The 142,488-nt window shown below is 47.5% G+C and overlaps 1 protein-coding gene across 1 annotated transcript; it reads left to right on the top strand.

Moving 5' to 3' along the window:
• Nucleotides 1-26,431: 26,431 nt before the first annotated feature.
• On the top strand, nt 26,432-73,778 carry LOC115333358 (RING1 and YY1 binding protein). Its single transcript, XM_029996237.1, has 5 exons — nt 26,432-26,678; nt 27,664-27,789; nt 65,133-65,309; nt 65,424-65,522; nt 69,685-73,778. The coding sequence occupies exons 1-5, from the start codon at nt 26,647-26,649 to the stop codon at nt 69,935-69,937; spliced, it is 687 nt and encodes a 228-aa protein (XP_029852097.1). The 5' UTR covers nt 26,432-26,646; the 3' UTR covers nt 69,938-73,778.
• The last annotated feature ends 68,710 nt before the right edge of the window (nt 73,779-142,488 follow it).

The following is a 142,488-nucleotide window of genomic DNA, read 5'->3' as shown; positions in this document are numbered from 1 at the left end:
GCATCACGACTTAACTTCTCCTACAGCACCGCTGAATAGCTGGCATCACACAGTGCTCTGCAGAAACGGGGAGGTATGTGCAAGCATGGCTGTGACACAGAGATGTGTTTATGAATGTAAAATAGTTATTTAGCAAACCGCCAGAACTGGAGGCTAACTGATGTTAAATGGAGCAGCTGTTGGCTTCTATTTTCCTCCAGCAGCTTATCAGAGATCATCTCTTCAATCAAAGGCACTTAAAAAATCTCTGACAATCAATTCATATTCTACTCTGTGCCGGGGAGAGAAGAAATACTAATAAAAGACCTCCCATGATTGCCTCTGTAATTTCCTTTGTACAAGATAAGTTTAGGTCCCAGTTCGTAAAGTACAACACGTAGGACATTAAGTTGTTGTTTTATTCAGAAAAATGCTGCCAGCCCCTAAAGAATTCAATTTTGTGATTCATTAAACCTTTACTCCACGTCTGTATATCACACTCTTTGAATACATAATCCCAGACAGACTTGATTGGTAAAAAGATAATCCTATTTTTAGCTTGGAAAAACAGCTATACAACAGCAAGGAAAACTTTCATAGCAGAGCAAGGAAAAGATATAAGATCCTGCGACGTTAGGGTAACAACAAAACGCTCATTAAAACTGACGGCTTTATAGAAGCTAACTGGAGCCAGGGAAAAGACCGTACATAAATACACGAATGGTACTTTGTTGTGTCCTTATCCTGTATTATTCATGTCCTTGAAGTATCTCCTGCAGAAAAAAAAGTGCGTGTTGGGATCCCACGGAGGTGAGCGAGACTCGTGCTGCCGATGCAGCGGGAGCGGGCTCCGGCCGGGAGGATGGCTTGAACGTCTGGCTGGGCTACGGGAGGAGAGGTGATGGTCTGCCACTCGCCCAGGGGTGCAAGGCAGCTCTTCTGCCCAAAGAAGATTGTAGGGAGGACATCCCGAGGGGTTTCAAGGTTAAGATGTGACTCCGCACTGCTGTGGCTCGTTTTTAGCCTTTGCGCCACAGTGAAACAGGTTTGCAGTCTTTCCGCTGCTCGGATCTGAGCTTTTCTCTTGAAGAATGAACCAGGGTCTGTAGTTTTATTGCCTTTTCATCTCGATTAAGGTCTTGACAAGAAGGCTGGCTTGTAGCTGACTGCCCCAGAGAGCTGGCAGGATGCTTTGGAAAGCAACTCCCCTCCGCTGGTGAAACAAACCTATTAGGAAAATGCAAATTCACCAAAGAGCAGGTATCAGGTGAGAGATATTCTCTCTGTCCAGGTGTTTGTGCTTAGGATACAGTCATTTGGATGTGCTGGCTTGGATTTTGCTCTTTCTCCTAATTCTAAGTAATGGGAAAGCAGATGTTTAGGGCCCCATTCAGGAAGGTGCTTAGGTATCTAACTGCCGCTGCAGGGTTTGCAAGCCCCGAACGCACATCTTCAACTCCCTTCCTCCAAAATCTCTACATGGAGCACGGTTTGTTTTTTTTTTTTTTTTCACGTGATGCTCTTTTATCAATTAGAGATCAAACGGACGAGCAGGGAGCCAGGTGCTGGCAAAACTGTGCCTGCAACGCTCCTGCTGCAGGCAGGTTGCTGCCAGCCTCCGTCCCGGCCGCCCCCGGACCTGGCTCCCCAAACCTCCCTGGCTCCTCGGGGCAGGTTTGGGTTTTTACTCTGTGCTTTACATTTTTGAACCAGGCACTGTTGGGCACACGGGTACAAGCTCCAGGACCTCCCAGCCTGGGAGTTGCCGGGCTTGTCGACGCTTCTTCAGATTAAATGAGAGTGGCTTAACCGAGACCGGTGGCAGCCCGGCAGCTGGGACACCACAGCCACAGCCGTCGCCTCCGCCTCGTCCCTTCCCAGGCGCCGAGAGAGGCTTGATGGGTAATAAGGGAGTTGCTACCACATCCCCGGCATTGCAGTGCTTTACACTGCGGGGGCACGGGGGCCGGGGGGTGCCAAGGTGCCTAGGTCTCCCACCCTGGCCAGGACCCCCCCATAAATCCCCAGGATCCCTGTGCACCCATTTCTGCCTCGCTTTCTGCCAGTCCTGCTGGGAACAGAGCTGTTTGTGTCTCCTGATTGATGGCGGGCATAAAACCCTCCTGCTGAGACGAGCGTGGTTTATTGCTCTGTAATTCATCCCCTGGGGGAAGCGGCTGCCCTGCGCCCCGACCGTGATACCCGGCTGCGGTGATATACGGCTCGAAGGCCACCGTGTGCCCTGCAGTCCCCAGCCGTGCCCCACGGTGGGACGGGGCTGGCGGCGGGGGGAGAAACCCCCGGGGCTGCAAAAGTGGTTTGATTCAGGCTGCTCAGTCTGGAGCTCCGCCATGCACAGTGCCAGGGTGTGTATGTCTCTCTCTATATATACACATATGCATCTGAAGACCCTCTCCCCAGCATCCCGCTAGAGGTGGGGAGGTCTAAAATCTCCCAATTAACTGAAAATTAGCCTCTGGGCCATGCAAGGAGCAGCAGCCTGTGGGCATCTGCAGTTGTCTCAGGGCAACAGGTAGCAGAGCCTGCCTCTGCGCAGCGAGCATCGCATCGCATCGCCCGCCTCATGCCTGACCTTTATCTGCCTGAGGAAGGAGAGCGATAACTCACCGGCAGCATTGCCACCACCGACTTAATTGGTCTCATCTCACGAGCAAAGATAAAGGTCGCTTCATAGCTGAGTTCAGCCAATATGTTCTCCATATGGACAAGAAATGTTGCTGTTGTGTTAGCCATGTGCTGAAGTAGGGCTTTTTTTTTTTCCATGGGGTTTTAAACTTCAGTGTAGCTAAGCACCAGCCATTAAAAAATAGCTCCAGCTATGAGAAGAAGTTATGGTATTTATAGGCAGTTAAAAGAAATCGCTGCTTCCCATTTAATGCTCCAGTTCAGCAAATCACTTAAGTGCACGGTTAAATTGCAGCGTGTGATGAATCCTCCCCACGTTTGGCATAGTGTCGCATCACGTGCGCACCTTCCCTTGCTATCGGAGGGACTTAAGCATGCTCTTAAGGAGGGAAAAGCAATATTTATGGCCTTTACTCGGGGCTGGGCTGAATTGAGGCCATTTTATTAGCAGAAAATGTAGAGATATTACATCAAAGCAAATGTTATTTATAAAGAGCCACACTCCTTTTCTGACGACAAGACAATTGTGGGAAGTGATCAAAGAAGGTTTGAAAGTTAAGGCGAAGGCGTTACTTGCACGGCACATGGGAGTGGACGTCCTCACCTGCTCCAGCTTATCTGCTTGCTGCTGCTCACAAGCTAATATTGACATGGGCTCCCAAACACCATGCTTAAGGGCACCGCTTGTTTAAGTAGTGGTATTTAACATAACAAACACGGTAATCATTGTATCAACACTCGTGGCTGGGAGATCTTGCATATCTGAGGAGGGTTTCAGCCCCCCGGAGCTGGCTGCAGGGAAGCCCACTGGTTTTGCCAGGGCAGTGCTTCATCACAGGCGAAGCGGGTGGCAGGGACGGGGGGGACACCGTCCTCTCCTGACCCTGCTCTTGCAAATCTCCATCCTCCACCACGCTTCTTCAGCAAGCCCTGGCCGAGCGGCTGCAAGAGGTATCGAGGGGGACACGGGGTTTGGGAGCTGGTGGCCGACCCCTGCCTGACGCCGGGCACCGGCAGCACCCTGCCCACCTGAGGGGCATCTCTCCTCCGAGCTGGTCCCGGCGGGAGGGACTGGGGGGGTCCCGTCATGCTCATGCCCAGTGCAAGCAGCTGTGGGCCATCTCTCCAGACCCTGCTGCCTCTGGGCAAAGCTGAAGCCTGGATGAAAAAGCTGAAGTGTGAATTCGAAAGCCAGTCCTGGAGCAAGGAGGCAGGGGACAGGGTGAGGCGTGGAGGTGGCATGGGGAGGGGGGGTCCCAGAGCCCCCCATGGCAGGTACGTTGCCCGGGGAGCCCCCACCACATGGGACGAGCCCCCAGGCCCAGGCAAGGGGCTCATTTGCCTCCCAGGAGGAGGAGAATGCTGGTTAAGCGCTCTCTAAAGGCTGTGCATTAATAGGGCTTGCTCTGCTATTACCGGTCAGGGTGCCAGAGCCTGGTGGGACAGCAGATGGGAAGGGGTGGGAGAAGGTGAGGAGGGGAGCCAGCGTGTCCCTGCGCTGAGGAGCTGCCCTTCAACGTCCCTGCCTGTGCACGTAGGGGTGGCAGAGCACGTTTTTGAAGGCTGAGTGTTGCAAGCCCACCCTGTCTGACTTTGCCAATCCTTTGCAGCAGGGACGACAAAAAAAGGAGCGTTTCCTCTGCAAGGTAACTCCCGGCGAGTGCCGGCTCTCATCAAAACGTAAATGCCTGAATAATCTCAGCTGATCTTTTTTCACTCCCCTCTCGGGACTGAGGTGTGGATGATCAAATTCATCTCCCTCCTTCCTGGAAACACAGCTTATCCAAAGAATTCCCCTTGTTATCCGAAGGAATCTCATTGTTCTCTAAAGAAATGGTGTCCGCGGGAACTCGGCACTAGCGACCAGAGCCGGTGTCCATCCCAGCCAGCCCGGAGAGGTGAGAGCACGGCAGATGCCCGGCACACACCACCTTCCCGGCACGGCGGGCAGTCTGCGGGGACGGCCACCGGCACCGGCCTCGGATTCACCGGGGTTGAGGTGAAATTTGATTGCTTCCTTTGCAGATGGCGGTAAGGCTGTGACCCAAAGGCTCGGGAATATCTCCGGTTCCTGAATTTGCTTCCCTTCGAATGCTCGATGCCAAAAAAAAAAAAAAAAAAAAAAAGTAGCAGCAAGATCCCAAGACATTTTGATTTTGCTGCGCTGGTGTCACTGCTGCCTGAGAGCTCGTAACCATTTATGTTGGAGGTGGTGGGGGCAGCCCCAAAATGGATGGCTCGTTGGGCAGATCCGCTTCGGGCTGCTTGGGAGGGGATGTCTGCATCCAGGACCACTCCTGCTTCAGATACCTGTTAAGGCTTTGAGCCCTTCAAATCCATTATTAAAAACTCTCTCTGACTTCAGCAGGAGCGGGATTTCATCTTTAGGCTGGGTTTTGAGCAGGGAAGGGATTTCAGCTTGGGGAAGCTGGGCTGGATTAGTCTTTTCTGTATGGGCTTCAAACATCTTTCACATTCACTTTAGCTTTACCTGTGTTGAACCAGGAAATAAATAATGTATATGGGAAGTAGGGTAATGCATTGTGGCACTGAAACCCTGGAGATGGCTGAATAATAAATAAAAGCCTCTCTCCTTTTATCAGTGGCTTATGTCCTTGCTGGCTGAGTATCAAGCTGGGCAGCCAGAAGAACAGTGTAAGGGTGAAGGGAGAGGAAAGGCAGCAGGAGCACAACAGCTCTGCGGAAAAGCCCCCGGGACCTCCCAAGAGCAGCAGTGGGCTGCCAGCGGCACTGCTGGCCCAGATCGGTCCCTTGGGAGCCACAGTTAGCAGCCACCCTCTTCCCCAAACCCTCCTGCCCAGCACCATTTTGGGATGCACCCAGAGAAAGCAGTCCCTTACCCGCGTGGTGTTTTTGTATAAGGGTTGCTTGTCATTTTACGCGGCTGTATCATATGCAGGCTTGGTGCATACATCAGTTCTGGCGAGGACGGGATTTTGTCCTACAAAGTAGTGTCCCCCTCTCAGGGGGCTGTGACCTGTTCACAGGCAAGCACTGAGACAGGGTTTGGGGAGTTTTGCTCATTGCCTGGCTGGGGGGTCCCACCGAGCCATGCCAGGGGATCATCATCACCTCCAAAATTTAGAAGGGAATTCAGTTCAGAGTGACCAATTTAGAGAAAAGTATTAAATCCTGACCTCCATCAAGCATGGAGTCATGAATTGCAGGAAACGCTGGGAGTGACCGTGGGGAAGGAGAGGGCGGAGGGGAGAGCGAGCCCAAGCTGAACCCCAGGAGGAGAACGTGCGTGTAAAGACCCCCGGACCAAGACCCATTTCCATGAAAAGCAGGACCCAGCCTGTGGTCCCGGACCGTGGCCGCAGGAGCTGTGCGGGCATCCCAGCAGCCGCTCAGCCGCTTCAAACAGGAGAGCTTTGGAGCTGAAATGAAGCGTTGGCAGCTACAGGCACGGATTGCTTCTCTCTCTGCGCACCTGCCTCCAAACTTTGTAACTGCATTGTTCATATTTAGGTTGCAGCAAAGGAATGCGTTTTCTACTTAATGTTTGTCTCCTCCGAGGAGTGATCCCGGGGGGGCTGCCAGGTTTCTGGGTCCTCTTGCCCCCGTGTCTGCTCCTGGAGGATTTGGCCTCGGACATCTGAGAGATGGAGCGAACGGCGGCTCACCCCTCGGGGAAGGAGGCACAGGGGGATGCCGAACCGCCTCCCTACGGAGAGAAACACGTGGAGGAGTTCGTCTCCGTGAGACCTGCTGCAACCCAGATCATTTCTGCAAGTCTTTGTGGCCGCTGGAGTTAATCGATGCAGTTTGTTTGCCTTTGGGGCAGAGGGTATCGATCCACTTTGTCTCCCTCCCTCCTTGTGTGGTGCCAGGTGCCTGAAACGTGTCCAAGTTGTGCCGGTGCCAGGCCAAGTGGCAGCTGAATTATCACCTGGGTCACCCGGTTGCTGTTGGAAATGCACAATAAGCTCCCAGCTAAGAGAGAGAAGGGAAAAAAAAAAAAAGCCAAACAAAACTCCCCAGCAGCTGCTCAGCAGCCTGGGCAGGCAAGCCCTCTCTGTGCACGCCGGTCAACAAAAAGCTCGGCTTTTGTCGGGAACAAGACCCGTGTGCTGCCCACTGCTCAGAGGGGGTGTCCCCGTTCGTTTGGCATGGGGACCCCCGCCTCCACGAGGGCCGTTTGCAGGGTCTGGCCCCGTGTGGGTGCTGCACCCGTGGGAAGTGGCCGTGGCTCCCGGCTGCCTCTGGGGCGGCTCTCCCTGCTCGGCGGGTGGCGGTGGCTGCGGCACGGCTCTCCTCCTCCCGGCAGCTCCGCTCTCGTCGTTAAACAGCTTAATGCAATTCCCCTTCCAGCCTGGCTCTGCAACAGGTACCAGCTCTAAGGAGGATAACTCGAGGGGCCACGTGCCGTGGCTTGTGAGCTGGCTGAGCCTTCGCGTTCGGCCGGCTCCCGGCGTGACAGCTTCCCCGGCAAGGTTTGTGCAGGGACCGGCTTTGCCGCTGGCAGGAGAAGGGGTCCGTGACCCACCTTGTACACACGTATTGTCGTCAGTGGATTTCCACCATGTGCAGCCAGAGAGGGGAGCAGGATGAGGCCATGGGTGCTGGCTCCGTTTGTGTGGGTGCTCCGAGTGCCTGACTGCGATCTGTGTGGCCAGCAATGTACCTATGTGTGTGTGTGTATATATGTATATATGTACTGTATATGCATACGCTGTGCATGTGCCTGCTGGGGGCACGGAGCTGCAGCAGCCTCCCCTCTCTCAGGCTGTCGGATCCAGCATGGTATATTTTCCTCTAACAGTTAGGACTGTGCCAAGTGCTTAAAAACATATAGTGGGTGCTAGAAACAGTGATCTAAGAATTGGGATTCTAAAATAGGAATTATTTGCTGCTTCATTTCTTTTGCGCTGTGGTCATCGAGGCTGTGCGTGAACCGGGCTTTTTGGGGGAATTTGGAGAAGCAAGAGAGGACTCTATATGTGACAGTGACAGTCACATGACTGCTGGAGATGGAGGTTTTGTACAAGTTGATTATCATTGATTTCCCCATCAGCTAACGAGAGATAGTGTTGCTAGTGCCCTTTCAACGCTAGCAGCGTTAGTAAGAGCCGGGTCTGGTGGTCGCTCTGATGCCAGCCAAGCCTGAGTGACCAGAAGAGCTCGGTCCACATAACTACAGCTGGAGTTTCCCTCCTGTTTGAGCGCAGGGATGATTTGGCAGCATCCCAAAGCACCCAGCCTTTGGATGCTGTGCGCCTCTCAAAACCGGCTAAGGCACCCACAAAATGCTCGGAAACCCATCCCTGGAACAGACCAGATTCAGTGAGAGTTGCTTGTACACCTCCAGGAGCACAAACGAGCACTGAAGTAGCAAAGCTTGTTGTTCTAGCACAGCCGAAACCATCAGGAGTGCCCCTGCTAAGGCTGGAGAGACGGGTTTAATGGCTCTTTTGATACACAGCAGAAGCTTTCATAGAAAGCAAGGACCATTTATCAAACACCTGAAGCACACGCCTCTGCGTGGCTGATGGGAGCCAGCTGCAAATGTTTATACTCCTGCCCTTGCTGGGGGGAGCAGAGAGGGGTTTTCTCTGTTGCAAGGAAGTGCTGTGTAAGCTGCAAGTAAGTGTGTTTGGACTGGGGCTGCTGGGCTCTGGTCTGTGTCACTCGGGCTGCGTGGTGTAATGGGGCATTACAGGGAGTCGGTGCTGGACCACGAATAAGTGGCCAAAGGAAGCTCAGCGCAGGCCGGTTCCCGAGCCCCGGCGGGCAGAGAGCAGCTCTCCGCAGGCATTACACCAGGCTGGCTCCGTCAGTCGGGGTAGCAAGGGAAATCCCAAACCCAGAATGAATTTTCTCTGTAGCAGCTGGGCTGTTTGGGCACATCGCTGTACCCAGCACTCACATGCCTTGATCGCTCCTTTTCGTTTTCCTGCGGGAAATAGCAGAAAAAGGCCTCCTCCTGTGCCACGTGTCACCGGGGAGCTTACAATTTCCCTGTGCAGCTGGGAAGATCTCTTAGCGGTGCCAGGCATCTCACCCCCACAGCGCGGTCCTCGGGTACCCGTGCTGCGGCAGACGGGAGATGCGCGGCCCTCGGGAGATGCGCGGCCCTCGGGAGCAGCCTCTCGCAGATGTAGCGATGCCGGCCTGATGTGCGCTGCTGGCTGCATCGTCTCCCCAGGTGCCTTCGCTGGAAGAGGGTTGGGGGGGACAAGTGCCACAGCACCAGCAGTACCCACGAGAACTGGGGCCGGTCACCAGGTTTGTCTTCTTGCTCCTCGGCCAGGCGTCGAGTTCCACAGCCACTCTCTAGATGTGATTTAAAATCCTGTGCGCACGTTATTGCCGCTCGCCAAAAGGTATTTTGACAGGGCTCTGTGATACACTAATTAGAAACAGTCGCTTAAAATCCACATCTGAAATGCATTGTGGAATTGAGGTTCAAGGACTGCAGGTTTGCTACAGACACTGGATTCCTAAAGAACAATTTCCCACACCTAAATAATGATGTTTTCCATCATGTTACATCCATTAGCTATAGCTTGGCAGTTGCATCCATCATAATATGCTATTTCGGGGAAATAAATGAGTGTATTTTTCTCTGTGAGAACCAAGGCAAAAATATCTCGCTGCTGAAATATTGAGCAGGTTTATAAAGCTAGACCAAGCGCAGATTATTGCTCTAATACGTTGATTCAGCCATTAACATACAGCATAGACCAGTCTGCTTTCTTATAATCCTGTAACTTCAGAACTAACATTTTCATAGTTACTACTTAATAAGTTTGCTTTTAAACTATGCAATTAGCCTTCCAGCAATGTTATTAAATGATATCATGACTCCGCCAGAACCAGCTTGCCTGTATTTATAGCTGTTCCCAATAGCCAAGGCACTTCTTAGTCTCCTTGTCTTGGGAGGGTGTCTGCTTTCCCTTTGCTTTTTAAAAGCATTTCAATTGAATTTCCCAAGTTCTTCCCCACCATACGTGTGTGCCAGCAGGTCCCTGATTTTCTAGTTCCAGAACAGGGGCTCGGGTAGTGCATTTCAGAAAGAAGAGTGACACAGCTCCAGACACATATGCTTTCCCTGGTCTCCGTGTGCCATTGATGGGAAGAGCATTGACATTCCCGTCGTACTCCGTCAGCATCATTTCTGCTTTGTGTCGGAGCGGGGTGTGCTGCTCCGGTGGGATGAGCCAAGGAGGAGGAGCAGAGGAGCGTTTCGCTGTGCCCTGAGCAGCACCCCTCACGTGTGGTCCTCGGGTGTCCCTGGGTGCCCGTTCTCTCTCATTTTTCCACCTGTAAACTGGAAATGAATGCAGCTCAGCGTCCATGTTGTGAGGATTAACAAGTAGTTTGCAGGGCACGCAGCACGCAGGACACCAGGTAAAAGCCAGTCTGAGGAGCCTTACCTGGCACCTCTGAGGTTGGTGGGACTTGAAGCAGATTTACCATCCCCTGGAAGAAGAAGATGTCCCATCTGGAGTTGATTTAAAATCGGCCCAGGCTGCAGTTTAACTGCATCCATGAGGCTGCTGATGTGAAACCACTCCTTGCCTGGGAGGAGGAAGAGAGACAGAAGAAACGGCGGCTGCCAGATGCTCCCCGCGTCCCTGCGGGCGCTGCCCGGCCCCTCCGAGCTCCCCCGGCGCTCCGAGAAATGCTGCATCATCTGCCGGGGTGCAACCGAATCGTGGGTTAGGTGGACAACACTGAATGGGAACAAGCAATCAAACATACCACTTCTTTGTATCAGGAACAGTGTGGCCAGTAGGACTAGGGCAGTGATCGTACCCCGTACTGGGCACTGGTGAGGCTGCACCTCGAATGCTTTGTTCAGTTTTGGGCCCTTCACTGCAAAAAAGACATGGAGGTGCTGGAGCGTGTCCAGAGAAGAGTGACAAAGCTGGTGAGGGGTCTGAGCACAAGTCTTATGAGGAGCAGCTGAGGGAACTGGGGTTGTTTAGCCTGGAGAAAAGGAGGCTGAGGGGAGACCTTATCGCTCTCTGCAGCTACCTGAAAGGAGGGTGTAGTGAGGTGGGTGCTGGTCTCTTCTATCAATTAACTAGTGATAGGATGAGAGAAAGTGGCCTCAAGTTGTGTCGGGGAGGTTTAGATTGGATATTAGGAAAAATGTCTTTACTGAAAGGGTTGTCAGGCATTGGAACAGGCTGCCCAGGGAAGTGGTGGAGTCACCATCCCTGGAGGTATTTAAAAGACATGCAGATGTGGTGCTTAGGGACATGGTTTAGTGGTGGACTTGGCAGTGCTAGGTTAATGGTTGGACTCGATGATCTTAAAGGTCTTTTCCAGCCTAAATGATTCTATGCTCTGGCCACAATGTTTGCCACCTGGGAGTCCATTCCCTAATCAACAGTGGGGAAAATAATACATTGGGGGTTGTAGCGGGGTGTCACTCTGCCTTGCTTTGGGACTGACACCCAGGCGATGTTGTAGAGAAATGGGTGTGTTGGGGGGTGGAGAAGCCTGGGCTGGTTGGTAAACATCACACAAACAGCAGAGAGTTTGGAAAATGTGCCAGTTAGAGATTTTCAGTGATATAATCACAGGATATTTAAAAAGCTTGATTCTCAATGAGTCTAATCAAAGTGAAGTTCCTGAACCTCAGTTACAAAGTGAGACCCCATACTGCAACAACACAAGCGCTAATCTCAGGAGCTTCAATAGACTACAAGAACCAAAAGTGCTCCTGGGACAGCAACAGCAGACACCGCACGGAGGAGCGAGCAGCAGAGAGAAGCAGGCTCTGCAGTCAGCACCTTCCTCTTGCACTCCGGGTGCTGTTACAGGAGATGAGAAATGCCAACAGGATCTTCTGCTCCCAACAGTGCTGCTCCCATTGATTTCTAAGGCAATAAAATTGGCCTTTAGTCAACAACTGCAAAGTTGCATAAAGCATATTTGATGGATTACCTATCAAAACTTTTAGCAAGAGGAACAGGTACAATTAACTGGCTGCGTACAGGATCTTCCCTGCAATTTTTTCCTTGACATCATCAGTAATTACCTGCACTAAACATGCTGCTGCTGCGCATGGGCTTGTCAATCAAGAGGCAGCTCAGACCTGGAACATCGTAAATTCACTGTCATAAACTTTGCCGCAAGATTGAGGGAGAAGCGCTGTCAGAAGGGTATGTAGCATCCTCAGGGCTTTGCGTCCCTCCCTGTGCCCTTGCGGCTGAGGATGGGGGAAGGAAATTACCACGGAGCTGTGCCACACGCACCGGCTGAAAATGCCGGTGCTTCCAGCTCTCCAGAAGAGCCATCCACAATTACCTTATGTGAGCCTGGCAGTTCCCTCCGCTGGAGAGATACAAGGTTATTAAGCAAATATGATTAATGAATAAAAGAACCTCTGGCACGCTGGAACGAGGCTCCAAGGCCCGCCGGGCTCCGGGAGGATTCATCAGCTTGCGCTTTGGGAACTGCGTCAGGTTTCTGCAGTAATATGATTAACACGCTGTGTAATGGGCTAAATCCATCCCAAGTGTCCCTCTGGTTAAGCCTCTGCGTGGACACCTGGGATGAATTTGGCCCTTTTACAGTGGATGCACTTGACAGAGCCGTACTGCTAAGCTGGAAGAAAGGAAGGTACCCAGTTACTGCTACAGCTGGGCAGGGGGTGGCAAGAAGGATGGCGAGGAGGGATGGATCTAGGAGGGATCCAGACCAGCCCCTGCCCTCGCCACCCTCCTGGAGCGCGGGGAGGGCTGCGGGGTGGGAGCAGATGTGTGCTGAGCCCGCGTGCCTGCTCTGCCGTGCCTGCCATCCCCATGGCTGGCTGCCACACCGCGGCACCTCCGGGCTAAAGCCGTGGGACTTGGCCACGCGCTCGTCTGCCGTGCGGTGCTGCTGTCCCCAGCTCCAGAAAACGCGGAGCTGCCAGACCTCGCCGGCTGGAGGAACGGGAAGGATGGGGAGCGCTGCCTTCCTTATCTGCGGGGCCAGATTGTGAGCAGCTGTGGGCAGATAAAGAGCGATGGAGATCGGCTGGAGAAAGGCGTTCGCTTCCCCTGCAAAGCCAACTCTCGCTCCCTTTTCCCAGCGTACTCTGGCAACAGCCGGGCTGCCTTCTGGGCAGGGAATCTTCTCTACCACAGCGGTAAAAGCAAGAGGATGGATGATGTAAGAGCAGGAACTTGAGTGACCGATTTCAGTTTATTTGCAGACTTCTGCTTTATCTCACCCTGTCGGGGCTGCCGTTGCTTCCTACCTCCCCCTGCCCAGGACGGGTGTCCCCCGCCGAACAGCAGCGTGGCCGGGAGCAGCCCAGCACAAGCTGCACTGCATCGGCCAGGCTCGGCCGTGGGTTTTGCTTCGGTGTTGCGATTCTCTTTCATAGGTAGCCCCCATCCTGCTGTAGAGTCCTGTACAGCATTAATTGCAATACAATATTTCTTACCCATTCTAATATTCCTTCCATGTTGGGTCAGTTCCATGTTTTTGTGCTGTTTTAATAATTCCCAGCAAGTACGTTTGTCTTCCAGCTTTGGATAGTTTCACGCGCATGTCCATTGTGGTCCCTTACAGTCTGCTTTAGTCTCGTAATTACTGAGTGATCGCAAGGAATCGAGTCGCTTAGAGGAACTGCCTAGAAAGGGATTAATCGCAAGCAGACCTCGTTAAAATCCCGTTGCCACACCAATTCCCCACACTTACAGAACCTGACCACAGTGTGAAAATTGATATTTATGCTGAGGAGTGTCAATGTGCTGCCTGTGCACCGTTCCCTGATTTACTGTCCTCTGGGGTTTGAACTCTGGGGCTGCAATGAGATGCACTGCTTGATTTCCAAGCCCCCAAAATGAAATAACTGCCCACTCAGGCCCTTTGGCACCAAATGTGATCAGCACATTAATGCTGCTAGATTCTGTGGATGATCAGCCTCCAGCTTTAAGTCGCCTGATTTCTTGCAGCCCTATTCCTGCAAACTTGTTGAACCAGATGAAAATAGTAGCAGAACAGCTAGAGTTTGCGATAGGGGTTAGAAGTCTGCTGCTGGGCATGATTTAAATTCATTCCTCTCGGCCTGTGCTCTCCCTCCATCCTGCCGGCTAATGGGAGACAGCCTTGGCACACTGGTGACAGATTTCCAAGGAGACCAAAACCGTTGGGGGAAGTTTTTCTGGAGGCGAGGAGACTCTCCGGGCTTGCTGGGGACCAGTCTCCTCCTCCCTGGGCAGTGCATCCTGCGGCTGGTTGGAGAGAGCTCCCTCCCTAAGGCCTGGGACGGGTTTCAGAGTTTGTTGAAAAGGGTAAAAATCTCTCTTAGTTACCAGTATTATGACACAACAAAATAGAAGTTTTTGTGATATTCTCTACAGTGGAAAAACTCTGCAAAAAAGTGTCTGTTGGCTTTGAAAGTCGCTTGCTCCAATACTCTTAACAGATGGACGGCTGCTTGCAGCGATGTGGCTGGTCTGTGCTTGCAACCCTTTAGCTCCCATGGAGACATAAATGTTTTGTTACGAAAGAGCAAGTTCTCCCTGAGATCATGGCTGTGGCCTCTGGGGCATGGGGGTGAAGGCAGGAGAGTGGGAGCCCAATGCCCCACACCTGGCAGGGCACAGCCTGCCCAGCCCCACACGGTACCTGCGGCACCGGCGTGACATTTATACTCTGCAGCTCTTCCAGGGGATGCTGCTAAGGCCTGGGTGGAGCATCTTGCTGAAAAGGATGCCAAGGCACACTCACCGGAGCAGGGGCAAAGGGTGCTAGGAATTTTAATGATTCTGGTTTGACCAATAATGGATCTTTTAACGTAGTCTCTGCAACTAGGAAAGACAGGTTTATTTCTGTACCTCCCAGGAGACAGGCTGAAGCTATTATAAAGTTATTAAGCTATTATTATACACAGGTTTAAGGCTGAACGAAGAAGTCAAGTGTTATGAGGGCGTATGAAAGAGAAACCTCAGAGGTGCACAGGAGAAGTTAGGGGAAGCGATGGTGAGGCATCTGTAGTGGGAAAGGGCTGGGTTAGGTGTGGGACCAACCAAAGCTAGAGAAGATAAAGCGTAAGTCACCTTTGAGCTCTTGACAAGGTGTATAAACCATTTTCTTCTGCCATATGGTTGATTTGTGAGGATTCCTGCAGAGAGGTGAGCAAAAGAGCCGGTCCCGTGCCAAGGACATCCTACTCACCAGACCTCTAAATGCCATTGTGCTCTGCGGCGTGACCAGAGACCAGCCGAGCTCCGAAACTCAGGGAAGAGCCCACCTGGGATTGCACTTCTTATGGGCCTTTGCAAAATTCATGTTGTAGTCTGCAAAGATTGTGTATTCGGTGTGAGAGAGTGTGCAAAGCCTGTAAGGTCTGAGTTCAATCGGCCGGCTGGAGGAGGGAAGCTCGGTGAGAAGGGAGGATGCTAGGTGGAGCTGGCACGTGGAGTGGATGTCTCAAAACCCAGTGTGGGTAGCATCTTGGATCCTCTCAGAGCTTAGAAGCTCTAAAAACAGTGGGATACAGCAGCTGGATCTTTTTCCGGCAATCTAAGCATCCACCACAGGGAGCAAAGCCAGGGCTGTGACACATGAGCGCAAAACGTTAGTCAGAAAGGACAAATGGAATGTGAAAAACCACCAGAAACTCCCAAAGTGGGTCAAATTCCTTGATGCAGCTAACAATAGATGTAGGATGGGAAAGGCAGGGTCGATGTGGCTGTATACCCTCCTGCGCTGCTTGAAATCTGGGCTCCACTGTGGGCCTGACTTCATCGTGGTGAAATTCAAAGCAGGTGGCTGAAATCATGGAAGCCGGAGGCTCCGGCTGTGCCTCCTCCACCCGGGCCTGGCATAACATTAGCTTCACGCCTGAGCGAGGAGGACTTAGCTTATTAAACTTGCAAACCTGCCTTGCGCTAGCCCTTGGGTATTTAGGACTGCCGGGTCTCCGGGGCAGGATGCTCTAATGCTACTTTTACGCCACGTCTACTGCAATGAGGCCTCCTTAATTGGCTTGTGGTTCCCACCAGCGCTGCAAGCAAAGAACAAGCGATGGAGAAAAATCTGCCAGCACCACAGCTACCATTCGGTGTTGGTGCATCATTAGGTCACATGTCATCACTCTCCCCAAAGCCAAACAAGCTGGGTAGCTAAAAAGGTCTGCGGGGAGGATGTGCAGCAAAATCCAAGCACAAGAAGTGGGGGGACACAGGTGGTCCTTGTCCGCAAAGCATCCCCCTGCCCAGTCTGGTTTCTCCCCTCCACCGAGTCCTGAATTTTCAGTAGCACAGGAGCAACTTGCACTGAAATTTTCCTTTTTTATTTTTAAAAAAACAGCCCCCCTTCTTCCCTGCTTTAATCACTTTAAAACTGTCCTGGAGGAGCGAGACTAGGGTAAATAAATGTGGGAACCAGGGGAGTTCTTGAACTGTTAAAAAAATCAATATAAATCACAGAGTAACCTTGCCCTGATATCTTCCTTATCACCTCTGAGGCTCTACCTGCCTTTGTCTAACAACAATCTCAGTTAATTAGATAATTAATCTAATTATCTAATTAGGTGGAATTGCTAATAGCTATTCCACCTAATTAGGCCAGTGGCTGTATCTCAGCAGCAGCAGTTCTCTCTTTCTGGCTAACCCTCCACCTTCTGCCATGCCTGAAACCAGGCTCTGACACAATTCACAGCTCTTTGTTTGCTTTAACCAAAACCACCTGGAAACAGCTTTACATTTTTACTTGGGCTTTCCTTGAATGAAAGCAAGGTGGCCAGTTGGAAAGTAGAAAAGGAAGCTCTCTGCAGAAGATTAATATTTAGCAATGAATGTAGGAAGCTCTTCGTTTTTTTAATTCATTCTACTAGTGTAAGATTAATTTTAGCTCTAAATACAGCAACCTGTTCTGAATTGATCCTAGGGAAACATGTTGCTCTGAGGCTGGGGAAACAACGTAAGTAGTTTTTTGGTTTTTTTTTCCCCCCCTTTATTTGGACAAGTTTAGTGAACTCATGGCTGCGGTCCTAAACACGGTCTCTTCCCCTGCAGGAACGCGGGTTGTTCTCTCACTGCAGCTTTCCCAATCCATCCTATGTGTGACGGCGCGAGGGAGCTGGCCAGAATTAAAACCAGCCTAAGGCTGTCGGTCACCCTGGCAGCAGAGTCCCACCGCTTGTCTCTGCAGGGATGCTGTAGCTGGCAGCACCACGACACTAGTTTTGGACCGGTGACAGCAGCGCTGCTGTCCCCTCAGGAGTTGTGGACACCTTTGGGGCTGCAAAGCTACCATACGGCACTCGGGTTTTTTTTTTTTTTCATTAATGCCTAAATTGGATTTAAGGGCATTTTTGTACATTCCAAAACAAATCAGCAGCTGTCTGCAAAACAGGCAGCCAGACTTGGCCCTGAGAAAAGATCGATGTGCTCACGCTTCGCACCCAGAGCTCTGCTGTCTCGGGATTCCACTTTACGCAGCAGCCTAAGCACAAGAAAAGCCATTCAACATCTGAGCAGTCAAGAATTTAGACTCTTCCAGTCCCAGGAGTGTTTGATGGCTCACACCGTCGCTATCCATTGCTGGAGAACCTTGCTGGAGCCCCTCTGATGCCAACAGCCATGGCGGGCACCACTCGGTGAGGTGCTTGGGGAAGAAGGCGCTGGGCTCAGAAATCGGTGCGGGGTGTCACGGGAACCCTGGCTGGCATCTGGACAGGTAAAATGCCCAGGTAGGTTCTGCAAGAGGATTTCTGTGGTAGACCACTTCTCTCTCCTGGAAACGCTTCCTTGCCGTAGTGCTCCCAGGTTAATCTGCTGCAATAGCATCCAGACCTGTGATGTGGTTCTGGGGAGAGAGTCCTTCTCCTGCTTACATCCTCCTGCACAACTGGGATGATGGGCAACAGATGAATCCATGGCTTTTCATTTTGCTTTCTCTGTGTCTTGGTTGGTTTTTTTTTTATATATATATATATATATATATATGAGGCACTATAAAATGGCTCCTTGGGGTACTTTGATTTTTCTTTAGGAAAAAAAAAAGTTATATATTATATATATATTTCTGAACTGCTTGGAGCAAAGTTATCTCCGCATTCTCATTTTGAAACCCCCGAATTGAGGTGTTTATTACAGCACTGTGAAAATTCACATTTAGTTGAAACTTGGCAAAAGTGTTTTGGCTTGAAGCAAGTTTTCTTTTGAAGGAGTTTACTATTAAGTGTTTAAGGGGTTTTTTTTCCTTTCTCTCTATTTTGCTTTTCAAAAAGCAACACCTTCCAGAACTGGGTTCAGAAGCAGTAGGCCAGCTCTGCAGCAAGTGTGAAAGCTGCGAGTCAAGCACAGAGCTGCAGCCATTCATGCTTTTTTCTGACATCTGTTAAGGGAATGGGAGGAAGGGAATTCAGCTGTACTCTATGAGAAAAGAGGCTTTTTTGTTGTTGTTCTTTTGGTGAGTCCTGAGTAGCTGCACTCCCACCAGATGCCGGTGATCCTAATGCCAGCTGCACAGCGCACAGCATCTCTGATTGCCTGGAGCTGGTCCCTTCACATGCCCCAGAGCAAGCCAGATTTGTTGTACCTGTAAGAAAATCGAGTGTGCGGCAGGCTTGTTGCTGTTCTATGACTTAGATGTGTATTGAATAATGACACCCCTGGCAGGGGCTGGGATCATGTTGTTATGGTTCCACTGGAGTAAATGCAGTTATTGCTGATCTGGTCTGTGCTATGGCCTCAATATCGATGACACAGTCTATACTTTGCTTTATACTCACGTGCTTTTCTTCTTTTTCAGGTGTGCAGACCCATCTTTTTCAATGTGAGGACGTGCGGGTAGATAACCAGATTTATATAACCTGTGCTAGCAAGCTGCATGTCCCACAGAGCCAGGACCAGGAGTCACCTACGTGGTGGTCCTCTGCTGGGTAGCAAACATTGCTTCATCCCTGCCCTGCATGGAGGACTCGCTACGAGGCGGCAGGAGTGTGCGCACAGAGCTCTTGCGGGGAGGCTCTTCCACATCCCGCGTTTGTGTGTGCCGGCGTGGGTGTGCGAGGAACAGCGTGGGAACCGGTGTCTGGCACTGGTGGGAAATGTCTGTTGTTGACTAGTGTTGGGTGCCTGGCTGCCCAGGCGAGCCCAGCAGCACTGCCAACCTCCTCTGCCCCTCTTCAGCCTGCAAGCTGTGAGATGGGTGAGGATGAGGACGGATAGAGCAGACAGCCAGGTCTCAGGCAGTGCATCAGTAGGGCCAGCCTTAATGGCCTTGTGTCTCCATATGGAGGCGGGCAAACATCTCCAGAGAGAGCCAGGACCTCCCTGCTGCCTGAGATGGTTCCTAACCCTGAACCCAAATGGGATGTCTTCTGAGATTCTGAAATATTGTAGACAGGATTGGATTTGGGTTTTTTTCCTCTTCCCGTTTCTAACAGCAGTCACAAGTGGAAGTACCAAAGTCTCAAGAGTGAGCCTGCTTTCTCTGGCTCTATCTTGAAAACTCAGGAAGTTTGAAGAGGACTGATAATCACCCTTACCCTTGCTTATTTATCAGCTTAGTCTCCACCCAAGGGGGTTCCCAGTGCCCCACCTGAGATGGCTCTGCTCGCATGACCGTTCTGGCTGGCTGCCACAGCAGTGCTCACTAGAATAGGAAAAAATAGCATTGGTACTTTTGGTCCAGTCCTTCTGGTGCTTCTTCTACTTTTGCTCTCCTGTTGAAGCTGCCACAAGAGAGTTGTGCTTGTGCTGTGAAGATACCAACCTATTGCCACCATCTTGTATCGCAGCTATGACAATTTCACTGCGATATTTAAGATACCTTGCTGGAATACCTGCGGTCAGACAAGTGTGAATTTGGCTTTATCTGTACTGGGGTTTTTCACCCCCTTTCACAACAGATAATTTACTTAGGTGATTGAATTGCAATGTTGACTTCCTCTTCCCCCCCCCCCCCGCCCTGCTTCATGTTATTCATGTTATCCTAATTTTTTTTATTATTTTATTAGATACTACTTTTTGATACTGTGCTCCCATGTATCGTTGCTATGCAGATGTTACACGATCTATCTACCATTTTCCACTTGCCCTGTTTCATTAGTGTATTCAGCAACTTTGTGTCTTTCCTCGTCTTTCTACAAACCGCATGGAGCTAGAAGATCAAGGTGCTTTTTCTTGGTTGCCGGCATCTAGCACAAAGTGGGAGGCAGATTTGGAGACGTTGCTTGTTTCTATGGATAATAATCAATAAGACCCATTAGGGAGACAACTACATACATCACTAAACTTTGACCTCTGCTCTCCAGGGCAGTCCCAAGATGCCTATTCATATGCTGGTGACATCCAGATTGCACTATTGCAAAAGCCTCTTTGCTTGGGAAGGGATTACAGATTTAAATTGCACAGCCTTTGCTATCTGTAGAATACAGCATGCAGGATGCTTAGCTAGAGCCTCTAGTTTTTGTTGGCTTTCTTTTCTACTCAGCCGAGTTTTATATTTAATGCTGTTGCATGCAGAGTTTTTTATGCCTCTCTACCTTTTCAGGCTGTTTTCTACTCCCCTCTGTCTGGCATTTTAAGGGTTTGCAGACCCTGGAGATTCTTGGCGCTGGCTGTTGCTTGCATATTGCTCCTCATCTTTCAGATCCTTTTTCTACTATGTTGTTCTTCGGCAGGCTGTTTCTGATAGAAAGTTTTTGGCTTGCTGTTTGAAGTTCCTGATAGTCGGCATTTGATCACTTGCTAATTCAGTTCTAAAACTATTTTCCAAAGAACCCATGAAAGACTATCTATAAATAGATTATATTAAAAGAAAAAAGAAAGAAAACTTTAAGAATACCCTTATTTTGCTGAATAGAGGAAGTTTTAAGTTTTCTGGGAGGAAAAAAACACATACCAAATTTAGAAGCAAATCAGAAATCCCTGGGTGTTTGAGAAATCCATTTCTAGGCACAAAAGCTGGATGAAGAGTTTTCTTCTCCCTGTGCCTTTCCCCTTCCATTGAGAGAGCATCCACTGAAAACTGTTGGCTGGAAACAAGTCAGATGAGATTATTTGGCATGGATGGGTGAGGAAGGAGAGACAAGACCCGGATGACAGCAGCAGGGTCTGACCTCAGCGCGATCACAGGGGCAGGAGGGACCGCGTGAACTGCTCCGCTATGCGATTCCTTCTGTAAGCGATCAAGGTCCATCTTTACATTGAGTGCCTTTTGTCCTCCCATCGCAAAGCTGTTTCTGTTCTTTGCTCCTCTGAAGGTTAGAAACAGATGTCTAGTTTCCAGCCTACATGTCCGGCATAGATCAGTTGTGCTCTTCATTCTTGTCTACTAGCTTTTTATTGCTGCAATATGACCACTCCTTAAAACACACTGGCGAAGGAGGCAGCACATCTCCTCCCAGCCTTTGTTTCCACAGGCTAATAAGTTGAGTTTGTAGAGACTTCTTTCATAAAATAGGCTTTCCATTCCTCTGGCCATCCTAGTAACTCTTCTCCATGCTTGTCCCAGCTTGCATGCATTTTCTTTCTTCAACTGGAGAATTGTCTGGAGAATGGTAATTCCAACAAGATCTCGCCTCTGCACCGTACATTGCCATTATACATTTCCCTGTCTCTATTTGTTGGTACTACTTCTGATATCCTCTGCTTGACATTGGCCTTTTCGGGAGCTAAGTCACACCAGCGGCACACAAACACCTCAGACGGGTCTTCTCCCTCCTGTGTGCCAAACCAACGAGCTTCTGCTCTAAGTCAGAAAGTTTTATTACAAGCACCCAGCTGCCTAAGTCAGTAACACTCTATTTCATCCCATTTTCCTCTCTCTCGAAGTTATTGTCTTCTTCCAGTGTGACATTCTGCTTCTCATCTGCAGCTTATTAGCACAATCCCTCCTTTTCCTAATGGGGTCACTGAGGAAAATATCAAGTAATGTTCATTCCAAGGCAGTTTTTTGGAGGAGCTCTCCCAAAGGTCTTCCTCCAGACCTGTGGTTCTCCTTGCTTCATCCCTTCCCTACTTTTGCCACGCTTGTGCTCCCAGTGCAGCTAAAAATATCCCATCTGACCATGCATCCGAGTCTTTACTGAAGTCTGGAAAATGGCACACTCTGTGGTAACCCTTACCATTTGTTTCTCTCCCGCAATTATCAGTAAAGTCTCTTAGTGTCCCTGTATTAATCCGGGATGCTTGTTAATTCAGTACGTTTTGCTGGAGCATGCGTAGATCTCTGTGGTGCACCAGGACCATCCATCAGCCAGTTCTGTGTTTACACAATCCCTAGCATAATGCTTTTCCCCAAAAGCTTACGAACTCAGCCTGAGCCACATTTTCGCAGACACTGTCAAGTGCTAAGTGAGACTTCCAAGAGTAGTTCCCTCCGGACTTCTCGCTGGCATCGGCACCTGAAGCCAATGGCAGTTAATGTTGTGCTTTGAAAGCAAGAGAGGGTGCGGTTAGTCGGCCACCAGTGTCTCTGGCCAACGCATGCTTTCTGGTTAGGTATTTTGTTTTGTGGTGAAGACTTCCAGGCTCCTGAATGTAGGCTCCTGCTTCCCTTGCCAAGGATGCTCTTATGGTATGGCAAACATCACGCGACTGTGTGTGAAGTCTGCCGCCTTTCACACAGTCTCTTTTTCTTCCACCCCTTGATATCTTCTCCTCATCCTGGAAACCTGGGGAGGCCAAACACATTTAATCCCCTTCAGCAGGACGCAGTGAAATGAATGCTGGCTGTTAAGGTGCTCTAGTGTAGCTGGTTCACCATTTCGACCCTCAATTGCTAATTTCCCTTTCCACCCACTTCTACTAAAAGGTGCTAATCGTGTGGTGATACGCAACTTCCCTGCCCCAGAGAGCAGCAGCTTCAGTTCTGATCCTTCTAGCTCTGGCTAAACTAATAGAGACCTGTGTCCTGATCCTGATTCCAACTCATGTGTAACAAATTCCTTATTAAATCCACAGAAAAGTCATTTACTAGTGGTTAGACTTTGGGCTGTTCAGGACAGCAGTCACTTCTGAGAAGTTACGCACATCTGATGCAAAATTACAAAAATGCATATTTACCACCGTGAGCAACGGGGCTGAGAAGCTCAAGTTAATATTTATATCTGGCATTGAACGCTATGCGCAAATACTGACTTTGGCTGCACGCGTAGCGTCCCGGTTTGTTTTTAAATCTGTTTATACCGATGGTCCAGGTACAGGGAATTATCCCTGCGCTCTTGGCACCCCAGGTTTTGGAGGTCTCGCTGCACTGAAGAGGCTATTAACAGGGTGCTTAGCTCGAGGGTTTGCCTTCGAGCATCCCTGGCCAGCTGCTCTGTGGAGGGTACGGACCGTCGGTTTGGACTGTCACCTGTTTTCAGGGCTGAAGCAAGGAAGCACGAGCAGCTGTGATGCTGCTGGGGTGAGGGATGGTTCGGGCGAGGGGGATGAGGATGGGGATGCCGAGCCAGTGCAGAGAGGTAATGATGCTCCATCTGTCTCATCCCAACATCTCCGTACCTGACGTGAAGGATGTACTGACGCACAGCCAAAGCTTTGCTGGGCAAAGCCATTTGCGCGTGAGGTCCCGGCACAGGCTGTGGCAGGCAGGTTCACCTGAGAGGTTTGTGCCGTTCTCTCCCAGTTGCAGTGAGCGTGCCTGCCCCAGTGCCACGTCTCTTGTCATACCCTGGAAGCATCTGCAAACAGTCTCTCTTTACAAGTTTTTTTGTCGTTAAAAATACACAGGGTGGGGGAAGGGGAGAGGTGGAAAGAAGCGGGTTAACAGGATCCTCTCGCAGCTGAGAGTGCTCTCAAGCAAGCAGTTGCACACGGTTGGCACCGATGAGAAAGCAGCATCTTCTGGAGGCAAGGGTGGGAATTTCTTCAGGTGGATTTACCATCAGCTGAACAGCACTGTGGAGTCCAAAACATTTAGCTGGAATGAGTTTGGGTTGAAAACTTGTGCCACAGATTCATGTGTGAGCCTAGAAATTGACTCCTTTCACTTTTCAAATCCAGACTGCTGGAGTTAATGAGAAGTGCTCAATGACTTGCCCAAGGCTGCCTTGCGAGCACGTGAGAGTCCAAACTCTGTTAAAAATCCCTAAATGCTCAGTGGGGTGCACTGCCCATGCCACCTCAGTGAATTTTGAGGCCGGCAGGATAACTCGCTGTGCTAACACCACGCTGTGAAAGAAATACCCCGTTGAGGCAGCTGTCATTTAGTTTGACTGTATTTTCAGCCCTGATTTCTGCCAATGGTTCCTGTCTTGGTGCATCAGCGTCTGGAGCGGTCAACAGGGAAGCGCTAGCTGCAGGATGCAGCATCCGAAAAACTCCGGCTGGATCAACACGTGAACCCACCAGCGCCCACAGCACTCCTCCAGGAACCGTCCGTGAAGGCAGAAGACACCCAACTGCGGCTTGAAGGGTGTTTAACAAACTGGGAATGATCACCTCCCGTTGCATGTACATGATTGAATGAAGTCACGCTATACTTGGGTTGCCAAGCTTTTAACATGTGACTTTGAAAGCGTTATTTGCTGAGGAAGGAAGGTTTCCAGGGGAATTGATAATAAAGGATGCAGTAGGTTTTTGGAAAGAAAACAACTTTTGCTATGAAAAGAAAACAACCACCCTGAAACTTTTTTGAGGAGATAAATTGCTTTCTAAAAATGGGCCGCAGCTCCTTGGTGTTTCCACAATAACTCACTCTGTGCCTGTGATGGCTGTCACTCTGCTTAACGCAGCAATGGGGAGCTAAGGGAAGTAGCTGTCACAGAAAACGGGAGTCAGACCGTGCCTAGATCTCCTCCCAAGTAAAAATTGCAGCGCTTTCTGCCTTTCTGTGCTGCTTCTCAGGTTTTCCACTAAGCTTTTCCCCAAACACAGTGTTCTTGTTGTCCCCATAAGCATCGTTCTGCCATGAAGTGATTGCACACCAGGACTCTGCGCTTACCAGACCCCGCGAGCACTGCCGAGTTACTGTTCCCACACAGATTCCCAAAGCAAACGTTACTGCTGTAATCTAAAAGAGCAAAAATGTTTGGAAAACAGCAGATGCAATGGGAAAATGACACTTCCTACATGTGATAATTGCGCAACCTTAACTCTGCCCTTGGAGTATGTCTGCTTCTCGCTGTATTGTTTGGGAACTTGCGTGGCGTAGAAAAAAGCCATTGGAAATCTTCGTCTGTGCAAATTGCAGCTAAAGCGGTTGGTGGAGGTGCCAGCATGGGTTAAATTACCTGTATGAGGATGAGGGGACTGGGTAGGGTAAGTGGATTACGTGCAGCTATTAAATAGGGGGAGGTGACTCTGTCAGCATGATTTGACCGTTAAGATGGGCACCGGTGGAAGGGAAAAAAACCTCTGTGGCTTGTGAGTGAGTCCAGATCACTAAAGCTTTAAAGTGCAGGACATGGTTATGCTTGCCTCCTGCCATAGTAGGAGCATATCCTGCCTTAAGCCACTTAAATGGGTTTGCTTTTTAGGTAACAATTTTCTGTATTTTTTCCTTGTGTTCAGCCATAAGTTAATTTTGCTCAGACTGCCTTCACCCTCGCCCTGCAGCCCCACTCGTCGCGCTCTCAGGCAGCCCACAGACAATCCCTCCTGTCTGCGCCGTTTCGTGCCTGGGGATGGAAGTTTGCTCTTCCCTCTCGGGAGCCGTTAGTTTGGCTTAGTCGCCACTGAGAAACTGTGAAAGCACGGTGAAAAAATGTCTGCCCTGCAAGGCTTGCGCTCGCGCGGCTAGGAGCGGTTGAACCAACTTTTGTCGTTACTCATCGCTCGTTACCCCCTCCTTCCTCAGCTGTTCGTTGCCCCCATCTCCTCCTGCCGCCGCTGCGGAGGAACCCACCCCGCCTGAGAAGCGGCCCAGCAAAGACGGCAAGGGCTTGTCCTCGGCCCGTCGCCGTCCAGCCCGCCGCGCCAGCCTTTCCGCAGGCCCGAAGGGGCACGGGGGGAAACTCCGTGCAGGGCTGAAGCTTTTTGGGAAACGCCGCTCCTTGCCACCTCGGGAGTTTTGCAGAACCTCAGCTTGCGCTTTCGGCGGAGTTGATAGATCATTGAGGGATCGATGGGAACGTCTGCGGAAGACGAGGGCAGCGCTGCCGAAACACCTTCGGCTCTGTACGGGCGAGTGACCCGACCCAAAGCGGAAAAGAAATTCACACAGGCGGCAGCCGAGGTGCTCGTGAAGGCTCAGGGAGCCCGTGCCCGAAGCAACGGGCACGGCGCAGGAGTCCGCTCCCGCCTGCCCAGCCCTACCGGGTAACTTCCAGCGCAGCCGCCCGGCGGGGCGAGGCAGCCGTCGGCCGCCCTTCCCCTCACGGACTAGGCCTACGCATCTCCCCGTCCCCCGCCGACAACCGCCGGTACCTGCCGCCCGGAGCCCCGCTCCCGCCCCCGCGGTCAGGACGGGGGCCGCACGGCCACGCTCTCCCCTCAGGGGCCGCCGCCCGCAGCAGGCCCCGGGGGCCTCAACCCCGCTTCCCCCCCCCCCCCCCCCCCGCCCCGGGGACGAGCGGGCGACGGAGCCCTCCGAGGGGGAAGGGACGGGAAAGGAAAGGGGCCACCCGCCACCGCCGGCTGAGAGGAGCCAGCCCTCCCGGCGCGGGGGGCAGCGCCCGCGGCGCTGAGGGGAAAGAGGGAGGGAGGGAGGCGGCCCGAAGGGGGGCTCCCGGCCGGGGGCGGGTGGGACCCGCCGGGGAGGCGGCGCGGGGGGCGCTCCCCGTTCTCCTCCCCGTTCTCCTCCCCGCCGGCGCTGGCGGCGGGGCCGCCCCCATTGGCCGCGGCGCGGCGGCGAGCTCCGCCCGCCGGAGCGGCGCGGCGCGGGGAGGGAGAGGAGGGAGGAGGAGGAGGAGGAGGAGGAGGAGGAGGAAAGAAGGAGGAGGAGGAGGAGGAGGAGGAGGGAGGGCGCCGGGCTGCGCTGCGCTGCTAGTCTGGAGCGGAGCCTGGCAGCGGCAGGAGCGGCGGCGGTGGCGGCGGCGCGGGGGTGAGGAGGAGCAGCCGGAGCCTGCTGGACGGAGGCAGCCCCGTCCCCCTCCCCTCCCCCTCGCCTCTTTCTTTGTGCGCAGGGCAGGGGCGGCCCCGATCCATGGTCATGGGCGACAAGAAGAGCCCGACCAGGTGAGCGGGGGCGCGGGGGAGAGGCACCTAAGATGGAGGGAAGCGCGGCGGGGTGGCGGGGGGGGGAAGGCCGCCCCTGCCCCGCCGCCGGCGGCGGGCCCGGCTCGGCGCTGAGCGCGGCGGGAGGGGATGGCGGTGGGTAGGCCCCTGGCTGGTAGTTGCGTGCGTGTGCTCCGCCGCGGGGGAAGCGGGGGGGGGGGGGCGGTGAGGGGCTCCCAAGATGGAGGGAGAGAGCGGGGAGGGGGGCGGCGTGCCCGCGCCGCCCCGCCAGGTACGCGGGGGGCCGGGGCGGGGGGCTGCGGGTGGGGAGGAGGAGGAGGAGGCGGGAGGGGGGGGGGGGAGGCAGGCTCCTAAGATGGAGGGAGCGTGGAAGGGCAGCAGCAGCAGCAGGAGGAGTGCCGGTGTCTCCCTGCCCGCCGCCGGTGCCAGGGCTGGTCTGGTGCGAGAGCAGCCATGGCGGCTCCGCTCGCTCGCACTCCCGCTCCGCGCACTCGCTGCTCCCAGACAAAGGGAGGTTTAACAAGGTGGAGGAGGAGGGAACGCGCCTCCCAGCCTTCAAACTCTCCCACCCACCCTCCCACCCTCCCTCCGAGGGAGGGGGGCGGCCCCCGACGCGGTGCGGGGGGCGCCGGGGGACGCGGCCGGCCCGGCCCGGCCCGGCTGGGTTCGGCCCGGCCCGGTCCGGCCGGGCCCTCCCGCGGCGCGGGGCCGGGGCCGGGGGCGGAGCGCGGCGCCTCCCCGCACCTCTCCGGGCGCCGGCCCCGGTAGGTGTTTGTCGGCTGTTCCCGGGCGCGGGGGGAGAGCGGCGGTGAGAGCAGGCGCTGGGTTTCGGGGCTCTGTAACATGGTTTCTCATGTGTGTGTTTTCTTTCTCTCCTCCTCCTCCTCTCCCTCCTCCTCCTCCTCCTGCCGCCTCCTCTCCTCCTCCCCAAACACACACGTACACACACACACACACGCTTCCCCTCTCCCTCCCCCTCCTCAAGGCCGAAAAGGCAAGCCAAACCTGCAGCCGACGAAGGCTTTTGGGATTGTAGCGTGTGCACCTTCAGGAACAGCGCCGAAGCCTTCAAATGCAGCATCTGCGATGTCAGGAAAGGCACTTCCACAAGGTACGTCCGCACCTTTCGACACGGCTTTCGCCCCGCGCTGGGCTGCGCCGACTTGTTGATTTATTTTTTTTTTTCCCCGCTGTTGCCTGGGTATCATCGGCTGGTTGCATCCCCCCTTCCCCCCGATGCAGTCCCTTCTGTCCCTGTTCAAAAGCTTGTGGATTTTAAAAATTCTCTTTCAAGCGTTTAATTGGAGCTGGAAGACATGTTTCGTGGATGTGGCAGCGACCTGAATCTTTTTGTTGTTCTGTGCTTTTTTGTCACTGATGTACGGGACCTCTTGGAGATCTGCAGCCAGCCAGAAACGTTCTGACTGTGGTTTGGGGCAGACGGTTTTCTGTGGTTTGGGTGGAGATTTACCTGTGTTTTCTACAAGAGTAGAAATGATTGAGGATTAGGGAGCGAGAAAGGAAACGGCTGAAACTAAAGATGCCACGGGAACAACAACCCCTTTCCCGAGATGTTGATCTCTCGGTGTCTGTTGTCATCCGAAAGGAATCGGCTTTGTGCTCAGTGTGGGAATGGTGTGGATTTCTGAAAGCTTTAGCTGTCAGGTCTCTCTGATTGCCTAGCGCTGAGTAACTGTGGAAGTCTTTATGAGATGGTGAAGCTGACATGCAGTAGTTAATTTAATCTCAGACACCGTCGTCCATCCCCGTGTCCCCCCCCCAACTTGCACTCTCCCTGTTAATGGGTTCAGAAAGTTTGTCCTGGAAATATCAGTTGGCGCTAAACCAGGTGTGGCGCTCTGCTTTTTCTTTCTTTTTCTGATTTGTTCTACCACGTTGACTTCTGATTTTGTTCATATTGTACCTTCCAAATTTGAGTTCCCGTTGCTTTGCCCTGCCAAGGAAGTAGTCCGTAAGGTTTCCGTTGTGAAAGGCATCATTTTCCTCCTTTGAGTGAAGCAGTGTATTGAGATGCTCTCATCAGCAGGCTGTTTGCATGACTTGGCTGTCTTGACTTGATTGACAAAGGAGGTGAAAGCGTGTTCGGTCGGTTATTGTTCGCACAGTGCTTTAGACAATATGAAGCGCCTACATTTTTAATGGGAGCATGCTTTTGGGCCATTGAAACTCTCCGAGTTACAGCAACAGAGTGCTGTAGTGCTTCACTGTGTGTTTTATGATGCATGTCGGTTACAAGTATCTCTACGCTTTTTACAAAATATACAGAGGTGTTGAACTTAAAACAGTTTTAAATAGTGTAGTTATAGCATTGAATAAGATCGAGCTTTTGGGACAGTAGTGTTCTGTATGCACCTAGAGCTGATTCTTCACTCCTTTTGTTCAGTCTCATTTTGTCATGCAACTAAACCTTCACAGCATGCTTGATTTCTGTGGGTTTCTGTTTCCTTGGCTTCCCCGTTGGCTCAGGTGAAACACGTTGATCCTGCAGTCGCCTGGTCTTTAACTGTGCTACTACAGTGCGTAGCCTTGCAGTCACCGCAAGTTCTCGCAGCGTCATGTCAGGCATGTGCATGGGTGTTTGTAGGAGGAAAGCCTTAATAAGATGTAGGAGCCCATATGGGTTGTACCTTGTATCAGACTCGATCGTTTTCATTTGGCCACCATGCTGATGTTCGTTTTGAGAGCAGCAGCTTTCTCTTGCATGGGCTTTTTTTTTTTATATATACATGATAATTTTCAAACTGTTTGTTGAGGTAGTAGGATGTTTTGTCTTTTAAAGGGCCATTAAGAGGGATAGCAGTTGCTGATTTCAGGTTAAGAGCTGTAGCTTTACTTGCAGATGTGATTCTCGGGTCTAGAACATTGTACTTCTGTTTAGCTTTTAATGGACCCTTATGAATGGCTTCTAATTTTAATTCATTTAATTCATCAGCTTTCTATTCATTTTTTTCTGCTTTTTAAATTGCTTTTGTTTGTGGAATTTGAGAAAGTATTTAAAATATTCAATGGACCATCATGTCGTCTTGCATATTTACATAATTTATGAATAAATATAACCGAAAGCAGGAGTGATTGAGTGTTGTGAGGGAGCGCTGTATGTTGAGAAGACCTGGGAGGTCAGAGTTCTTTGTTGTGGTATTGCTTTGAGTGTTACTGTATGTGACGTACGAGTCGATGCCGGGGAAATTCTTCAGAATTTTTTAAATAAATGACTGATGTAAAGACACTTAACGAGTTATGATTGATAATTTATTACTTGAAATATAAGGTGTCTGATGAGCTTGACTTTTAAGTTGCAATTTGACAAGTTGATGACACTTTTCCACATTTAAAACTGCCATGCTTCATTAAGGCTTACTTCAATAACACTTATCGGAAATTTGTCAAACTCACTTTTTAAAAAACTCAACAAAGTAGTGAAAGACAGACATCACAGACATCGTGAGGCAACTGATTTTCATCATATTATCGCGTGCAGTTACAGTATGCCCAGTTTTTTTATTAAGATCTGTCATGACCTACTTCCCCCTCCCCCTCCACTGTGAAGCCGGTTTTTTGCTGTAGAATTTACTTTGGCTGATAGATATTCTCTTATTTGAGAGCTAGTTAGGACGTTGGCTAATTCTCACTGTGTGTATATTTTTTCAGAGTCGATATAATCTGTTGGTGTGTGGGAGGGGTGGCTGGCAGCAGTTAGAAGTTTTACTTTCTCAGATCCAACTATCCCCCTTTCCCTAGGATCTCATAAAAGGAGTTTCAAATGCAGTGAGTTTTAGAGTTGACCTGCCAAGTCAAAATCGCTGTAGATGCTAAACAGTTAAATTGCACCTGAATACTTTTTCAAGGGGCTGTTTATAAATATTTCAGTTGCACTTTTAAATAAAAATGAGGTCAAATGCATCTCAAGAGAATTGGGAGTTGTCGTGCAAAGATTACATTAAACCTGTAGTACTTGCTTGAATACTGGATTTGTTACAGTATGTCACTAACTCCCTTTCCACAACTTTATTCTTGCTATTTTATGGTTAGACTTCATTACGCTCTATTTAGGCAAGTATGTTGAGTTTTTCTGTGGTTTTCCTTCTGCGAGGATCATGGCAAAGATAAGCGGTGTTCAACACAACGTTCAGTTGGGCGAGACGATGATTTAACTGGCTAGCTTGGGAGTGAGCAAGGGTAATGTATTTGCTGGGGTGTATGATACTTTTTTTTTCTCTTTCCTGGAGGTTTTTGTATTGGTGGAATGGCACAGGGAACTGGTACTGGCCACCAGTTCCACTTGCGTTCTGTGGCTCTTCTGGTGGTTTGCTCTGGTGTAGTCCACCAGCTCCTGCACACAAGAGAAGGCTTGAATTAAAACTTCTGCTGGGAAGTTGCTCCACGGATGCGTGTTCCCTTCCAATATCCATTACTCCTTCAAATGCAGAAGGAAGGTTTACTTCGGATTTCCTAGGAACGCAAGGGCAGAATTTGGCCTCTGTTTTTCCCGTTACGGGGAGCTCTGTGTTCCTACTTGAGGGTAGATGATGGCTCCCTACTTCCATTTGTTTTTCTTAATGGTATTCTTGCTCCTCTTCCCCTTTGGTTCTCTGATGGTTTCCGTATGTTGTGTTCCTGTACACCTCTTCTTGTAGATTCCTCTCTTCTCTCAGGCACTGCTGTGCAGAGTGTTTCTACACGGGATTGCTTTCAGACAACGTTGTGAAGGAGAGTGTTTCCCCCCTCCCTCTGATTTCACAGAGGTAGTTACTGTTTCCTGAAGCTTTTCTTTTGGATAAATAGGCAAGTGGTGCGATGTGATGGAGCTTTCCTGATGTTAATTTTTCTCTAACTTTAGGATAAGTGCTTTCCTTGTCCGAACTGCACATCCTCTGTCATGAATGTGCCTTGATTAGAGAGAAATGCACTAAAAAAAGTCAGTGGAAGATGCCAGAGCAACAGCTGGATGTCTGACATGCAGATTAACAAGACAATGGGATGTTTTAGTACAAAATTAACAAGTTGTAGTGTGTACGTCCTCTGCAAGGCATGCACTTAGTAAGCATTTCTGTTGTATCTGTTGCTAATACCTGTATGCCTAAAGTGCAGGATTTGGAGTTTGCATCGAGTGATTTGAACGTACTTTCATTGTGGAGCGCTCAAGGAGTGTATGTCCCTAGTGCTTCACTCTTCTGCCATCCTTATTTTTGAGGGGAGGCCCGAGCTGAAACTATTCATCATAATTTTAGAATGAATTTTTTCTTGTGTGGAACAGGTGTCTCGGATAGATATTGCCCTTTGTTCCCCTTCAGTTCTCCAGGAAATTTCCTTTGCATGTTTACAGGATCTAAGCTAGCACCTTGAAGGACATAAACTACTGTCCATTTTGCCATTGAAAAGCATTCTCTTGTTCTGCATCCAAGCTGAGCTGACCAGAATAGACACCAGATAGTCCTGCTATTCCTGGAATGAGGAATCAGGCTCGTGATCCTGACCTCCATACAACTAATATATGCCCTGCTTGTTTGCCATGTATTTATTTGCAGGACTGTTCTAAAAATGCTTGCTTTGGTGTGTAGCTGTGGTGTAGGTTGGAAGCAAAGTGGTTTCATTCAGTTCTTTCAAGTTAAATAGCTTCACCTGCATTAAGGTGGGTTTTATTTAGCATCATAGCTGGCCTTTAAGTGAGTTATTTTCTATAAAAATTGAGTATGTGACTAGTCCGGAAAAAGCTGTTGTGGAAGAGATGTTGGTGCCTTTACTCTGGAATATTTGTTTTACTAATTGGCCATTTAGATCTATGGTTAAATCATCCCTATTTTTCCCATTGATCGCTGAATTTAAATGGCAGTTGGATCACGTGGAGCGAAGTGTGATCTGTACCAGCCTGGAGTTGTGCCAGCGCTCCATGGGGCCATCCAGATCCCGAGGACATGCCCCCTTGGGGACTGCTTTGTTGGTAATGGATGGGAACAGTGTAATTCTGCCTAGGTAGTTTTAAGTGCTGGAATGCCCGATACCCATTTGCAAAATGTTTGCCCACGTGCAAGGAGTTCTTGAGACCTCTGTTGTCTCAGACCTCGTTTACCAGCACTGTCTAAAAGTAATTAGCTGTTATTTTCTGAATTTGTAGATGAGTACTTTTGCTAGGTCTGGCAAACCCACCAGGGCATAGCAGCTAAGGACAGGAGGAGCCTTTTGTGAACCTAGCATTTTTCAAGCAGACAGTGCTGATGGTTCGCAGCAAGCCCCAAATTCTGGGGCTGTGGTTTGACACTACACTAAGTTTGACTTCATCACTTGTGTTGCAGACCCCAGGTGTCTCAGCCACGTGGCTTGGAGTATTGATCCATTATAAACTGACTACTGGTATGGATTCATGCTGCACTTCTTTTTAACTAGCATAGAGTTAGTCTGTGAGGCTTCATCTGAGCAGATGAGGCTGTTCAGCTTCAGATCAGCTATTATCTGTCATCCTGGTGCAAGCATAACCCTGGCATAAGATCTGTCTTGTACTTTGTCTGTTTGAAAGAAGTAAGAGTTGTGTCCTGATCTGCTCTTTGCTGGTGTTTGGCTCTGGCATTAATTATCTCATTGCCATCACCCCAGGATTTTTCTTGGGTCTCAGTACCTCTGGGAAATCACTCTCAACAGGGAGGATCCTCAGTATTGATGTGCAGCACCAAGACAATACCCCTTTGCTATGGTTGTCAAATTTGGGTGCCTGAAATGCTGTAGGTGACAAACACAGTGGGTAGTGTGGTGGCTGCTGTGACTCACTTGGCTTCTAGCACTTCTTGATTCTGTAGGTCCTATTACGGAATAATAGCTATACCTGTTGTGGTGCTTTTTTATTAGGGAAAAAATAAGTTGATAAATAATATTGTTAAAATAAATAGTAAAATCTTTAGTGTGGATAAGGTGTTATGATTTTTATGTAGATTACCCGTTTGGGTTAAATAACTGTGGGTGGTAGGGTTTAATATTCATCTCTGATTTCTTTTGGAGACTGTATAAAGATCTAATAGATGAACTGTGACACTGAGCATGTCAATCTATCACTGATAATATGCAGCGTGGATATTATTCATTTTTCCCTTCCTCCATAGACTGCTTTTTTGGGAGACGGGAATCGTAAGTCAAAGTATTTATGTGTGTGTAGGAGGAGAGGGCATGCAACTTTCTTTTATTGCTGTAAACAGACGTTGCATCCACTGGGATACTGACCCCTTGCTCTCAGCAGGTCCTCGTGGGGAACTGGTAGGCAGAGGAATGTGGAGCAACTTTCTCTGCGTGCCTTTCTTAATTGCCCTGATTGTTTCATGTTCCCATCAGCTGGCTGCGGAGGGACTGCTGCATTTGCACGATTGGTGTTTGTAATTGCACACTGATGGGGGTTCATCTTGTAAGTGGAACCTTGCATGAACTGGAAGTAAGAAAGTGTGCAGTGTTGCCTGGAGTAATAGTTGAGAGGAGGGAAGTGTTGGATGCGAAGCATGGTTCTCTACGGCCACCCTCCGCTCCTGCGGGATCTTGGCTGACTGTCCTGTGCTGCATGTTGGTGTTCCCCAGCAGCTTGTAGTGCTGCGGGGCTCTTTTTTGGCTGAACTGTTAGGTCCCTGCAAAAAAATGCATGAGACCCAAGACCCATGAGGGATGAAAAGAGTCAAGAAATGTGCTGTGGGCTAGGTGGATTGTTTTGGCTGGCGACATCCAGGTTTTGTGCTGTAGCTTGGACACCCCTGCCATAACTCCAGACTGGTTCACTGCTGCTGATGAATCAGGTGTCACTTGTACTCTGGCTGCTGCGAGACCCACTTTGCATTAGCAAAGTGAATTAAATGGCTTTGCTGTTGGTAGGCTCACTGTGTTTTGCTGTGGTGCTGCTCCTTTTCTTCCTGCTCCATCAGGCTTGAATGAGCAGACAGGTCCTTCCAGGGTCCCTCAGTGAGAAACACAGAAGTTCACGGCACTTCTGGGGAGTCCTATCGGTGTGCAGGAATATGGCAGCAGGGCGGGAGATACGGCTTGCAGAGTGCTCCTGTGTTAGGCAAAGGATGCGCTCTGCTTGTCCTCTATTATGTGCAACTCTCCTTGTCTGCGTAATTCTTCTTACGAGGAAACCCACTGACCTATTTTGTGGGATTTCGGGTGGTTCTGTAGGTTAGTGGGTTCCAGTCCCGCAATGTAGGTCACTTGCAAGGTGCACTGGAGTTTCGTAATGCATAGCTCTGACCTGAAATAAGATTCATACAGGCTCTCTCTGTGGCTGTGTGTTGCAGCTGTACTTTATGTCTCTCTTTGGACTGGCCTCCTTCTTCACAAGGTAGAAGGAGAAACCTGGGCATTTCCAGAGGGAAGGGGTCTTACAGGTGGGTTTGTGAGTATTTATTGAACGTGTGCTTGTTTCAGACAGGTAAGGGCAAATTATTGTTATTGCCATTTCATATTTATTAAGGACACAGCAAAAAAAGCAGACTGTGAATACTGAGTAACTCGTACATGCTACCCTAAGCAGATGTCCAGGATTACACAATACGACAGAAATAATGTGGAAATGCCTCCATTACATTTATGTAAGTTCCTTTTACAGCTGACACATGCTAAATACATTGATTGTCTCTTTGTGCAGACAGATTTTCTTTACATCAACCAGAACTCCTTTCACACTTCTTTGGTACATCTGGAGGTACGACCAAATCCTTAACATCGCTCTTCCCATAAGCCAGCTATTAATTAGGAGCATGTTCTTTGTAGCAGAGTGCTAATTGGTACATCAACAAATTCACTGCCTGTTAAACATGCGAAAGATTGTAATTCTGACTGGCTCAAATATAAATGAGAGGGAAAAGCATCGCTTCTCCTTGCTGGCCTGGTGGGTTTTGTTTGACTGTTCACTAACTTGGTATCTTCAGAGTCAGGTGAATGTTAACTCCTTCCCAGAAAAAACAAAACGAACCAGCTAAAACTGGGCATTGTTTTCATAGTATTTTGTTATTGAAGTGCTGCCTGTGTTTCTGAAAGTTAAAAGTACATCCACAGCCAATTTTCTGTTAAGTAATACTGGAAATGCATGAGAAAAAGGGGTTGTAGGGATCTAACGTACGGATTGTGAAACCAGGAGGCCTGATTTTGAACTGTATGTGGTCTTGAGACGCTGGCCTGGGATTGTGGAATAACCCCCTATACTACAAGGATCAAAGTACTAAATTTGTAATTATGTTCTTTACTGCAGAAGCAGAAGTCTTGTAATAGTTGAATCGATTTTAACCTTCTAACTGATAAACATTTTGAACCATGCTTTTTATGGCAATTTCCTGAGAGCTGAAATGCTCCATATTTAAGTAAGCACAGTGTATGCTTTGTCAGTTGCTATATGGAGGTGCAGACTTCCAGAAACTATATTTACAATTTACGTAGGAATATGGATGTGGCGACATGGACAGTGGGATTGAGTGCACCCTCAGCAAGTTTGCCACTGACACTGAGCTGTGTGGTGTGCTCGACAGGCTGGAGGGAAGGGATGCCATCCAGAGGGAACTTGACAGGCTTGAGAGGTGGGACCATGCAAACCTCGTGAAGTTCAACAAGGCCAAGTGCAAGGTCCTGCACATGGGTCAGGGCAATCCCAAGTACAGATACAGGCTGGGCAGAGGATGGATTGAGAGCAGCCCTGAGGAGAAGGACTTGGGGGTGTGGATTGACAAGAAGCTCAACATGACCCAGCGATGTGCACTTGCAGCCCAGAAAGCCAACCGCATCCTGGGCTGCATCAAAAGAAGTGTGACAGCAGGTCGAGGGAGGTGATTCTCCCCCTCTGCTCTGCTCTGATGAGACCCCACCTGCAGTACTGCATCCAGATCTGGGGCCCCCAACACTAGATGGACATGGACCTGTTGGAGTGAGTCCAGGGGAGGGCCACGAAGATGATCAGAGGGCTGGAGCACCTCTCCTATGAGGACAGGCTGAGAGAGTTGGGGTTGTTTAGCCTGGAGAAGAGAAGGCTCCAGGGAGACCTTAGAGCAGCCTTCCAGCACCTAAAGGCGACCTTGCAAGAAAGCTGGAGAGGGAGTTTTTACAAGGGCATGTAGTGATAGGACAAGGGGTAATGGCTTTAAACTGATAGAGGGTAGATTTAGATCAGATGTAAGGCAGAAGTTCTCCACTGTGAGGGTGGTGAGGCCCTGGAACAGGTTGCCCAGAGAAGCTGTGGCTGCCCCATCCCTGGCAGTGTTCAAGGCCAGGTTGGATGGGGCTTTGAGCAACCCGGTCTAGTGGAAGGTGTCCCTGCCCATGGCAGGGGGTTGGAACTAGACGATCTTTAAGGTCCCTTCCAATCCAAACTATTCTATAATTCTATGTTCAGGAGTTCTAGAAACTTTAGTTTGAGGATCTTACCAGGTTGCTTGTCTTTAAATGGAAGCAAAACAAGTCAGTTTTGGATTCTGTTTAGGGCTAAACAAAGAATAAATGTTTAGACGTGTTTTCTCAAGCAGATTGTTCTTTGGGATGCATTGCTCGTAACATGCAGAGGTGCTAAGTGAGACAAAATATTTTGCCTGAGATAAAGCTGCCGCCTTCAGATTTATATTGTTGAGTAGACAGACAGGAGACTGATCGTAATCTGAAATATTTTTCCTGAACTAAATTATTTTTGTGCGTGTGGAACTATGTCCAGGTAATTCGTCTGGAACTTAACATGGTCAGATTGGGGAGGTGGACAGAGAATGTAGAAGTACTAGGATTTGTTGACTTCAGTGATGTTGTAAAGTTAATCAGAATGCTGCCTGATGAGTGAGCGTGGGTTACCCCCTGCACCCCACTCCCAAATGTACAGCCTTTTTTAAATTATAGGGGTAGTTCTTAATTGAATAGCATTGCTCCCTTTTAAATTTTTTATTGTCTGTGTACGAAATAAATACATGGAAGGATTTGTATTTTCTTTCACTTCTATCTGTAGGTGTCAATGGGGATAGTATGATGTTTGTGTGATGTGAGCCTGTGTAAAACAGGCTGGAATTCACCCTTTAGCAAATCAGCTAGCTAAATATCCTCAGGTTGCCGTTTTTAAATCTGTATGATTGTATCCACTGTCTGTGGATTGTCTGTTTTAATTTGATCAAGAAATTTATGTCTATGGTAGGTGTTTCATTCCTTTGTTTAAAAAAAATAATCATTTAGGTTAGCAGAAGGACATAAATCTTACTTGTCCTGGTTTGACAAAGCATGCATATATGTTCAGGTTGTTGGAAATGTGTGTTTCTGCTGAAACATTTGGCTCTAATTATATGTCTTGGAGCTCTTATTCTGAAAGTGCTTTCACTGTTTTTTTGGAAGTGGTACTGAGCACTTTCTCTTCCCCGAGATGAGATTTCAATAAGAGAGGCAATACATTGATGGACGATGGCCCTGTGATGGAGTCAATCAGCCAGTGCAGTCATTTGTCTCCTGAGGATACAGGGTAGAGCACATCATTAGCAGCAGAAAGGGAGGCTTTTCTCTGTAATGCTAATAGGGTGAGGAAGCTCTGGTTGGTGCCTGTTTGCTGCTATTGCTCAGTTATTACAGGTGCCTTATGGAGAAAGAAAACTGTTTTCATTTGTTACCTGTAACTGTCATGGGTGTGGATCAATTTAACAAAAATACTTAATAAGCTCTAGGAAATGTTTCCAATTCAGCATGGTATTAGCAATTTGTAAACCTATATTGCCTAAAATTGCTTGTCATAAAAATGGTGAATTATTTTGGGGGAATTATGTACATTTTGTTGGTTTTACACACAAGTAGCTTGACTTGTGTAGGAAAGATTGGCAGCTGCCTGATGCCAGCGTGGGATTTGAAGGACAGTATGTCTTAATTGGAGGAGAAACGTTGAAAGCGAAGCTGGTGGGTTGCAGAAGTTACTCTAATAGTGTCTCACGGCATCGGGTTTCCGTCAAAGCAAAGGGCAAAGCACACGGTAGCGACGGCAGGTGGCTTGTCCGAGGGACGGCTGGATGCCATTCTGTTGTGCGGTGACAGTAGTAAGTCAGCTCAAAGGTAGCTTGGTGTGCTCCAGCTGGTGGGCATCATCCACCTTTGACCAGGGAGGGTGAGTTAACCTGCAAGTGGCTCTTCCTCCATGGCTGCTTTGCTCCTTTCTGGGCTCTTTTCTCTCTGCGGAGGTGGTGTAGTGGTGGTCCCATCGGGAACGAGCGTGGGCTTGCTCCAGGGTGGGCAGGAGCGCTCTGTTTACGGCATACAGGGCTGCAAACCTTGTATAAGCAGTATCTTGGTGTCCAGAGATGGTTAATTCCCACGTGACACGCAATGAAACTGTGAATGTTGGCAGAAAAGCGTTATTCTGGATGGCTGGTGGGTGTTTCTGTGTACCTGCCAGTGCTGCAAGAGGGCGGTGGCACTCAGGGCAAAGTCCCTACCACATATGGCTTATAGGAGGTTAAGTTAATTTTTGGAAAACACTTCAAAGTTCTGAAATGTCTTCTTTAAAACTGCACATGAAGTCAGACTTAAAAAACAATGTTTATCTTCCTTTCTCTGAACTGTATAGATAATCGTTTAAAAATAAGAGCAAGGGCAGCAGGAAAGCAAATGATGATACAACTGCTGGAACGGCCTGGTGGGTAGGCTTTGTACACTTCGTTTCACTGTCATGTACAGTGATGTCTTCGCTCCTAAAGCACCAGAGGAATGGCACAGCTGTGTGCTGTATGGGTACTAAAGGCATGGGATTGTGAAGAGTTGCACAATTTTACATGTGGGTTAGCAGAGTAAGGAACATGCTTAATCATGGGTGTGGGAATACAGTACTCTGGCAGCAATTAAGAGTCATTAATTAGAAGTACTTATTACCGGATGTGACTCAAGTTAGTTGTAAGTTGCTTAACTTCTGAGGTCAGGAAGATCTAATGCATCTGAGACGTGCATTATAAGTGTCCATGGGACTATGGTGCTATCCACAGGGACAGTCTGTAATACCAGAGCTCAAACTGTGAAATTCTGAGGTTCATTAAATGACTTACTGACAGTGACCATTTTGCAGCACCTCTACAAGCTGGGAACCATGCATGTGCATTCAGAAGTTTAGACCTGTGAAGGGTTTGTTAAGGCTTCTAGGTTGCATTGGCTGGGAATGTACAAGTGTGTGCCGGGAATTTATGCTTCTGTGCTGAGAGTCACTATTATTCAACAAGCGTTCAAAGAGGCGATAGTGAAACTTTATGATAAGCTAAAGCTTCCCTGTCTGTATGAAGAGGATGACTTTTTTCCAATTACAAATTAACCAATTGATAAAAAATCAATAACGAACAGGGCAGTGCAACATCGTGCCTGTATGCCGCCTACCTAGCTGCAGATGCATGGGAGATCACACCTTCATGTTCAGCGTATGTGTTTATAAAGATGTAAAATGTGAGGATAGTCTCACTGCTTGTGCTTGGAAGAGGCATTACGTCTGCCAATGGCCAGGCATGTCAAGCAAGTTATGGAAAATGGTCTGTAATAAGGTACCTGTTACAATTCTGTGCCAGTTCTCAGGGTTTTTCCTAATGTGCAGGGAGAGTGAGGGATAACACCTAGCAGTAGTTTGTTTTCCATCTCTAGTTTTTCCCCTCTTGCTTTTTTTTTTTTTTGCGTTGTAAGCCAGACTGACTTTCCCACTGGCACTCTGAATTCAAAGCGATGAAATTGTACAGCTATGTACTACACTTGTTTTTTTAAAAGCTTGTTAGAAGCATGAGTGGCGCTTTTTTTTTTTTTTTTTTTTTTTTTTTTACATGAAGGCATACAGTGTATGGAACAGGTTTACTGAGTCACGGGTGTGGGCATCTGGACGCTGTGCTAAGAAATTAGTTTAATAGCAATTGGTTGCTTTATTTCTGGGTGTGCTAGCATTTGCAATTCTGTCTTGGTTTGACAGGTAGTTGACGCATGTGGAGAATGTGACCTTTTGCTCTTTGCATTGATTTTTCTGAATCGTGTCCAGAGGCTGCAGAAGTCAGTGCAGCAGTTTTGTCAGCTGCAAGGGCTGGATCAGGCCTCCGAGACCGATGCATTGAGAAGAAAGGAATAAGTTGACGTGAAACTTAACATGGTTATCCTCTGTGATCTTGCTTTGTTCCAAGACTGTTTTTCTGCAGGGAGATGTTTTTAATAGATAAAAAAGAATTGAGAAATGGGTTGTATTGTATAAAGCCCTAAATGACACTCAGGGGAAGAACTCGGTCTGTGTCTGTATAAGCGGAGGACTCGGACCACTCGTTGCTCTCAGTCGTCCTTGAGCCTCTAAAGTTTGAACAGGGGCTGAGACTGATAAAACTTTGGATTTGGTTGTTTTGGGTTTTTTTTAAAGTGTCATAGATGGTGAACAAACATTTTCTTGTTTTTAAGCAGAAAGAAACAAAATACCCAGAAAGTCCAACATATTCACCAAATTTTGCAGGGCTATAGTTCTCAATGAGTCTCATCTGTCTGAACTTTAGTCTTTCTACTGCCAACTGTATAAAAATCTTGGTTTTGATGTTAGTGTACAGATATGCTAGTTTTCATATACGTATGTGCTCACTTGGATCAAAAAGATTATATTCCTTCTCCATGGAGTTGTATCTATGCCTCTGCTTATATAGCCAGCAGATTATTAGTAGGTAAGATGGATCGATTATCAGTGTCTTGCTGCTTTTCCTCCCTGCTCTAGCGTGGAGTATTATCGTTAGCAGCTTTTAAAGTAAGGTTCCTCCTGGAAGAATTTCTGGCTCAAGGCAGAAGAAGTTTTCTTACCAGTTCTGAACTACTGGGACTATTGTGTTTTTTGAAATCCTATTCATCACTTCACAAAACTGTTGCAAGTACATCTTGAATCATGCGTAGCCTGAAGAATATCCTGGGGGTAGGGAGACATAAATAATTGTTTAATTGGGCTGCTCAGCTCAGTAGCTTATATCATGTCACGTATTTGGAAAGGACTGATATTATTTAGTGTTTTACTGTAACAATTCTCTGAGTCCTAAGCTGAGCATTTATCTTAGTAAAATTTAATGCGGTGTTAAGGAAGACATGCAAATGTGTTTTGACTTAAGCTTTTAATTTGTAAATAAAAACGTTGCAGATCTCTCACCTTTCAAATGTTTGGTAATTACGCTAACTAAAGTCTTACAAGGAAAACAACATCCTATTGGAAGGAAAAAACTTTGTGATTAACACTTACAAATTACTATTTTTATATTTCATTAGATTTATGAAAAAAGATGTTTTCAGTGGTTGTTAACAGAGATGGCAAACATCTGAGTAATATATCAACGTTGTTTTAATAAAGAATATATTGATATTCACCTAAAAATTCACTTTTGACATCCGGCTCTTAGGCTTAAAATGAATGTGAAACTTTGCTTTTTATACTCCAGGAAAACATGCTCTTGTGCTCAAAACACGCAGCAAAAGCAATCCCATGAAAATCAGAATAATAGAGTACAGCCATTGCAAAATATCATTACAATAGTTAAGTAATTATCCCGCTGCATGACTTAGCAGGAGGATAAATAATGCATGTAGAATTGTGTTGGAGCTTGCAAGGAAGATTCGTGCTGGCAGAGTGGATGGGAAGGGTGAAGGCAGAGCACGTATCCGAGGAGGGGGTCTGCTGGGTTCAGTAGCTGATGACTGAAACCTTTCAGTGCCTGTGATAAAAAAAAGATGCTAAAGAAACCTGATTTTCTGCTTTTCTTACAATTTCAAGATGGCCTTTGGGAGGAAATCTTCCTTTGCTGTGTTAGTACAGCTTGACTCCTGCTGCTTCTTGGAGCTGCCCGGCCGGTCTTGAATGGGTGGATGTTTGGCTTTGGGTGCGAGCACAGCCGTCCTTTGGGGATTGCCTTTCGGAGTAGCGGAGCGGGCACCTGGCAGGGTCCAGCTGTGGTGCTGCCTTCCCCGGGGAGCTTTCGAAGGGTGGGAAATTCCCAAGACAGCGCTGCCTCAGGGTGCTGATGCCAGCGGCTTGCTGCCTCACCTGGTCCACTGCTCTTAACTTTGCTGTATTTCACCTACATTCTGTGTCTTACCACTCTGTAGGTCTGGGCTGCTCCTCATCTGCTGTTCATTGGGCTGAGAGAGCTGCTTCGCGCATTAATGCAAGGCTTGGAGTCCCATCGGCAGCGTGTCCCAGCCCCTGACCGAGCTGTGAGTCTGGTCAGCAGGAATATTGGCTGTTTTTTCAGTGGACAGATGAGGGTTTTGATTTTTCCTCCTTTCAGCTAGAACTGAATACTCTGAATCTGTCAGTTGCTGTCAAGAGGATTGTACTTTGGATTAGTGAGCTACTGGAATCAGTTTGAATCATTGCAGTTAAAAGCATGCTGAACAGCGGTGTAATTAATAGTTATATAATGTCATCAACAAGCTTAGGGAACTAGAATGTAACCTGGAAAGAAATACAGCCCCATGCAATCCCTGTATCGCCTAAGGACCACCATGCATTTAAAGGATGATGTCTGTCTTCCTGAGGCCGTTACAGTCAGGGCAGGTTTGTTGCTGTTCTATTGGTTCCATCACAAGACCTATGGAAGCACCTTTCTCTGCCTTTCCCCTTCCTTTCTTTTTCTTTGATGTCTTTCTCATCAGGACCTGGTCAACCCAAGAATGCTGCTCACTGTAGGCTTATTGGAGTTATTCTTTACTTCTGTGATGGCAGAAATCTTCAATTACTGTGTAATTGTGGATGCTGCATGAAATAACTCTTCAGCTCATGACAATAATATGCATTTTTGTTGTTGATTTTTTTGAATAGAAATTTCAGGGAAATTATGCAATACCTTTCTGTTATACAGTACTAGTAAAACTCTGTCAGCCCTTTACCACTTGTGTTTTTTAGGGAAGCTGAAATGGTTGTTGAGATTTCCAAAGTAGTTTCTGTTTTGTGACAAGCTTGAACTTGTCTGGAAAAGCTGTGTATTTCAGCAAGGCAGCAGATGAGACTGTGCGCCTGAGACCTCCCATCTTGTAGGTATTGAACTGGAGGTGTAATGCCTTCAAGTTGTTTATATTAACTTCTGTGAATACCTTAAGCACACAGACACGGTGATCAAAATTCTGAGGTGTTGCTGTAATTCCGTGTGAGTTTACATTTTTACATTAATAATTACATTTTTAATCAATTAATGTAATTATTATTCCCTTGGCTGACTGAATGCTTCAGTTGTCTTAAACCCTTACACTCCAACATTTAAAAATATTTTTTTCTCTTAGTTGGCGTGTAGATGTGGCACTTAGGGACATGGTTTAGTGGTGGACGTGGCAGCAATAGGTTTATGGTTGGACTCCATGATCTATCTCAAAGGTCTTTTCCAACCTAAATGATTCTATGAAAAAGGGAGAATTATGCTGGTACAGAACTTGTTATTTCTGTTTCTAAAAAGGTACCTTATCAAATGTATTGATTGGTGTTTAATTAGAAAGTAAGTCTTATGTCTAAAAAGAGCAACTTTATATTGAAATGTGATATTACTGCTAAGCAAATGTAAAACTGCCTGCCCTCAAGTTTTGTATCTACATTGCTTCCCTGAGTGTCAGTTTACTCAATATTCTCAATGCCATTGAGAATTAAGAAAATTCGATAATTTTCGATAATTAAGAAAAAAGTGTGCTGTTCTGAGGAGATAAATGCAGCTTATGTTTGGAATGTGGCTGATTAGCTCAGTTGTGAAAGTGTAATTTTATGTCTGTAGTTTCTGGCAGGATGGATGCTGCCTTTGCAAAACTTGATGTCCCTCTTTTCTGCTCCCTGATACTCAGTTGAAGTTGCTGGTGAAAATTTCCCAGGACTCCAAGATCTGAAACTTGCAATGGACCTGTTCAATGAAAATGAATTTAAACTAATATGGGCTTCTTTTACTTACTGAATCACTTTTTCACTTTCAGCCTATTTCCAGTGCAAATACAAGGCTGCAGGTGTGCACTGGCTGGGGGTTTTTGATTCCTGGCCGGTGGGGTGGCTGGAGCAGGGGTTGGTGCACATGGACTTTGCTCCTCCAAGACAGGGTTGGTGTCAGTGTTGGTTGTTGAGAGCTGGAGCACACTGCGGGCACCAGCACTGTGTGGTGTGGGCTGAGCGGGGATTAGAGAAACACCAGTGGAGAGGAAAGGCCAAATCATAAAAGCAAGAAAAAATTAAGGAGAAGCAAAATTTTTTCAGGCTTGTAAAAGTTACTTGTCAAAATTTGAAGGTAGGGGAGCGGTGGGCACTGGGGTCTGCTTGCCAAATCCCTTGCTCTTTTATTTTTCTCTGTGCTGCCACTTGGGCTTTGGTTTTGACTTCTGTGTTTGCTCTCCATGAGTTACTTAGACCATTTGTGACTTAAAATACATGCTTCTTTACAGTGCGAGGGCTGTTTGTTTTTAAAAGATCTCCATGATGATCAGTCAGTTGCACGGTATTTTGGTTTGCTTTTTTTCTTAGGTTAGCTTTGCCAGATGAGATGCTCTACTGCTATATTTGTGCTGGCAAAGTACTCTGGGCTGAAGATGGCTAATAAAGTTGCGTTTTGGGTGGGGTTTTTTGTTTGTTTGGTGTTGGGTTTTTTTTAAAACTGATTTACTAAAACTGTCTTAGGACTAGAAGCTATCCAAACCAAATCACAGCTTTATAAGCGTAACTGCATCAATGCTGTCTTGTGTTGGGGGGTTTTTTGGTTTCTTTGTTATAGCTGGTGTCAGCCACTTTACTTTCTTTAAGAGATGGTACTGTGGTGGTAAATTGTCTATTTTACGAGGTTGTCTTCTGTTAATACACAATGGAGCACTGTTCCTGATGGGATCTTTGGGTACTGATGCAATGTCAATAATTATCAGGAAGATTTGGGATGGCATGTGGTTTTTACAGACTCTTTGCTTTTGAAGCCAAATCTGCAGCCTTGAAAATCTTGGGGACTTTGTAATCGCCCCCTCCACCCCCCCCCACGCCCCCCCAAGGTATTATTTATTTGGGGAAATTGCATAATACTTATTATGTAAGCAGTCTCCTTTCAGCCACTGTGTAAAGTGTATTACAGAAAAAAGTGTAATTTTTTTTCTTTTAAATTCAGGCAGCAAGTGGCACAAAATAAATCCCACAAGTGAGATGGTTTAATGAAGAGAGGTTTTAATAATGGTTGTATTCTGTTTATAACAGAGGCAAGGCAGAACTGAACATGGCTCCAACAAATGTTCACACCTGTTTCCACAAAGAAATTTGATTCCCACCATGCATCTGATTCTGAGAAATGGTGATTGAGTGGACAGACTGTGTTGTGGATAAAATCAACATAGGTCTATTAAATTGGAACACATTTTTCCTGGAATATTTATAGTAAACTATGTTTTACGTGAAATCTATCCATACCTTACTGTACAACATCTCATTTAAGGATTTACTGCTTACACTAAGTTCTAGGTCCTTTTTCACAAGTCTGTGCATGTCCTCAAATAACTCATGTTGTAGACATCTCTCCTTTTCCTTTGCAGGCTGGTGCATGGTCTTGTTTTTGAGTTTCCCTAAGAGTCTGGTTTTAAAAAAGCAGGAGTTGATACAGTGGAGTATTGCTGGGGTTGTAGGAGGACACAAGCCCTCATCCCCTTTGCACATTCTGTGCGTGCAGGCAGGACGGACAAGGCTCGGACTCCACCACGTTAAAATATGGTCTGGCTGCTTCCCAATATCAGGGGCCTTACAGGTTTTTACGTTCAGGTTTTAGCTGTGTGCCTTGAATATATCTGTTTAATTGAGAAAGTGTTGTTTCATGTAGTATGTCTGAGTGGAAGAGTTACTCGCTCAAACAAAAGAGACTTAAAATGAAGCTGTTAATTGTCACAGCCAGTGACTTTTTTCTGTGCGTTGCTGCCAACTGAGAGCACTTTAAACTCACGTCCGAGGTATGAGAAGACCCACACGTCTTATCTGCACCTCCCTGAGTAGGAAAAGTAGTCATTTAATTATTCTCTGTAATCACTGTACTTCAGTGGGTAGGCAGGTGTTAGTTATTCACAGTCTCTTTCACTGTCCCTTACTTTTCCAGGAGTGTTTGCCTACCAGTCCCCTGCCATCGCCTCTGTCCAGAGGCATCAGGGATGATCCGTACCCGCTGAGACCTGTGCAATGGGTGGGCTACTCCTAACAGTTGTGAAAAGGGGGGAAGTTTAGTAAGTACGAAAATCAGTCCAGCTGATGTAAAAATATCTTACCCAAGTTGAAAGAGATGCTGTGATTGCAGTAATGTGTGAAGGATTTAGAATAAGTTGTCCAGTTTTGCATGGTTGCCCTGAAAGCAGGCTTGCAAGTCTGGGGGTGTATTTTTTTTAACTACGTGAGGTTGGCTTAGACTAAGCTTATATCTTCCTGTAGAAATTGTTGAACTTAAACCAGCAGACCATCACGACCCTAGTACTACTGTTGCTGCTGCTTTCTGTAAAATGCAGTTGTAGGTATTGCAGTATCCAAAAGGTTTACTCATCGCTGAACACTTGTAACCCAGGGAAGTTGTTTGTGCACCTGTGTACAGTGTGAAGGGTGTGTACGTATAGGATTAAAATAGTTTAACTGCATGGAGAGCTTTGCTGGTCTGTAAAATTCTGAAAAAAACCTTAAGAGTCTGTTACGAGAATGATTTTTCTCTTGTGAATGGACGAGAAGGGAGTAAGTGACCTGAAGTTCTTGCTGATATAAAAAAAAAAAAGAAATACAAAAGAGGATTTCGTTGCTGGAACCTGTCTTCTGAAAGTGGTGGATGAGCATGCCTGTGAAGCTGCTGTGGTGGTTTTATTTGTTTTTGAAGCAGGGAAGAAATAAATTGTGAAAGGCCTGAGTCCTGGTTTTGCAGTGGGCACGGTGCGTGGGCATGCTTTGTCTGCTGCTCGTTAATGGGCCAGCTTCATTAGACTTGATGATTCAAGGTTCTTTTTATAAGCTTATCAGGTATTTTATGTCACCACATGTCAGTCATTGAAATGGTAGCCTTTAAGAGACAACATCTGTTTAAATTAAAAATCCACTTTTCTGAAGAACACCTTCTCTTGGTGACCTCTTACCAAATACTTTGATAGCAGTCTGTTTTGGTGAAACTCTTGTTTTAGCTGCTCCTGTAAAAAGACCTTTACTCAAGAGGAGCAGGGGGACTGTTGGTGCAGCATGGTGATGGAAAAGCACTGTTCAGGCTGAAGGTGTATCCACACAGTGAATGCACGTGTGGCTGTAGAACAATTCGTGACGATGCTAAAGGCGGAGTGCCGCAGGACCTGTATGCCCTCCTGCCAGTGTGATTCCCGTTTCAGTCCATGCTGTGTCCCCGACCATCGACTCCTTGCTGCTCATTTTGCCCCATGGGACAATTACTGCTTTATTTTGCTGCGTAAAGCACAACCATGAATGTGGGTTACAGCCTGCTGAGAGTGTTGGAGGTGCTCAGCCAGCCGGTGTGACTGCTCGCCTGCACTCTGGCTATGGCCACCACCGCTAGCGCCGGTGGGAACACATGCTGGAACAGGCTCTGCTGTGGTCAGCGTGGGACTTTGAAGTCCTGTCCTTATGTCAGATGTGTTAGATCCCAGCACTTCTGCTGTTAGCCACGTTACAGGATCACAAGGAGCGTGGTGTTTTACATACATTGCAGTCACATTCCTTTTTTTTGCTGACTAGGTGTACCTGAGATTAGGGGAACGAGAGACCTGGATTTACGCCTTAATGCAAGCACACCGTTCCCAAAGGAAGTAGAGCAAGACTTGTGCTCTGTCAAAATGCCGGTTTTCTGTGGAAATCCCTGTAGAAGAGCTCTACTGTTGATGTCAAAATGAGCGTATTTGCAAAGGGTGTTCAGTATCCAGGTTTCCTGCTCCCAGTATGTGTTTAAAAGGTTCATGTTGTTACTCTTCCTTCAGCCCTGGTCCCTCAGTAAGTCAGTCCTTTGTCTGCATAAGGCAAAAGTAGTTGACTTGAATTTGGTGGAACTGGTATCACTGAGGTTAAACTTAAGTGTAGGATGGATAGTCTGAAACGCCACCGAAGTGTATTTGTCCGTAGCAGAGAGGTCTGATGCTTACTAAGCATTTGGTGACCATACCAGCATCTCCGGGAAATGTCTGCAGCCTCCAGGGAAGGAGCAGACACTTCTCTTCCAACTTGTGCTGATAGTTTTTTAACAGTTGTGCAAGTAGTATTTAAGCTACATCAAGCTTAGACTGTGTAACTTGTTGGCTTTTCCTTCTTCACCTTCACTACCTTCTTCGAGTTTAATATGACACTTGGAATAAAATAGGAATTTTTTTTTTTTAAGCAAGCTCTGAGATGATTTGCTACCTTTTCCTTTAGAAAAGACTTGAAACTTACTTCTAAGTTCAGAAGGATGTAGCTACCTGTGTTTCAAAGAGCAGCTTGGAGCAGCTGTTGGGGTCAAGGACTGCTTGTTGGTTTTGGATGAAGCCACTCGCCCCACACTGCCCTGTCTGCCACTGGCAGAGGAAAGAAGTTGAATAAACAGGGAAACTGTGAAATAAACAGAAACAAAACCAAACCTAGCCCCTGCCTCAGGGCGTGGGCTTGGTCAGTGAAGCAGCTGTTTCAAAAGTAGACTTTCTTTTGTTAAAAGGAGGCACATAAAAGCTTTTCTGCTTTTGTTTTTGTGCCATAATGATAATTTCCATGCGCTTTTCTGTGTTATTTGTTTGCTTCCAGTTTCTTCTGAGGAAACTTATTTGAAAAGTGAGCAGCTGTGTTATTGCAGCATTAAGGTGGTTGCTTCAACCTTTCCTACCTTGCGTACCCCCAGGTTTTCTAGCAGAAGTGACCGTTTTCAGGTAGTGAACTTAAGCCTATGTGTTTTTCTAAGTTGCCACTCAGTCTCTAAAGATGTTAAATAGACTTTTGGCATTCCAGGTCAGGCTACAAATACCCGTGCTGGGCCTTCAGTGCTCACGACCTTCCTCCCTGCTGTTCACCGTGAGCTGCCGCTGCACTGGTGTTGACCTGGCTGGCTTTGTGGCTGCGTCGAGAGCTGGCGAGGGGGAATAGGTGGGTTTGAAAAACTGGTGGCAGGAGCAGGCAGGGCTGTCTCACGTGGGTAGTGCAGACGGATGGCGATGTTTTGTGTTGGTTTGAATCCTGGCATGTGCTGCTGCTGCAAGTGACCTCAGAGATTATGAAAAGAGATGATGATGAGGAAATATTTTCTGTTTTTTTCCTCTAGATGGTTTGTATGTGTGTCATTGCTCACAAAGTTATGCTAGCACTGAAAGCTTTTGCTCTTTTCACTCCCCAGTTTTGGTGCAGAGTAAGGGTACAAGCTCCTTAGGAAGTGGTTGCTCAACTCAGTCTACGCTGTTTTCCGCAATGCGTTTTAGTAAAAACAAGGTTCTGTTTTTAGCTTGCTTTAACTTGGAAATTCTGGTGATAAGCAATTAGCTGCACAAATCCAGGAAGAAATTAGAGGAGGAAGCAACATAACATAGTAGAATCTCACTGAGTCATTTTGTAAATCTCTAGAAGCAAGTAATTTCTGTAATCTGGTAGATGTGTATCGCCAGGGTGGTGTAGTCCTGGGGCTCAGAAAAACTTCATTTATTTTCTTCTGCTGTAGTCATCCTCAAGCAAGCAATTCACTGTTTGTCAGAGTTTCCCCGTAGTTACATGAAAATAAACCTAACCAAGGGGTGTCTTGACAAATACACCTGAGACTGAGGTGCCCTGGATATTGTGATGCTAAGAGCTGGATGATGTGCTTAAACGGGAACCAAACGCAATGCAGTTGGAAATCTTAGTAGTGCTTTTCAAGACTTTCCTTTAGTTGTTCTGTTACTGAATTTGCTATTATAAAATAATTAGTATGTGTTTATTAGCAGAAAACATAATTTTATAATATGTTGTCTAAAAATCCCTGTATTTCGTTATATAGTTGATAATCTTTATCTTTCTCTGCTCAGATAATTCACAGAAAATCTGTCATCTGACATCAGATATAAAGTAGAAAATCTTGGTGTGTATGGACAGTGTGTTTTGTCTGAGGAGGTTGTAAAGGATGTGCCCTGTGGTGTGCTTGAGCTTTCTGTTGTATTTTATTGTAGAGAGGAAGTGAAACTTCAGCTGTACTTTGCATATTCTTTTCTTCCATTTCCAAGTAACATCTCTGCCGGCTTCTGTATTTCATTCATCTACAAACCAGTTTCACTTTCATTACACTTTTTAGTTTGGCACGATGTTAAATTTGCATTTATTTGCTATTTGCATGTTGTGTGGTATTTCCTTTTGTATAGTCATCCTGTAAGAATTTACAGTGGGATTTACAGGGCTGATGTATTGCCTCACACTTGAAAATACCTCAGTTTATCTTTTATGTAGAAAAATGCCCAAATCTCATTTCTTTCTGCCCTGCCTAAATGCTGGGCATAGGTGCAGATCAATAGCAACCTCTTAAACTGGTGAGTGACAACTGACGTGGTCACGACTCATTTTTGAGCACATATCTCTGAATTTTCACCGTCATTATTTAGTTAACAGAAGGTGGGTTTGTGGAAAAAAAAAAAAAAAGTTACTCAAAGCCAGAATCTTGACGTGCAGATTTTGAGTCATTGCAAGACAACAATCAAGTGAGGACGGATGTTTTGTACGGGAAAGCCCTGTGTTGACTCTCCAGTCTTCAGTTAAAGGATCATGCTGAATGCTGTTGCTCTTACCTTATGTATTTGCCTCTTGGAAAGCAAGCAGTGGCAAAACACCCAGACACTCACTTCTGTACCTCTTTCTCCACCAGTGCTGGGAAGTGCAGTAGCTGGAAGTTTTGGGAGCCGTCATCCGTTGCTATGCAGACGCCGTTGGGTCCCGCTTCGTCCTGAGACTCTCCAGATGACAAAGTGCATTAGGCTGACAAACCCACACGTGTTGCGGGTCAGGCAGGCTGCCAAGCGCTCAGCACTCAGCCAGCGGGGAGAAAAGGCATTAGGAATCCCAATAATCCGCACATCAGTCTCCGTGTGCTGCTTGGTCAGTGGAGACCGAGCGAGTGAGCTGTGGAGAGATTGTGGGTATTAAGTGGGATGGGTAATGAAAGGCTGTGCTGGCGCTGATGTGAGACTCTTTAAATGGAAAATGACTTTAAATGATGGTGCCAGGGCAGTTGGAGTGATTTGCAGCTGGCACAGGTTCACAGTGTAACTGGTAGTTTTCAGCAAGACTAACCTTTTCTTTAGGATGGAGCACCAGAATTGTTTTGAAGAATTAAGGAAAGAAAAAAAAAAGGAAGTTTTAACTGAATTTGCTTGCTTTCCCTCCTTGGGGCTTGTACCAGAATGATGGCAATTCAGGGCGTTGGTTGTGTATGTTCGTGTGTGTCTACTTGTGTACAAATAAATGCAAGCCATGTGAGCATATGCAAAGCTGCAAAATAGTGTTCATCAGGATGGTAACAGTGGTAGGACACTCAAGAATACAATAAAGTGAGCATTTTAGGCTTAAGATTACCTTATCTGAGAACTTTCTTGAAAAATGATAGTTTTGTCTGGACGAGTAGTTATCATTGTTATCTGCAGATCAGAAGTTGGCTTGCAGAGGACTCGGAAATATTTCCATTTTAAGTAATTATTCCTGGCTTTTTGTTACATAGGGTAGTGCTCTCTGCTAGTTTTGTTTATAAAGGTAGTTGAGTTTCCCTATCCTACAGTGTGCTAGGCACATGTAGATAACTCGCACCGGTACTCCAAGTAGGGATCCAACAGTTTACTATAAGTAGGTTTCTTCTGAGGCTAGTTAGGGAGAGGAAGAGCTTACAGAGTATTGTAATATTGTTTCCTGGCAAATTTTGAAACCATCTGGGTCAGTTCCTCATGCCCAGGAGTAATAATTCTGAAAGCAAAAGTTTCTGTACTCGCAGGCTGTCTTCTTCCCACGGTGCTTGAGCAGCAGCTATTGATGGCAGCCCAGTGCCTGACTTCTCCTCCGGCTTTCCCGGGCAGCAGCATGCATGCATAGGATTGCCGTGCGTCGTGCTGCCCGGATGGAACCGGACATCCCAAAATGTCACTTGCACATCTGTGTTCAGTTCTCAATTTTCTTCAGAGGACACAATGTGGGGGAAAAAAACCTCCTTTGAGCGCATGGTGGCCTTTTGAAAACGGATGCCTGCCTGCCTCATCGTCCTTCAGAATGTTTTTTATTTCTTGTCGTGTTTAGAAAAGCAAACTGATTTATTGAACAGTAAAGTTTCCTCTTAAACCACAGTGACTGTTTCGCCGCAGGTTGTGCTGGGGCAGAGGTATGAAGGAGTAGGTGGGCTGCCACTTACCGGTACCAGGGGGTACCAGCTCCCCATGCTGCTGCCTGGTGCTGTGTTGGCTTCCCGGACGGTGCTGGGGAGCAGCGGAGCCGCGTCCGCTCCACCTTGTAGCAGCCCTGACGTGTCTCTTAAATTGCATAGCTGGTGCAGGCTGGAGCTTTTTCGTCAAAGCTACGTTCCTGGTTGTTCAAGGACTCTTGACCTGTGGCTTTCATATGAAAGGAAATCCTATCATTGATGGTTTTGTTTGTTTGTTTGTTTTGGGGGTTTGGGGGGTTTTTGTTTGTTTGTTTTAACAAAAAGGTTTTGCTTGCTGGAAAAACTCAGTTTGTCTCATTTAGGTAAAGCCTGCAGTGTCTGATGTAGCCAAATGAAAATTACTGCCTTGTTCAACTGGCTTTTTTTTTTTTTTTTATGGCATCCCTAGAGATTTAGGGCCTACTGAGACTATTCAGCATCTGTTGTAGAAATGGTAGTTTCTCATTTTGCTTCTCTGTGAACTTAACCTGGTTGGTAAATGATAGAGAAGTCTTTTTGGTTTTTTTTTTTCCCCCCTGAGTGTACAGTGTTCCAGTGTCATGCAAGCACAATGAAATTTTACTCTGATAAATCAACCCACCCCTGCATTGCGAGGGCACTCCACAAAAGAGTTGCGCAGTAGAAATTTCTTAGTTGTTTTTAAGCAAAGCCATCGTGCCTCTCTGGATGCAGGTTAGATACTCAGGTTATCTGCATTTCTCAAAGAGTAAGTGTTATGTAAATGTAAGCATTATGCTTAAGTGACTGGAAACCCTGCTATGTAGTTCTTGCTAGTGACCATCGCTCACAGATTTGTAGGCTGTTTCAGTCCTGTCAGTACTGATCTTAGGACAGTGTTTGAAAGGGTGACAGTGACCGCAAAAAAAAAAAAAAAAAAAAAAAAAAAGACTCTTGATCTCTCTCTGCATCAGAGCTGATTTTTAAAACTTAGGCTCTAAGTTTTAAAATGTCAGACTCCAAGTTTATAGAAATTCACCTTGTTTCAAAGTTAAAATTTACCTTCCGTTTGCTAATAAAAATTACGGGTGTTGGAAATGCGTTGTCAAAACACAAATTCTGGACTGACGATACTGGTGTGCAGCTTCAAAACCCTAGAATCTCATTCAACTCTAGCTGTACAACAGGTGGTGTTTTAGACATATTATTTAAATGTTTTTATTATATTTTTTGCAGACATAGATTAGACCATATTAAATTTTCTCTTTAAAATAAAAATTTAAAACTGACAGGCTTCTTCAGAATGGTACTGTATATGCGATGCCACGTTATTAAGCATGTATGTTGATATGTGCTCAAATTTGGAGATGCTCGAGCTTGTTAAAAGAGAGAATGCTCTTATAACTCATCTTCCTATAAGAGAAAAGTACAGGCTTTTCTTTGTGCTTACCCAATAGCACACTTTTAAGAAGGATGCTTTCAGAAACGTATTTTACTTTTTAGTTTTAGTACAAACTTTTGGGGGAGGGGATCAACTTCAGACTTTAACTGACATCTCTTTTTTGGTAGGGAGCTCATTTTCTCAGCATCTCTCCTTTTTCTTGCTTTTTTCCAAGTTTGGTCCCTCTCCTGCTATGATTTTGAAGTGTAAAAGTTGTATATCCCAAAACCTGGAGGCAGATGCCCCCAGATGGGATATGTCAAGCTGAATTAAAGGATGGTGTATACATGACAATTTCCACTACTACTCAAGATAACAGTGTCTGAAATGGAAATACGTATATTAGCAGCAGTGATAAAGCACTTCTATAACATCAAGTCTGGTGTTCCTAGTTTTTAGCTTTAGTTAGAGTTGCTAAAACTATTCTTTTCCTCTGTTTTTCATTATTTTAATTTATAACACAATAACCATGAGCAGTTGCTTTGGGGAATCTACATGTTGCATTTTCGTCAGACTCATCCATACCCTCACGCTGCCAACTGCACCTTGTTACTCAACAGGAAGTTTTGAGCCTGCTCGCTTTCCTCAGGATTATACATAGCTTAATAAACAGTCAAATAGGAAGAAGTATTTAAGTAATTGGTTTTGATGTAAATCTGACTATTTTATTACACACATCTTGGTTGCTGCCAGCTTTATGAACTGTTTTCAAATTTTTGCTAGTGAGAGCAGCTTATTTTTGACAAGCAAGTAAAATGGCCTTACTTTTATCATCGTCCTGGTGGTAGTAAGCAAGTAAATTTTGTGCGGAGATCAGTGAATTTTGTAAGTCCGTGTAAATCATGGAACATTTGGTATTTTGCAGTAAGGTGCGTCCATAGACGAAAACACCAGAAGCAGCTGCACAACAAATTTTACCATTTTGGTGTGTAACCTGCTGAAGTACTGATTTGAATTTTCAGTGATGGATTAAACTGAAGCTCCAAGTGGATCAGTGAATGGGTCAATAGCATGATGAAGGAGGTTGCAATAAGTTTCTAGAAATGAAGCTTGTGCAGCACTTGCAATGTACGTCTAAAATTATTGGTGACCAAAGAAATCTGAATATCTAAGAAAAATGATTTAGTAATCTCAAGGCCATCTTTTCAAGTTCGGGCTTGGTGTGATCTTTGCATTTACGGTTGCATTTCATTTAGTAAACACTCGGTTGTGGATTTTGTATATATTAGTGCAATTTTTCTACTGTTGCAGACCTTCTTCCCTGCAAATGCAATAAATGAATACAAGGCAATGCTTTTTTCTGAATGCTTAGCTATGGGCCTAACTACTGCTGGTGGTAAGCAAATGATTAGCCAGAGAGCAAAAAGGGCAGTTGTAAAGTTGTTCTTGTTCAGCTGGAATTTAGGGTGATGTTGCAATTGGGAATTGATGCTATTTTAATCTATTACATATTGCAAATTCTGTTTTAAGCAGGAGAGATGTGTTGTGCTCTTTATTCTTAATTTCTGGTTATTTTTTTAAATGGGCCATTAAAAAATCTTAGTAGAAAATTATTTTTTATGTAAAATAGTGGAGCAAGAAAGCATCTGAAAAACTGTAATTCTGGCTATGTATTTTTGTCTTAGATTTTTATATATAATGATGAATCAGAAGTAGCTTTATACTTGTAAGCATAATGAAGTTGTTGTGATCATTTGGACAGTTCTGCCTCCCCATCAAACAAGACAAAACGTGCTTAAAATGTGGTAAATTTGGTGTCTTGCCAATTCTTTACTAATTTTACATTTATTTAGAAGTGTGTTGAACTCCTTATTTAAGGGAACATGCTTTATTTTTTAATGAAAGCGGAAAAAGCTAATTCAGACTTCTTCCCATTCTAGTCCTTAAAAGATGTTCCTATTGGAAGTAATTCTGGCAGATGAACACAGGCACAATCTTTACTCGGAGTACACAGCTCTTCAATGCTGCCTTGCTGGTGTGTGTGTGTGTGTATATATGTATATATATATACACGTATACATATACATGAACACCCCCGCGCCCCCTCAAGCTCCTGCAGTGCTCGCTGACGGAGAGCCATGCAGGTCAGCAGCACACAGCCAGCAAGAACAGCCATGGGGGCTGCAGCCTCTGCAACCGGCCGGGAGCAGTCGCTGTCGCTGGAGCGGGCCTCTTCCAGGTATTTGGACTAGGCAGAGAAAGCAACTGCAGGGTGAGCATCTGCTGGACAGCCTCGGGGCTTTTGCTGGTGCTCGTTAGCTGCTGCATATTAGATATGAAATTATCTCCTGTTGCAGTTTAGATAGGTGCTACGGATGAGAAGATGGGTGAGACTGCCAGCACCACGCAAGCTTCCAGGCAGACTCTTGCTCTAAAAGGAGAAACAGAGCAGTATTTCTTCCAAAACTTCAGCATGGCTTTTGTTTTGCCTCCTGCAGACATAGTAAGTTAAATTTTACAGTGTTAGTGGTTAAGTAAACCTCAAGCTCTCTTCCAATAACTTGATACTAGTGTTGTTATTCACCATCACCGCTCTTTTCTGTCCATGCTCTGGTATCAAAGAAGCCCGAAGAACAACTTGTGTTTAACTCTTCCTCTTGCCATCTTGTGATTTCAAATTAAATAGCTGTAAAAGGGGAGAGTTGTTGCTCTTGAGAAGTGCTGTTTTGCAGGAGACCTTGTAGGGATGGCTCTTCATTCTCCGGAGTGTACAGGAGCTTTTGTTTGCTGCTGTCGTACACTACTTGATATCACAAACCCTCCACAGAGGCATATCAGAATGAACCTGTAGTCCAAAACGTGCACCATACAATGTTAGACATCTCTTTTAAAATTATTTTTATAGGATTGTGGGGTAGAGAAGGACAAAGACCCAGGGCAGTAAGGTAAGCAGAGCCATGAGACTGGGTGGAAAAGTTGCAGGTTTACAATCAGTCTCAGGCTCAGTACTCTCAAACCAGAAAGCCCAGTCTGTGGTTTATCAGTTTCCCTTGGGAAAAAAACAAAACAAAACAAAACACAAAGCAAGAGAGAGTAGTTTTGTGCAAGTTCCATATACTGGCAAAAATGCAAACACTGTTGCTTTTCCACTGAAAATTTTCCAACAAAATCCCAAATAGCTCCGTTCTCTGGCTTGGGGCTGCGTTCTTGCTGGCAGCCCACCAGGTCCTAAGTCCGGCTGTGCAAGAACACCATGTATGATGTTTTTTACATAATTTGATAGGTGAATGGTCCTGACTTTCACATTTGGATTTGTGGTGGTGCCTGCAAATGGTATTTGCTGTTTCTGGTTCTGTACTGTATTGGAACGGGTGTTTTGAGGAATTATGTGAATACTCAGCTTTGGGATGGCAAAATTCTGGTCAAACAGCTTCCAAAAACACCTTACAGCCCTGACTTTAGACTGTTTTGTAATGGGATTGTATGAAACAATGAATATTAAAAAAGAACTGTAAAAGTATTGAAAAACCTATTGCACTATGCTATTGAGCAGTCATACTGAAATAGTTTCACAGATCAATTCTGGGACTCTCTTGGTACTGGATTTGTGATTTTTAGCATATTTTCACTAAAAAAATCAGAAACGTGAGCTGCAGAATCGGTGTAGTGGCAACTCTGGGAATAAAACTCCTTGATTTATATGCTTTGATTTGTAAATATGCCCAAATAATTAAAAATAAGCAATGCTAAGGCTCCTGTAACAGGAGTAAGAAATTGAGTATTCTTTTTACAGGCATCATTCCAAGAGCCTTAGCTATGTGTAGTGGCACAGAGGCAGTGACTAGCTGCTTTCCAGCAAACAGTAATGCCTGTCATGTTGTGTAAATGGAGGTGACAGCTTGCATTTCATTTAATAACTTTCCCATTCTTAATTTGATTAAAAAAAAAAAAAAGGAAAATGGGGGAAAAACTTAAGAAAAGCAGGTTTTCACCCTAAAAGGCAGGGTGCTGGCAGCTTTGTGAGACCACTGAATATTAAGTACTGCAAATAATTTTAAACTTCTTAAAGTTTAAAAATATAAGTACTGAGGGGGGTGTTCAAACTGTGAGAAATTACCTGAAGTCTAAAAACTTCTGGTGGACAAACATAAAGTTAAAAATGCTCTTCTGAAATCTGAACAGCTCAACGTTTGTTGTTGTGGCCAGGAATACTTATCACAAAGCTGAGGCTCCTTTATCTCTGTGTTGCCTATTCTTGGCTTTTCTGAGGAGATAACAGACAGTGGGCTGGATAGTCAAGGAGGACGTTGAACAGTTTGGAGGCTTTCTGGAGGTGGTCGTACACTATTAAATGTACTTAGTTTATTTTGTGGTGAACAATTGTTTAGTTTATGTGAAGCTGTTATTTTCTTTCACTGTTTTTCCAAAATGTTCAGACTTAACTATTGGAGTCTTTCAAACATGTTCCTGTGCCCTTCTGTATAAGATTAGTAGCAAATGCCATTTTCTTCAGCTGAAAGGTAACCCTGTCCTGCTGGCGATGCTGTGAAAAACCAATACCTGCAGCCTAGAAGTGGTTGTTCCTCCTTAGATTAACTTCTATATTTTTAAACATCTGTCTTATAAAAACACAGAGTTATCACATCAGTGTTAAAGGAGAATTACATTCTTTCAATGAAATATGGCTCAGTCATATATTTCTTGCTGTCTGTCCTTCTAGTCGTCTTTTACTGTTTTTATCGTTGCCTTGTGGTCTTGTATTACACAGAGAACTTCTCAGATAAATGTATACAACTTCCATACTGCTTTGCAGTTGTACACTAAGGACAATTTGTCCATTCATCCTTTTTCTTGTTGCTAAAATGGACCATGTGGTCATCACAAATGAAGTGGAAAATATGCATGCAAGAATGAGCGCTCACCCTGTCATGTTTATGGCTTAATTTCTCCAAAGCTTTGGTTCTTCTGGATGTAAAAATCTTTTAAGGAGATGTTAATTTTTTTTAAATGTGTTCATGGGTTAGTTTCTAGCCTTGCTTTACAGTATCACTCAGAAGTATGCTTATTGTATTATTGGTCTGGCACTAACTGTTTTATAAACACGTAAATACTTTTAGTCTTGTTTTCTTGTTTTTCTTTGAGCAAAGATATACTCATGTGTGACTAGGATTATTAAAATAATCACGTACTTCACATTACACAGCGTATGAAACGCATTTTCTCAAAGAAATGGCGAGCCACGCAGAGGTCTGCTGGTATCGCCGCTTGCATCAAAGCCAGAACAGCATGAAATTATCCAAATCCTCACTACTTCATGTTACATGAGGCTTTTGACTCTGAAATCCCACTCAATGCCACTTTCATTCTTCTGATAACATAGTTGTAGGAAAAGTAAGAGCAATTGTAATTAGATCCACCTTTCTGGGGATTGCCAGAGTCCCTCAAGGTCTCTGTGTGCTGCTGTGGGTATAAAGCCAGCCGCTGTTTCTGCTCCGCAGTGTCTGCAGGAGACGGGTGGCTTGTCTTTTCTGAAGGCAGTGGGACCAAAGAAATCCCAAACAGATATAGAAATTAGGGTCACATGAAAAATATGGTGCAACTTATCCTCCTATATCCCTGTTGAAATCCAGGTCCGACTAACTACCGTGGGTTGGATGTGCGGTGATTTGTGCTGCTCTACTCCTAAGCCCAGTTGCAGGGGTTAGGAGTGGAGCAGCAGAATTCCTGGGTGTCAGTGCTCTGGATTTGGTCCTGAGACAGGCTTTAAAGGGAAGCTTTGAGATACAGAAGAAAGTGCAAGTTGTAAACACTGCGAGATGCTTGCCAGAACCTTAAAAGTACAGTTGGCTTTTTTTTTGTGTGTGTGGTTTTGAGTTTGTTTGTTGTTTTTTTGTTTTTGCTTTGTTTTTGTTTGTTTGTTTGTTTTTTTATTTCAAGAGCACAGTATCATAGGCAGTGAGACCTTCAGGAAAGGCCTTGCGATTATTCCAGTTCCCACGAGCCAAACATCCCAGTGTCACTTCATATGACAATCTGAGGGTATAGTATTTGCAGGCATAATATTTCTGTGCAGGTCTGTTACTAAAAGGTAGTAAAGAGTATTTGTGCACATCATTTACAATAGCTGATGGTAAAGGCCTAGGTGCCAAAACCATGCGCAGAATAGACAACTGCAATAGCTGCTTCATGCATCAGTATGTCCATGCTGCAAAGATCATGAACTGTTGTGCAAGTATCTGCTCCTGTGATGTAAACTACAGTTTAGCTAATGTGAAACAACTTATTTTGCTGAACATAACTTTGAAAGCACAGTTTAGTTTAATTGCTCTAGAAGACAATCTTCTTTATGTTGAAAAAAGAAAAAGGATAGTGTTCATTTATTTGTCACATCAGTGTTGGATCTTGACGGTTGAGTCTTCAACCAGACTGTCGCTTAAATTAGGGGAAAATTGTCCAAGCAAAGCATAACTTCATCTTAATGTTCAGGTAGAAGGAAACATACCTATTTCAGATACTTGCATTAAAAATTTGTTCTTAGAATATTCATCTGTTGGCATTATCTCCTGGCATGTGTTATTACATGATACTGGCTTCTCTGATTTTGAAAGCACTCAGCTGATCCTAGGTGCAGAGTAGGCATAAGTAATGGTGGCCACCAAGGTGTAATAGCACGTTTTGATTTGTAGGGACACAGGTGGGGGGAATCAAGCAGAGTTTCTTGTAGCAGATGTCGGGTGCTGCTGGTGTCAGAGGGGACCCAGCACGGGCCGGGGAACAGGTATGGAAAATGTGTATCTTCCTCCTCTGGTCGGGAAGACCTGGTAGCCTGCATGGCACTGTGGCTCAGCATTTGATGTCTGCTTAGGAAATCAAGAACCAAGTGTAATACTAAGTATTGCATCTCTTAAAATAATTTTTTGGAAGTTGAGACATGCTAGCTGTGGTTTGTGTGTAATGTTGATACTTTAAGCTTTACAGTAAATGACATTATAGTTGATCCTTAAGTGCAAGTGCTGGTTAGAAAGCTTGGAAGAAGCTGAGTTGGGATTTGATTTTTGTCACTTAGATGTATTCCTTATTTATGTGAACTGGTTAATGTTACAGAAAGTAAGCTGATGAGCAGATTTGGGGGTAAAAAATGGTCAATACTTGTTTCTGCAGCTGTTTATTCTTACAAAAAAAATTCAGAAGTGGTTTCAACTTTCTGTTCAGGTTATTCTGTTCAAGTGGTAACTTATTTCAATATAATAGTTGTGTATTTGGATTGAAGCATTCTCTTTGGAGATTGCCAAAAAAAATCCTTTAAAAAAAAAAAAAGGCCAGCTGGAACAAAACAGGGGCAGGGAGTCTCAGACACATTGTAGCGTTCAAAAAAACAGAAAAAGGAAAAAAGGGATCTTTCTGTTCTTATAACTCCAAATTCTGCAGCAGAAGCCAGAGCATGTTAAATTGTTGTAGCCCAAGTGGGAATGAGGCTTGTTTCTGTGCACTGAAATTTTCTGTTTTCTTCCTTTTTCAAATTCTGAAAGGGAAGATGACTAGTATCCACTGCAAAGTATTACTGAATTTACTTTTTTCCTTATTTCTAGAAGGCAATGCAAGCTACCTGCTGCCACAGCTGGAGAAGAATCCACAACGTTCATGAGGAGGGTGGCTGCTTTGACAAACAGCATGACTAGGATATGGCACGGATAGCTGTAGAGGCAGGAACGGTGTCTGGAGGGATGATCTGTGCTAGGGGTGCTAGATAAGATCAGTGTTAGCCCTTGAAGTGTGTTTTCGGTAGGCAGGGAAGCTTGGAGCAAGTTTTGGATATTGCAGCTACTTTACTCGATTGTGGTTACTATGGTTATAGTTTGCTGTGGTTAAAAATGCGCTGCTCTACTTGCTTTGCTTGGCTTTTTTGTACAGGGCTTGTAACCGGTGTATCCTGGCTGTAGTGGCAGCGTGGGCCTTATTTGAAGGATTTTATTACTATTATTATTACTATTAGTATGCCAGTTGCTTAACTTGCCTATTTTTTAACTTTCCCAAGCTTGCTGCTAGTGTGAGTGAAATGCCCAAATTAGGAATTGGAAAACTTTTGGGTTATTTGCATTATTTAAAAAAAAAAAAAAAAGAAATAAATCTGTTCTAGTAGTACAGCAGATCTTGAAAGATGCTCGGTGTTGACCGAAGTCTCAGCAGCTTTCTGCTCCCTTCCTCGCCATTAGCAGGGCTGGTCCCCTGCCCGCAGGTCTGCTGCCTGCGCATGTTGCTGCCTGCTCTCTTCGCTTTCAGTTTTGGGTTTGCCCTTACCAGCGAGCCATCGTGGCGTATAAGAAGGAATATGCAAATATGGGTTTTGGAGAAGTTGTGCTAGTTACATCAGTGGCTGGCCAGAAAATGATAAAACTTAATAAATGTAGTGTGCTGTCACAGGCACAGATAAGGAGCGGAAGAGCATGGGGCGAAGTGTCTCCGCAGGAGCACTTTATGGCTGGTCTTTTGGATTCCAGCCTTCTCTAGGGCAACGCAGTGTGACTTACTTATGTATTTTTTTATTTTAGTTTAGCTGAAGTTTCCATCTTAAAATTTGTATCTTCATTCCAGCAGCACAGCACTCCTACAACAGGAATGGCAGCTCAGTAGCTGCGGAGGCTGGATGTAAGGCTTGGAAATAACATCGCAAGCAAACACACCAGTCGTGCAAAGTAGAAAAACTTTGAAGGTGCTCTCAGATTCTTGAATTGGGATTTCCCATGAATGGCTCGGGTTTCTGACTTAGCTGGTTGTGTCAACAGCACATAGCTGTAAGTCTGGGCAAAAGTGGCAGCTTCAAGCAGTGAGGTTAATAATGTATAACCATGTAGGGAGATGGTATCTGCCCTCTCTTTGAAGATTTCTTGACACTTTATCTCTTCCCTCCTCCTTTTTTTTTTTTTTTTTTTTTTTTAGTAGGCGGTTAACAGGTTGCTTGAGACGAGCTACTGTTGTCGGCTTTTAGTGTAGTTGTATCAATCTGAAAATCTTTTTTCCATGTAACCAAAACACTTGTGTGTTTATTCTCAGCCATACAGACAGAAATTGCTGTATACAGGACTTCAAATGCAAGGATGCTAAATATTGTCACTGTTCTGTGGAACAGGTAACTGCTTGATCTGATCTGCAAAACATTTCAGCATCATAGTTATTTAAGGCTGAAGACCAGATCATCTTTGTTCACTCAGAAATGTATGCAGATTGTAGCATAAAAGGAGTTACAGTTTCTATGTTGGGTGAAAAATCTAAATGCCAGTGGTGTTGAGACAGGTCAGAGGCCTGATTACAACCTGTTGCATAGACTTTATAATAATAAGCTGTGGTAGTGAAATGAAATATTTGGGTATATGTGGCTTCAGTAAGAGCATCTTGGTACCATTGTACGAAAACCAGTGCCAAGAGAGGCTTATTAGGTACTTGGATTTTCCTGTGATAGGGCGCAGAACTTCTCTGGGTGTTCTGTTTGTATCATCTCTAAATGCAGATGTTACATGTGAGCAGTTAGTGTTTTGCACTTTTTTTTTTTTAAAACACATGAAACCACTGAGTAGCTTCTTAAAGTCTCTAGATGTTTGTAGTAAAAACTGGGTGCAGGTACAGAGCTCTGCAGCAGAAACCCTTGGGTTTCTGTGTTCCACTTGTAGACTTGATGATACTTGTGTACTGCTTTCATTGACAATCTGTTGTAGTCTGATCTAAATAGAAAATTTGAATCGTATTTATGACCAATAGAACGTCTATGGACAAGATTGAGCAGCTGTTGCAATTAGTATTCAGCTCATAATGGAAGACTAATGGAGTTGATATCCTGGTTTTCTTCCCCCCCCCTAAGCTGTGTGGACATAGGAAGCATAGATCTTTCTGGTGTGTTGAAGGGGCCGAATCGATTGTGAATATTTAGAGTATTCAGAGTATAAACTGCTTTGTGATATGCTAGGCCAGGAGGGAGAGGTTTTGAGTTGTTAAGCTGAGAGGAGTTGAGAGTTTTGATGAGGAATGCAGAAGAGAGGAAGGTACAAATTTCTGTGAGACTCTGAGGATCAGTAACCAAGGTATCAGTTACAAGTGGAGCTATTTTTTTTGTATAAGTCATAATTTGAAATGGAAATAGTCTTTGAAGGACAGTTTTCTTGTGTATTTTGTCCAAGCACCGCTGGGGACTGCAGACAATTGTGTGAAGACGGTGTGTCGGAGGCTGGCACGGCCGTTCCCCCGTGGAAGCGTGAATGCCTGCTTGTCTTCTGTGCTCCTGCCAGTGAGCTTCGGTCCCGGCCCTCGGGACAAAGTCATCTCAGTTACCTTCTCTTGTTCTTTGTTATTTGTGCCAGGTTTGCTGCTTCAGGGAACCAGAAGCTCATTTGAAAAATTAAAATTGAACGATGTGAATGAGATTGATGTTTATCAGGAAACTTATTTTTATCACTCTCTCTGTTCCTTCTCTTAAAGTGTAGCCACAGTGTGTGGCTGGCAACTTCTTGAAAGCTGCTTTTTCACTATTGTCCCCCCCAAATTGGCTGTGATTTCATGACACGGATGGAAGAAAGGGACCGTTATACTTAAGAATGTTAGATGAGGCTAAAAACTGATGAAACAGCAGTTTGGAGTATTTCTTAATTTTAAAATTTCTGTCTTGTTCAGTAGCAGTAGTAATACTTCACATTAAATAAGGGCATCCATTTGGTTCTTTCTAAGTGGAATATTCTTCCCTGGTTGCTGAAATAAATCTTCATACTGCTTTTGGTGAAGTCATTTTTACTGTGTAAAATTGACTATAGATCTCTCTTTTTATTGTCATTACAGAAAACCTAGAATAAACTCTCAGTTGGTGGCACAACAAGTTGCCCAGCAATATGCAACCCCACCACCGCCTAAAAAGGAGAAGAAGGAGAAAGTGGAAAAACAAGACAAAGAAAAACCTGACAAAGAGAAGGAAATTAGTCCAAGTGTTACAAAGAAGAACGCTAACAAGAAGACTAAGTAAGTTTGAAGGATGCACTATCGAATGTGGAGTGATTTCAGTAGCACTGTGCGTTGATTAATTGTGCAGTTAAACTAACATCATACTCTCCCTCTTCCCTCCAATTCTTACAGACCAAAGTCAGATATTGTGAAAGATCCTCCTAGTGAAGCGAACAGTATACAGTCTGGGAATACTACAACAAAGACCAGCGACTCAAATCACACTTCAAGGTAACTTTATACTAAAGTTAAGCTCTCAGTATCTGACAACTGTGTTAAATAGCAGACTGTTTTGGGTTTTTTTTGATGGACAGAGACAGAGTACTGTCTAACTCACAGGGTCTGCCAGTGTTAGTATGGCAAGACCATCAGTGGGTATGAGCCTTCTCCATGTACAAGCACTCAAACACTCTGCTGGTGAGGACATACTCAGGCACTGGAAATATTTGTTCTGTTGTCCACTCAGTTTTCGGTTCTCTGCTAAAATAATCGTATTGTCAATTGGGCAGTAATGCTCTTGGCTGTAAAACACGGTGGGGGAAAAACATTAACCAGCAATCGTAGTGGTCTGTCAAATTCTTATCATTGCTTGATAGCAGTAACAAAGGTTACTTTTTTACTTCCTTACCTGCAACTCTGTCACTCTAATTGTGAAGATAATTTTCCAAGTATATGGGAATTAAAAGACTGCATGAACAGATTTGCTAGAATCTTGCTAACAGCAAAAAGCATGAACAGTTGGTTTCATGTTTGTCTAAGTTTCAAATGGTTAGCTGTTTATGGAGAGAGGTTTATTCCTAGTCTTGCCTGTACTGATACTCCATGCTTGTTTTCTTTAAGCGGTGTCTTGTGCTTTATTTCTTAAATCAAAAATTCAGCATCAAAGAGCAGTTTTTGTATTACTGAGCTTAGAGAGCTACAAGAGGCAGAATTCAACTGGGCGCTTTGCCTGTGTGGACTATATAAGAATTGCATCTCTTTTTAAAATGTGCCATAATAAGTATTTTATAGTGAAGCCACATGAACCGAAGTAATATTCGTTAGCTGCAAACAGTTGTAAAGCACGTGGAAAATATGGTTTGCACTGCTGTTAGGATTAAGGTTGGCAAGACATGACTGCAGAAGACTGTTGTCTTGAAGTTCTTAAATAATAACATGAAAATGCTTAATAAGAGTGAATATCCTTTACACAGTAACTCACTTGATTGTAGTGAGGGCAGTGTGAGATTTGCTATGCTAGAAGATTGAGCTGTTTGCGGGGACTGCTGTTAACTCTTCCTCAGCCCCCAAAGACCGAAGTGTCCGTTCCTGATTTGATTAGAGAAATATGGCTTTATTGCAAATTTTTTTTTGTCCGGTTTTTTGAAATGGTACTTATTTTGAGACTTAGGATGCAGGAGACTTGATGTACTTGACTAATAACTTAATATTAAATTGATAGATTACATCAAATAATTGTTTTTACTCCTTGAAGGAGTCACTCTGTCTACTGCAGAGTCTTTTAGTCCATGTTTTGTGGCAAGCTTTTGTCATTCCTAATTAATCCTTAATGGTATCAGGTCTAGCTGGATATTTTTAAGGGATACATCATCTCCTTCAGTTCTTAAACTATCTAAGTGTTTAGTGGAACTTTTCTTGCAATTCACTGACCTTAGGAGTGCTGTCAAGAGTCTTTTTAAAGGATCTGATTTTTACGGAGTCACAAGTTATCTGTTCAGACTTTTTTCATGCCCAGATTTCTTAACTAGTTTTTTTTGTTAATTGTCTTTTAAGGATCTCTGGATTTTTAAGAAATACTGTTTGAACTTCTTGGATACCATGCCTGTTTCTGACAAAGTATCTTCATTTATTCCATGCCTTCCTGTGTGCTTTCAGATTGATTGTTTTGAAACACATTTCTTATTTAGCTATAAATGTTGAAGCATCAGTGTGTTTAATTTTGCAAAATGACTTGAGTGGGCCAACCCCTTTGCTGTGTATAGGAGACAAAAATTGTATGCGTGTGCTGAAGAGGTTGTCTGGAGGTTTCCATCTGTGCTTCATCAGCTCTTTTTGCACAGGAGAGACCCCTAAAACGCCCTGCAGAAATGGTTGGATGGCTCAGTTCTAAAACTGACGTAGAGAATATGTTTGTGAGCAGGACTGTGGAGAAATTCTGCACCTCAGCCCTGCTTCCCTCCATGTTAATTTGTCATGGCACTTAAAGATGTATGGGCAGTTTCATTCAGGTGCTTGGTGCATGGCTTATCTCTAAGGTTGCCGAGCTTTTCCTGGGCAGAATGTAGTGCAGCTTAGGCCCATATGAACTCTTTTAAAATTTTTTTAATATTCCCCCACCCCGCCAGATATGACTTTTTGACAAGCAGTAGCAGGAGTGCATGTTCAACCCTGTAGAGGCAGTAAGGTCTGTTTCGGTATCTGGGCCAGCATTTTTTGGCCGTTTCGGAGTACAAGAGAAAACAAATGACCCAGGCAAATTACAGGAAGAACTGGGTTTCCTAGAGGAACTCGGGGCTTAGGGAGGAAAATACGTACGCGTACTATGCTTCCGGGAACGCTTGCTGCTGTGTTTGCTGGTGATGCTTTGGGGGCAGCCTGCATCTGTCGAGACGCTATCTGAAAGCCGACGGAAACCCCAAAACTTGCTGAGCTAGCTGGCCTTTCTTGTTACCCGCAAACAAGGTGACATCATTTAATCTAGCCTGTGGCTACGTGTTGAATTTGCCAACTTCTGCAAGCACGTATGTACAACGCATATGCGTGGGCGTGTGTGTCTCACTGTTGTGGGAATTCACTGAGCACAGCTATGGGTTTGAAAAGGCTGGTCGCTAAAGGAAGGGGCTGTTTCAAGTAGGAGGTCTTACTGACTGTTATCCCAATGCAGCAGTTTTTTAATTCTGTTTTCTATCTATTAGAAATGCTTTTCCTGGGGTACTTGTTAAAAATTGAAGCAGCCTCCTAGGTTAGATATGAAAATACTATTTTTGGTGGAGTAACTTCATTTTTGGTAAGGAAGTTTGCAGAAATACATTTGTTCTATTTTTGAAGCTGTACAGCCGTCCTCAATACTTTATCCTGTCTAGTTCTAGAATACCATTTGGATAACTACTACTTAAGGACTTTCCCCTTGTTAAGTTACCACTGCAAGCCATTGAGTATGCATGGCAAATACAAAGTTGGCTTAATTTCCTCTTTTTTTCATTTTGACCGCACTAGCCTAGCATGCTGCAGACGAGGAGGAGGAAAGGCAGATTGGTTTAAGAGCTGGAGCTTGATCCCAAAGTAAACTAACCTTCCCTCCATCCCTTGGAATAAGGCAGTTCTCAGCAAGCTACTTTTCACTGATGTATAAAGACTCTCCTTTTTAATTTCCCTGTTGGGAATATTCTGCTGCTTAAGCCTGACCCTTAATTAGGAGCAAAAGCTGTAAATTGCAGCAGTTGCTGCAGCTGACTTGGAATTCGCTGGTAGCTGGAGGAGTGTCCAAGGTTTGTTGTATCAGAGCTTTGGACCAGCCCCTGAAATGTGCATGAATGTCAGCTTCCTGGAGTCTAGACCCTTATTAGCTACATTACTAATTGAATGATAGCACAGCATGCAAATTACTGAGATAATCCTGAGCTATAAATACCAGTGTGTTCTTTTCTGATGATTTTTTTTTTTTTTTTTTTTTTTTTTTCCCCTTAACCAAAAGCGCTAGCTGCAAGAAATACCGTTGTACATTCTGGATTTTATTTACAATAGCCTTGGTTCCAGAGGGAACATTTTGAGCGATTTTATACATGGGCTGATTGGGCATCTGATTTGTATAAGCTCAAAGCAGTTGAAAGAGAAGCCAAGTTGTCCCAGTGCCTGTGTTGTTTGCAGCTGCAGAGTTCCAATATGGGAATGAAAGAGCCGTGGTCAAATGCTTTCATGTGGTTTTGTATTGCAGAGTCACAGCCTTGTCTCATAACATCAGGGCACATGATGAGATGGTGAATTTAGATAAGAGAACTCTTTCATCTGCCCCTTGGGGAGGAGATCCTTTGGTCTCTTTGGCTCCTGTCCCCTTGGCTCTGCTGTAGTGTCCTCCTTTCTGGCAGAATTGGATTAGAGATAAGTCTACAGCAGAGCACCCTTTGCAGAGCTCTGCAAGACAGGTCTTTCCTCTGGGGCTGAGCATGCTGCTGCAGCCCTCGCAGCCCGAGCTGTCGCAGGGAGCAGAAGGTCAAACCTTCGTCCTCCACTGTGCAGTATTCTGCTGCCTAGGTTCTCCTCCCAGTTATTGCCATCTGCGCAGGCGAGCGGAGGACAAGTCACACCGAGTTTGTTGTCGAATGCTTTTTCTAATAAACTTTTCCTTTCTCATTTATTTTCACCCTTTTTATAAATGTTTTCTCATTTATTTTAGACCCAGACTGAAAAACGTGGACAGAAGTACCGCACAGCAGCTGGCAGTCACAGTGGGAAATGTCACAGTAATCATCACAGACTTTAAAGAAAAGACTCGCTCCTCTTCCACATCGTCTTCTACAGTGACCTCCAGTGCAGGATCAGAACAACAGAATCAGAGCAGCTCGGGCTCTGAGAGCACAGACAAGGGCTCGTCCCGCTCCTCCACGCCAAAGGGGGACATGTCGGCAGTCAACGACGAATCTTTCTGAAAATTGCACATGGAGTTGTGGAAACTATGAATCAGGGTATGAAATTCAAACACTCCACCTGCCCATGCTGTTCAAATCCTGGAGAGCCTCTTCTGTGCTTGAACACACACTTTCTCGGACATCGACCTCTTACTGATGCAACCAGGATAATTTCTGCTTGCCGTGGGCATTTGGCCACCAAGGAATTTCTCACCCTAACGATTACTCTTGACACTTTTATGTATTCCATTGTTTTATATGATTTTCCTAACAATCATTTATAATTGGATGTGCTCCTGAATCTACTTTTTTATAATATCTGCTGTGCACAATTTTCCATGAACATTACAACTTTTTGTTTTGGGGTAGGGAGTGGGTGGGGAGGGAAGGGGGCTTTATTTATTGCATTCACAAACTCCATCCTCTTTCAACATATCCTTTTTAAGTTCAGTTCTTCTTCCAGTTATACTGTGTACTATCAGTTTTGATATAAATTATATATAAATATATATATAAATAAATATATATAAAGGGTTATTTGAAACCAATACATGGAAACGCTGGTGCTTGAAACACTGTGAAGTGAAAAAAAAAAAAAAAAAAAAATCGAACAGTTCAAGATCTGGGACAGTCCCCTTCTGTGAAAGTACTGAAACTGAAATGGAACTGGTCTTAGGTGAAAAGTGTTCCTGAAGGTTTGAACCTGGATGGGACCCGTTCTCTCTATCGTTCCTTCCCCGTTTCTTCCCTAAGCAATGGCTAAAACATACTGGACACACGGTTTTGATTTTTATAGCTTGGGATCTGAAATGAGAAAAGATTGCTCCAGGTAGCTTGTATTTCCAGTAGGGTAACTCAGATCGGTGACGTGCCAGTTCGTGCCCAGCTGGAGCGTAAGCCTTCACAACCAGACTGGTGTTGGCATGCCACGGATTCGTGTATTTTGGTAACATGAGCATCGCTATGTCGTGCATAGCCAATCCCACAGACGTTTGGTGTTCTTAGATTTAATGAATTTCATCCACCTGCATCGGTGACCGAGGTACCTTTAGAACTGGAGTGGTTTGCTTTTGGGTTGGAAGGCAGCAGGGAGCCGTAGGGCTGGGAGCGATCGCGGGTTGAGGGAATAAGCTGGTGCTTGTTCCAGCCGGCGCCACGTGGGTCGGTCGTCAGCCCCCTTCCGTCTGTCCCGTCCGTGCTGTTGGGGTGGCTCTTCTCCTTGAAGTCCATCCGTATCCCAGGAGTGGTTTCCGAACAGCACTTTGTCCGGTGATAACGTCGGGCTTGTCAGTGTTTGGACGCTTCTGGGTCTCCTGCTGTGGGAGCAAAAGTAGGGAAAAGCTTTCCTGCTGGCAAGTGAGCGACGCCCGTGGCTCATGCTCATGACCAGCATCTCCTTCGTTCTTGCTCTAAAGCTATTCAGACTGTAATTTCTTTTCCTGGCCTGTTAGTGTTACTTTACAGTTTACCTTCCATGCATTATCCTGCTAAAACACTAGGTTGAAGAGGTAAAACAAAACTTTTTAAAAAAAAAAAACAAACAAAACCCAAACCTCTTCGGCTTTTCATCTTTATTTAGTGGCCCCAGGGTGCTTTGCAGTAATTTCGGGCGCAGAGGCTGTGGCTTCATTTGACATCAAATGCATAACTTTTGGGCATGATGAAAGAGGGCCACATTTTGACAACTTTGTGCCAGCTTGTTATATTGTGAATTATTTGCTTAGCAAGAGTAACTTCTCTTTGTGGAGGCAACTGATTTAAGATTTCTTTTAAAATCTGTGTGGTTTTGAGTAGCAGACGTAGGTTCCTTTCACACTGGCGACAAAAATGTGTAAGGGATCCATTGCAACCCCTGCTCGAAGGTACGTGCAGTGGCAGTGCCTTTGCAGCAGTGGTTTTATTCTGAATACGTTAACGTGGGCACCCCAACTTAATTCTGCTTATATTCACAGTATAGGCTGTATTTACCTTTTTAAGCATTTTTAAAGTATTTATTAAAGAACCAAAGGAAACCAGATGCTTCCTATGAGCATCAAGACAATTTATTATACATAGTTTTAAATACTATGAATTTCTCAATCCACATTTTAACATTAGTGGGATATTGCAAAGACATTCCTTTTCCAGTTTTTACTATTCCTTTAAGGGTCTCAGGGAGGGTAAACTGGTCAGCCATATTTATTTATTTTACTGAAATGTATTGGAATAATTTTTTAAGAGAGATTTTTTGAAGATGCCCCTGAACTTGTATATTTTGCACTGCTTTATAAATGATCCATTATCAATTAGGCTTGCGTGCATCTCGGCCGTGATCCAGCGAAGAATGTGAGCGAGGTGCGAGTCCCTCTGGCTTCAGTGGGGCTAATTCTGGTGCTTCAAGTCAAACCGTGCGCTTGCCTTCTTCGTTGAATCTGGGAATTTGTGCAAAAAAAAAAAAAAAAAAAAAAAAAAAAAAAAAAAAGCATTGTGTGTACCAGGAAATTGCTTCTTTTTCAAGTGAAAATGGACCTGTAGATCAGTTGAAAAAGCTTTAACGCTGTGACCAGCTACTCATGGCTACTGGTAAAGTCGGTAACATCTGTCTCTGGCCGTGCCTCCTTGATAAAGTAGCTTGCTATAAATAAGTGGGAAAATTTCTTTGGAACAAGCGACCTGTAATTCTGCATTCAGTAGAAATTGCTAGCTAAGCATTGAACCTCCCCAGCCTCATCCGTAGCTGTTGTGTTGTGGATTTGAAGGATAGCGTTTGCTTTTACACTTAATTTCTGAAGTTGGCATCCCCGCGGCATGTGTCCACGGGTGGGATTCCCTTCGCACTGTGTCCGTGGGTTATCCCGCTGTTGGTGGGGAGCGTGTTTAAGAACCAAACCAACCAAAACACTAGTGTAGGGGAAGGACCAGATTCGTGGTGTTCAGTGGCACAGAAAGCAGGTAAGTAAAGCACAGTGTTACGTTTGCGAAGTTTCAACTCTTACACAGACACACACACACACAGACACCAACACAGCTTGCCTGACTTGCTCAGTTTGATGTAGTTCTGCAAAGGAAAAATGACAGCATTTTATACCACCAGGCTATTTATTTTAATTGGAACACTTTGCTTGTTTCAAATTGGACAGATTGAAAATTTGGCAGCAGCTTCCGTGAGTTTATTTCCACTGAGATGTTTTCACCTGCCTTACCAAGATCATTCTCAGTCTACTTTTTTAAGCTCTACCATAAACTTAAATTATTGAAAATTTATTAATTGCTGACTATATAATAACCTTTGCTTGTATGTAACCGAATGGTTTTAAGAGCCAACATTTAGAGTATGACAATGGAGCTGAACAGTTTTTAATGCGCAAGCAGTTCTGTTCTTGTGTATGACTTGTAACCTTAATTTACTGTGTAAAGATGGTTACATTATTTCCTTAGCTTTGTTTGTTGGAGACAAATATAGAATGCTTGTTTAAGTATGTCAAAACATAATCTTATCTTGTGGATTTTTATGTTAATGTATTATACGAGCTATATTTTTCATTTGCCCAGAAAGACAGCTTGTATAACGCTTTTGAAAGTTTTTCCGCTCTGTAAAGTCTTTAGAGCTGACAGTCCTGTTAGGTTTGTTTTAATCTTCATGCTAAAGTGTCAATGGTGGTTTTGTGAACTGGTCAGAAATTCACAGGTCTTAAATGTTTTTGGGAAATTTATATTGGACACTGCTCTTTGTCTAGCAAATAAAAGATGTTAATATATTCCTGTTACTGGCATGTGCACGACTGTTATTAGAAGCCACTTTATCATTTTCCTGCTTTAAATAGAAATGTCTATTTATGAATTCTGCTTGTAGTTTTTTCACAAATAAAATAGTAAAATTTAATTAAATCTGAAAGCTCTCTTTTTTGGGAGATGCCAGCATTCAGAAAAAGCGAAGAATCCTGTTGTTGAAGCAGTTTGTCAGTCTGTACGTCTTGTCCATGAGCCACTGCTCGAGCACCCCACTTCTGCAGACACAGGGTTGTGTATACAGAAAACTTCAGTCAAGTGAGTAAATCCAGTTTGTTCCCTGGGACTAACGATGTACGGAGAGTTCATGGCGGATGTGTCTGCAGAATTTGGGTTCTGGTACTTTGAAATATTCATTTTTCCCCTTTGTATAGCTGCAGAAATGGCGAGGCTTAGTGCAGAGGATTTTAGCGAGAGCCCTTGGGAGTTCCTTCAGCTGTCTTGTGCTAACAAACTCCCACGAGTAAAATTAATAAAATTTAATTGAGAGCCTAATCGTAGTTTTGTAGCAAAAAAATACTGGTATTTTGCAAGCAGTATTTTGGTCCTCTTGCCTAGGCAACAAAGTGGTGTGAATTACTGTGCTCTTTCTAGTTCATATTTCTCCCCCCACCTGAGATGGGCGATGTGTGATGTAACTGTTCAAATATGAAGTTGAAATCTGAAAACCGAGCAATAGGTAAAATGCAAAGGGAAAAAAAAAAAGATCTTGCTCTAGAGCTTTTTCTCAGGAATATGAGGACGGTTCCTAAACTAAAGGCCGTTTGGATATTTTCGTGTATGCTAGGGGAAGTGTGTGTTACAACTAGAGGTCGCTTTAAAAAAACCACTGTGCAAACAGACTCTTAAATGCTTTTAACCTCAGTGGGAAATGATTCAAAATTCTTTGTGCCAAGAATAAGAAGAAACAGGAAAGGTAGTGGTTGTTCTACAGACCCGAAAAGCACTTGCTTGGCATGCCGGACGAGTGAGTAGAGAAGCAGTCCTTGCCTCGAAGAGCGTATGGCCCCAGTCCTCAACCTGCAACCAGCCGAAGGTGCCGGAGCAGCTGCCGGGACAAAGCAGCAGGAGCTGGGGGGAGCGGAGACGATGGTCTTCGTCAGCCATCCGCCTCCTTCATCACCAGTGGAGGCTTGAATGGAGCCAGCGACTATTTCCGTGGCAGCGCTGGTACCCGCCGAGCTTGCCCGCTCACCGCTTCACCGGGATTTTGGTTGACCGGTCTCCTGGAAATCCCATCCCTTGGAGCCGCGTGAGCCAAGAGCCACGTTCGGTGCTGGAGCTGCGGCGTCGACCCCGCCGCGGGGGCAGGAGGGCGAAGGCTGCGGGGATCACGGCACCCGGGGCTGCTTCAAGGTATGTACTGGACTCGCGTTGTGTTGAAAGGTTTGCGTTTGGTACCTATAGGCGGTACAGAAGGAGCTGGGGAGGTGGGGTTGGGGAGCTCTAGTTCATGGCTCCTTAGGGTTTTGTAAACTTATTTCTGAGCCAAACAGTCAATTGCTCTAAGACTTAGAGGCGTTATAAAAATCAGCACCCACTCACGTAACTGGGAGAGAGAAGAAAAAACCCTCTCCGCTGTAAGGCTCACGTGTCAGCTAATTTTTTAAACTATTTTTATTTAAATCTGGACATACCTCCTTCACACAGCAGTTTGGGGGCGATTAAAACGAGAAGATGCTAACACCCTGCAGTCTGGAAGGAGCTTTAGGAACCCACGGCAGGGCTGTGCCTGTTACTTGCCCACCAGACACGCAGTCCTCGCAGTGATTAGCTGGCTGTGACCGGCAGCATTTTATTGCCTTTAAGTCGCAATGGGAGTTTCCAGGGGCCGAAGCAAAAAGTTGTCTGCAAAAGACACGACGGACGTGACGAACGGCTGCGCTGGTCTAGCTGTATCCCATGGGAATGCGACTGCTGAGTGTTGTGCTGAGTCAGCAAAGCGCCCTGAGACAGGGCTTGTGTTTGGATCCCGACTGAGAGCAAACTCCTTCCCATCTCATGGAGGCAGCTCCATCGAGAAGAAATTGCATTTATGATTGCAGAGCTACTGCCTGTCTTTCCTTGTTTGCATGACCAAAAAAAAAAACAAAACCAAACCAACCCCCAAAAACCTGGCTGGAAAACTGGGTACCACTTACTGCAGGAGAGGGATGCGGTGCTGTGCTGGTGCTTTTGAGTGTGCTCCTCCAGGGTGTAAATGTTCGGCTTCAGGCAAGAGTCTTGCCTTGCAGCGGGTTGGATGGACTGCTGCAGCCCCATGTAGTGGGTTGTTGAAATGTAAACCTGAGTCTATAGTACTTCAAAGGGAGCAGAGCTGTGAAACTTCACTTGTGATTCACAAGCTGAAAACTAAAAATAAAACCCCAAACAAAACCCCACCAAACCCCTAAAAAACCTAATATAAAGGTCTCCCCACATGAATCCTTGTTTTGCAGACCTTTTTTCTTCTTTTTCCCTGTGCTTCTTTTCCTTTGCCCCCCCCCCCCCCCCCCCCCAAAAAAAAAAAAAAAGGAAATTAAGTACACAAGCATGGTAGAGACTGCATTTAATGCATTTACTATTTTCCTAAATCCCGTCCCGGTGCTCCCCGGCAGCCTGGGTTTCGTGGGGCAGACGCCGTGGCTGTGCAAACTCTTGAGCAGGGAGCCTGAGCGTGGCTTAAAGCCTTTCAAAGGGAGGACAGGGAGCCACAGAGGAGCCGGCGTGTCCTGATCGCTTGTGGAAAACCAGCGGGATCTGGAAGGAAGAGGGAGCATGGCCGCAATTTGCAACACCTGGATTCCTTCATGGCTTTTGTAGTTGTAATAAGGACAGGGAAATGTCAGGTCTTTCTGCCTTTCTTTTCCTCAGCCGTTACTTTCTGGAATATTTACATGCATAAGTCTTGCTTGTCTTTTTGCTCTAGCTCTCAGTAGGGGCAGTGAGGCTTGTTTGCTGTTTTCCACCTTGAGGGCTGATTGCTTGGTATTTGTACAGAGCCCTTTTCCAGACAGGGGTGAGGCTATTGCTGATCCCAGCTGAACCTGTCTAATAGAAAGACATCGGAAACTTCAGCAGTGTTTTCTCATTGCTGATTTAAGTGTCCCAGCAAAGCAAAAGCTGCATGCAGAAATCACCAATAACATCAAAAGGCTGTTTCAGAAATTCCTAATCAAAGCTTTTCAAGCCACACCAGCGCAATTATCCCACTTGCAAAACTTTCCTATGGCATGGCATGGAAGACTATAACAATGAAAAGCACTTTATACCTAACTCTGGTCTTCACCTAATATTAATACTGACGCTAGAAAATAGTGTCTTCCTGCAGCCAGGTCTTGTCATACTGCAAATCGCACAGTACTTGCCTGAAGTCCCCTGTTGCTCCTCAAACAGGGATCGCTCTTCGCGGAGCAGTAAATGATCTGGCAGCCCTGGCTGCGCAGGAAACACAGAAGGCACGAGCCAGTTATGTTTCCTAGATGAGGAATCAAGAAACAAATACTTCTTTGTTCTCTATGTCTCCATAAAAAAAAAAGAAAAAAAAAAAACAAAACCAACAAAAAGAGAGAGAAATTGCTCTCCACCATGACTATTTATTATTTCCACGACCTTGAATGTTTCCTGACTTTCTAACATCTCTAACTTTTTCCAACTTCTTTTTTTCAGCATTAGGAGTTGTCAAAACTGTTCTGACGTACTTGAGAGGCCGTTCCAGCATGCACGTCGCCTCTTCTCCAAAACCATTCTGAGAAGGACATAAACTGCACAGTAACTCCTAGGAAGTTACGGTGTGAGAATCCCCGTTGCTCAGCCTCCCCTGCTTTGGCAATCCTCCCTTCCTCCTGCCAGCAGGTGAGGCAGAGGCGTTCAAAGCCTGTAATGCTGGTAACATTCACTTAAATACCATGAAATTCCCAGTGTAATACACACTTGATAACAGCACATCAAAAGCCTTTAGGAAGTATTAATTGGCCACAGCTACTGGAGCTGTCTGGAGTTGGAGGGAGGAGGTCTGAAGTGTTTAAGCTGCTCTAAGTTGCTCTCAAGGGTTAGAAAAAACAAGTTTGGGAGCTGAATTTGGGTACAAAATACCGCTGTGAGCAGGAGGAAGCTGGCATGCTGCAGCAACAGCACGTGGTTGCCCAGGTAAGAAGAATGGGAATGAATAAAGCTGATTTTTGTTCCTTCTCAAGCTGTGCTCTCGGGGCTGTATGATTCATGTTGCCTGGGAGGTTTGGCATGGAGTTGGCAGGAGGAGTTTTCCATGTTTGTGTTTGTATTTTAGGAGGGATTAAAGCTCAGAATAGTGTAGAGAAGCAGGAGAGCCAATGAGATTTTAATTCTGCCTTCACCCAGAAATTAATACCTATCTAATACATGTAATCTGTAATATATAGTCTTAAATATATATATATGTTGGATTTTACATAGGTTGTAGAGATACTCTATGTGACAGGCTAAAGATGTGGTGAAGTTTAAAAGCATGACTTGTCAAAAGTTGTCTCTAATAGGGGTTTATTCTCTTTTGACTCTCTTGAGGAATCACCAGCATAAGCCAAGTATATATAGGGCCAACAGTCTCTCCACCTCTTTTAGGTGGTTATTACTGTCTTACTCTGCAAATTGACTTCAGCAGCAAGTAGGCTGTCTCCCTCTGTTCATATGCTTTACTTCCCAAAGGGGTTTATAAAAATAAGATGAAGAAAGGGCAAGAAAAACGTAGCTTTCCATTAAACTCATTTGTTTCTGATCCAAGAAAGACAAAATTATGGAGCGGCAGGAGGAACCTGGTTAGGGCTGCTCTCTGGGAGGGTCAATTTATTTACACATCCAGATTTTTTCCCATATTTGAAGAGATGTCCGTCAGCCACAAACTTCCCAACAGCTGCTGGAAGAGGCTAGCGGAGCCTGGACTGCCCCGCAGCCAGGGCAAGCCCAGCGGGTACCTCTGCCCAGGAGCAAACGACTTGCATCTTTCAATGTTTCTCACATGCACATGTGCCTGTTCTTCATTCCCAGCAGGGAAAATCCTCTGCAATCTCCAAATCTCTCTCCACAGCCTTTGTGAGACATTCAGGCTTTGGCTGAGGGCTAGGGCTGCATCCAGACATTAACGAACCTGATAGCGGAGAACCTGCGAAAAGCCTGGCAGCATCCCTGCAAGCCCAGGATTTATGCTTGCTACCAGGAGACGCAGGGGATGGAAATGTATTTAGCTGCTCCTATTGTTCTCCTTATTCAACAGAAGTTTTGTTGGTGCGAAGTTAAGGAAGGAAAATGTGGACTGGAGCTGCGGAAACGCTCCCTGGAAAAGGAATACGGTGATTCCCGAGGGGCTGAATTGTTGCCGCAGCGTGGGGTGTGATGGGTGTGTGACAGCCTCCGACAGTGATCTAATTGGGAGTCACTGCAGTACAATGGCACGGGAAAAATGAGTGATGGGAAACTCCCCTGACTGCAAACGCTCCGAAATTGCGACGACACTCAGAGCGGGGGGAAAAAGCCAGAGAGGCGGGTGCGCAGCGAGGTTGCCGGGGGGTGCCAGGTTTTGGGAATTGCGTGCAGGCTGGTGGCTCTGACTCAGCCCTGGCTGCTGTCTGTTTTGGCTGCTTCCACCTTCCCCGGCCCCCAGGAGGGTCTGCCATCCCCTTGGCCTTTGCAGCACGAGCAGGGCACCTTCTGAAGCAGCAGGAGAGGAGCCTGAATTCAGCAGCTCCCTGCTGCAGCGCTGCTCCAGCAATCACGGAGCAGGCTTGGGGAGATGGCCCCGCCGGCCACCCCTCGCCAACAGACTTGCCAACCTTTGTGCTTGTTTTCTGCGTCGGTTTGTCACACCGGGCAGGACCAGCTGTGCTTTTGGGCCCATCTATCCTTTTGCAATCCCTATTAGAGATGCCAATTGTCATTTTCCTTCTGTGCGAAGTTATAAAACCCACAGATTGATATGCCAAAAGACTTCATCAATCAAAAGATTGAGTTAAAGGAGATGAGTTAGAAGAACTGGGAGGTGACTCCGTGATTCCCCTGCCCGGGGATCGGCTGGGGGATGAGCAGGCTGCGGTACCAGGGGGGTCAGGACTGCGCACGGATGCTGATGAGAGCAGGGACGAGCTGACACACGCTCTTGTAGAGCTGATGATTCCCCTGAGCTGGGTGTAGTGGGCTCACCGTGCTCTGCCTGTCAGCCAGACAGCTGTAACCAGTGGAGAAAAGTTTTTTTTATCTGAAGGACTGCAGCGGAGCGGCCCCTTTCCACCCCAAATCCGTACACCGGCTGAGGAGCGGGAGCTGGAAGGAGCAGGACATGCAGCCCTTAGACCTCTGCTCTCCTGGCTGAAACGAGGGGAAGCTAGACCACCAGTGCTCCTAGTCTTGGGGAAGAGCCTGTAACAAGTCACTCGAGTTATTCTTGCTGATGTGTTGACTGTTGTATTTTACACGCGGTTAGGAGTCTCTGTGGAAGAAGGGGGCCTGCACCTTGCCCTGCTGGACAACGGGAGATGTTTTCCCAACAGCAGATTAACAGCTAATTTGTAGTGAATTAATGACTCTTCTGGTGCTTAAAGGGTTCTCCTGCAAGCTGGGTTTGCCAAAAGGGTGTTGGCGTTCCTGAAAGCTGGGATAGTGGAGCAGATCTCAAATATCACTGGGTTTAAGTGAGGCTTGGGTTTTTTTTTTCTCGCCTTTATCTGGCACTAACAACAATACTCTTAACATCTGGGCTAGGGTAAATGGTGGAGTTTTTTTAACTTAACCTCTGCATTTGGATGATTTCCGAGTTGCTGGCAAAGACGGAGTTCATCTGTTGCTGCGGGGACAGAGACTTGGGAGCCCGGAGCTGGTAACACCACTGTGAATTCCCCCCGCCAAAGCAGAAGGTGAGCAGGGGAGGCTGCCTCTCCGCTCCAGCCATCCCTGGGCTGTCATGAGTGTTTGGACCTTGAGACGCTCCCGCTGAGGCTTTCACAAGCTGCGTCTTGTGATTTTGGCCAGAGCAAGCAACACCGCTTGGGAGTCTTAAAACCATGCTGTCTGGAGAGGAGGGGGAGGCAGAGCTCAGCCTGCCAGCTCTGTGTGCATGTAACCGTGCTATTCAATGGATTAAAAAAAATAATAAAATAAACAGTGGTGCTCTTACCTCAGGCTATCCATTAGGAGTGTGATTTAGTGCAGGGAGGGCTATAAAGGCAGTTGATAAATCTTTTGTGCAGCACAAATAAAATCTCTTCTGGGAGGAGAAAGGGCCCCGGATAATGGGGGAAGGAGGAGACAGCCCTTGCCCCTTTGTCTAATTAGGCTGTCCAGGAGAAGTTAATATAAAATAATAGATCTGGAAAGCCCAAATCTTCACAACCTTAGGAAGGACTTCATCCCCTTAAATTATGAGGCTAAGACCTCATTCAACAATACTTTGAAGGCGATCAACTGGCAGTGCTATTCACAGTGGCTAAGGGCTTGGGCTCTGGCTTTGTGTGATTACGGTACCTTCTGAAGAGCTCACTCCTATTCCCGTTGAATGCTACTATTTTTATCCTCCTTAAATTCTAGAAGGTATTTCCAAGTGGGAAGCAGAGCAGAGAATAGCAGATCTTAACTCTGCTCCATGTAACAATTTCTGTAGAAAGGAGGGAGAAGTATTTGACATAGCTTATATCTATTTTTCATACCACCAGTGTGGTAGCAAAGCGCCCGGAGGTGCCTGCAGCCCCTGGCACCCTGTGGGAGATGGGACGTGGTGTGGGGGGGTCACTGCTGGCCGTTTCTCCCGTGGGTTTCACAGGCTCCTGTCTCTCTGCTTGGAGCCACAAGTACCTGGGGACGTCTCTGAGGGACCGCAGGGGAAGGGCGATGCTGGCAGGGGGAAAGTGGGGGGTCTCTGGCTGACAGCCCCCCCCCCAGCCCAGGAGACCCCTCTTGTCTCACCCTTTATGGGGCCCCGCTCGCCTTTGCAGTACGGTGGGGAGCGCTTTGATCCTTTCCCCATATGGGAGACAGAAATGCAGAGGGACTTAATTAGGTGCAATTACCTCACCCGCCGCAGCCAGAGCTGCCGGGGTAGTTGGCGTAAGGTCAAATAGGAAATCTACGGCCCACCAGGGCCAAAATTGTAGGTGTTGTGGGGGATGCCTTAGCCCTTGTGCTCTCTCCTGCTGAGCTGCGAAAGGCTTGAAACCTTCCAGCATAACATCCCAAAAAGGGTGGAGAGCTCGGGGCTGGACATCGCTGACCTCTGGATCGCTGTTGGAGCCCTGGGGTGAGGGGAGAGGTTTGGGAAGACGGTGAGACGGGATGGACCCTGGCTGGAAAACACAGCCTGACTGGGAAAACACAGCACTGAGCATCGTGCAAGGGGACAAATAGGGACTGGGAACCGTGAGTCCCCGTTTCGGTTTGTGAACCTGGCCGTGCAGGTCTGGATGCTTAACAGGACTTTTATCTTGTACTTACTCCCTTCTGCAGCCTCAGCTTTTACTTCGGTACATGCCCAGGTTCTCTGAAGCTGCCGAGCATGGTATTGGCCTATACAGCTTAGTCTTGTGCTGGGCAGAAGCATCATGCTTCATTTGAACATGAAATATAAATTGGAGATCAAGTGAATTATTGTGCCATGCTGCTGCTCGGGCAATAGGGAGTCTTTAAATCAATCAGCCCCCAAATAAATAAATAAACGTGCAGCAGACATGCTGGAGTGCATGTCTGATTCCTATCAGAGGCAGTAATTCAAGTCAGATGCTTGCAGTTTCTCTGCTTCCCGGTCTGCGTTACCTGGGCTGCCGAAGTCGCATGAGACAGAAAGCAAGGTTTTTTCCGAGCTTTCATTATTGTTGCCAAAGAAACCATTTCATTTGGTTGCCACGTGTGCAGCAAATCTGGTTCAATCCATCTGGATGCCGAGGGCCGAAGGAAAAGGTCTTTGGGGAAGGACGTCTGCCGAGTGCCGTGATGCTGGCTGTGGGGACGGGGCTGGGAGCTGGAGGAGGAGCAGCGGGTGCTGCTCCCGGGGGAGGCTTGAAGGGTCCCGCTCAGCTTCGCGTGCCCGACCCGTGGCAGCGGGGACGCCCGGGTGAGCTGAGGCCGAAGGAGCTCCTCATCCCTCGGAGACCCTCCGCACGTCGCCCCGGGGAGCAGCACCGCCGGCTGGGAGAGCCCGGCTGGAAGACCCCTCTAGCCTCCGGCACTTAAAAAGACTTTACTAGTTTTTCTTTCAGCCCACGCTGGCACCCGGGAGAGAAACGTTTGAAGCATTTGATCTTTTCGGGCTGCCGTCTCCCTCCCACCGGCGCCGGGCTCTGAAGTGCAGCTCCGTGGGTCTCCGCATCCGCCGGGCACCATCCTGCTCCCTTCTTGGCCGGGCTGGGCGATCACTGGCACCGGCTAAGCGTGCCCTCCGTGCGGGACAGCCCAGGGCAGGGAGGGAGTCCGATGCTCTGGGTTACTAGCCCAGTTGCTTCGCAGCCCTGGGGATGGCTCCAACACCAGCGACGAATTTGGGCAGCCGGGGTCAGCCGAAAGCCGCGGAGGGGACCGGGGTGACAGGAGCTGCGCTAGCTGGGGAGAGCAGCGGCTGTGCGGCCCTAGGAGGGTGACATTGGGGGTTTAGTCCCTTTTCCAGGGCAGCTTCGGTCACTCGCAGGTGGGCCTGGGCCCCTCTCACCAGTCGCCAAGGCTGGAGGTGCACTGCGTATTTGGATTTCACTAGCGCTTTGCTTGCAGCTGCAACGCTCTGCCCTTCTGCATGTCCATGGATGCCGGTGCTTTATAAAAGTAAATGAGCCCTGACGCTGACAGGAGGCTGCTGGCATGGCGAGGCTTTCCTTTGCACCATTTCATCTGTCCTGAACAGTCCTGGCAGCGTTATTCCAAGATGATATTATTTCACTGAGTCAGGTAAGTTACTGCAGGAGTGCGTCAAGACTGAACCTTGGACCAGCGAAGCTGATGTTTTCCCAACATCGCGATAGAAGGTAAAGCAATTGCAACACTGGGGATTCAGCCTGGGTTTCCAAGCTTTAGCCCTGGGGGAGAAGTGAACTGATGCATGGGGAAGTTTTTTTCCTTCTAAAGCTCTGCTTGTGACCCCAAAATAATAAAAGGTCGATCAGTTAACTCAGCACATAATCCCGTGCCCTTCTGAGTTAACACAATCTATGTAACAAACTGGTATACTGATACACGTAGTCATGCTGGATATACGCGTTGTTTACCCAGCCAGACCATAGAGGGTCCACCTCTCAGGCCTGCATGCCATTTTGGCGCGTTCGTCCTCCAGCAGTGCATCCCAGCCCTGGACCACGGCATAAATCCTTCTTTGCAAATCATTGACCCAAAGGTCATAAAAGTTCCTTTATGGTCTGTCAAGACAAGCTAGGTTCTTTACATGCACCCTAAGTCAGCACAGTAAAACTTTTATGGTGTTTTTAATAACAAGAGCTACTGCACATGAACAGCAACTAATTTTTAAAGCCTTGGTATTTCAGCTGAGATGGGTTTTTTCCCCCACTATGTTGGAAAAACACTTAGGTCAGTGCTTTCAGAAGTCAATGCCTGGAGCTAACCTCTTTGCCCTGACGTGGTGGTCTAACTTCTGCAAATACTGAGCACCCCTTGAAAGGAACTTCTGAAAAACAGGCTGCTTTTCTGGTAGCATCTGTGTAAATGGAGAAGTTGAACTTCAGGTTCATGTTTTTACAATATTTGGACCTTAAGCTGCACTGTGACATTATGGCTTTAAGAAAATGAAATTCTTGTTCAGTTGCAAAATTTTCTTAAGGGTTAACGCATGTTTATTTAGTAAAACAGTTGGCGTAAGGTGAACTAAAAAACCTTCCTTGCTCAAGGACTTGGGTGCAGAAGGGGATCAGGGCTGTGCTCCCAGCCTGGTGCCGGGATGCAGGAGCACATCACCACCCGTCACCGCCGGTTTGCACCGGGCAGAGGGGGCTCCGCACCTCCGCTCATTTGTGCCAACTCATTAAGATGCTGTAACTTAATCTCTGGTCTAAGCCTCCAATTTAACCCCCCCCCCGGCTCATCCTCTCCTAACCCGCAGGGACCCCGTTGCAGCTCTGAAGCCTCTGCCCCGGGGTTGTACCTTCTGGCTGCGTTCTGAGTGTTGAGCCGAAGCAACGTGCCATAAAGTGACTCTTCCAGCGCGCTTCTGGCTCCGGTTTCTCAGCCCTGCCTTGGGCTGCCAAGAGGAAAAGGGGAATAATGAGGAGTTGAAAGCAATATGGCAAGGTCTGAGTTACCCTCGAACGAAACTGCCTCGTCTGCCTGTCCCCATGGCCCTGCCTAACCCCCGGTGCTGCCAGCAAACCCGGCCGGTTACGTGGGGCATCCTTCTGACGCCCCAGGCTTGGCACCTACCCCGTGCCGGGAAGCAAGGAGGCAAAACGAGCCCCCCCGGGCCCCCTCAGGGAGCAATGCATCCCTAATCCCAGCCGCTGCTGCACACAAGGGTTTAATGCAGTGACATCCAAAGGGAGAGGGGTGAGGGGTGCGGAGGGGCCACGCGCCATCCCGGGGACACTTTCGTTAGTGAATTAACAGTGTTTATTCAGGAGGCTCAGTCCGCTGATCGCTACAGTCATGATTTTGGTCCTCCAAGGTCGCTGCTGCGGCCGTGCGTGCCAGCGTCCGCTGCTGCCAGGCAGCTGGGGCCCAGCCTTTGCAAAATGGGTAATTTTTCCTGCTACTCTGGGAAATGTGCTGCTTTACCGCTTCCTTCAGCTATGGCACGCATGGATCCAGTCCGGGCAGAGCCGATGGGATTTGCTGACCTGGACAAGGGAATCGGGTTTTGTTGTTGTTGGTTTTTCTGTTTTTGTTTTTGTTTTTTTTCCTAGGAAAATTACATTCTTCTCTGAGCTCTGCCAGGTCTGAGCTGTCCTGGCTTTGCATATGACCTGGGCAGTTCTCAGACAAAGTGTGATGGATGCTGTCCCCGTGCCCTTTAATTACCTGGCAGTAATGACTGTGCCCTGAATTCACACTGCAGCAGCCAGGGGTTGTTACTTTTCGTGCCTGCAACGGAGCCTCAGACATTTCATTGCTTCTCTTTACTCGTACGTACCCATTTAGAGCCTTTGCCCGTTTGGACTCAGGCTTGCTTGGAGCTGTACTGCCCTGTGGCCCCAGTCCAGGGGACAGGGACGTGGGGTCTGTGGTCCCGCGCAAGCCTGGGTCCCCGCTGGCTGGAGCTCTCAGCCGTTAGCTCTATCCGTGCACGAAGAGCAGATCAGCTCCCGGCACAAGGGTGTGAATGGATCCTGGGACAGTCAGCACTGATTTTCCAGCCCTGACAGCAACAGGGAGCAGAAGGCGAGAGGGGCCCTGCCGTTTGGGTTAGATGTAGAGCGATCTTACCACATTTTCATAGATAATCTGGTTTGGTTTGGTTTTGTTTTTTTTTTAAAAAAACAAAAAAATAAATAATCCTCCTTTCGAGAAACATGCGAACATGCAGGAAGGAAACCCTTCCTCTCCGGGGCATGTCCCTGGACAAAGGAGGTAGGGCAGCTTGGGGATGGTGGGTCCAACATCACAGCCAAAATCAGGACCTGGGGTGCTGGGATGGAGGGGATGCTCCTGGTCCCGGTCCCAGCTCTGAGGGGACACGCTTCTGGGCTCTCGGCTGGGAACAGCTGGGCCTCCCGGGAGAGCGGTTGAGGGCTGGAGCCAGCGGAGCCGCTCCAGTTCTGTGCAGGATTTGGCCTTGTTCCCTGCGGTGGGAACGGCGCTGATGCCGGAGCGGCAGCACGGCAAAGGCTGGGAATGCTCAGGGGAGCTTCAGGGAGGAACTGTTGCTGTCGATCCGTTAATTAAGATTAATGTGCTAGCTGATAAGGATGACTCCGTGCCAATTGCTATTATAAGCCAAGATCCTGCAAGGCAGCGAGCAGCACGTTCCTGCTTCCTCAGCAGTTGGAGGCCTCTCTCATTCGGCCCGGGGTTCGGAGCAGAAAGCGAGGTGCTGCACAGCTCCCCTCAACGCCCGAGAGCGGCGTGGGTACGCTTGCTCTGCTGGTGGGGTGCTCGAGAGCTTGCTCTTACGCTGTCTTGGCAAAGGAAGGAATGCATTTTAGCTTTTCAGATGGTGTTAAGGCCGTGCTTTGCATCCTCTCCTCCTAAGCATCGGCGTCAAAATTTCTCCACCCAAAAAGCGTGTGATACGAGGTACGTTGTTTAAAAAAATATGTATTTTCCTGCCCTCTGAGCTGGGGTCTCTGAGGAAGCTGGATGTGCCCCGTCCAGTGAGATGCGATGAATTAGGATGTGATTTGCCTTTGCCACAGCTATGGGTGCACGATTTCAGAGCTGAGGCTGCTTGCAGCCCTGCCACGGCCACCGCCGGCCGCTCGCCTGCCCCAGTCCAGCCCAGGAGGAACCTGTTGCATCAACGTCTCCGCAGTCCCCGGGGGGGGGGATCAAAAATGCCAGCACTGCCACTGGAACCGGGACAGCTTGCGTGCCTGCAGGTAAGAATGTGCTCAAGGCTTTGGTGCATCGCAGCTTGCCAAGGAGTTCATTTTAATGTCCTTTATCCGCTTCTCAGCCTTAACAGCCGCCTTCTGCTTGGTTTCTGGGTCTGGTACCAGCTGGATTCAAGGGTGAAATCTGGCTTAGTCCCTGGCCAACCTGACCTAAAGCAAGCATGTTTGTCAAAGCCTTAAAGTTCAATTTGTCAGATAGTATAATTTTATTAGCAAAAGGTAGAATTCAAAGGACTGCTCCCCGAATCCCAGCTGAAATCCCCCCTGGCTCGGTCCCCTCCTGCTTTCTCCCCTTCCAGCCCTGACCGCTTCTGCAGCTGCTTTCATTTCCCTGCTGGTCCCTGCAAAGGCCTCTGGCACCAGCCCTAATGAGTAAGTGCTAATTAACCTGTAACATCTCCCAGCAGCTGCTGGCAGTGCGGGGGACAGGGACGATGGCCGACCTGCCACGCTGCCATGAGATGCAGACTGGTGCAGCCAGGTGAGGACGACCGGCTGTTTGGGGAAAGGCATCACAGCAGCCCATCTCGGGCCGTGGGGAGCGTCCACTGTTAGGCAGAACAAAGATTTTGTTCAAGTAACACTGCCTTGGCGGGAGGAAAAGCCATTTTCCCTGCCAGAAAAGCAATTCACCTTACATCAGAGGTGGAGGTTCATTTTATTTTTTTTTTAACTTAGGAGTGGGGTCTGATTTTGGAGCCTCTGTTGTCCCATAATTTGTTTCTCCTTGCAGGTGCTGCTCAGTGGCCCTGCCAGCATCCCCATCCCATCCCACCCCACTCCCGATCTCCACCAGTTTCAAAGTCGAGCCAAAGTCCTCTTGATCCGCGAGGCTGGAGTCATATTTAGCACAAACATGCACAAGTCACATATGCAAAATTAGATAACCTTATCGCCGCATCCTGCACAGATCAGTAACTTGCTATGACTGTCAGCTTCTTTCAGCCAGACGTAATTGCCTAGCAACATTGCACCGTCTCTTTGGATGCAGCCTAATTCGGTTTCTGGTCATCCAGAACAAAACCTCGTGTAGGCATCTGGCAAACAGAGTGACGGACAGGCTGTGGTGGACTGCTGGAGCATCAGGCACAATGATTATTTCAGCAAAATCCGTGCTTGTGGCTGATTTTGAGGTCTTTACGATGAGCCTGAGTATAAAATTCAGGTGAGAGGGCTCTGCAGCATCCTCTCTGCCAGCCCTGCTGAGCGCTGGGTACCGCCTGCCCGGGCTGCAGCTGAGGGTTCAAAGGAATAACGCTGGGTGTCGGTGAGGGTGGGTGTCTGGCCAGCTGAAACTCGGAAATGATGGATCCAGAGTTGTGCGAGTATGAGGCCTCGCGTGCAACTCGTAGCGTGCGCGTGGCCGGTCCCTCCTCTGCTCCTCTTGCTTTCATCCCTGTTTTCTGGTAAGGGGAATGGGAGAATGTGATGACGGTTGTGATGGCAGCAATAGGAAAAGAGAGGAGGAGCAAGGAAAAGAGTGACATTTCTCTAGCCCACAGGAGCAAAATTTCCAGCTCAAAAATTTAAAAATTTGGCAGTTTTTCACTGCCAGTAGACTCTTTTGCAATCACAGCAGTGAAAGGGTTTTAGCCATATCTGCTCTTATGGTGTATAGGTAACTAGCAGTGATGCCCAAAAACATGCTTGGCACCGGGAACTCATTTAGTGGAAAGTTTGAGAACCGCTGTCCTTTAGTGCAAAGCTTTGACTTGGCAGGATAGGTTATGAAACCTTCATGCTGGCATTTACTAACTGGCGAGCGTTTGGCTTTGGGATCTGAATACTGGCCTTCACCCGTGCTTCCCATGCAGAATCTATACAGACAAAGCAGTAAATCTTTCTGAAATAAATTAAATGCTGGTACTCATTTAGAAAGGATTTATAGGAGGTAGCGTGTAGCTCAAGCTGGCAATGCAGGAATGGAAAACGGAGCGTGAGGCACGGATGGGTGCAGGACCCGGGGCCGTAGTTTGCTGTAGTGCCACTGCCATACCCTGCGTGGCTGGTCCTGCGGGTGGAGGGCAGGTCTGCGCCCGCACCCCGCGGCGCCTGCGGGAAACTGGCTGTCTCATTCTGCAGGTCGTCCTGTTTCTCCTAACGATGCTCAGCATCGCCCGGGTCCCCAGGGATCAGCTGGAGTTAAGTGTGTTCAGTGACTTCAAGTGCTCAGTCCGGGGATGTTAAAATTTAAATATAAGCAATTTCTGTGTGGATGGGTGAGAGCCCTTTACTGCTGTCATTAAGTTCACTGACTCTCACCAGGGACGGCTCGTGCCAGAGACTTCGCTCCCGATCTGAAATCTCTCCAGAGGTGTCCAAGTCCCAGGCTTGGAGCCAGCCCTCTCATCCAGCACCAGCTGAATATCTGAATTTAAATCCAGACCCAGACCCAAAGTTTCGGGGTGCAGTGATGGAGGCGTTTCCTTTGGACTCCTTCCAAATTGATGGGACCCATCAACCAAAATTTCACCAGCCAGCGCCGGCGGTCTGGAGAGCTTTGTGCCATCCCCTCTGCCCGAGCTCTCCCATCCCCTCCGTGCAGCAGCTCCGGGTCTGATCCTGCGCACGTGGAAACTCTGGCACCGACTTGTTCTCTGGAGCTTTGTAAGGGAGGATTTTTCTCGCACAGTGCTGTGCACCAGGGCAGTTTATTCTCTTGGCACCTGGGTTTTACCCTGCCCTGGCTGCTCACAGAGGGTTTCAGAGAACAACGGGCTAGTTTCAGATCTCACCATTACAACCTCGCGTTCAAGAATTACTACTACTATTATTTCCAAGGAAACAGGGACTCACGCTCGTATCTTTTATGTGATTTCTCACATCCGGAGGTTTTCACGTGACTTTGCTGCCTATTTTTAGCTCCTCAAACATCTCTGCCAGGATGAAAGCTTTAAAGAAAACCCACCCTCGAAACAGATGAAATGGGCATTTGCTTTAATGGTAAATTTGTGACTGCGACCCCCGAATCTGTACATTTCAGCAGCCTGGGGAAAGCGAGCACAAACCCAAGGCTGCAGTTAACCGTTTCCTTGTTTGCTGTTACACCCGCCTTCTTCAAACAGCAAAGACTTGTTGTAAAACAGAACTGTTTCTAGAACCAGATCCACCTACAAGTCATTTAAAAGCCTCCTACCTCAATTTTGCAGGTAAAATGTTAGTCTAGCAGGAATTGAGAGAAGGGATTTTCCCCTCCATCTGCTCCTTGGCTGGTTTGTGGGAGGAAAAAAGCCGCCCTGGCTGTTTTCCCTCGCGCCACGCACCTCGGGGTGCGATGGGTGGGGATGGGACCCGTCCCGTCCTCGTGGGCTCGGGGTGGCTGTGGGCAAGGGCTTGGTCCTGCCCTGCCTGGTCCGTGCCAGCACATGGGATGCAAAACGTGGGACCTCCGCTGGATGCCTCACAGAAAGCGGGCTCAGCCTCAGCTCCACACCCCTCGCAACCCGCCTAGCCACAGAGTTTTGTCCTGCCAAAACAGAGACAGTTCCTCCCCGGCACTGCCAAGCCAAGCCCGTGGCGGCCGGTGGGCTCTCGCGGCGTGTCGAGCTGCCCAATTTCCACCTTTCCAAACCACCTGCACCAAACGCTGTGCGTCGGAGGCTTAACTGTTATACAATTCCCCAAAACCCTACAAGCAATGCCCGCGCCACGTGCGCACTTCCATGTTGAATCCCGCGGAGTGGGAAGGACGCATCTCCTTTTTGCGGGGCAGGGAGGCAGGGGCGAGAGGTGGGGAAGGGCAGCACATTGCCCTTTCTTTGCCTTCACTCGTGTCCTCTGCATTTGGCTTTTAGGGTGAACCGCAACGGCCGTGAGACGGGACTAACCCAAACGACTTACCGATGCTGGAATAAACTGGACTCGCAGGGTTTGTGCAGCTCCAGTTGTGAATTGTTAGAGGCAACCGCTGCCAGGTGGGAACGGCCGCGCTCAGAGATCTTGTATTAAACCATCACAAAACAAACGCTGCTCACAGCAGGCAAGGGGAGGTGGGGAGGGAAAACTCGGCTGCGAGAACAAAGGTACAAAGCCAGCCCGGAGCCTGGGAAGCCGCAAGGTGCGAGAGCCCCAGCACAGTTGGGAAAAGCCGGACCTGCCCGCTCAGGACTGACTCTGCACCTCCCCGGTGAGCGAGGCTGACCAGAGGTGGACGAGACGAGGCTCAGCAATGGGAAGGAAGGACCCTGCGGCCGTGCTGGCAGCTCCAGAGCTGACCCTTGCTGGGATGATGGGGAGATGCTGAAACGGGGAGCCAAAGGAACCTTAGTAGATATAGTAGATATATGGATGTAGATAAGAACTGTTTAATAATTATCTAGCTTATAATGAAGTTAAAGAAATTTCAATAGAGGTAGACGTGGCCCAAGAGGATGAGAAGTGGTGCTTAACGTTTGCATTGTTGGCGCAAGGGGATGAGAAGTGATGCTTAATGTTTGCATTGTTGAGGCTGGCTGGGGCAGGAGATAGTCCCTGATAAGAAGCAGCAGTCCACCCCAAAAAACAGCCAAGACCGGCCTTGTGACTTTTTGGAACTAATTTTAATATGAAGCGGGGATAGATCATGCCTATGTATAGGCGTATTGCGAAACCCCATGTATATGTAACACTTGATTGTATAAATTTGAAGCGAACTGCCGAGTCAGGCGCGCATGACTTTGGCGGGACTACCCCCCCGTGCTGCCCATCGCTGAATGAACATGCCTACTTTACAATCTCACTGATTGTGGAGTCCGTTTCCGCACGTCAATGCTGCTGCCAAAAGCCCCGCGGGACCTGGCGGTGGGCAGGGACGTGTCCCACGGGGGGTCACCCCACGGGGGGTCACCCGACAGGAGCCTTGCACCGGGGCTGCAGGTCTGGCAAGGTTTGTGCAGTGCTCCCCTACCCTGGATTTGCTTAAAGAAGACAAGTAGCAAACCAGCGATGGTGCTGACATTTCTCACTCCTAACCCGGCGTCCTTCCCACCTTGATGCCCGAGGACTGAAGGGTGCGTGCGTGCGGAGCGAGCATCCTCCTCCCTCTGCCAGCCCTGCTGCCAAGGGGATGGCTGAGCCAAAACTGCCCGCAGGGAAAGGCCACGGAGGAAGAAAATAGCTTTTACCTGTTAACAGCTAGCAGAGGGTACAAGGGTTTTGCGCCTGTGTGCCTGTTGGTTTGTCCCTCTGTAAAAGCAACGGGCTGTCACCCAGAAAACGGAATTGTCCCCAAATTAATGATGGGGTGGTGGTGTCCTCGTTGAAGGTGGCATCCAGTCTGGGGTTATATAAAAATTGTCCTCCTCTTGTATAAGAGGGGAAATTGAGGCAAAGAAGTAAAATGGGAAAAGGTTACATCTGTACTTCAGGAATTTTTCTATACAGCTCAGATGAAGTTTCCCTGAATGGCTCTTTTTACCTACCTCCTTCCAGTATTTTTGGGCGTTATCATAACAAGAAGCAAGCAGGTAAGGAGTACACCACAGAGCAACCATCGAGGGCCCGGTGAGGAGACCCAGCAGTGCGTTTTGCTGCAGCCCTGCTGCCGTGGCAGAGGGGAAAGCCAAGCTGGAGCATTCCTGTTTGTTGCTCTCTCTGCAGAGCACATAACTCCGAGTGGAAATTCATTTCTTCCTCAGCATCTATATTTGAAAAAACAGCCACAAATAACACATAGTTATGTCCAACTATTAGAGCGAGAGGAAAAACTGTTTGCATTTTCACAAACCTTCATTTCCATTTTTGTCTAAATCGCAGCTTTGTTAACACCTGCTGACCTGTCTTATCAATTATAGCTATTTCTAGCACGGGCATTTCAGTAATTGGCATCAAAATGTCAGGACAGCTAGTGGGAACTTTGTGGGTACGGAAACCTTAGCAATTTCTCTCACTGATTACAAGCCATAGTAATTAGCGATCAGCCTAGTCCCACCCTCACAGCCACAGTCGCAAAACCCCGTGGGTACCATGTTGGAAGCAGGCGATGGGCGAAGCCCCGGCTCGGGTGCTCCCTCCCGGAGACGATGGGCTACTGAACGCAGATGGGCACAGCGCTCACGCCCTCCCCATTAACGCCGAGCTAGAGATAGCTGGCACACCCCCCGCCAAACCCCACTCTGAAGATGGCAAATTTATCTTGGATGAGTCAGGGCTAATTTTATTCTTTTTCCCCGAGCTCGCATTGCAGCGTGCAGCCCGTGGCTTTCCTCTGGCTCTGCTTGCCCATTTTCTGTCCCTGGCTTTAGGGTCAGAGCCGCGGGGCTGTCTGAGCTGTCGGGGTAAAGGTAGGAGCCCGTTCCCGGTGATGGAGAGGGAGGTACGGAGGGGTTCAGCGTTATGGGAGGCGGGTAGGTTGGGGTTGCTGGGCTGCAGGAGGGATGAGAGCTGGAACAGGCGGCTGCTGCTGGACGAGCAATTGGGGCTGCTCCAGCAGTGGGAGGTGGAGAATTTATAGGTCCTCTTGGTATTTGCTTTTCTTTTAAATGCTGGTCTCCAGGGCAGAGGCTCTTTTGTGAGGCAGATCTGCAGAAAGCACTAAAATCTGTGGCGGAGCGAGGTTTAGACCCGCCTGCCTTCAGCATCTCATTAACAGAGCTGCAGTTAAGGGCTGTCGTTAGACGTGGTTCAGGCAGGTCTCTGCCAAGCGTCGCCTCTGTCAGCTTGCCTTTCTGTTCGGGTAGTTGGGATGAGGAGAGGCCGCTGCCTTCATCTTAGGGGTCCTTGTGGCACCCACCGCTCCGTGTCCCTGGTCTAGGGCCAGTCCCTTGCAGGGAAGGAGCAGCTCTAAACACCGTTGGGTGCTGCAGATGTATTTACCTTTCCATGCTAAAGCTACGAAGCTGTGGAGATCCCGTGGCCCCTCGTCACACGCTCCCCCGCCAAAGGTACAGAGCTAATTGAGACGTGACAGCCTGCGAAAGCAAACTGCTCCTCAGCGCCCATCGGAGAAAGCGGAGCTGATTAACAGATGCAAAACCTGTTGCTTTGAGAAGCTCCTGGAGAAGCATCACGACGGGCGAGCGAAGGTTCATCCCAGCCGTCGCTTCGCTGGGCTGGGTGCTCCTGTGCGCAAAGAGGGAATTGGGGCAAATGCCTGACAAAGCCCTGGACTTTTTGGTGGAGGGTGCTGGGAGAAGCCTCTGTTGGGCACCGACAGGCTGCAGTGGCACTGGCTGAAGTGGGCAGACAGTCTTGGACAACTGTCAGGCGATTTGGGGGGGGAAAGATGAGTGGGTGATGGGAGAGCAATCCTGAGCGCCAAGAGAAATGGTGAACTGCTCGTGTCTGAGGTAAATTAAAACTGAACAAGAAGAAATGCCTGGCTGAGCTGGATGAAGTGCGTACCCCTTAACAGGGCTGACCAGAGCCTGTTTCTCCCTTCAGGAGCGTAAAAGCATAACAAAAATAAAGTAACAGAAAGCTCCCAACATTCTGAAATGAGGTAAGGTTACGATTCTTCAAAAGCCATCCGATCCACAGGGAACTGTGCAGAGGGACCCAGTGCCAGCTCCCCTTTCCCATCGGGTACCAGCAGTCAGCGAGCACAGCCGCTACCCAGCGCGTGCCGGTGCCACGCCAGCAGCACGCTACCGGGGTGACATCCCGAAGATAAACGAGTCCTATTATTGCCTTCATTCGCAGGCAGTCCCCCGAGGCCCCCGCGCAGCTCCGGCAGCTGCTGCAGGCCCGGCAGCGCGGCGGCCGAGGGGCACGGGGCTTCTCGCGGCACTCCTGCGTGGCTCTGCCGGTGCACGCAGGCGGTGCTTGCGAGGGCTCTTAACCTCACCTTGCTCTTAAAACCTGTACCTATGCCTTGGGGGAGAGTGCTGAGACTAGTGCGCAGCATCCCTGCAAGAACAAGCCTGATGCCATCGTCTCCTGGGTTGGGAGATGGCATCTTCTGCGGCTGGACCTTCTGGAAGTGTTTTGTGAGGCATCTGCTTTGCGCTTGATGGGCTAATCCTCTACTTAAATTTTACAGCTGGGAGAGCAGAGATAGGCAGCGAAATGCCATGGCATGCTGCGGTGCTGTGTACTGCGGCCGTGAGAAATGTATCTGATGCTCTGTTTTAATCTTTCCCCCTATTATTTGCCTCCAGCCTCCACCTCGTCTTTCCTTTTGCAGGGGAGGGGAGAGCTGTGCCCCACAAGCACCTTTCTCACCCACTGGAATAAAAGAGCAGGTAAAAACTGGCTCCTGGCACTGTGCTCTCTGCAAGGGGCATACGAACAGAAGATCTGCTGTGGCCTGGCTTGCCTCAGGTGGGCCCAGGGGAGTGCTGCCCGCTTGCCCGCTGCCTGCCGGGGGCTTGCCCGTCTGTGCTGTGCATCAGGGTCAGGCTCCCGGCTGCCCCCTCCCCGCGGCAGCAAGCTCTCCTCTACACTGTCCGGCACTGACTGCTGTGTTTTCCTCATCGCTGGCCACCCAAAGACGGGTCACTGAATGTGAAATCCTGTGCACAGCCCCCGAACTGCCTCATCCGCAAGGCAAAAGGCACGGCAGAGTTTGGGCTCGTTACCATCAGCGTGGGTGCAACACTGCTTTGGGGTTAAATCATCCTCACAAGGAGCAGGTTTTGTCAATATCTAGTTACGCCTAGAACTAATGTGAATTAATTTGTGCAAGATAAATCCTTTATGGAGGTAGGTGCTGCCTTGGCTTCCTAGAAAGAGAGATGCTTTCTGCACAAACATAGTTGCAGAAATCCTGACCTTCAGATCCCACCCCAGCCCCGGGAGACCTTGCGACAGGTTTGTACGCCTTCCTGCTATTTAATTTAAACAGATGGGAGCGTACAGGTGAGCTGGGGTTGGTCTCTCTGCCAGACAACACTGTCCCTGAGCTGCCACTCACGCGTGGCTGTGATGCCAACCTCTGCCAGTCTCAGTGGGCAGCGAAAGCTGCTCCCGCGGGAGCTCTGGGGGTGGCACGAGCAGCCCGGGCTCAGAGCCGGCACCCAATTCAGTCGCCAGCCAGGGGCACGGAGCTCGGGTCCCCACCCCGGCGGCCAGCCCCACATCTGGGGGATGCTGAGAGCTCAGAGATGTATCAAGTGATCTGAGCCGTTTAATTGTATTGCTCACAGGCTCTGAATACTGCTTTAGACACCCTTGACCTTCTGCTGCAGAACAGATCAAAGCAAATCTCTCTGTAGTGATACACTTTATCTGATTCAAAGGGGAAGCATCCAATGAAGTGCTTGTTTTGAAAACATTATTTTACGTTGTGCCCTATTAAATTGTTGACATGTTGCCCTTTGGCTATTTGGCATTAGTTATTCTCAAACGCTATCTACAGCATTAATCTAATTTCGCCTTTCCTCATCTTTATTCCTTGATCTTCATATTACGCTGTTTAACAAATCTGTTCAAGGCCGAAATTGTTTCAAGATGGAGTTTGATAAGCCAGTGGAGAGGACCGCAGAGCTGCGCAGGAGCAGTGTCTTGGGTCCCAAGTGCTGGAATTCAGAGTGTCCTGGAGTGACCTGGTTTATCTGAACTTTGCTCCTTCCCTCCACGGATTCAGGATTCTCCTGGTCATGAGCTGTGTCAGGAGGGGTTTGGCGTTTGTACCGTTGATGGATGTTTGACTTTTGGGCTTGGTTTTCACGCCCCCTCCCTTTGAGGAGCTGCAGAAGGGGTGCAGCGAGGGTGGGTGCTTGGCAGCCGGGGCACGGAGCCCTGCCGGTGCGGTGGGACAGGCAGGGACAGCCCCGTCCCCATGGGCGGCATTGCTCCGTGGATGGTTGGTTTGTTTGCTCTTCTCCACAGCTTGCACTACGGTCCTGGCTGGATGACCTGCACATTTCAACAACTCCCCTGATGCTTCAGGGTTCAGGGGTATTGGTGGTCCTCTTCACCCCCGCCGAGTCCTATGCTTTGATGATATTTTGCTGGGCTGCTTCTGAAGGAGTCATTTCTTCGGCAGGACTGGACCCCAATTGCCATCTTGTTCGGTGTAAATCCGTTAAGCCATCAGCAGGGAGAAAGAGGTTTTGGTGCCTTCCAGCCACCAAACCACCATTCTGGAGGGAAGGCTTTTTGCTACCACTCCTGCAAGCTGCTCTGTGCCTTGGAGCGTTTATGTCGTGCATCGAGTCATATTTATTCTGTGCTCCTTTGTGATAAGCCACAGGATTTGGTGGGGAATTTGGGAAAAGCGAGCCTTGCTGTGCTGGAAGCGCGCTCTCGCCTGCTCCCTCGCTGGATGCTCTCCCTCTTTGTTTGCGTTGCAACAGTGTCTAGATTGGAACCAGGTGAAAAAATGTGCTCACAAAGCTCCCAGTGAAAAAAGAAGTTTGATTTAAAAAGTGTTTCATTTTGAAAAGGGGAAGAAAGCCTAAACAATCAGTGTTGTTAAAATTTTCCATCACTATCTTTTTTATGCAATATCAATTTTTTCCTGTGCTTACCAAAGCCCCAGCTTTCAGCAGCAATACGTGGCTCCTGGGAACCAGTTTTCATTAGGAGAGAGTGGAAAAGCTCCACAGAAGTGGACCAGAGGTTTACAAAATGGAAACAAGACTTTTCATGAAATCTTTTTCCAAATTTGTAGTCCTTTCTGGTGGGATTATAGTGGATCTCCTTTGTGCTGGTCCCTGCATGAGCAGAACTTGCAGGAACCAAATCATCATCCCCGAAGAGCCACAACCGATAGCATCTGCACATAGAATTCTCCAAATGACAACCTGCCAACCCTGTCAGTCCCTTTGAGAGCTTTAGACAAGGATCCTAGCAATTTTCCTAAGAGTGAAATATATACTTTCTGTTGCTAGTAAACTGTCATGTGAATAAAAAAACAATAGCCCCTGACAAGATAAGAAGACTCAAGCTCTTGAAAAATCTTTCAGTGATATGAAGAGCTGAATGAAACCCCAACAAACGGGATGTGTTTAGCACCAGCTCATTTCTTTCTGACATGCAAGCAGTTGAAAATATAGATATAATTAAAAGGATTTGCAAAGCAGCCTTACGCTACAGAGACTATTTTACATTATTTTTATAATAAACTTCAGTATTTATACTACTGCACCAAGAATCCAAATAAATGTTTGTGGTTTATCTCTTTTCTGCCTCCACTACATTGACTTTGGCTAAACAGCTATATTTATCAGTGCAATGCTAGCTACAAAAATGAAAGAAACTATAAAGTATACAGTGAAGCTGAATATTCCTTTAGGTAAGTGGGTACATACACAGTTCGTAATTCTGGGGGTGGTATCCACCTTTATTGCACATAAACAATATCATCTACAGTCACGGTCCAGGTTTACAAAGGTTTATAAGACTTGAAAGCAATAGATTAGCATTTATTAAGATTTACAGAAAAGCCTAAGTGAGATTCTCAGCTCCTCTTGACTTTCAATAGCAGTTAGGTACCTTTTCTAAGTCTCACTAAATTTATACCTGTACCTCTAGAAGTCTAAACATCTTTTGAAAGTCTAACAAACCCTCCCTGCCCTGTTATCATGTAAGCCAAAACTTGATAGCCTGAAGAATGGGAGAGATTTTTTCTAAGTGGGGAATTGGGTCCCTGCCATTAAGGTCACAATTCTGCAAATATTTTTAATGTAAGCATATAAGAAAATTCATTTTCTTGTATACCAAAAGCAAAGTGTATCTTGTAAGTGGGTGAAGCTGCAGGACATCTGCAGTTGAGCAGGTGTTTGAATCTCTGTCAGACTCCTACATCTATCCTCTAACCAAAAAAACAGCCTGCAAATAAACATACAAGCCCAGCACCGAAGCTGCTTGGGAAGCCTTGGGAAGCCTTGGGAAGCCTGCTCCTCCCTGTCTGGAGAGGACAAACATCAGGAGATAAGTTTAAACAGATTCCTGGGTGACCCTGATGGGAAAGAACAACATTAGGCTGACTATAACTCTGCTTTTTTAAAGATAAAATTCTTCATCTGATGTAAAGGGAAAAATGATGCTGCAGAGACAAGAATGAAGATCAGATCCAAAACTAACAAACAAGCAAAAAGACCCCAGAAGAAAGAGTAAGGAGATAGATCCCAAAAGGGCTATTAAACATGATGGTTTAGACAGTCTCCAGCTCCACAGGTCTATCTACACAATAGAGTGCCAGAAAGCGGAAAAGGTAAGTGGTAAGGATCATTCTTCACTCCTTATACTCTGCCTAGTTCTGTAATGGTCCATGGTGAAAGGTCCAATGCTCTGCTCCTGAAGTGCTGGTACTGGTCGGGGTTGAACTTCATTTGCTCTCGTCCGGCAGTTCCTATACCTGCAAACTTGGAGGGTCCCTGTTACGGGCTTTGCTGGAGCCCATCCACATACCAGGGAGCAGAGCAGAGTTCAGGCTCTTATAGGGTTGTGCAAGCAGCCAAATATGTGCTTTTTTGGAAAGAAAAAAAAAAAATTGTGGTAGAGTGCCTGGTTGATTTAAAAGTAGATCTTAGGAAGCAAGAGCAGAGTACAGCTCCTTACATCTAGGTTTAAAACTAATTGATCATTTTCCCCGAGCACACAGACCTGTCTTTATATTGAGCCTGTAAAGAAAAGTTCCCTGAAAGTCACTGGAGACAAATAATCCTTCAGGAGTCACTGCTGACATGGAATTATATTTTCAGTCATTTTTCAGTTGTATGCGTCTCCATCCTGTCACATTAGTTTGCTAACACTTCCAATGCAACAATGAGACAAACAGAGCATTGTGCTGGTCCAAGCCAAACATTCATCTCTGCTTGGCACCGGTTCAACAGGCCTGTCAAAACTCCTTGCGAGCTGGCCAAAGCTCATTAACAGTGGTTGGATGCATATTTAGCATGGAAAAGAGCTTTACCGAGGGCTTTGAGTAATGTGGGGACCAAGCAGGCAGGAAAGAGGAGGGATGGTAGGAAGCAGAGAGGGGGACGCATTCCTTGCAAAGTGTTCGTACCTAACATTGGAATAAAAGGAAAATGTGAATATCTATTGAGGGAACGTATTTCAAGGCAGTACTTTGTACAGAATAGAAGTGAATTGCAAAATCCCCTGGGCCCAGCGCCAACCTTAAATCTGTCTCAGAAGAGGCATCGATGTTATCGCTCCTCGATGTGCACGAACTTATGAGGTTGGTCTCCCTGGAATGGGAGCAGATCTGCTGACTCGAGCTTTCCTTCCCAGCCAGTGCTCGGTGGGTTTGGAAAGGTTTGGCCGGAGGCTTCTCTCACTCGCACATTGACTTCACTGAAGTCAGTGGAAGGATGTGATTTTTGGGAGTCTAGCACAAGCCCGTGTAAAGCACCCTGGGGTGCTGGCACGAGGCTAGCTCAGCCCTCGGCAATCTGACATACCTGTTATAGCTGGTAAGCCATTTCATCAAGAGGAGGGAGAGTGATTTAATCGCAGAGCCTGAATGTTTGCGTTGCCTTCTGGTGCCGAGCTGATGTCAAGGAAAGAATGATCAGGGTACGAGTGACATTTGCCGACTTGTCCATGATATTCCCATGCCCTTGCTTCCTGGACTGCCCAGTTGCAGTACATCTTTGCAGCAGTCTCCTCCATCTGCGGGAATGCTGTTGATTTGCAAAGGCAAATGGTCAAATATTAATGAAATTTACCTCCAAACATGTATACGTGAGATAGAAGAAATCTTTTCCTATTTCACGTATCCATGCTTACATACCAGTGTCCCACTAGGTCTGAGAGGATCTACTCCTAAATTCATATCTAAAACTCCAGCACTGTTCCAGTAATTATTCACTCTTGGACAAGGAACAATGAAAGACAAAAAAACCTACATGCTGCAGAAGGAGAAAAAGAAAAAAACTATTGCTACTTAAGAAAGCTTTTAGTCTGTCTACACTGAGATGATTCAATATGAAGGCAAATAATTAAGATGCTGGAATTGAGAAAACCTTTTAAAAAGACGATGAAAGAAGTCATTCATGGACTAATTAACAGATTGCTTGAAGCAAATGTTAACAATTAACTGATTGAGTATTTCAAGGTGTGGTTCATTTTAAACCTAGCACCTCTGATTGCTTGCTTACTTTAACACTTGCATGCTTGCAAACAATTGCTCTCTTCATTCAGCTTGTCTTCTCCCCCTACCTCTATTTGCTTTAACTGTGAGCTCTTAGAGGTCCTTAGAGACGGTTCTTAAACTTACAGCGTTGCCCATCCTGATCTGTGCAAGCAATTCAGGATCATCCAGGAATGTGGTCTCTGTGCCAGGATCTGCCTTTGCCAAGGTGAGCATTCACTTAGATCTCTTTGGAAGATGCTGAGAAGTTATTGCTGCTGGGTTGATTATCATAACTGTCAATCAATTATCAACTGTTGAGCTTCGGTGTCTGTGATTTTAAAATGGAAATTACTTATGCTTAAAAGTGTACAGAACTATCAGGACTGATTTGAAGTCTGTGAAAACTGAAGGAGTTCAATCTTCTTATCTATCTATGTAAAGAGCTTAATGAGCATATCTGGGGGCTTCGTGATCTTTTGGATAAATGTGATGACTTCTGATGGATGGGAGGTGAAGCTGGGCTTGGTTGAAAGAGAAGACAAGGCGATCATTTCACCCTGGATGTTAGCAATCGTTCCTGCGGCTGATCCACCCAGGGACATGGTGGGTAGTCTGTCGGTCGAGCTCATTGCTTCAAGTCTGGCTGGGAATGGGTATATGGCTGCAGGCTAGCACGGTCAGGTGAAGATGTGATTTATTTTTTTTTTCTCCCGTGGAATCGCACCAGAACGGAGTGTGGAGGAGATCTACTGGAGGTCATCTAGTCCAACCACCCTCAGGGCAGAACTACGAACTTGGATCGGGTAGCTCTAGTCTTGTAATCTGCCTCTTGTAAAGTCCTTTTTCTGCCGAGGGGTAAGATCCCATCTTGTTCCAGGCGTTGGGGAGTTAATGTTTTATTTCCACGAACTGGACACGTGAGAGTTGAGAAGATATCCAGAGCAGGATTTGCCTTATCTCTCCGGCCTTTGGGTGACTTACTTTCTCACTATGAGTGAGCATTGTTTTCTTTGCATGTAGTTACCTGACACACTTACCTGACACTTAATCACTGCTGGCCCGTGGTTGCTGTTTTGCTGGGTGTGCTCAACAAAAAGTGCCTTAGGGGTAGCAGTACTTGGCAAGGGTAAAAACCCTGCTGAGCTCGGGTTTATGAAATGCTTTCTTGCCCCCGCTTCTCAAGGGCTTATTATCGAAGGACTCCGGGCTCAATTAGACTGTAAAAGCTGCCTGACACTGTGATTTATGAGATCTTAAAAGCGAGTACTGCTTATCGGCGGCCGAGCGTAGGAAGGGCCCCGCGTCTCAGCGCCGTGCCCGCAGGATGGAGTGCGGTTCTGCAGCGAGGGCAGCGAGGGAATTTGGCTGTGGGGATGGTGCGGGCACCCGAGGGGCTGCACCGTGCAGACAGAGCGAGGATGCAACCGCTGGTGGATGGCACGTGGCACTACTGCTGCCCGCGCGTCCATAAGGAAAGGATTTGCAGAGGTGCCCAGCTCCCGCACGCTGTGTTTCGGAGCTAAGGACTTGCTCCTCAGGAGTATTTTCCCTTTGCAGCTTTTGGGACTTTCTTCATTTCTAAAGTCTCTGTGTTGTCTGGAGTGACTTGGAAAGCACGGCCCCAACACAAAATCATAATTCTGGTTTGTTTTCATTTTTCTCCAGCTGACAGAATGGCTCAAACAGGTTCCTTCTCAAACCTGGTTGTTGAGATTAAAATCTGCTTGGAAACTGGTTTGATTAAATTTTTTTTTTTTTCCCTCAGCATCCTCAGACCAATTTTTTCTCTGAAATCACAGTCATCTCGATTGCTCCTGTCCAGCATTTGCAGAAGCTGCAACCAGTGCTCGGTTGCAACCGGCATACTGGGATACACAAGTCGCAGCTGGTTGAGAGCTGTGCCTGTATTCCTGCCTGTCCCTGCTCCGGGGCTCGCTCCTCCGGACAGCCCTCTGGCTGCATGGGCAGAGGTGACGTTATTGCCGTGACTTACAGCATTCCCACTCCGGCTTCCCCAGCCGGGACTGGGTTTCTCAGCCCATGGGGAGGCAGGGAGGTGTTTGACAGCTCTGTTAGTTAGATGTTTTTGTGACAAGCATGTTCTTAACAGCTCCAGGTTCAAGGTTGCTTTTAAATGTATTATAAATGAAATTCTTTCTTTTTTTTTTTTTCCTTGGGGTTCAAGCATCTTGGTGCACTATGAAAGAAACGTCTGGCGATTAAATACTGTTCTTCCACAGTCAGATGCCATAGCGTGGAGCTGCTGGCTCCAGCACAACATCTGTTAAGAATCTAGTGATTATAGCTAACAGGATTTTTCACCTTAAATGAGGTTTCTGTAAACTAATCTACATCTGCATAGTTTTGTTTGTGGTCCTCCAGGTGATGAGGGAAAAAGTAGCTGCAAGGCTTTGATCTCCAATGCACCCTTATCCCAAAACACTGTTGAGAAGCCTAATTGTAAAAGATGCAAAATAAAACCTCTGTTGAAGTAGCACTTAGATTTTTAAGTAGACTTAGATTTGCAGTTAAAATAACAAAATATAAAGGATATCAAAAGGTAAGGTTCCAACACTGTTAGCTTGATTGTGTTGCATATCCTGTGTATTTTTTTATGATGTGACCCTTAATACCCACATTTTACCCCAAACCCCTGCGTTTAATATTGGATTGCTTGTAAAAATGCATTCCATAAAATGGGAGCAACACGCAACCTGGCTGGCAGGGCGGCAGGGGAGCACCGGGCCGGCGGCTGCGGCTCCGAGCTGAGCCGAGCATCCCTGGCCCCGCACAGCCACGCGTGGTGGACCCGACCCTTTCCCACCCGTGTGAGACGGGGCTCCCGCAGCTCGTTTTAGGAAGCCCCTGGCACCCACTGAGCCGAGATTCTCCCTCCTTCCAGCGTGCAGATTCACTTCTGCAGGTATCTGTGGGTAGATGCTATCTTGCTCCGACGCCTTCTTGCCATCCCTCCGCCTGCCTACAAAAATGCATCAGAGCTGGCTTGGTTTGGTATTCCAACCTCTTGACTTCACCATTTTGCAGTTCTAAAGCACTAAAACCATATCATGTAACACCACGGTATGGGACATAAAGCCCTTGCCCCAAAGAATTTTAAATGTCTCCAAAGCAGAGCGTTTAATCCAATAGTTTATAATCAAAGCACAGAGGTTTTTTTTTCTATATATGTACATTTGGGGTTTTTTTGGATGGAAAGTAGGACAAAGGGAACCCCAGGTGGTAACTGAAGTTAGAGGATACTTGAGGAGCAGAAAGATGTGGCTGGAGACAGATGCAAGGGGAAGGGAGAGCTGGCAGGTGACAAAGGGAGAAAAAGTAGGTGATACTGGGGACAGTCTGATCACAGGGACTGTAGTGGACGGTTACAGAATAAAACAATGAGATGTAAAACGGCACAAGAGTAAAACTTTGTCTCTGGCAGTAAGATTTGTACTGGGGAAAGGGAACAGCAATAAAGATTTTTTTTTAAGAGTTACTATGAAACTTAAGAGTTTCTTAAAATATATTACCTCGTCCTTCAAAGAGACTGACATAATTTTATTTTTATTTTTTTAATAATGCAATAATCAATAATAGATTAAATCTCCATTCCATTACAAATCCTTTTGCACAGTAACAACAGAGCAAAAATCTCTGGTGGTACATTAGAAAATGTAATTTGAACTCAAACCTGGATGAAGTGTGCTTTATTCCAGAGCTAGCAAGACTATCCGCCCAGACCTTTCCCTTTTACAGGCTGTGCATTTGATGACGCCCTGTCTGAAAAGCTATAGCCTGTGAATGTTATCCAGCCCCCTTGTTTGATTTAGCCCTACAATAAGTGCTAAGAAACTTCAGTGCCCATAAATTAATTTTCAAAGCCTCTCCAGCCTCTGGAGCCATCTGAAATGGGCTTTGCTGCCAGCGGCCACAGCTTGCCCAGTTCCTTACTGGGTGCCAAGGGGGTGCAGGTGCCTTGCAGGAGAGGGGGGGTCAGACTGTTAATTTGGCATGGCCAGAAAGCACCGCTGCAAGGTCCAGCTCAAGGGGGCCAGGGAGCCCTGCACGTCTTTAAAATCCAATGTGTTTCTTCTTTACTGGCTTCTTGCCTCTCCCTGCCCTCCTCCCTGCCGGCGGGGAACTGGACCTGCTTCCTGGGGGGAACTGGACCCGCTTCCACGCACTGGAGCTGCTCTCACCGCTGCCCTGGGCGTCCTGTAAAACCTGAACTCGAGGTTTCTGCCCGTGCAGGGATTGCTCAGAGAGAGTGGGGATGGTGAAAGAGAGTTACGTCCTCCCTCAGCATGGGCTTAGTGGGACAGTGAGGGGAAAAAAGTGCTCGCTGCTCTGCAGGCTATCTGCAGGAGGCTTTTCTGCGGCAATTATCACAGGGGCATCTAGCGAGCATGCCTGCTGGTGTGGAACGTGCTATCTCCTCTGGAAGTAGAAAATTTCACTCTCCCATGCTGTCTGGCTTGCATCTCTCCGGAGTATTAAGATTAGCTTAAAAAGAAGCGTTTGTGAAGGAAAATTTAAGTGCAAAACTGCTTACTTGGTAAAATGCATAAAAAGCGCAGGGGAAGGAGGAAGCGTATTTGTGGACCTTGAGCTTCTGACATATGATGATGCTAAAGCACATGTGTGTGATGTTTCTTCCACTGACATATTAAAAATGCCAAGTCAGCACGGGCCAGGATGCAGATAAGCGTGGGGCTGATGAATGCTCGCACAGGGGAAGCGTAGCTGGAAACCATATGGTCAATAAAAAAGCGCAGGCAGATAGCTTTGCAAGCAGGTACTTCTCCAGCAAAGTCCCTGTTAACTTGGGGTTTTGCTGCTCAGCCCTCAGCACGGAGGTGGCTCCCAGGGCCGGTGACAGGCACCGTCCAGCCGTGCCAGCCTGGACTGAGCCGTCTCTGTTCTGTAACCAGGCTGCTTCTGGTACCACAGCACCTCCCTTAAACCGCGCCTGGCTCACTTTCACGTCGGCGTCTGGTGCTCCTGATGTCTCGTGTCAATGACCAACCCTATGATTGAGAATATTGTCGCTGTTTTCTAGGAGATGTGCGCTCTCCTAGGTGCAGAGATTGACAAGTCCCATTAAGTACCAAATGTTTTATTAATCACCGGAGTAAACTAACACATAAAACCTACCGAGCTCGTTGGCAGGAAGGCAAGTCGCTGCTGCCCCAAGGCTGGGATAATTTATGCTCCTTTCTTTTCATGTACTGCATTTTCCTGCAACTCTGCAAGATTTAAAGTCCTTTGGAAAAGGGCGTGCGTGTTTGCACGTGCACATGTGTGTGTGGACTCCAGGCCCAGATTATTTGAAGCGCCTCGTTTAGTGGGTCACCGTGGTACATGTGTTGAAGGAGAAGCCGAAGTTAACATGTGTCTTGCTACGACACAAGGTTTGCATGTGAAAGTGTATCCAGTGAAGCACAGAGCAAGGTTGAATTCCTGCTCCCATTGAAGTCAATGAGAGTTTTGCCACTGACCTTGATGGATCCAGGCTTTCACCCCCCCGACTATACAGTAGCTGAGCCAGCCCTTTTGTCCATCAAACCCGTGGAAGCGAGCTCCGCTATAAATCGCTCCTTGAAAGAGAAGAATGGACACAACTTCAAAGTCTCCCCTCGCGGCATTGCCCCGCGGAGGCTGGTCCCCGCCGGGAGCTCTCTTTTGTGGGCGTTGCGGCTTCCGATAGCACCAAAGCGCTCGGTTTGAGTCGCAGTGATTTTTCAGCCCGCCAGCGAGAAACAGAATTTATAGGTCAGCTTCTACTGCTCATTTTGAATGGCTGGTAAATTGAGGCACTGCTCAACAAAGTGACAAGTTATTTTTTTAACGCGTTTGTAGAGTAAAGTAATAGATCTGTTAGAGCAATAGCTGCGTGCTGTCTGCAAGCACAGAGGACGCGGCAGGTTACGGAGCGAGCTTTGAAGCAACCTGCTGGTTTGCAGTGAGTTTTGCAGGAGCAACCTGTGGGATTTTGTGAGTGATGGTGACTTTGCCTTTCAAGAAGCTCTTACTCATCAGCTCAGTCAAAGTCTTACTTATAAAATGGATGCAGCGTTCAGACAAGATGCTGTCTCTGCCCCAAGGATTTGTTGGATATCACCTGGTCCAAAGGGAAAACCGCAGAGGGCAACTGAGAGTGCAGCTGTCCCGGAATTATTTCGGAGCAGAAGGGGATGCAGATCCCGTACAATGCCGGCTCCTGGGGACAGAAGCAGCCCAACCCACTGGGCAAAGGCCGCGTTTGCAAAATACTGTCTAGATAGTGATTTGCAGAGCTGAGGACGTGAAGAAAGGACCCCAGCGGTAGGGCAGGCTGTTCACACTTTGCAAACGTCTTTCTCCAGCTTTCACAACATCCTCAGGGCTGCTGGAACTTTTTTTCCCCCATCGTGAGCCCCCCGCTGACTTCTGGGCCTCTCGCTGGCAATTTGGGTAGAATCTGCTTTGTTAGACAGCCTCCTGCTGCTCTTTTCTTTCCTTCTCCCCCCACCCCTTTCTCTTTTCTTTAAAAGCTTTATTGCAAAGCAATAAGTCGTTTCCCACCTCCGTGCCTCTCCCTTCTCAGACCTGTCTCCTAAGTCACTGGAGTTTTTTTTACCTATATATTTAAGTTGACTCAAATAATATCCACCCTACTGCCTGTTCTCAGCTTATAAAATGAACAGATTGTTATGAAAGTCAAAAGTTAAAAATGTTACTGTTTCGTGTTCCTTTACTGTCTATTTTTTGCTGGGGGTCTCACGTTGCTGCGTGTGATGACCGAGAGAGAAGATGGATGCTCAGGTCCTGGCCACCCCTCTCAGGACCCAGGCAGTGCTTGGGCAGACCTACTTTAAAAAAAAAAAAAAAAAAAATCCAACTTTTCACAGTAGCTGAAATGTTTGTACTCTCACCGTACGTCTCCAGAGGCTCAGGCACTTCTCCGGGGTGAACCCAGGAGCTTTGGCCACCTCCCAGTGCATGAGCAATGGGCGCTCTCCTGCTCCCAGCTGCTCCTGTCCACAGCTGCTTCCATTTTAGAAGCCGACAATGGACTAAATGAGTCACTTTGGACAGCCTGGGGTCCAGAGCTGCAAAGGCACTCGCTCTGCTACCACCTGCGTTGGGTGCCTGGGCTGTAGGACGGAGCAGGAGCGTGCTTGGCACCCAGCAGGAGAAGTGCCCCATCTCAGGGAATGAGGCAGCGCTACAGCAGGGCCTTGTGACAATAAAGGCAAAACCCGATGGAATTGGGGCCGATGGGTGCCTGCTTTCAAGGGCCACCCTTGGCTTGGTCACAGACCGAATGTTTGGAGACCATTGGGAGCTGTGTGAGACCCTCCCATGTGCCTCCTGCTCACCAAGGTGACCCACCGGTCTCCACGCTGTGGGCAGGGAAGAGCCTTGCTATAATAAGGTTTTGCGTTAATCTGGGTGGAATAAATGGGCCACCGGAGTGAAAAATGTGAGCGTGTCTCTGCTGCAGTACAGAACAGGGACATGAGGTCCAGGGCAAAAGTCCTAAGAGCTGCGCTTGCCTCTTCCCAGAGTAACAACTGCCATTATAAATAATTTGCTCCTTTCATTAAAGCTCCAGTAAAAAGAAAATTGGCTTCAAAATTTCAGATGTAAAGTACTAAATTGGAGGAGAGGTTAGCGGCAGAAAGAGCTTTTCCAGAAGCACCCTTTCTGGGCAGCCCTTCAAATGGCATTAACTGTCATCTTTGGGGAAAAGCTCACCTAAGACCTGACTTATCAAAGTTCCATATTGCATCATTTAGGACAAAACAGTGCAAGACTCCAGAACTGGGAGGGAAGAATTAAAACAGGCAATGAAGTTTCTACCTCTCCCTCTTTCCAGCTCTGAAAGGCCATGAGCAGACCGGAGGCATGGTCATTATTCCATCCCGTTGCAGACACAGGAACGATGCTCCAGTTTCCCTCTCTATTGCAGGCATGGCTTTGGTATAGGCTTTGGGTGCTGTTATATAGATACTGATCTTTTTTCTTGGGCTAATTCAGTCTGATTCCCATTTTTTATCCTTTTAAAGCCATTTTCTATAACAGTCTAAGGGGCACTCTTGCTGCTGCAGCGGACAGCACAGAGAACCTGCGCAGCGGGAGACGTGCCCCTCCTGGGAAATCTCTGCTGGCTTAATTTATTTGATAAAGGCAAAACTGTAAACAACCTAATCTCCCCCTCAGGCCTCAAAAGTCCTAATTATTAGCACCAGAAGGAAACTGAGTTAGATTCCTTCACCGAGCTGGAAGGGTTATAGCCACTTCCAGGTCTCTCTCTCTTTAATTTTTTAACAGTAGCAAGTTTGGGTCTATTCTGGTAATCAACAATAAATTCCAGGTCTTTGCTGGATGCTCCTAATTTGCTGGGTCCATGAGCGCTGCAGACTTTTTTTGATGCTTTGTGGAAGTATGTTCTGGAACAGCGTTTTTTGGTTTACCACTTTCATTGCATCTTGGGGAAAATAAAGGATGCAAAGACAGTATGAGGAGAAATTCTGGGGTTTTTGTGCCCTCTTATTCGTCTTGTTCATTCCTCCCAGGTAAAGATTTCTCTTTCTTCCCAGCTCTTTTTATCTCAGAAGCTGTAATATTCACAACTGAAAAAAAGAAAAAAGTAAATGTAAGAGGTAAATCTCCAAAGTCTGGAGACTACAGAGCTGCTGAATAAGACAGAACCGCGTGAAGGTAATTGCAGGGGGATAAAGGACGTCTGTGTCCTCGTTGTAGGACATGGTTATTGGGTACATGCTTTCTATATTTTATGATGCTTCATGATATTCACAGTGTGTTTTGGCAGTCAGCTGGAGCTGCAGGGTGTATATAAACCAGCTGTGTGTATTTAGGGAATTCAGTTATCTGGATCCGCAGGCCTGCATTTTTTCCCTGATGCAAAAGGTGCATTTCCCCTTGTACCTGCAGCCGGGCTCTTTTGTTTGCTCTTCTGTCTCCAAAGCTGCCAGGTACTTTTAAAATCACCATTGGGTTTGCATTGCAGACAGTAAATGCATTTTTTTAAATGTGCCTCTGGCAAATCAGAGGGTCTTGAGCAACCATATCACTCAGGTATGGACAATCTTACCCCGCTCCTGTGCAAAATATTCCTTCCTGATTCAGTATTTGGACAGACTTTCCCCCTCACCCATTCTTTCCTTCTCAGCTGCCTAAGTGAGTTCCTCTTTTATTTCCTTTTTCTCACTTGTGCCTTCACGCCTTCCCTCGAGTCCACTTTGGATTTCTTCCTAAATAACTTTCTTTTGGGGGGGGGGTGGTATTTTCACAGTGGATTTCACATCATTGCATTGCTTTGATCTCAAGCGGATTTCCTCACGTGTGCTCGGCCACCCACCGGTCCCATTCAGCATAAACGAAAAGAAATGTTTCCACATCCCAGCCAGCCCCGCTCACCCCTTGCGCTGCTGCAGGCAGGGGCCAAAGCCAGCTCCTCCGGCGCCGGTGCCAGCCTTGGCTCTGCCCGCTCCAGCCGGCAGCGATCCGTGCCGCCGGCTGCAGCTCTGGGCGGCTTCCAAGCTGCTGGAGGCGAAAACGTCACCATATTTTGGAGGTCGGAGGCTCGAGTGCTCGGGGGATGAAGGGAGCAGCCTGCGCCCTGGCAGGGAGGACGGGCTCCCGGGGCATCGCTGCGGGGAGGGAGGGAGCCACCAGAGCTGTCCTTGTCCCCGAGCTGGCTGGTGACTTTTAGTTAAGCCCTTTTCTGATGGGGAACGGGAGGGAGAAAAGCAAAGCGTTTAGGGGTTAATGAAACTTTTCCTTTTTTAAGTGTCCATTTTCATCTGAAAGCCCCACTCTAGGTCTCCTTTATATAAAACACAAGTAGATTTCCTCTCCGTACCTCTTTGCAATGCAGAGTTCAGCCTCCAAAGAGGCTATCCTGAGACAGAAGTCCATGCATTTTCTGGAAAGGACTAAGGAAGCTGTGCCTCTTCCGTGGCTTTCCTTTCATGTATACGATGGACATACAAGAGGCGTACCATCCACCCATCCAGCCCCAGAGACGGGTGTGAGGAGGGACAATTTTTGCCCCTGTTGCCTCTTCCCCAGCACTGGTGGCTGGAGATGCTGTTAGCTGAGCTTTAAACCCACGCCTAAACCTCTCTCCTACTTGGAAATGGGTTCGGCGTAAATGCAACGCCAGCGTGGGAGCATACAGAGAAGTTTTGGAGGACAGGAGATGGGGTGTCCCCTGACCTCCCTCCCAAGGAAGACCTCAAGCTTTCTCACATGGGTTGCCGCGACCGGTGAGCAAAGCCCACCCGAGGCTGTGCTGTCGGCAGCAGCGCTGGATGTGGCTGTGCTCCCCCGGGTCCCCTCCTGCGTGGAGGAAGGCTGAGGATGATGATGCCTGCCACCGTCCCCGGCAGTGGCAAAGCTGATAGGGGCTGATGGTTTGCACTGCAATTGCATTCTGGGATTTGCATCCTTTGCTGCTTACCCGAAGAAAGGATAGGTGTATTTTTTCCTCCCTTAGCTTTTAGTTTAGAAAGATTTGGCTCTGCTTTTCGCTAAAGCATTGGAGACTGACAGCAGCTAAGGACCGGTGCTGGGCAGCGTGTTTGCTCCTGATCTATTACAGATCTCTCCTGTGCCTCCTTGGTGTCCTGCTCAGAGGCTTATAGGCAGATTTGGAAGCTGGTGGCACTTTTTTTCCCAAAACTGAGCTGTCTGGGCAGTGTTTGCCTTCCTCACGAGGGTTTGCTGTGGTCTGGGCTATTTCTTGGCACCAGGTGAGAGGGTCAGGGCACTGCCAGCAGTCTCCAGCTCTTCTCTTTTTGCTGATCTTTTAGTATATAACTACTTTCTTTATGATCTTTCCTAGATGAACTGTTTGCTGGAGGTTGTCAGAGCTACTGGAGGCAGTGGATGCTTCACAGTTCCCGAACCAAATGCCTATTAGCTGGCTGCTTGCCCCCAACTAGAAATGGGGTCTAGTAACAGGGTGGTCCCTGCTAGTCCTGGGTACCCAGCCTTTAAAATAGGGCTGTCTCCCCTGCAGACATAGCTGCCTCTTAGGAGTCAGGAAGGCAACTGCAAGAGACCATAAATCCTCCTTCTCACTGCAAGCTCAGAACCTGGAGGTTTAATATCCTGCATTAAAGTAATATATATTTATATATATTTTTTTTTTTAATATATTCTGCCAGCCCCAGTTTGTAAAGGCAGAGGATGATGAGGCAGTGGAGGCTGAAGTGTTTTAGGAAAGCTGACAGATAGCAGTGATAGGTACCAGTACCAAGCCTGGTTTAGGTTCGGTGAAACAGCTTGTCTGGCACCAAGAGGCCCCATAAAACCCTGAAGAAAGATTCCCATCAGCTTCAATGGGGTTTTGGCTTTGGCCTGACGTGGAAAGGCTCTGACTGACTCCTGCGGGGTCTGGATGTGGCCCAGCAGAGCCCTCCTCTTCCAAGTGCCCCACTCTTTCCAGTGCCCTCCTCTCTGCCCGCCTGGCAGAGCCGTGCCTCCCCGAGCTCTCCTGCCCCGGGACAGGGGCTGAGGTTTGTGTCTGGAAAAGCTGCTCACACCGGAGAGGTGACTTGCCCAGCCCGTGGAAGAGGGGGAAAGGGCATCCGTGGATGTGGAGCGTTTCACACATACTCAAAGTTAAATCTTTAAAAAAAAAAATATTAAAGAATTTATCTTTAAACACCCTGGTCCCAGCACCCTCATGGTTAGACTCGAGGCCAGCTTGAGGCTGACTCCTGTCTCTGTAAGAAGGGAGGAGAGGCTGGAGAACATGGAGATTTCACAGATGGGGTTAAGCACAGATAACTTATTCCTGTGCCCATCCTTGCTGATCCCTTGAGGAGATGTGTTTGTCCAGAGCTGCTGGAAATAGAGCGTTTCCCAGTATGTAACTTATTTCAGTGCTGTTCCAAAGGCTGCTGGAATGCGAGAGACTTCCAGAGTATTTTAATAAATATAAAAATTTAAAACAAGTGCAGACATGCTGGTTCCTGCCAGCTCTCCTTCCTTTCCCATTCAGGGTGTGTTGTATTACTTTTTTTCTTAAAGTACCAGCTGAAGAAAGAGCGAGGCGGGCTGTAACAATGCGGGGAGAAAAAACATCACTGCCTTGCTCCTGATTTCTCCCCAACCCCTCTGAATAGCTCGTCCCATGCCGCTCCGTCCTGCTCTGAGCAACCAGCCAACTTTTCCCACAGGAAGCACCTTCGGGATTAGAAAGCCGAGATTTTTATATGGAGTGTGTTTGTTTCTCCGATCACCCAGGAATATAATGGCCGAGTCAATCACTTGTCAGAGAGGGCTCATTACAGCCGGCGGAGACAAGGAGCCGGGCGGCGGAGGGCAGGCTGTGCACAGCGGGATGCGTGGCACTGGCAGCTCGTTTTTTTTCTTCGCCCCTGCGCTGCTCCATTCTCTCGCCTAATGCCGACGGAGGATGCGTCACGGTGGCCGGCGGGGTGCCCCCGGCCGAGCCCCCGCAGCGGCCGCGGGGACGGAGGATGCTCGGCCACGCACCCGTCGCTCCTGCTGCCGGCGCCGCGGTGGCCGGGTCCCGGCGGCTGCTCCGAGGACACGTGCCACCCGGGGGGACCACGGGCAAGGCTGGGGAGAACATCTCGCGCCTCGCCTGCTGCACGTCTGCTCCTCCCTGCTCCCTCCTCGCTTCCCCACCTGCCACGAGGCTCAGCGCTCCGCCTGGCCCCTGCAGCCGCCGCGAAACGAGGGCGACGCTAATTAGTGCAATTAGCCCTTTGCTCTTTCCCTGATGGAAAATGAAGGCAGCGGTCGTCCCACTGAAGCCGAGCGTAGCTCTGCCCGCGGCTGCCAGGGTGTGCGCGGCAGAGACGTGCCGGCACCTCCCCGCTGACCTGAGGTTAATCGAGAGCAGATCGCTTAACCCATTTTGCAAAGATAAATTTGTTGCCCGTGTCCCTCCCGGCTGTGGGATTATGGGTTTCTCGCCTTGCTGGTGTCCCACCGGCTCCAGGACGATCTGTGGGCTCTCTCGCCTGGAAAGGGAACGAGGCGGCAGGAACGTCCCTGAGCCAGAAGCTAATCCAGCTCCACGCGACCAGAAACTTATGCTCCGTAGCCGCAGAAATTAGCTCTCCCCCCGCCCCATTTCAAAGTTAATCCTGCCCAGAGCTGGTTCAGCACAGTCTCGCCTCCCTGGTATCTATGGGCATGGAAACTCAGCCATTTTGACATTTCTGGCTGCGAATCCTGCCCTTAGCAAACACACTTGATGCTGATACAAGGTCTCTTGGCTGCCTGTGCTCGTACCCATCTGTCGCGGTGGCACCGTGCCCGTGAGCAAGATGCTCTGCTATATTTGCTGTAGCATAGGTGCCAAGCGGACCAGATGTTTTCAGCAGGAAAGTGAAATGGGGAGGCAGGGTCCTTTTTAAACACTCCCAGCTCTCTTGGCAGCGCCTTGGGGCAGAAGCGTGCGGAGGTGCCTCGCCTGCCCCCGGCCAGCGCGCCCCAACTCCCCCAGCGTGTTTGCTAAGCCAGCCCCACGCCTGCTGCCTGCGGAGACAGTCACCCGCTGCTCCCAGCAAACTGCCTTCGCCTGCCTGCTGGGGCCAGAGGCGGGAGATCCCCATCCTCTGCCAGCACGCCCTCGGGGATAGCCAGGAGGGACAGCTGATGCCGATGCTGGTGCGGGTACCGGTGCGGGTACCAGTGCCGGTACAGGTACCGGTGCGGGGCTCTGGCAAAGCTAAGGTGAGGAGTGCGTGAAGATGCTCGCAGCTGGGTTTTGTATTTCAGCACCTCTCCGCAGCCTCAGACCTCAGACAAGTCCCAGGAGAGACAGTAAATAAGATGTTATTTTCCTCTCTGGCTGAGTGGTAATTTTCTGCCAGCCCACACGAGCGGGGAATTGCAGCGCCTGGTCGCACTCCCTTTTTCCCTTGGTGGTGCCGCTCAGCCCCAGGAGGGCAAGGCAGCGCAGGCAGGAGCAGGCAGGGCAGAGCCCGGGTTAAGGCCAGGAGTGCACGGGCCAGAGATGGGTACAAACCGCCCAACAGGGAAAGGAGGATGCTCTGCATCTGAAGGCTCCTCTAGCAGATGGGCTGCACCGAGCTGTGCCTTTTGGGGCAAAACACCGCCCGTCGCCGGCTGGGTGGATGCAGACGGGCAGGGAAGGATGAGTCCTGGCCCCCCCAGGACCCGGGAGGGGCATCGTCCCATCGCCTCCAGCGTGGGCAGTGGCGTCCCCAAAGTTGGGGGAGAAACGAGTGGGAGCGCCTGGTGCCTGGTTATTCTGAGGAACTTGAAGTTTTTCAAGCAAGGGAAAAAAAAAAAAAAGCATCAGTAGCAGTTGTGAGTGTTTCAGGAAACAACTCGTTGGTATCTGTTCTCGCCAGCGAGAGAAAAATCAACCCTATAGGATTACAGCCTGCTTAAATCCAGGAAAAAAAAGGATGTTTGAAGTTCCTCTCTATTAACAAAACCCCTGGAGTTTTTTTCTTGATATCATTTTCAGGGAAATGTTGAGGTTGGAGATATCCACCCTGTACGTATGCTGGCTCCCCTGTCAGATGGGGGAGCTGAAAGAAATGTGTATGCTGGAGTTTTTTCCTAGCACTGAGACAGCTGAATAAGGCAAACCCCAGGTAAGTCGAAGAGAGGCCATCTATAGCAGTGCCACTCTGCCTAAGAAGAAATGTGATTCTTCAGGGTTACTTACTAGCAAAATAGAAAAGTTATATTTAAAACACAAAGCAAGCAAAAAGTTTGAGTAATTCTTGCAAAAATCTGGTGGTTCTACATTTATTGTTCTGACTGACTTAAAAACTAACCTGCATCTGTGTTATTCTAATTAAGCAGCTCAGTGCTTCTGCGGTGTCGTAGTAAGCATCTTGTCATGAAGTCGAACTCTGGAAAATAGTTTGAAGGCTCCTGAGACCAAAACCTGTATTTTTATTGCTGTTGGCTGATGATGTTTGTGGAAGTTGGAGCAATGACCTGATAATTTGCCAATCACCATGAAACATGCGCTGTTAAACTTCTCTTCTGGGTGTCCCATGTGAAATCTCGGCTGCTTTAGATGCTTTGTGAAATACAACTGAGCTTTTTAAATTTATGGGGAGTTGTGATAGACCGGGGAAGCTGATGCTGCTGGCTTTCAAACAGATGAAACTGTCTTTTTTCAGTGCAGAAAACTGAACTTCTTGCTTTTTGTATTAGCTAGTGCCTATGAGGACTAAGCCAATTTGCTGAGCCAACTTCAGAGCTTGCGGCATTTGTTTGTTTTTAAGTAGAGCTGGCCAGAAAACAAAGATCCTGTAATACTACTGTAGTGAGACCTTGGGTTTCCTTACCTTTAATTGCGAAGCTTTTATTTGGAATTAAAAACTGTTGAGAGACAGAAATTCATCCACTCTGTGCAACAAATGCCTACGGAAGACCCACCGCCTGCTGCTGCCGCTGGAGATCCTCATCAGAAAGCCTGTTCATCGGAGCCGTTGCGGTTCCCGCAAAATAAGTTGGTTTCAATAGATCAGTGCTCATGACATCTTTTTTTGTCCCTTTCAAATCCAGCACGTAGGAGGGATCAGGGAGGTTTCTGACCTGCCTGAAGCAGAGAAGGACAAGCCCCTGCGAAGCCTGTTCCTGGTGCAGGGAGGCTGGAGCAGGGCTAAAGGTGAGAAAAAGACTCCTCTTGGCAAAATTACTAATAAGCAGGTACAGCTCTTTAAGCCTCGAGGTGTATTTAATGAGATTAAAGTTCCCCAGTCGCCCTCTCTTGCTCTCTTCCCATCCTAATTAACTTCCACTTGAATTCCCCTCCCAGGCCGCCGACCTCGCCGGAGGCACCGGTGACGCCCGCGGGAGCCCTGCCAGCCTGCAGAGGCGGCTGTGCCCCTGCAGCACCCACGGGTGACAGCGTGGGACGGCGGGGTCTCCGCAGGCAGGTCACCCGTGGGGCCCCTTTCTCCCAGCGGGACCCCGTGGTGTCCCAGGGATTCTGAGCACCCAGCCCGGGAAGGGAGCGGGGCTTCAGGCACAGCCGCAGCCCCGGCATGAGGCATGGAGGCACTTCAGCACTGAAGTACCTGCCCTCTTGCCTGTGGCTAGTTTTGTCAGAAGTCGGTATTTTGGAGCAGAGGGAATAATTTGGTTTTACTTCTTCTCTCCGCCGCTTGGTCTCCAGTTCCTCCCCTCCTCACTCCTCCATTAAGATGCTGACCTGTTTCTGGGACTTTTCCCACGTCTTCCAGCACAGCTAGGGGAAGAGCTCTGTCAGCAGAGATGCTGTTCATGCTTCCACCCCGCGTGGTGTGGGTGCCCGGGGAGGTGGGCACGGGGAGCCCCAGCGGCGTGGGGCGATTCACCCTGCGGAGCCGTGGCAGGGCTGGGGGAGCGGCCGTCACCCCGCCTGATGCCAGCACGGGCAGCGCCAGCAGTCCTGGAGCAGAGGAGGATGGAGCGGGGTCCTCTTGTTGGAGGGGATTTGCTTCACGTGGCAAATGAAAGAGAGGGGGCAACGACAGAGAAATCAGCTGAACACCCATCCCTCCTGCAGAGGAGCAGACAGGGCGCTCCCGGGCTCGTCCCACCTCCCTTCTGCCAGGGGCTGCTCTCGGATGAGACTTTCCAACCCGCTTTTCCCTGCTTCCCTCCCGGCCGCCCTGCGCAGAGGACAGCTTGCCGCGGTCCCCTGCCGAGCCGCCTGCCCTCTCCCCGACAGACCCATCGCTGCAGCGCTGGGCTGGGGGTCCCTCTCCCCAGCACCCACGGGCTCTCCCCGGCCGGTCGGTCCCTAAACCCTTTACGAAAGCCGGGCTCTGGTGCAGCACCCGGCGCCGTGAGACCGTGGCTCAGGATTGAGCCCCCTCCGCCCCGGCACGTGAAATCATTGGGAGCGGTTGGAAAAACCCTAACGCAACCGCTGCAGCTGCCTGCCAGGTACCTTGCCCGACGCCCTGGCTGCCCGCCCGGCAGCGCAGGCTCGGCAGCACCGGGACCGCGGGGTCCGCTGCCGGCAGACGGGCTGCGCCGGCACGACCGGGGCCTGCCATCCCTCGCTCCAGACCCGAAGGCACCCGGGTGTCGCAGACCTCCGCCACGAGCCGTCGCTCTCCTTGGGCATCCCCGTGCCCAGAGATGCTCTCCCCGCGGCCAGGCTGGCCCCGGCGCCGCTGAAGGAGAAGCCATCGTCGAAGGGTATTTTTAACATCACCTTGGTAAAACGTAAAGGCTAAAAATCTCTTGGCAGACAGAGAGCTATTCTTCTCTTTCTGATGAAGAAACTATTTCCTTGTACATCTGGTTCATATTTTTCTTTAGGTTTCTGCCAGAAACAATTCCGAAAACAAAACGCAGAGCTGAGCGGAGTGAATGTATACATTCCTGAAGGATTCCTTCACCGCTCCTCTCCGACCCAAACCTACCAGTCCTCCTTACAAACCTTCTTTTTTTTTTTCTTTTTCATTTTTCATTTCTTTTTAATTAGTTTTCTTTCCGAAATGTGAAAACATATGGCCTGATTAGCTCCGGAACGCTGCTGCCTGCATCATATAAAATGATCTACATTTAGAAAATAATTACAGCGAATAGGACGAGAAAAATACTCCATCACAGAAAATGCTGGTTTGTTTTTTTTTTCTAATTGTTTAAGCCTATTATCTCTCCAGTCAGATTTGTCTGGAAAGCCTTATTAATGACTGTGTGACACAAGCCTTGCGCTGGGGCCTTGCAGCTCAGAGATGTCGTGTTTTTCTTTGAAATCCAGGTTTCGGACTAGAAAAGGGGAAGTGGCAATGAGCGGCGTTTGAGGCTGCGTTCGGCTGCACGCATCCTGCTTTTGTCCGCTGCCGCTGAACATATGTGGGCAAATGGCCAGGGTGGCTTTGCTTTTGTACAGCTCGGTGGGTAGGGCTGTGAAAAAAAAAAAGAAAAAAGAAAAAAAAAAAAAAAGACAAGGGAGAGCGATATCCCAGTCCCGGTCTACCTAAGCCCCAGTAATTGGGAGGGAGGGGATGGGCAGGTCACGGGTGGGTGCACCCGAAGGCTGCCGGTACCACCTGCGAGATGGATGGCACCCACAGTGTTGTCATAGCACCAAACTCCTGCTCCTGTATCTGCTGCTGAGGAAGCGTGGCAGCTGAAAGCCGTTGGCTTTACCTAATTGGGAACAGAGATGATACGTTAAGAAAGAAATGTGTAGCCCCAAATTATTTATGTTCCCAGTGGGAGTAGTGCAGTTGCTGTTCGACAGCGAGCCTCTACTCCCTTGCCAAGGTATCCAAGTGATGCCTGAGCTGGAAGACCACGCATTTTGCAGGCAACGCTATGGAAATGTTTGCAAACATTTTATTGAGAGGGGTTTGTGTTGTTGCTGTTTTATCCTTCGTGCAGCGAAAAAAAATCAGGGTTGGGAGCAGGACCCCCTTTACCTCCTCCACAAATATCTCTAGGCTTTTAACTTCTTGCTTGGCGAGGCTGTGGTTTTAGGAGAGGATAGAAGAGGGTGAGTGGTGGTAGCTGGGAGATGACCTGCAAACCACTCAGTATGTCTTGACTTGTTTTTTAACCAGGTAGAGAAGTTTATTCAAATGCCTCTGCAAACGCAGGGAGTCCTGTTTGCAGCAGAAATGGGGTGGCTCTGGCTCTGAAGAGGAGAACACCTCTGCTCGGCTGCTGCGTAATCTGCCGTGCCGGGCAGCGAGAGGAGGGATGCGGTTCCTGGCAGGGTTCTGAACCAGAGCCTGCTGCCTTCCCTGCAGCGAGTTGCTTGCTTTCAGTCCAATAATTGCTGCTTGCTTGGAAATGCTCCTGCTAAAAGACCAAAATGACTGATTACAAAAATTGGAAAGGATTAAAATCTCTAAAACAATGCAAAGGGAAGAAAATAGATGAGCTAGCGAGGGAATGGGCTTATCGCTTCTTGAGCAAACAAACAAGTGAAAGCTAATTTTCTGAGCCAGCAAATGAATGATTAATGAACCAATCCAAGATTAACTCTTCATCACAAGCTCACCTACTCCGGGTAACTGCTTTGCATGGCTGGTGCTCTATTTCACATTGGAATAAAGACACAGTTTGATGGTCATAAATCTGCTGCTCAGGTTGTATTTCAAAGGGCTTTGACGTAGCAGGTATATCTGGGGAAGGAAGAAAACACGCTCTAAAGATGTTCCAGATGTACAGTATTTGGGATGTGGTGTTGTTTCAAGAGCCACCCGTTTGTGTATCTCTCCCAGCATGGCAATAAACTAACCTCATTGACATAGGCACAACATATTTTAAAATACGAACTTGTCTTTTTACTGCATTTTGTTAAATGATTAATTTGCCTTATATTAACTTAAAATGAGCTCATTAAAAGATTTCTTTTTTCTTTGAAAGCACTGCTCATTATACTATCATTTTAAGTAATTAAATCAGAATAAATGGCTCTGTGAAGCTATTTTAATGTAACATCTAATTATATCTGACCTAGACACTGAACTATAATCATTAACTACATGAACTGTGTAATGTTCTGCAGACTCTTCAATAATTTATACAGGCTGAATTCAGCTGCGTGGAGTTGTAAGCTGAAGCCGTTAGATGCCATGCACCTGTAGTGGGTGTGGGACAGCTGATGGGAGTTTGCTTATCAGGCTGTTTCCAGCCTTGCCTCAGCTCTGGGGGGTTTTCTCTGCGGAGCTGTGCTGGTCGCAGGCTCGGTTTGACCTGGCTGGGGTTGCTTCTCCTTTATTGTGTGCGTGGGGATCGAGCATGTGTGTCCTGGGCACGTGTGGTGTTTGGGGTTTTCTTCTGTAGGATGCTCTAGTCAAGGTAACGTAATTATACCACGTGTATTTATACTGTGTTAGACTGTAAGTTAGATGTTTTCACACCAGTGGCCAGGTGCAGTTACAAGAAACTTTGCTTTTGCTGTGTTAAATTGTATGCTTGCTGTTTGCCTTCAATGGAGGCTCAGTCTGTGTTTCCATTTTAAACAAATCTCTTCTGATTTATTTGCATCTAGCTCCCAGACTCGTTTTCCGTGGAAGACTTGCTCAAGTTAGACTTACTCCCGAAAATAAGTTTGTCTGGGGAAGGACAAATAGGCTTGTAGGAATTTTAACCTTTCCCTAACCCCAACAAAAAAAGAGAGGGGCTGGATGCTGCCATTGCAGTCGATGGTCCATCCATCTTCTGTGCAACACTGATGGGCTGGACACCTCGAGGCAAGGGAACCGGAGCACCATGTTGTAGTATATCAAAAAATTGCTGGTGCCACCTATTGGTGGAAAACTGCAGATTATAACGTGATTAATGTCTGTTATTATGCCCTCTGCTCATCATTCCCCAGCCGACAAGTGGGTCAAACCAGTTTTACTGTTAGTTTTAATATCGGTTACTGTTGGCAAACATGGTTTGCATTCCTCATGTATCTTGGGCGTGATTTGCAAACAAGCGGGTTTGCTGTGGGCAGGCAGCTGCCGGCGGACACGTGTAGCCCCGGGAATGTGCGTGCAAAGAGGGCAGGTAGGCAGACCCGCTCCCCGAGAGCAAGGCAGGGCGGACCTAAAAGCCAGGCTTGCATAAATGGTGCTACTGGATGTGTCAATAAACCCCCTTGGCTTAGGATAAATGTTGGGTATTGCTATAGCCGCTGTCCACGGCCACGGTCGGGACAAGAAGGGAGAGGCGGTGTGGTCTGTAACTTATGGGTAGTGATGCAGTGCTGCTTTGGGGGCCTCCTTGCTCCAGCTGCAGCCCCACATGCTGGGCGCAGAGATTGATAATTTCACCAAGCGAAGGAGACATGGGTACAGATGCGAAAGCTTTGCTGCGCAGCCTTTGCTATGTGGATTTTTTTCCAGCCTCGGGGGATTTCCCAGCCTTGTGAGGGAGAGCTGAATCCCTGCCTAGCGCCCTGGTTCCTGCTGCCTTGTTGCAGGAGACCTTTAGCCAAGGCCTGGTAGGCAACAAAAAGCCCCACTGGCCTCCTGCCTGGCATGCTTAAGCAGTTTTATAGCTGTCATATAGAACAGTCCTATATTAGCATCAGGTTTAATACTCCCGGGAAACATCCAGCCACAGTACTGACATCATGGACTAAAGGCTCCAAAGGTTCACATGCTTAAGTGGCTATTTGTAATAGAGTCTTTTAATAAAATCTCATTAAAGGAGAGCTCCTGCCCAAGCCCAGTTCCTGAGATTGCTGGAACAGAGCACCAAAGGCCAGCCTCGTGAGCCGCTTCAAGAGGTGGGGAGGGAGTAAATGGGCCCCTGCAAGGACCCGGTTAGGGCTGGAGAGAAGTGCCTGCTGCTTGTCCATGCTGCTTTTGTCCACACCCAGAGGAGCAGAAGGGCTTTGTAGAAAGCAGAGCAGAGGATGAGCAGTGTAGAGGGAAAGAGCGAGAGATGCTCCCGGCTATTGCACGGGGACCACCCCGGCTGGGAAGGACTGGTGGGAGACAAGAAGGGCTCAGACTCATCTCCAGTTTTCCCTCCCCACCACAAGCTCCTACATGCTGATTACTTCAGCCCCTAAGCAAGGGGCAGAGGATGCAGGTTGCTCCTGAGTTAAGATGCTGGGAGGTTGGTGCTCCCAAGGCTTTCTTTACATTTTCTGTCACAGTTTGGCTGAACCTCTTCTTACTGTATGCTCGAAGAATAATCTGAATTCCAGGGAAGAGTTTTCTAAACGCTTGTCTCCTCTGTAATTTTTCTGTCATGCCATAGAGAGGAGCTGCTTGAAAGACTTCAGCAAAGAAATTATTCTCTTCTTCAATCCTAGGGGTTTTTTGTTGTTTTTTTTTTTTTTAAATACCTAAAAAATTACTCTTTGATGTGAAAATTATATGCACTTAGAGATATGCTAATATGAAAATGATTGGAGAAACGTTGAACGTGGAGAACAGCTCGTTTCCAGGCACTCTCCTTCACCACCTGCATCTCTGGCAACCTCAGTCCCATCCTTCCGTACGCAGCTCACCATCTAAAGCCATGTTATTTACCTTGTAAAAGCTACTCCTCTTCTAAATGGGTTCAAAAGCAGATCCTTTGTGTTTGTATTGTGGGATTTTTTTTCCTTCTTTTTCAAGTGAAGGATTTTATGCCCATTCTGTGGTTTTGTCAGAAAGACGGTGGTGAGGTTCCTGCTCAGGAGATGCTTAAGGACCAGCAGTGCTTTCGCAGATTGGACTTGGGCTGTGTACCCATCCCAAAGCCGTCAGCGATCGTGGCAGAGCTAAAGCTTCTCAGCAGATCCTCCTGATCCTTCGTGCTAGAAGTACTCCCCAGCCCCCCTGCTTTAGGTTTTGCACAGATTAAAAACTTGCTGCTGACTGAACAAAAACTGCCTGCTCCGGCCACTGCTTTCGAGGGGATACAGCACGTTCTCATGTCTGTGAGCTTTCAGAGATGTTTCGCCTGTAGCTCTTTACATATGCGAAATGAGATAAGCTGGGGAAAAAAGAGTGGTTGTAGAGTAGCAGCCAGGATTGTATCTTCATGTTTTCTTTCCTTGCTGGCTTCAAAAGCAGAATTTGAGTCAACAAAGGCAGAGCTGGTATCATCACAGCTAAGGATGATTTTGTTTATAGCGGATGCCCTGCTGCATGCCCGGTGTGCCGCTGGAGATAGGAAGAGCTCTTAGAGAAAGCCTGAAAAGCAGGAGATGGGTTTTGTCTGTGAAACGTGATGATGGCTACCAAGTGCTAAGATTTAATACGCCTCTGCTGTAATACTCTGCTCCTTCAGCGTCCCGATTGCTCATAGTTCGTTCCCTGTGACTGCAGTCCTGGTGGCATTGACGGCTGATGTCGGGGTGGCAGCTCCTCATGCACTGGGGTGATGCTCGGTGCTATTAACACAGAAATTAGAGCAAGTGCAGCTTCTGTTCAGAGACTAACACGGTGGTAAAATTAAAACTTCCAGTGAGCAGCTTCTGCCTGTGCTCACAATCTGAAACGGGCACGGAAGGCATCCTTTCAGTGATTAGCTCTAATTCCCCCACCGGGGAATAGCCTGACTTTCTTCATTAGTGGTTTTCCAGGTGGCATTCTTGGTGGATAATATGGCTTTAAGCCATTCGCGTAAGGCAGAGGCTGCTGTTGCAGCCTTAGCTCGTGTTGCCATCCCTAGGTGTCCTTTCCCGGTGTGCCCCTTGCCTGGCTCACCCCTTGGGGAGCCCTCCTGCACCCCAGTGTCTTCCCAAGGTGCTCTTCCCACGTGTGGGTGGTGACTGGGGGCCTCCAGCACATCCCAGTGTCCTAGAAATCCTTGTCCTTGCATTGTCTTTCCCCTGCTGTTGGGGTCTGGGGGAAGGGGGAAATGCTCTTCTTGTGTCTTCCTTTTCCTGCTTGTTTCTCCAACTGGCCATCTGTTGAACCACAGGTAGTCGTGCTGGGGAAAAAAAACCCTCAAAACCAGCCTGATATATTGAGTTTCCAACTGTTTTACAGGGCCACTCCAAATCCATTGGTTGCGTTAATCAGTTAAAACAACCTTGATTTCAAGGGTCCCCAGAGTTTACACCCAAACACCACCAAAACTTGCAAATCCCATGTCATATCTGTTGCCTTTACTCGTGTGTGATTTGGTTCCAGATTTTTTCTAATTGAGAGAGGCATTAAAAATACCCATAAAATTTAAAATATACATTACAAGAGGTGTAGTACATATGGCACCTTAGAAAGTCTGAACATAAAACACAGGCAGGTATATGCGCCCATCCCACCTGTTCAAAGGAAAGTTGCTACCCAGCGCTGTAGGATTAGTGACTGATGCTCAGAGTCGCTTTACACATTCATCCGAGTCCAGCTAAAGCTGATATCCAGTATTTTGGGGTGGAGACACTCTTCATGCCTAGTTTCCATTGGACACTTTCTTCATGCTCATTTTTTTTTCTGGCAGGAGCACAGTGGGCTCTCTGCTCGGGCCCTGGTCCTGCGGTATGGTTCAGATGCCAAGCCTGCAGCTTGGGTTTTAGTTTGCATCAGTGTGAAACAGATCATTTAATCTAAAACTTGCATGCAAATTTGAGGGCTTGGGTATAAGCAAAAATTTTCTGCTTTCAGTCCTAAATTCAAATCACTCAGAGGCACATGGGCAACATTTTAACCTTGCCAATGGGCAGAGACAGACGAGCAGGTGAAATTTCCCTGCTAGGAAGGCCAGCTTTGAATGGGCTGGGCTTATCTGGGGGGTAAATAACATCCTAGTGTAAGGCACTGGAGAAACAAACCCTATCTATGAAGCCTTATATTAAATAAATCAGTTGTAACAGGCTTTGACTTTCCCATAAATGTGCCAAACCATGAAGCATGCTTACACCGGGTTGTATGAGCAGTTTCGTTAGCTGTCACGTGTAAGCAGTTTTGGTCCTAGGGTGCTTCGGTTTCACTTGGGAATGGAGATATTCTGGCTCTAGGGAGACTGTTAGAGGAAAGATATTTAAAATGTCAAAGATGTGTGTGTTGTGTATTTAAAACTGTAGGTACTTGGAGCCTGGTACCTATGCAGCAATGAATCTAAATAAATAAATGCAAATGTCCAGAAGAACAAAAGGAACATTAAACAGATAATACTCTCTTTGCTGGGAAACAGCAAAGTTCCAGAGTCCATAAATAAAACCTCCTAATCTAATAAATGTTCTGGAGATAACTGGAAAAAATACTGAAATGGTCACTTGGTTGCAAGGGAGCATATTTCACTTTTGCCTAGCAAAAGGACTTGAAGCCTCTGCAGTTGAGTTGATTCATAGCCCTTTGTAATGTCCTGGTTATCCCCAATTGCAGCAGGTTTCATGCAGCAAGTACTACAGTATGTCAATGTCTCGTTAATATTTTAAGGAGAACAGAGAACAACCAGATCGTAGTTTGCTGATGTATGTTTTTTCTTTCTTTTTTTTTTTTTTTTTTTTCCCCCTTGTTTTTTTAGGAAACAAGCTACTGATAAGAGTAGAAGCCTGGACAGAAAGGACTGCTTGATGTGCTAATCGCCTGAGAAGATGCAACTTCCTTTGAACTCACCAGGAAGAGAAGAACCAGGGAGGTGAGTCACGGTCCGGCAGCGCGGGCGGTGAATGGATGGTCTGAACACACGCCAGGACGGAGCAAACAATACGAGCTCCCATGGGCATCCAACTAAAATGCTGGGCCAAACTGGTGTAAACTGCTTGTGTTTTTGCTGCTTGGTAAGGTTCCGATCTGTGCAGAAAAATCAGAAAGCTTTGGTTTGAGCATCCGTTTTATCTTGGGAGTTCCTTCTCGTCTTTCTGCTTGTAACCAACACGACCTGCATTCCTGTATTTCACAAAACCCCAAGAGCCCTTGCAGTGTGCCAGGACAGATGACAACAGCCTGTTTCCACCTGGATTGTGCCGAGAGGGTCAGTTGTACTCTTCTCCCTTCACGGTTCCCTCCTTGCTCAGCATCCTTTCTGCTCGCCGGCAGCCACGTCCGATGCCGCATCACCCTGTACACGGCGCGCAGCTCTGTTGGTGAGAAACACGGATGCTGCTCGTGCTTTCTTCATCCAAAATCTACCAGAAGCCCCACAGGCTGGATGCTGGTGGGGAGGAAGGATGTGTGTGGTGTTTTGTTTTGTTTGGGTTGTTTTTATGCTGAGCTGAAGGAAAGAAGGCTAAATTTGGTGTATGGTCTGTGCCGTCATCCGTGAGGATATCCTCTCAGTAATCTATATCTATTCTGGCCCTCATGTTTATCCAGAGCAGGATGGTTCCCGGTGCCTCTTTAGGAGGATGTGTTTCGGTTGTATGATGAGCAGTACGCATCTAGTGCTTTCACCCGCCACTGAATTTGCCATCGGTGTGCTGTAAGGGCTGTACCTCCTGCTGCTGCCTCTGTGCTCCTTGTTGGATGCAACTCACCTAAGAATACGCTTGGCTGAGTGATTAGAGGGGAAAAAAATCAGCAGAAAGGGACGTATGGTGTATAGCAGGAACAAGGACACGTTGTGGACCTACAGGTGTTTTCCAGCCCCTTGCAGGGGCAGGGAGCCCTTTGGGGCTGGAGGAGGTGGCTGACAAGGGACTTGCTTGGCAGAGCTCTCCAGCTTGACGGGGACCTGCGCTGGTCTGGGCTCTGCCGCTTCGCTGTGCGTACCGCTGTGCTTCAAAGCCGCCTGTGTTTAACGTTCATGCTGTGCTCTCAAGTTAGCCATGTCTGACTGAAGATACTCCTTAGAAGTCCATATTAAGCAACACTAAAAGCTGAAATGGGCTGCTCAGGCATGTAGTTTGATAGATTTTTCTGACCATGCGTAGCATAACGTACAGCAGAAAAAAGAGTCGCAGCACTCACTCTGAGTGTGTTTTGTGCCGTGAGCGATAGGGACAGTACGGCTGAGACGAGCTTGTGCAGACACCGACCTGCAGCTGCTCTATGTGAATGTGAAAACTTCCATTAACCCCTACTGATTGCCTTGTATCAGTGGAAGATGCAAGGCTCGTGCCATCCCTTATACCTGGCGAATCTGAATGAGGAACTGGAAGAAAGGGTATGGTTAGATACTAAATTATGGGTTAGAGAGGTTAATTTACAGATCCTTTTATTCCTTGTAGCTAGATAATTGCTGATTATCTTATTTGTAGTTATTTTGAACTTATTTTGGTCAAAGTGACACAAGCTCTTCCTACAGATTCTGCCTTTCTCTAGGTAATGGTCAAACGCGTGACAGCGCATACTTGCGTAAATGCAATTTAACATAAGTTTAGAATATCGTTGGTGACGTAGGTGGTGGATTTTTTAAAAATATACAGTGGAGGAAAGTCTTTTTTTCTTAAAGAACTCAAGCACACAAACAAAATTATGTCATTTCAGAGCAGTGATGCTTTTTCAGGGCTGCTTGTTACAGTCAAATCTTGCTCAAGCATCGGTGGGGGGAGTTTGGGAGCTGGGCACCTGGAAAAGGCATTGGCGTGGAGACCAGCTGAGATAAGTGAGAAATTGTGAGGTGTTGGTTTTGGCAGGGCTAGCCTGTGCTTTGCAGGGCTCTTCAGAGCCTGTATTTCCATTTTATTTTGGGCGGCCTGTCACTGGGTGAATACCTTAAACCCGGAGATACCGTTTCACGTGCAGCCTGTTGTCAGGGCTACAAAGAGTTGCAGATGTGCCTGCGTGAGAAATTCTCGGTAAACAACCAGAGGTTTTAGGCGGAGGGTTTCAGGAGTGTCACATCCCGTTATTGTCACCTTCTGCCGGTGCGGTTGTGCGGGTATCGCCCTGTCAGCTATTGCTGGCTGGAGCAGGGGTGATTTATAGCAAGCGGGTGACCAGCCAGCTTTGCGTGTGCTGCCTTTCTGCACAGCACCCATCTCTGCAGCGCTGGGGTCAGCAGCAAATGCAGATTTTGTACCCGGTTGCAGCCCCCCGTGTGCCACAACGGTGTCCTGAGGGCTCCGGCGAGGAGAGGCGCCGGCCGGCGTCGTGGCTCCCTGCCCGCGCTGCACCAGCCACCCTTCCACGCAGGCAGCCGCCGGCGGGCTCGGCGATACGGGGTGCCCGACCTGATTTGATCATCTGCCTCCTGCCAAAGGGCCCCTTCCCCCTTCACATGCCGCGCTGAATCCCACGTTTAGCTCTTTGCTTTCTCAGCCTTTCAGCGTAGAAGTGGTAACATCTGGTGAAGCACCAAAAGGGGAATAGCACTCGTAGGAGATCATCAGGAAAAAGATGAAACTCCGGGTCTACCGAGTAGGAGCCTGCAGTTAATTCCCTTATTTCAAATGGTGTTTTCTGAGTAGGTGATAATCAGTGGGCCTTTACCATTTAATTAAAGGGCTTTGTAAAGCAAATGATGTGGAGAATATGCAGCCTGGGAGAGCAGTGGGTAGGAGATGCTTGTTGGTGTCCATGTGGTTTTAATCCAGGCTGACAGTCTGCCTTGGTGGGAGTAAGTGGGGGAGGAAAGTCCACTCCTGGGAAACAACCTGGGCCCTTCCTCCAGCTGGTTTGGGGAGGGGGAAGGTAGGGTTTGGAAGGTGAAACGTGCCTAACACAATGCCATCATCACTAAACTGGGAAAGATTCAGCCTGTACTGGAGAAGCTAACTGTGGGTGTGCTGCTACTACCAGTACAGTGGGAAGAAAGGTTGTGTCATCTTCAAATATTAATGTGTGACCTCCAGATGACGCTTCAGAAACGTACACTGATGCTCTTCATGTTTCTTTAAAATCCATGGGAGGTCTGCCACTACCTTCTATAAGATTGCTGATTTAAGAACTCCTCAGCAGTAACACTGCAAAATGAAAAAAAAAAATTTTTTTTAAAGCTGTAACTATTGCAAGAATTGAACTTGGTTTTGTGGAGGCTTCTTTAGTGACTCTTATCCTTCTGCATTTGAAAAACTTAACACTGATTAATTCTGAGCTTGCTTTCCATAGTGCCCATTACCATTTCTGCAGTGTCTCTCCAAAGAGACTTGGCCCCTTGGGTTAAGAGTCTTCCTTGGTATAATTTTAATTCTTTGGACCTCCAACATCCCTACTAACCTTTTATCTGGTAAATGGTCTAGGTCCAGAGATGAAATTGAGAAAAGGAGAGCCTACATACAGGAAGATAGACCTTTGTAAGAGGAAAGCTTTATCTCCCAGGGCAGAACCACATTATCTAGCTTCAATCTTCAGTCCATGTTTGGGACCTAGGTGAATATAGCAGCACTAGTAATTAGTGTGTACTAGACAAGGAGGATCATTTGACACTAAGCTTTTACATTAAGATTGCAGGAAGCATGCCTGGACTCTCAGCATGAATGTGATCAGATCCATACGAGGACAGGGATATCAAATTCCCCAGCTCCCCGCAAAAATGTTGTGATTAATCACGCTGAGTTGCAATTAGACCAAATAAAAGTAGCATGTTAAAGAAGCTAAGAAGGAGGTGATGTGAATGTTATTAACGAGCAGGAGTTTTTAGCTTTGTAGTGTTTTTCAGCAGAGCTTGCTTGAAATGTGTCAAACAAATAGAACCGAGATAAATGTAAAATCAGCTGGCTGCACATTACCCATGAGGATTTGAAACGAGTGTTGGGGAGAGGAAGAAAGATCATAATTACCCAGAGGAATAAGGCTAAATCTATGGAGTGAAATAGTTATTAATGTTAATTGTGGCCATCATTGCACAGACGTGGAAGGTGATGCCATGTGAGGTTTTGCATGCGTACCGTACCGGAGGATGGTTGATGGAACGGGGATGGGCGTTTACATCCTCCTTAAAGGAGATGGGTCTGCCAGACCCCTTCCAAATGTGTGTCCCTGCTAGCAGGGAGGTGTACAGGGTTGCGGGAAATGAGGAGAGGGGGAACCCTCAGCCATTAGTACAGCACCATATTTGCAAAAAACATGCCAAACTTATCTTTTCCTGTATTCATCTGCTCTTCTGAAGCTTTTCCATGAGCAGAATGATACATCACTGATTATGATCTACTGTAGCTTAATTAAGCCATTGTACAACACCTTTTCTGAGACTTACTTAAACTTTGACAGCTACGCTTAATCTGACTTTCTCTGCCTCTTCTTCCATTGGTTATAATCCTCGTATTGCGTGGGTTTTATGTTGGTTCTTTCCAGCATGTTTTATGGCTATACAGCTTTCCTTATCTGTTTTTGTGCTGTGTGCTCACAGAGATTTATGGGCTGAAGTATTAGATGCAGAGCAGGAAAGGGGGAAACAGAGCTAAGGCCATTCAAATCCTGGAATCCAAGCATTGAAGGAATTAAGTCTCTCAAAAAAAAAAAAAAAAAAAAAAAAAAAAAAAGAGAGAGGAAAACCTGAACTAGAACATGTATGTGAAATCCCTGGGCTCTGGCTTCTGAAAAAGAGCAGGTTGGTACTGCCATCCATGTCCTGTGGTTCAGGCTGAAGAAATTAAAAGACTGACAGTAGGGGACTATGCAAGAGCTGCTCACTGCCTGCTGGCAGTTACTGGCTCTACATGCGCTTGCAGAGTTGGGTTTTGAAGGGTGCAATTAAGAATTTAAAATCTGAACTCCCGCACAGCACGGGCTGCAGGACCCGATGCACCTGATGATACCCACACCATGGTGGTTGGTTGAAGAGCCTGTCGTGGCCCCCGCCACTGTGCAGCAGTGATCTGTTAGCAAGCGCTAGCTTGCCTCTTGGCCTCGGGGTGGGGGAAGCAGAGAGACCGCAAAGACCTGTCGTTCCACGAGCACCGTGCACCACGGCTGGCCATCTCCCCTCTGTGCTGTCCAGTGTCTCCCTGCCGCAGAGCCAAGGTGGGCTACTGGTCCCCGGAGTCCTCCTCCCTTGTTAAGCGCACTGCAGTGTGCGATGTGACCAGGCACCTCCAGCTGCTGGGACAGTCAGGTGTTGCAGATGGATAAGTTGGATTTTGGAGGGGGTGTTACTGCTGTGGGTGAGTTGGTGCGGAAAACTGAAGGGGCTGTTTCTGTGGGCCCAGTCTCATCCCCTCGCGTTGGGTTTCACCAGGCTGAAGTTCCGTCCCAGAAAAAAAGGTTTAGGCTTAACCTGTCTCGTGCGCTGGTATGGCGTACTGCTGGCTGGCAAAAGTAATCGCCTCTGGGCACTCGCAGAGGAGCAAACCCACTCCGGTCTTTGAGGACGAGCTGTGCCGCTGCCCTGCCCCGACTGCCCCGGTCGTTGTTCAGCGCTGGCCCTCAGGAAACTCCTTGCCTGCTTTTACATCCCCTTTGCTTCAGCCACATGAGTGGCTTCCTCCTGCTTCCTCGGCCTCAAGGTCAGGTCGGCTTTTCTTGGTCTAATGGGGTTTTTGTCGTATTTATTAGGTGTTTGTGTATATCTTACCACTCAGCCTTTGAAGCTGTTCTGTCCCGTACCTGAGTCTAGTTCATTCATCTGCATGGTTATTGGTTGATTTGAGTATTATGCAAGTCTGAATGGTGTAGTTATTAATTTAGGCTTTGGGCTTTTTTTATAGGGCTTTAAAAATAAACTCGGATATTGCAGAACATTGAGGTAAGCAAGAGCTGAATATGCCAGCTCATGATGCCTTCCCAGCCAGGCTGAGTTGGTGAAAGTATTTTAACTACAAAGAACAAGTCACCTGCACTGGTCTCTTGCCTCCAAGCTATAAAGCCTGGGTTTCAGTTTCTAGCTGAAGCAGACCAACACTTTCCATCCTCTTTATCCCAGTTATTCAAAACTCTTGCAAGTCCTCACTACTCGGTATTTTGTTGCAGTGATGGTATCCTGCTGATCCGAGCCACTGCTGCTCTTCGTGTCCCCTGACACAGTCCATGATGTGCTCTGGTTTTTATCTCTGTGATGGGACTGACTTTTACCCAACCTGTCAAGTGTCCTGATGTCTGCTTACCAATGTCTCCTCCTTATGCTTGGGTGCAGCCACTTACCTGCTTAAATACCTCCAAAATGCTCATTTTAGGTAAAACAATGTTAATCTAGAGCAGATGCCTCAGTGCATCTCAGAGAAAATTGCTCGAGACTGTAGACCTGTCATCGCTCCGCTCGCAGGCGCGTTTTCGCTTGCTCATGTGGTGACCACCTGTAGCTGGTGGTAACACGCCGAGGACTTCCACCTCCAAAGTCCAACCTCTGTCTTTGTTCTCCACCTTGTGAGATTTCTTCCTGTGTTGTGGAGGCCGTACAGACCCATCTCCCCACATTTCTTTGTCTGAATGCCAGCGTAAACCTGACTCCTTTCTGTCTAAGAAACGTGTTATGACAAGGTTTTGTCAGCCATGTCTGCAGTAACATTTGCTGGCTCCCTTACTGACTTTCATCTAAAAAGACTTGATCCACAGCATGTTGGCTGGCCTGTCTCTCAACCCTCCCCAGCCTGAAGAAGCGTGTAATTTCTTGTGTGGTCCTTAGCTTTAACCCTCTTCCTTGAAGTTCAGCTTCTGAAATCCTCCTTCCTTGCCAGTGCAGCTCTGAGGATTGCTGGCATATGTGAGATTTCACCCAGTGTCAAGGAACAGCCTCCAAGGAAGGTGGGAAGCAACACGGTACCCAACGTAACAGCATGGGTATAGCTTTTCAATAGATGCAGGTAGGAGTTTAGGCCCTCCAGGGCCAGAAGCAAATGAGAGACGTTGAGAGCTGCTTTTTACAAAACGAGTTGGCTTATATTTATTCTTGTAGTTGCTGTAAGTCAAGGGAAAGGCTTTGCTTTGATTTTCTAATCAATATATTGGTTTTCTGTGCTGCCCTGTGCAGACCCGTAAGGAGAGGGGTACGGTCTCCCCCTGCTACACTGCTCAGCTCTCTGTACAGATGGCTCTGCTGCCTCAGCAATGATTAGATTCTTTCATGAAGAAATCAAAGAAAGTAGGCTTTATATGGAAACACCTCTTCCCACTGTCATGTCAACATACATCAAATTTAGGGGGAAAATTGGACGTAAAAAAGATGTCTGAGGACTGTAAGGGACTATTCTGGTGGATCCTCCATGTCAGGGTTAGGGTTTTGTCGTGTATGAGCGCCTGTGCTGCGTTTGAGTGTGGGGTGTCTCTCCTGGAAATCACCTGCAGAAAAAACTCTTGGCCACCCGTGGCTTTTGTCCTGAAGGGGCTCTGTCCATCTGCAACGAGCTGCATCCGACGCCAAGAAGAGAGAGAGCAGGTTTGCAGCTGAGCCCCGTCTGGAGGCTGCGCGGGCACTGCCTGGCGAGGGGGGGACTGAGCAGTCTGGCTGCATTGAACAGAAAACGCAAGATGGAGAGACCACCACCTGCACCTTCACACGTTCAAATCTGGTTATCTGCCTTATGGCTGAGCTTGGGATTTAGCTGGGTGCACCTGGTTTAATTCACCTCTGTTAAACCAGCCTGTACTCTCAGTTATGCTTTTGCCAGCTCGGTGCCTTACGTGGATGATGTGGTTTGCAATTCAGGGTATTTATTTTGTATGCTAAGCATAAATACCAGAGCGTCCCAACATCTCAGGCAATGGCTAGTATCAAGAGATGTGGGTAGATGCTGTTTTCTTAGATGTTTCTTTCTTTCTGCTAGCTGGCCTGGGAGTTAGACCGGGAAGTCCAAGAAAAGCTGAGCTTTTGCCATGGAAGCAGAAGCGTGAGGCTGTCCCAGCCCCATGTCCAGCAGGACCTGGGGGAACTTTAAAGGAGCCCATGAAAGGCAGCTAAATGAAGCAAGCCTGTTGTTGGGAATCCAGTATCCAATGGCCTGTGCCTCTACTGGGAAAATGGTAAGTGCCCACAAAATCAAGAGAAGGTCAAACCCCACCTGTAAGCTGCATAACTTCATTCTTCTAAATTCACAAGTGATAAATTTGGCTCCCTCGGCCAAGCCAGTGTGGATTTGAGATGTGTTCAGAGTCACCTTTACCCAAAGAAACACTGGTACTCTTGTTTTGGGCAGAACCTTGTGTCATACCCTCCTCTGCAGCCCTCTGATGCAGTACGCCATCCGCGCCTGCGATCCCTTAGTCACAGGTACCATCTGCACAATGAATGCAACTCCTCTGCTAGGAAGTGTCAAATGAGATTTCAATGCATTGAAGGAAAAAGTGCAGCTGGAAATTAAGTTAGAAGGACTTTCCACCCAGGAAGGAGGCTCTGCCAGAGCTCTCTGCGGCTGGGTTACCCCCCCAGCTCTGAGCTGCTGCACTTCGTTAGCACTGCTCTCCAACCCTCTCCTCTGCACTAATTTGCAGCCCTGTTGGCTACATCTTTGCACACACGATCTCACGTGGTCAGAGATCCCACAGCAGCCTTGATTTTCCTCTGACCCATCATATGGGAGGAATTTAAGATAGTTCAAGTGGAGTTTGTTTGTTTATTCTGCGCCTTGGCCATCAGAGACTGCTAGTGCTGTGGTGTGAATTGCAGTAAAATAAATAAATGTACTAATTACTGCTTCTTTACATTGGAAATGATTCTTACTTATGAAAACATCTCAATAGGTGTAGAAAGGAGATGCATAAGGGCTGGACCAGGCAAATCAACTGTCTGCCTTAATGAACCATTAACACAGGCCTGTTAAAAAAACCACACCAACCCAGACGAAGTTCTCATGTTGGCTTCAGTGTGCTTTGGGTAAAGCTCATGATGTTCATCTTATTACAAGCACAGGAGTGTTGGTGAAATAGTGTGTATAGAAATGGAGGAAAAGCAAAGCGAGGCAGAGGTAAATCAAGTTTATGCTGTGAAGGAATTCACACCCGCTAGAATTGTATGCACGGCTGTAACCATGTTCTGCTGCAGCGTGTGAGCCAAAAAATTGACACAAAAAGAAATGATGAGGGGGAAATGCTAATCACCATCTTTCCTTTCATATAAATGTGTTAATGGTTTAGTAAGTGTTTCCAAAAATGTGTGTGTGGGATTAAAATAGAAACCACGGCCAAGTTTAAAATGAGCTCTTGGATGGGGAACAGACAGTAGTGTATATCCTGGTGATACCATTCTCTCCCATGCACTGGGAAACGTGCAGATGCACGGCCAGGACAGCAGGATGGAGATGGCAAAGTGTTTGTGTCGGGAGCTTTCTGTTAGCTGTTTGGGGAGCTTGGTCATCCCGGTATGTGGGAACAGTGTTCCACATAAGCAAAAAGTACCACGTACCAAAGCATGCAAGGGTTGCCATGGAAATCAGGAGTTGTTACCGAGAGAGCAGGAAAAACATGAATGATCTGAAAAACCATGGATTGTTATAGCTTCCTACCCTCTGCTATGCAAAAAACCCACCCCAGCTTGTTTAATTCCTTGCTGGCAAGATGTTTGTGCTGCAGCTGCACAGAAAAGCAGGTATACAGTTGTACGTGCGTTTATGGGGTGCGCGTCACCCTCTCTCTTCGTTGCAGATACTGGCTTTGGCCCACTGGCTGGTTCAGAGGAGCTGTGAACTGTAACTGGGACGTGGAAATTAGCTGGGAAGCCCCTGATACAAGTCAGAGCAGGGTGTAACAAACCCTAGGCAGCAAAATTCCCAAATTATTCATGAGTAGCCCATCTCGAAGGCTCTTTCAGATCTGTTTCGAGGGAACAGAGTGAACCAGGAGGCAGGGGCAGAAAGCTGGGGATGGTCTCTGTAAGCCACCAGTGGCTGGTGGAGAATGTCCCCGATGCAAAGCCTGGGGGCTGGAAGGGGGGGTGCAGCATGCCACAGCATCTGGGGGAGCCGCTCCTCTTCCCACCACCCGCAGCGTTTGGGGCCCCACGCCCATGGCAAGCGGGAAAGACTGAGGAATTGGCTCCAGAACAGATCAGATGGAAGCTGTGCTTAAATGGGTGTAATGATGTATGGAAGTAAAATGTTATTTTGGAACCATAAGTTTAAATATATATAACAGTAACGAAGGCAGGAGGTCTGCATTGGAAATGCCAGCACGCTTGCTGCTTCCAAGGTTTTATTTTAAAGTCAGGATACTAGAAATGCTGTTCAGCATGTTTCCGATGAGCTGAAATGCCTCCTGGAAGTGCTAAGGCCATGTTTACTAAGAAACTGCATGGTAGGTCTTGCTGGAGGCTGTTTGGGAGCTACTGACAGCTACAGGGGTTTTATCTTCAGTATAGCTCGGTGGCCTAACTCTGTGCAATGCCACCCGAAGGACAAAGCCCCTGGCTTGCACCAAGCCTGTGATTCAGCAGAGACATACTGCGCTATAGGGAAGGAAAAGCGAATTTACATCTAATGTTGCTTCTCAAGTCTGTGCTCCTGTTGTGCATTTTATTTTGTTCTTTTTTTAAAAACAACCAACCCTGCAGCCGCCAAAGCGTTATTCCTCCTGGTAGAAGAAAAAGGCTAGTGTGCGATCAGAGGATTTGACCATAACCTTGCAAAGCGAGGGCAGCAGGGAAAGCCGGAGCAGAGATGCCCGAGGAGCCTGGCAGCAGGCTGTGCCCAGCCGTGGGGGTCCTGGGCAGGGGCAGAGGGTGGCAATGCTGCACGCTGGGTCCTTGCAGCTGGCTTTGCATCCCCGAGGGACGAGCAGGCTGCTTGCTCCTGGGCGATAACGAGAGCAAAAGTTCTGGGAGGACCGACCAGACCTGCAGTTTTCCCACTGCTGGTTGCGCGGGGCCAGCCCCACCTCTGGCTGTGCCCCTGGGACGGGAGCGGGTCCCGGTTTTGGTCTGTCCCGGGGGCTGTGTTGCCATCCCTGGTTCTGCGGGGCAGCGTGCCGGCCCCGCTCGGCGCCTCGCCGCTGGTGCTGCGGCAAGAGCGCGGTGACGGCGGGTGACCTCATGCATTGGCACAGAGGTTTTGCTGGGTAGGACGCAGCTACGGGGATGGGTCCAGTACTCCCACTATGCTGCTGGGATAATTTTGTTATCGGTGTGATTAACTTTCTACTGTTGGCTTCCACCTGTGAGCTTATAAACTAGAGCTGTCCATTTGCTACACATCTCAAAGCATCATCTTACAAGGAGAGAAAGAATTTTCATTTATAATCCATGAGACCTATTCAGCAATGGGCTGTTCTCCCCCTCCCGCTGCCAATAGACCTCTAAGCGAACAAACAAATGTCTGGAAATACAGGCAATTTAGCTCTGAAGAGATATCATCAGTGAGGTTCAGAGGTTAATGGGCATGGAGGATTTATAACAAACCAGGCCTATAAAAAAAGAAGGAAAAAGAAAAAAGAAGAAAAAAAAAAAAGGAAAAAAAAGGAGAGGGTAGTAATCTAGTTGACATCTATTGTTCTTTGTATAACAGCTCATCTGTATTCTATCTGGTTGAGGGTATTACAAAGAGAATTTAAAAACACATGTGTGTGAGCACACATACACACATCTATCTATATACATACATATATGTGCACATATAAACTGAAATATAATGAGGGAAAAAAGCCCCTGTAAGTTTGAACCAACAACAGCAATCCATATATCTTTATTTGCTGCCAACATCCAAGCGCTGAACTCTCAAGGAGCCTGGATCTCTGCCATCATCTGTCCGTGTCTGATCTCTTTGGTAAATACGACGGCTGCCAAGAATGAGGCAAACGAAAAGCGCTCGCAGATTAGAAAGAAACACATGGCAGCCACTGACCTGCTGAAATCATAAAATACATCATGAAGTAAGAAAAGAGGGGAAACAAATCATCCTCTCAGGGACTGCCCATCTGCTCGCATAAAGCCGCAATCATTATTGCAAATAAATACATTCAGACTGGAGAAGTCTGGGAATAATTTGGGGGGGGGTGGGTACCTTTTTTTTCTTTCGTCTTTGGAACCCTCTGGAAATTTTCCTACATAAACAAAGTGAGATCATCGACCAGAAATAGATATCTATCAATTGTCCCCTTTTTAATTATGTAAGGAGCAAGTCTTTATTTTATAGGTACAATTAAGAAAAGAAATTACTTCTAAGACAGGATGGGGCCGTAGTGTTGGAAATGAACCCCTGTGAAAATTGCAGGTCCATGTTTTTCCAATGAAGGACGGATGTAGCAGTATTTACTTCATCTGAAAAACTCTGCAGTGTGAATAGTGGCTGTGTTTTTGCTATGAAACGAAAGGATAAAGGGGGAATGGCTTATATTAGATAACTTTATACACATCTCGCTTTGCCTTTTTTTTCCCTTGATGTTCCATAGGGATTTATCCAGGTATTGGATTCAATGCAAAGACTGAACTTGGGTTGTTTTGGGGTTTTTTTTGTTTATTTTAGACTTACCAGATTAAATTAGACTCTTTGGAGCCTGCTAAGGGGCCTGGTGTAGTACATGGATCTTCCTAAAGCCTAGGATTCAGAACTGAATAAGGGCTGGTTCAAATGTGAGGGAGGAGAAGGCTGAAAACAGGAGCTACTTTAAGAAGTTTGTCATCTCCTTTTCTTCATTGTTTTCTTTCCTTTCGCTCTTTTCCACCAAACCGTGCTGAAAACCTTTACTTCGAGGGTTATCCTGTATTTGATGGTACTCCATTTCTCCCTGAAACAAAGGTGTAGCTGTAAGGCATTTTGTAACTTGGGCAAATGTTCCTTAATATGCAGAAGGGAAAGTTTTGTGCAGGGTGCCCAGGACGGAGCTGCAGGTTGGACCGAGCCTGCCGATGGGTCTGTGAGCTGTTCCCATCACAGGGGTCAAACCGTGTGTTCTGTGCGAGGGGGGGAAACATTCGAGGGTGGGATTTCCTACAAAGTCCCATTAGGGGAATGTGTTCTGTGCATCCCCATCTCCCATGGGAGTTATGACCACTGCACCCGCAGTGCCTGGGGAAATAAAAAAAAAATGGGTTTCACGGTTATTTAGCCATGCGTGTTGTTTCCGAAATGTGTGGGTCAGGCAAAGCAAGGTTTGAAAAACAGCAGAATGGGGAGAAAAAGGTGATAATACAGGTTTATTCCTTCCCATTTGGGTAAGCAGCTGAGCTTGCTCTCTGCAGTGCCGGTATGTCTGAGCAGCCCTGGACCCAGCTGCGTGTCCGTACACACACACGTGCACAAAACCGAGAGGTGTTCGATGGCAGGGTGGTGGCAGAAGCACTTGCGTTCTGGTTGCTCTGTCCCAGGTGGTTTGGTTAACTGGTTGGTGCTTGCATGTAGGTTGTGCATCATGTCCGTATTTGTGCTGTCAGAGGAGATCTATTAAAGTCTGGGCCAGCTGCAGCCCTGCACAGTGTGCGGCTACCTTTGAGCTGCAAATCAAACTACTCATATCACACCTGGCAGCGTGCTGGTTTCAGTAGGGGATCATTTGCTCAGAGCTGTTTAAACTAGGAAAAAACCCCAAACCGACCTGAACAGGCATTTTCATGATGCACTACAAATCCTCACGTTCACCAAACCTGCGTGCCTCTAACCTCTGCTTGATGTGGCCTTTTGCCGACACAACCAAAACTCCCGAGCGTATTTTACCATTCAGTGATGCTAAAAACTTGGGGTTTAAGAGGTTACATTTTCCTGGCTGTTCAGCAGATCTCTCAAAAGCCCATGTGAAACCTGTGCTGCCTGGCTCTGGGGCAGGACGAGGCAGGGGACCGGCCGTCTGCCCCCGAGCATCCTACCAGCTCTACCCCAACCCACCCACTTCCCCCTGGAGTGGGGATGGGAAGGAGCAGGAATGAGTTTTAAGCCTTGAGGACCAAAAAACCCCACAAATTCATAACCTTCCCAGTCCCATTTCGGGGCTTCAGGAGTTAAAAGAACAGCAGTTATACCAAGAGAGGCTTTGCTACAAGATGACTTAGCAGAGTCAGGAAGAAAATGAGGAAAAATTCCCCAGCTCCGAGCACAGGCTGGCTCCGTGACCCCTATTTTCTGGGAAAGCCAGCAGGGTAGTTGAATCTTGTCACAACGCGCTAATGTATAGGTTCCTCCCCAATATCTGAAATTGAAGATTTCACGCCTGGTGCCAAGCAACTCTAAAAGAGGGTTTTCCCATCCCTGTCAGCTGCTGTTCTTGTTACGCTGCCGTGCCTTTAAAACTGCATGAAGGATCCCGGCTTTCTGCCTTCTCTGAATTTATTTTTAATATGACTCGTCTTTCCACTCTTCTGCTTTATCCCCAGATTCCTCAGGGAGTCTTTTCTGTGGGTAAATCACAACGCAGGCCCCGGTGTCCCACGCTGGAGGAGGTAACCCGCTGCAGTGGGGTACCTGGCTACTCTTACTGCTTGATTATAAAACCAGAAGGTGTTTTAGCATAATCTCCTGAGCATTTATTAGCACGTATTATTTGCCTCGGATTTATGATTATCTTTACACACTTTGCAGTTATTTTCTCATCTTGTAATTCTCTTAGCTTCTCCTAATGTTTAAGCTAACATGATGAATTACGCCTTTGCTTAACTCTTTGCCTGCTGCTGGCAAGGAAAGCTGGTGCTCTCCTCCTCTCCTGTCCTGCGGGACTGGAATTGCTGGCTTGTGTTTTTTAGTAGATGGCTCTTTACCAGTATTTATTAGTTTGTGGTATGGCAGAAATTTAATTTTTCTCCTTTACTTACTTCCTGCCAAAGATTTTATCCTTAGTGACAATAGGAATCTAGATATATAACATGAGCTGCAATATGTCATCTTCAGAAAATAATGATCCAGCCTATTTATCATATTTTTAGTTTCCTCTTTATGGATCCCAGGGGGTGCTCTGTTTTGTTTTCTTTTGCTTTTTTGTCTTCGTTCCAAGAACAGTGATGAAATGACATAACTTATCTTTCTTATTCCCTCAAGATCCTGCATTTGCATGCTTGCTGTGTTACAAAAGTTAAAGCTCCTCGTCCCCTCAGGGAATGTTGTCTCCCAGTTGCTCAAGCCTTCATGGGGCTGCATGCCAAACTGTGCTGCATAACACGCTTCAGCCCTTGTAAAGCCAAGGATGGGGGGTTAGAAGGTCGGGGCTCTGCTCCAGCCCCCCTTAGCCTTGCTCCTGAGGATGTTTCTTTCCCCTGGGGAGCTTATACCTCCTGGTGCCGGCTCCCACCTCGCCCTCCCTCTCTGGTACAAAATCTAGCTGAGCCAGGGACCTCAACTGGGTTAAAAGTAATCCTGTGCCATGGTAAGGAGCAAGGGTTTAATTCTAGGAAGTCCCGCAGCTGGTTTCCCTCTCCTGCCTCCCAAAAACACGGTCCCGGTGCAAAAGCAGAAGTGGTGGAGGAGCGTGTGTGTACGCAGGGGCTGCGGCTGCCGGCGGTTCCTCCAGACACAGCGCGGGGCACGGCTCCAGGTAGAGCTGCAGAAGGGTTTGCTTGGGGGACACGACCTGCTCCCTGCTCTCTCACCCGGATTTCACGCCTTGCCACCCCATCCATTAATGTCCCAGCGATAGTTTGCAGGTTGCTCTGTTAATCGCATCACTGAAACGAGCTGAATTAAAAAAAAAAAAAAAAAAAAAAAAAAAAAAGAGGGGAAAAAATTCTTTCTTTCTTTCTTTGGTGCATAGGAACATCCTAAATGGGCTTTGCCCCGGGAGAAGGTGTTGCTGTGAGGGTACCTCTGTGCTGCTCCTGAGCAGCTCTGGCAGCACACCTAGAGAGGGCTTCACCGAGGGGACCCGGCACTGCAGCCGCCCGGCTGCCTGCACACGCGGGGGGGCCCTGTGTGCTGGGGGGCTGGCGTTGCAGCCCTTCTTTTCCTTCTTAAGCCATGAAATTATTTAAGGCAGCTAGCCTGAATTTTCAGGTGATGCTAGGTAGTTATTCAACCGTGGTCGTAAATGGAGATAAGCACCTGGGGACAAGCTTCTTGCTGAAAATGAAACAAATCCTATCACTGTGGGGGTCCCAGGCTTGCTAAGGAGGTGCCCCCCAGCCCAGAGCACCGTAGGCGGTGTGCTGAGGTGAGGTGAAATTGCCCGGTTCTGGCCCGAGGCAGGAATGGGATGCTGCAGCCGAGTTTCATTCCGAGCAAGGTGTGAGTCGGTGCGGGCTGAGATGCACTGAGGCTGCTGCAAGGATTGCTTGAAAACCCAACCAGATCCTGTGTCTGTTCTCTCCCCCACCTCTCGCAGCCCGTTTGGATGGTTTAAGGGAAAGCTGATCCCATG

Source organism: Aquila chrysaetos, chromosome 20 (genome assembly GCF_900496995.4).
Source record: "Aquila chrysaetos chrysaetos chromosome 20, bAquChr1.4, whole genome shotgun sequence".
Classification (NCBI taxonomy): Eukaryota; Metazoa; Chordata; class Aves; order Accipitriformes; family Accipitridae; genus Aquila; species Aquila chrysaetos.
Note: the sequence above shows the minus strand (reverse complement) of the source record. Positions and strands in the feature narration are given on the sequence as shown.

Excerpts from the sequence above, each read along its gene's own strand:
- LOC115333358 (XM_029996237.1), top strand. The coding sequence starts at position 26,647 with ATGGTCATGGGCGACAAGAAGAGCCCGACCAG. Across the intron at positions 65,310-65,423 it reads AACGCTAACAAGAAGACTAA|ACCAAAGTCAGATATTGTGA; the intron begins GTAAGTTTGAAG and ends CAATTCTTACAG. Across the intron at positions 65,523-69,684 it reads GACTCAAATCACACTTCAAG|ACCCAGACTGAAAAACGTGG; the intron begins GTAACTTTATAC and ends CATTTATTTTAG.